Source organism: Rosa rugosa, chromosome 7, assembly GCF_958449725.1.
Source record: "Rosa rugosa chromosome 7, drRosRugo1.1, whole genome shotgun sequence".
NCBI classification, from domain to species: domain Eukaryota; kingdom Viridiplantae; phylum Streptophyta; class Magnoliopsida; order Rosales; family Rosaceae; genus Rosa; species Rosa rugosa.
This window is the reverse complement of record NC_084826.1, coordinates 15,539,874-15,684,052: the sequence shown is the minus strand read 5'-3', so window position 1 is coordinate 15,684,052 and position 144,179 is coordinate 15,539,874. Positions and strand designations below refer to the sequence as shown.

The 144,179-nt window shown below is 38.4% G+C and overlaps 10 protein-coding genes, 1 long non-coding RNA gene and 1 pseudogene across 23 annotated transcripts; 7 read left to right on the top strand and 5 right to left on the bottom strand.

Annotated features, from left to right (window-relative positions):
- Positions 1-4,728: 4,728 nt before the first annotated feature.
- Positions 4,729-7,054, top strand: LOC133721378 (uncharacterized). 2 transcript variants are annotated; one of them, XM_062147968.1, is made up of 4 exons: positions 4,729-5,248; positions 5,969-6,079; positions 6,200-6,289; positions 6,716-7,054. In XM_062147968.1, the coding sequence occupies exons 1-4, from the start codon at positions 4,952-4,954 to the stop codon at positions 6,788-6,790; spliced, it is 573 nt and encodes a 190-aa protein (XP_062003952.1). In that variant the 5' UTR covers positions 4,729-4,951; the 3' UTR covers positions 6,791-7,054. The 2 variants fall into 2 exon arrangements, with proteins under 2 accessions (XP_062003952.1, XP_062003953.1); XM_062147969.1 differs by having other exon boundaries at positions 4,734-5,248; positions 6,200-6,280.
- An 18,899-nt stretch (positions 7,055-25,953) lies between these two features.
- Positions 25,954-29,666, top strand: LOC133721548 (uncharacterized). Its single transcript, XM_062148193.1, has 3 exons — positions 25,954-27,245; positions 27,869-28,037; positions 28,802-29,666. Exons 1-3 carry the CDS (start codon positions 26,364-26,366, stop codon positions 29,356-29,358), a joined length of 1,608 nt encoding a protein of 535 aa, XP_062004177.1. The 5' UTR covers positions 25,954-26,363; the 3' UTR covers positions 29,359-29,666.
- A 9,968-nt stretch (positions 29,667-39,634) lies between these two features.
- LOC133722643 (dehydration-responsive element-binding protein 1B-like) lies at positions 39,635-40,357 on the top strand. Its single transcript, XM_062149516.1, has one exon. It carries the CDS (start codon positions 39,635-39,637, stop codon positions 40,235-40,237), a length of 603 nt encoding a protein of 200 aa, XP_062005500.1. The 3' UTR covers positions 40,238-40,357.
- Positions 40,358-55,993: 15,636 nt separating this feature from the next.
- Positions 55,994-57,669, top strand: LOC133722021 (UPF0481 protein At3g47200-like; annotated as a pseudogene).
- A 129-nt stretch (positions 57,670-57,798) lies between these two features.
- LOC133722020 (UPF0481 protein At3g47200-like) lies at positions 57,799-59,683 on the top strand. Its single transcript, XM_062148808.1, has 2 exons — positions 57,799-58,782; positions 58,944-59,683. The coding sequence occupies exons 1-2, from the start codon at positions 58,071-58,073 to the stop codon at positions 59,576-59,578; spliced, it is 1,347 nt and encodes a 448-aa protein (XP_062004792.1). The 5' UTR covers positions 57,799-58,070; the 3' UTR covers positions 59,579-59,683.
- An 8,476-nt stretch (positions 59,684-68,159) lies between these two features.
- On the bottom strand, positions 68,160-75,901 carry LOC133722905 (uncharacterized). Its single transcript, XM_062149761.1, has 6 exons — positions 75,655-75,901; positions 69,020-69,083; positions 68,875-68,941; positions 68,577-68,768; positions 68,413-68,473; positions 68,160-68,320 (listed from the first exon to the last, which is right to left on the bottom strand). Exons 1-6 carry the CDS (start codon positions 75,899-75,901, stop codon positions 68,160-68,162), a joined length of 792 nt encoding a protein of 263 aa, XP_062005745.1.
- Positions 75,902-80,087: 4,186 nt separating this feature from the next.
- Positions 80,088-92,449, top strand: LOC133723698 (UPF0481 protein At3g47200-like). 3 transcript variants are annotated; one of them, XM_062150576.1, is made up of 3 exons: positions 80,088-80,259; positions 90,853-91,548; positions 91,710-92,449. In XM_062150576.1, the coding sequence occupies exons 1-3, from the start codon at positions 80,103-80,105 to the stop codon at positions 92,339-92,341; spliced, it is 1,485 nt and encodes a 494-aa protein (XP_062006560.1). In that variant the 5' UTR covers positions 80,088-80,102; the 3' UTR covers positions 92,342-92,449. The 3 variants fall into 3 exon arrangements, with proteins under 3 accessions (XP_062006560.1, XP_062006562.1, XP_062006559.1); XM_062150578.1 differs by lacking the exon at positions 80,088-80,259 and adding an exon at positions 85,993-86,625; XM_062150575.1 differs by lacking the exon at positions 80,088-80,259 and having other exon boundaries at positions 90,669-91,548.
- Positions 92,450-95,338: 2,889 nt separating this feature from the next.
- Positions 95,339-96,828, bottom strand: LOC133722904 (uncharacterized). The gene is made up of 6 exons (XM_062149760.1): positions 96,582-96,828; positions 96,395-96,476; positions 96,256-96,322; positions 95,958-96,149; positions 95,797-95,857; positions 95,339-95,703 (listed from the first exon to the last, which is right to left on the bottom strand). Exons 1-6 carry the CDS (start codon positions 96,826-96,828, stop codon positions 95,543-95,545), a joined length of 810 nt encoding a protein of 269 aa, XP_062005744.1. The 3' UTR covers positions 95,339-95,542.
- Positions 96,829-103,822: 6,994 nt separating this feature from the next.
- On the bottom strand, positions 103,823-109,922 carry LOC133721340 (uncharacterized). Of its 4 annotated transcripts, none has more exons than XM_062147921.1 (11): positions 109,716-109,922; positions 107,343-108,755; positions 106,832-106,860; positions 105,917-105,983; positions 105,683-105,740; positions 105,225-105,449; positions 105,026-105,107; positions 104,871-104,937; positions 104,616-104,780; positions 104,246-104,306; positions 103,823-104,162 (listed from the first exon to the last, which is right to left on the bottom strand). In XM_062147921.1, exons 2-11 carry the CDS (start codon positions 108,723-108,725, stop codon positions 103,993-103,995), a joined length of 2,307 nt encoding a protein of 768 aa, XP_062003905.1. In that variant the 5' UTR covers positions 108,726-108,755; positions 109,716-109,922; the 3' UTR covers positions 103,823-103,992. The 4 variants fall into 4 exon arrangements, with proteins under 4 accessions (XP_062003905.1, XP_062003904.1, XP_062003903.1 ...); XM_062147920.1 differs by lacking the exon at positions 109,716-109,922 and adding an exon at positions 109,516-109,709; XM_062147919.1 differs by lacking the exon at positions 109,716-109,922 and adding an exon at positions 109,524-109,709.
- A 216-nt stretch (positions 109,923-110,138) lies between these two features.
- On the bottom strand, positions 110,139-114,479 carry LOC133721341 (vesicle-fusing ATPase-like). The gene is made up of 2 exons (XM_062147923.1): positions 114,045-114,479; positions 110,139-113,268 (listed from the first exon to the last, which is right to left on the bottom strand). Exons 1-2 carry the CDS (start codon positions 114,420-114,422, stop codon positions 111,469-111,471), a joined length of 2,178 nt encoding a protein of 725 aa, XP_062003907.1. The 5' UTR covers positions 114,423-114,479; the 3' UTR covers positions 110,139-111,468.
- A 5,930-nt stretch (positions 114,480-120,409) lies between these two features.
- On the bottom strand, positions 120,410-121,242 carry LOC133722903 (ethylene-responsive transcription factor ERF024). Its single transcript, XM_062149759.1, has one exon. The coding sequence runs from the start codon at positions 121,240-121,242 to the stop codon at positions 120,673-120,675; it is 570 nt and encodes a 189-aa protein (XP_062005743.1). The 3' UTR covers positions 120,410-120,672.
- Positions 121,243-130,343: 9,101 nt separating this feature from the next.
- LOC133719924 (uncharacterized) lies at positions 130,344-134,788 on the top strand. 7 transcript variants are annotated; one of them, XR_009851557.1, is made up of 8 exons: positions 130,344-131,211; positions 131,307-131,439; positions 131,659-131,781; positions 132,144-132,446; positions 132,727-132,781; positions 133,184-133,231; positions 134,254-134,381; positions 134,498-134,788. It is a non-coding gene; the product is annotated as an uncharacterized LOC133719924 (long non-coding RNA). The 7 variants fall into 7 exon arrangements; XR_009851561.1 differs by lacking the exon at positions 134,498-134,788 and having other exon boundaries at positions 131,311-131,439; positions 131,664-131,781; positions 134,254-134,490; XR_009851556.1 differs by lacking the exon at positions 134,498-134,788 and having other exon boundaries at positions 131,311-131,439; positions 134,254-134,490.
- The last annotated feature ends 9,391 nt before the right edge of the window (positions 134,789-144,179 follow it).

Sequence of the window (144,179 nt, the reverse complement as noted above, 5' to 3'; positions counted from 1 at the left end):
GTGTTTTATGGTCAAAAGCTCAAGGACTAAACAGTATTTAGTCGAAAAAAAAATTAAGGAAAAAAAAGAGGAACTAAAGGTATATTAGACATTTTAGCGGGGAGGATGTTGCCACGTCAGCTACTTAACGGATATTTTGGACGGAGAATAACGGAAAAGAATTATTGGTTCAAAATTGAGAGATGAGGGAGTAAATGTGTGAAATTAAAAAGGGATAGACTGAACTGTTTTTTCCCTGAAAGTTCAGGGAGTAAACAATATTTAACCTATATATATATATACACAACCCTTCTTGGCTGCGGATATCCGCACCTAAGCAAAAGGTGCGGATTTCTAGTTTTTCCCCACTTTCCGATCATATTTTCACATCTTAACCGTTCAGTTTTTAGATCCTAATGTATAGATCACTTCTGCAAATTTTCAGCCAATTTGATGATCGTTAATGCATCTAAAACTGCAATTTACCATTATAAACACGAACGGTTCCGGTTCGACAGATTCGGTTCGTTCGTGTAAATTGCAGTTTTGGATGCCTTAACGATCATCAAATTGGCTGAAATTTTGTAGAGATGATCTATACATTAGGATCTAAAAACTGAACAGTTAAGATGTGAAAATATGATCAGAAAGTGGGTAAAAATGAGAAATCCGTATGTTTTGCTTAGGTGTGGATATCCGCACCTGAGCAAGGTTATATATATATATACAGATCCTATGCAGAGCGGAGCTCCGCTTTGAAAATTAACGTGTGAAGTTCGAGTTTTAGGTCATTTTTCTGTCGCATATCCACATCTCGACCGTTCAGTTTTTAGGTACTAGTGTATAGATCGTCTCTGCACATTTTCAGCCAAAATGATGATCGTTAAGGCATTGATAACTGCCTTAAAGCTAGTACGGTTTAGGTTGACAGATTCAGTCCGTCCATTGGTTTAAGCGAGTTAGATACCTTAACGATTATTAATTTGGCTGAAAATTTGCAGAGATGATCTATACACTAGTACCTAAAAACTGAACGGTCGAGATGTGGATATGCGACCAAAAAGTGGCCCAAAACTCGAACTTCACACGTTAATTTCAAAGCGGAGCTCCGCTCTGGATTGGATCTGATATATATATATATATATATATATATATATATATATATATATATATATATATATGTGTGTGTGTGTGTACAGTAACTCAAAAATAATAAGGTCACCAAAACCTTATCTGTATGTGTTAGTTTATCAATAATATATTTTGGGTCTTTGACTATTTTGGGTTTATGACTTTATTAGATGAGATTCCAAACTGAAAGGCCAAGCAAACCATAAAAAAGTACTACTAGAGCACAATTGCCAGAATGATAAGAAGAAAAGAAGCGTTTAGTATATCTGTTGGCCTAATTAAGTACAAGATTAACCAATTCATGCCAATTGTGTAGGCTGAGAATCCATCTAGGAAAACAGTTGGCATAACTGCCACCCAACACAAAGGTTCCACTTCTTGACAGAGAGAAATCCAAGAAAGAGTCACAGAAAGTGATTTTGTTCTAAAATATTGCAACATTAATTTGACAATGGCAACAAAACAAGACAGCACTCTGCAAATATCAGAGCCTCTCTCTGGGATTCATTGACACCCCCCAAATCATTGAGTGTTTCTCTAAACTATACCCAAATTGCTTCTTGTTCTTGTTATTTTTATAAGGGCAGCTTGTTTATGCTGGCAATTAGGTAAAAGTTGCTATCTTTTTCCTCTTTTGATTCATATCATGATTAACAACTGGGACAAAATTAGCATGCTGGTAAGCTAATGCGTGCACTGATCACCCACCATTGGAAGGACCCATTCATGGGATTCCTAGGGCCATCATGGATTTGGTCTCGTCATCCCAACCGTTTGATGAAGATTTCAGTTTTGAAAATGAAAATTTTTGGGTTTGAAATTGTCAAAATGGTGCCATGGTGAGTCGGTCCCCATAGGAGAAAGAAAAAGAGAAATCCCATTAGCAAAGAGATTATGTCATTTTGGAATATTTAAAGCACACCTTGACTCAATCATACCAAGTAAAATAAGAATTAGCAAAAGATAATTTCTTTAAGCTAAATTATGAAAATGATCTGTTGTGATACGTTTGGATTTACAGATTGAAAATTAGAGTGTAAGAAGAGAAAATTGATGTCATTACATACGTATTTATTAACATCTCAATAATAAAAGTTGTCTGCATTTCAAATGATCCATGTGTTTACCAATTTACGCACAATCTTGATATACTTGTATTTCACTAAAGTTTTAAAAACCAAAACAAACAAGAAATATACATAAAAATCAGCAATCACACTTTGGATTAAGATTAATTCCCCAAAAAATTTCTTTTATGAACACTTTTCTTTTCTATTCTACTTCCCAATATTTTTTATTTTTCAAGAATCGTCATTTTTCTCCCAAATCCTTCTTGTTTTTATTTCAATAAAGTAAACTTCCCCAAAGTCTTTGCAGTTACAATTAGGTCAATTCAGCCATGTAGTAGTCTAACAAACACAGTTCAATGACAAACTCTCAATCACGTCAACCTGGACTTGGTGTAGAGAAAGAGCATGTTGGCTGGGGAACATATTTTGGACTCCCTCAGTTGGATCACTTCACGCGCCATTAAGACAGAAGACAATCGTGTTCGAAAGACAATTTAGCTAATAAAATGAAAAATTTAGGGATTTCATTACATGGACCATTTTTGTAATTTGCTCATACTTATTAAACAAAAAAAAAAAAAAAAAAAAAAAGAGAAAAAGAAAAAAGATATAGATTCTTGCTTTAGAAGAAGGCCCATTCCATAGCGGAAAGGAGGTGATATATTTGTCAAAAGAATTATAATCCGAACTGCCCTCTCCAACTTTGCCTTGGCTCTTACGCTTCTCTGTCAATCTCAATAGCTAAGTCTCAAGTGAAGTGAGGTCAGACTCTGATTGGGTGTCATGTTGGTGACCCTGTCCAACCCACACCAAACGTTCATCTTAAGCACCCTTGAAACCCAGGCATGGGCTACAACACTATTTTGCTATCTACTTACTTCTCACCACCACTTCGAAACCTTCCTATCACAATTCTTTAATGTTAGAGATCTGCTCCTATGAGTATTGTTTTCTCAGGTCTGTCCTAGTCTCTTTTCACTCAAGCGTGCAAGTTTGCAACACATTGCTTCGTAATTGCATTTGTTATGTAGCTGATTGAAGTCTCTTTCCATATGGATTTGTTATAATGAGGAAGTAAAATATAAAAAAAAATTAATATTATCGGAAACACATCTTAAACTTAACTTGTCTTACATCACATTATTTTTAGGGTTATTAGAACCCATTGCCCCTATTGCAATTCAGACATAGATAAACAAGAGTTTTCATTTTTCTTCGTCAGCCAGTGATCAATTGTCTAAGCTAGACACCAAAATAATACCAATATCATGCTTAATTTGTAAAAAATCTAAATCTTAGGTAATGATGGAGAGATCTCCATCAGAATTTCATATACTCACGTACAACTTTCCTCTTCCCAAAAAGTGTGATTGAAAAATAGAAAGAGCATCCCACACACAAATTAAGCTTGCAAAATAGATGCTTGATGGAATGACCGACCTAAGTCGATGATGAAGCGTTCTATTCTAGTATGGCATGAATATAATCATTATGTTTTCTTTCTACCAGTGGCATTATGTGCTTTTCACTTGCGGTGTAGCCCATGTGAATGACTTAACTATAAAAGGTAGCTTGAAGTTGTCACTCTACCAACATTCCAACGCAGGCAAATAACAATTCCAAACTTATCAGGTTCTCATAATAACTATACTTGATATGGAAAAATCAGATCCAAAAGAAATAAAATTGTTCTCCCTGCACCCAAAAAAGTTCAAGAAATTTGAACACAAAATGGAACGTTAGGATTTATATTACACTTTACACCAAAAAGTTACTTAAAGAGTTTAGGTTCTTCTTCTGGTTTTGTGTCAATAACTTATATTGCATTGTTTGTAAGCTTTTAAGTTATGGATTTTGTCTTAAAATTATTAGCTCTAGCTTAGATGATGTATTGCAAAATGTCCAATATTGTTGAGGACCCATGTCTTTTTCATCATCAACACTATCTCATTAAATAAATATGTAAAACACAACTGTTCTTTCAGGTAGAGAATGAGGCTAATTGATTCATAAATTGTACTACTTAAGTTTTTTTTTAAACCTATAATCTTTAAACTTCAAGTTTTATGTGCACAGCTCCACCGTATTCTCCATTATCTAATAAAACTACATGTGTAACTGATTAGCGTCGCCGTTTCGTATAGAAGAACTCTACATAATATCTAACTCGGTGGAGGAACAATTATTATAATGTAGTATTTTACTCTAAAATTTGTGACTATTTGGAGAGAGTAAAATTTCAAATTTAGGTAAAGAAAAAAAACAAAAATTTTGAAATGCCAAGGGGATTCAGCAGGTGGGGGAGGAGGTTCACATAAACTTGAAGAGACAAGAATTTGAAAACTAAAAAGAAATCCAGACAGAAACACCTCATTTCATTCACTAAAGTAAGAGAATTGCACAACATCTTTATCAGTGGGTTGGCAGTTGGGTCATTTCAACCTAAAACCTTTCTTTTCTAATTTTCCTTTCCTCCTTTTTTTTTTTTTTTTTTGTTCCATTCATAAAATAAAAGAATCAAATTAGCCGCTGGCTTTAGAAAACCTTTAACGCCAGCCACACAGTGACAGAGAGAGACCCATTCTCACCATATTAAGCCCCCTCTGCAAATCCAGAGAGAGAGAGGAGCAGAGAACAGAGCATTTGAGTAAAAACCCATCATTTCTCACCCCCTCAAAAGCAAAAAAAAAAAAAAAAAAAGCAAAAGCTCTCTCTTTCTCTCTCAAAAGAGAGAAAATCCAAGGAAGAAGATAGGGTTTTCACTGTGTTGTATGAGCAAGCAACGCCTCGGGGAGATGATGCAGAGCATTGAGCAGGCTCCTCCTCAGCCACCTCCGCCGCAGTCGCAGTCGCAGTCGCAGCAACTGACCGTGCAGAACTCCGCCGGCTCTCTCAGCTTCAACAGTAACATGTCCAAGGAGGATGAGGAGATGTCCAGGTCGGCTCTCTCCACTTTCAGGGCCAAGGAGGAGGAGATCGAGCGGAAGAAGCTCGAGGTCAGAGAGAAGGTTCAGGCCCAGTTGGGTCGTGTTGAGGAAGAGACCAAGCGCTTGGCTACCATTCGTGAGGTATGTCCTTCTCACTTCTCATCTCATGCACCCACAACAGGGTCTTACCAGTTTCACCTGATTTAACTCAGATTTTATCTTGAGGTTTTAAGTGTGGGTGTGTAACACAGATTTTAAGGTTTTTGTAGACACATCTGTCACTAATTTCTCGGCAATTTTCCTTTTAATTTTCAGGATTTTTTGGGTTAACAATCTTTAATGGAAAACCCAGATCCCAAATCTTTTCAATTAAATCACTTTCTTTTTTTTGAATTTTTATTTTGGGTTTTCAAATTTTGGGTTATAGAGTAACTAAGGTGTGAATTAAAATTGCATGGAACACTCTGATACCAGCAATTTCTACTAGTGTGTTAATTTCTGTGAAGAGCTTTTTTATTTAGAAGTCTGATTTAGTGTTCAAGATCTGAACAGAACAAAAGATGATAATTAGCCGAAAAGTTTTTTAAAATTTCCATTTTGTTGATGTGCATGAGCCACCAACTTTCTGATTGGAAAAACAGACCGTTAATTTTCCGATAACCTGGAATAGGGTCCTATTAATTTCATTTCTATTTGTGTCGGAGAAATATTAATACCTTTCTGAAAGTATCTATGGCACATATGCATCTTTTTCTGCCGTTACAACTAACCCAAACCCAATTGCTGTATATTCATGCAATGTGATAATTATTGTCAGTAATTTTATGTTTGTTCCTGTTTTTGGGATTATGAAACTTCCAGGAGCTTGAAGGGCTTTCAGATCCAATGAGGAAGGAAGTTTCACTGGTTCGTAAGAAGATCGATACAGTTAACAAGGAGTTAAAGCCACTGGGACAAAGCTGCCAGAAGAAGGTTAGACAATTAACTTAGATTTTACCACATTAATTAGTATTTACCTCTAATGCATTTGCGATGATGCATCCATCAATTCTTGCATGTTTATAATGATTTTGGATTGGTAACTTGTTACAGGAAAAAGAATACAGAGAAGCACTTGAGGCTTTCAACGAAAAGAACAGGGAAAAAGTACAGCTCATTACAAAACTGATGGAGGTTAGTCTGGTTAGTTTCATTGAAATGGATTTCTTCATTTGTGTTGAAAATTTGGCCATGTTATATTTTCGGGTATCTGGGTAAGACTTTTGGGTTTAGGATTCTTGTGGAAAGATGATTTGATGGAAGCTTGGGAAGGGGTAGTTGTGAAAGTATGGTTAGTTTCATTGGAATAGATTTCTTCATTTGTGTTGAAAATTTGGCCATGTTATATTTTAGGGTATCTGGGTAAGACTTTTGGGTTTAGGATTCTTGTGGAAGATAATTTGATGGAAGCTTGGAAAGGGGTAGTTGTGAACACAGGCACATTAAAGATGCTAGAGGATCCAAACTCTAATTATTGGCTTCCTATAATAGAACCATTACATAAGTTTTAATTCTAGTTTCTGCAATCATTTTTGTGTGATGTATAACGTTGGTTGATCATTTGTGCAGCTGGTGGGTGAAAGTGAGAAGATGAGGATGAAGAAGCTGGAGGAGCTGAGCAAGAACATTGATTCAATGCAGTGAATATAGCCCATTGATGATAGCTCTGATTAGGTGTGTGTGATGTATTTAAGATGACTACTTTGTTAATGTTTACATATATGGGTGATTGGCTTTGGTGTATTCTAAGTTTGGTTGTTTCGTTAGGCATTTGAAAAACTGTAGCTTGATTTAGGCAGGAAATACCCTTCTAAATTTAAACAGGTTTGTAACTAAACGCATTCTGAACTTCGCATTTTCTTCTCATTGTAAGGTCTCTTTTAGTGTAATGTGGGTTTTCTTCATTTATTTTTGAAATTCTTTTTGTGAAAATGCTTATTTTTTGATATTTATGTAATTGGTATGTAAAGTTTTGTGGTTATGTTGTGACCGACTTGCATTACATCTACATTTTGTTTGGCCACTGCTTAAATGAGAGTTATGATTGTACGTTGTGTTCTAATCACTATTTAAGTACATGGAAAACTAGCATATCCATTCATTGCGATCAAGAGTTCAAGACAGGTGATATGCAAGTACTGTCCTTTAAAAACTTACATCTCTCCAAACCCACCAAACGAAGCATTCTGTAAATGAGAGTTGAATAAGAGAACAGGGTTTGAGAAGTGGGATAAAATATCATCTCAATTTCTTTACAAGATTACAAGTGTTTAGTGATTAGAAACCCCAATGCTATTGAGGTTGTTCATAAAGTAGGCTGTATTTAGTGTGTTTGCATGAGTAGTGGACTGCTAATGACCCTGTTTACTGTTGATTACCTGCAATTTTCACATCTGTAATCCATGTTTTAAGTAGGGCTGAGATTTTAGCCCGAAAACCGACCTGGAACCGGCCCGGGACCGGCCCGAACGGTCCGGGCTTTAACATTTACTTAACATGTTTTTCAAGGCCCGGCCCGAAATAAATAAAATACGGTCCGGGCCCGGGCCCAAGAAATCAGAAAGAAAAAAAGCCCGAAGGCCCGAAATTTGGTGCAATTGACACATGTTAGCATATTATTGGTAGTGATATTCAGGCTTACAATATGTGCATATATGTGATTCCTAACCCAACTAAAGACCTAAAATCAATCAACCCCAACCTAACCGAGTCAGCCACTCGGCCTCACTCTCTCAGTCTCAAGAGGCTTTCGATTCTCTGTCTCTCTCGGCCACCATCCGCCGACCCAAGGCCTGTCGCCGCTTCTACCGTAGACCCAGCCTTGCCGGGTCGATCTCTCCCACTCACTGTAAGTAAAACCCTCTCTTTGAACTTCATTGTTGGGATTGAATTCGAAACCACCTCTTCCAATAACCAAAATTGATGCGATTTCCTTTCAATCTTTCATGGCCGTGTGAAGAATCTTCGAGGAATGTCTGCGAGGAAGGTCTGCTATCAATTTTGGCTGCGAGGATTCGGGGAAGGTCAAGATCTGCATCGTCTGCTATCCAATCTCTCCCTCGTGTAGCCTGGTACAGATCATACTTAATAAAGCACACTGAATATTTCACACAGATCGTCTGCATCCACTGTAATATGATCATTTGTGATTTTCGTGACTTTGTGTGCTAATGAAATCATGACTTGACACAATAGAAATAATGGTATATGTATAGATCGAAGATATATCTTCGACTAGCTTTAATTTGTGAATGCCTGGTCAAAGTTTTAACTTTCAAGTACTAAACCTGCTAGAGTTCTTATTTTTGAATTGTTGCTGGTCATGTTTTCGAATTGCAGGGAACAAGCCTTCTGTCCAAGCTCAATGAACTCACTGCAGGAAGATACTGAAATGAAGCTGCTGGAATGAATGAACTCAATTAAGGAGCTGCAGCAGTGCAGCCTAGAATTCAGTGGATTTGTCCATTTACAATTTTAATCCATTACTGCTAGTTATGTTTTACTTTAGCATTCTACAATGTTTGCCTGTTTGGAACTTGTTTTTTACTTTATTTGGAAGTTGGGACTTTGATTATGAAGTTGTTTATTTGAAACTTGGAAGATTTTAATCTGCAAGTTGTTATGTTGGAGTGTGGATCTTGGTCAGTTGGACTTTGAATTGTTGGAGTTGGACTTTGAATTGTTAGAATGTGGAAAACTGGAAGTTTGGAACTTGTTTTTTTTTCATTTTGTTTCCATCATCAATTAGCTGTTATTTTTTTTTCTCTTTCCCCTAATCAGGTTTTGGGCCCGAAAACCCGGCCCGTAAAAATCAGTCCGGGCCCAACTCGGTCCTAAAAATAAAACATCATTATTTGGGCCCGGCCCGAAAAAAATTGTCATGACCCGGGCCCATTAAATTTTAGCCGGGCTCGGCCCGATCCCAGCCCTAGTTTTAAGGGCATTTACAACTTCTGCACTTCTTAAATAGTTATATGCAAGTGATCTTACTGCAGTAACTATTATTCTGAAAATAGGTTAGCTTTGAGCTTTCATCTCTTAAGTTTGTGCCAGTGTAATCCTCATCACTCTTAAGTTTGTGCCAGTGTAATCCTCATCAATTTGATTGGCTTGTCCTATGAGTAATGCAATCAACAAATTTAGTTTGTAGACCAATTTTTTTTGAAAAAAAAAAAAAAAAATCAGATTAATGAATTACATCTCTATCAGTGTCAAATCTATTACAAGTATACAATGTCAATGACCCATCAGAGAGGGTCTCATCATCCAAGATGCAAAAATTTGATTCGATCGAATGGGTATGAGGAATCTGTTTCTTTGTCCATATCATGAATCTTCAATTCTTAATTCATCGGTTATGTGTACTTATTATTTTTTTTTTTTCCTTTTTTTTGTCCGAGTGATATTCTCATAATCATTAATTTTATGACGGATTTTGTAATGAATGCGAGGCTGCCTCAGATGGTCCAAGAACAGCAGGGAGCTAGGTGTGGTCCAAAACCATATGAATAATTCATACAGATATAGCATTCCTTCGATCTACTGATTGTATAAGCAAGTTGGTTAGTAGTTTATAAATGTTTAAAACTATAAAGGAGATTGAGCAAGTCACGTTGCCATCGCTGTACAAGCTATAATAGACGGCTCACCAAACTTGATAGAGAAACCAGAACCAATCAGACGATAGAGAAACCAGAACCAATCAGACCAGACATGGCCTTTTGATGAGTTGGCTACTTAGCTAGCTCTTTCTTTGTGCTCCAAACCTGTCTGAATGTGCTCCGGTTAGGTCAACTGTTTCGCCAACCACAGCTACCATCGGTCAAAGTTGGTTTAGTATTCTAAAGTTCTACTTGTGATTTACCAGTTTAAGAAGTTTATTAAGGCTTTGAATCATAGAAGAAGCAGAAAATGAATTAACATGGTCAAACCCAAACCCGGATCATACAAATCCCATCTTTATTAATTAGATTCTCTCGCTGGTATGAGGTTGTCAGGTTGAGGTAGTAATACTCAACCTCCATATATATCCTATAGTCAATGAGTTCTGGTAACGTGAATGAATTTAATGTTTGAGGGAATGCATTGGTAATGCTCTGTTCCAGACTATATTTTCTTTTACTACGATTTGCAAAGGAGTTCGATGAAAATAAGCCTTGTGATTATATTAGGGTCGACTCTAAGACTTATGTTACTCGGCAATTATTTGCTCACACTTGATTTGAAGACTACCGAACATAACCATAAAATATTATACCCAAATAAGAAAAAAGACAGACCAAAATATTAAGTCAACAAGAATGTCCAATGATAGGATGGTTCGATGGATTTGTCATCCTCTCTTTCAAATTCCCTCAGTTATTTATGGTATCTATCTTCTTGTAAATATGCCAACTTCATTCAGGTCGTCTGCCGTCCTCCTCCTCTTTCAATTGGATTATGGTTAATACTGAATGTGTCTTCATGCTGTGGATGGCGGTATTCTTTGTGATTAGAAGGTCTTTTCGTTGGTGCTTATGCTTCTCCAGCTACTCTTCCTAGTGAGAGTGATGCTGCTGATGCATGCGGCTATTCTTGCAGTTCATTGGAGTCGATTGGGTTAGTAATTGGCCTTCACCTATATGACTAGAATTGACTCGCAGTTATTAGTTGAGGATTATTTTTTCTAGATTCTTCGGTAGTTGAAGCCTTCAAGGTGGTGTAGTGTTTAGTTGTTTATGGCATGCTCGTCGATTCTATTTTAGTATTTCCCGCAACTTCTTCGAGGGAAATGGCTTGGCGGATACTCTTGCCAACTATGGTTGTTGGTCATTTCTGGTGGTCAAATAGGACTAGAAAACTTGAGAACCAAGTTGGCCAGACATAGCTTTGACGATGATTTAGGAATTTCTGTGCACTCCAGACTTGTTAACTGTTATGACAGTTTTCAATTAGGTTAACTGTTTTGCTAGGATGACAATTTCTGTGCCTACAATCAAATCACTTTAGTTCTCAGCAATCTCTTATATATATGTAAGGAACTTTAGGGAAGTCCTTGGATCACAGTTAATGATGAACCAAGCTAGGTTGAGAGGGTCAAATAAACCCAAATTGAATTCTCTTGGTGGTGTGAGGTTGAGGTGAGTTTTAGGCTGATCTCTACGGCATTCAAACTCCATATCTTAGGCTTATAGTTGTTTGAAATGATTTAATGTGTGAAGGATACAACGAAACTTTTCACACATGAATCGGATGCACGAAACGAAAACTTGCCAAATACACTAAGAAGTTCACAGGAATGACCAAAGATTCTAGATAGTATATTTAATATTAAAAAAAAAAAGAAATTGCTTGAAAAGAATGGAAGAAGTATGTCTTCAGTTTGCAAGCTTGCAGCTACTTACACAAAACTGACAAAAGCTTATGCCTTCGGTTCCACTACATAGGCATCTCTTTCAGTCCTCTCTGGCGTAGACACGTATATTGCTTCTTGTTATATTGGAGAGGATATGAACCTCTGACCTATATCTTAACTCATTTCCCCACCCTCTCCCACCACTACCTAAAATCCTCTCGGCAATAATTTAGTATCGTATATGTGAGTTTCTTGGCATTGAATGAGATTGATCGTGTCTTGGGCATCCAGACCAACCAAAAAGGACCATGTCTTGGGCATGTTCTGCATTTAAGCTGCAAAATATTGATTATCAATCTTTTAGAAGTTCAAAGTGACATGAGTGGCCCAATAATCAATTGGGCTGGACTGATTTCTTTGATTAAAGATCCTTTTGTGCCCTAATTCCTCTGCCCTTACTACACATATTATATAGTCGCTACACGAAGTCTGGTGAACCTCAAAGACACTTGGAACAATATCCCCGCATAACGACTCGTTCATTGATCTGGTTCATCCAAGTTTACTTATAAGTTCAATCCTCAGGGCTCTGATTGCCCTAGACACATGCATAGAGGATTACTGCAAGACAATCTGAACTAGAGGATTATTGCAACGAAAGTAATTATTAGTTCATCTCATCCAGACTCTCAATCTAGATTCTAGATGTCTATTTTTTAGCTATTAGATATTTGATCTACCATTTTGCAAATTGAAAGACATGTGAAGCTTTTGATGTTCATATACCAAGCTTTGTTCTCAACTCGTCACAAGCTTCAAGTTCGGTGTGGCTTTTGATAAAAAAAAAAAAACAAAAAAAAACTAATCATCTCCTATGGTTTGCATGTAAAAATAGAATGTACTTTCCAATCACATTAAGCTCAACTTGACCTTTTACTCAGTTCACCATTTTCATCCAATGAATTGAGCTATTGTCTAAGATTTCTGTAGCACGTACTGACTTTGTTACCAATATTTCACTATCAAAGTGATTGCAGAGACTAGCTAGATCTCGATTCCCAGTTATTTAACTGAGCTGTAAAATATTTGATTAACATGAAGGATCTAGATATCGACATACCTTTGTGGCAGGGAAAGTTGTTATTACGGCAGGGAAAGGGAAAGTTGTTATTACGGACAGACAAGCTAGATATTGATAAGGCCTTTGAGCTTATGTACCTTTACCTTAAAGAGTTTATGAATGTATGGACAGTATGGTAGCAACTGGTTGATGGAGAATGCAACTGTAGGGTTTGGAACTAATGACAAAAATGACATATATACAAATTGAAATTTGGTACATATGGCACGAAAAGAAAATCTGATTCTGGTCTTCGAAAGTAGTAGAGTACATTATTGATTTTCTTCTACTTTTTGGGTTCTTAAACAACGGCAACGAGGAGGACCGGAACCGTAGTGAATTTGACTACTTTTGAAACTTGAGGACAAAGAAAGATGCTTCGGAGCCTTACCTTAATCCACAAAGACCAAATAAACCAAAAAGGAAGAACACTAATCGTTTACGGCAACTCGTTCACTCTCTATGCTTTCGCACTCTAGTGAATGGTCGTACAAGAAGAAAAGTCACTTGAGTTTTGAGTTGCCAGAAAAGAAGGGCAAAGGAGAAAAGCCATGATGATTAGGAAGACGAAGTGTTGGTCACAGGAAATCCCCCGGCCGCACCCGACAACCGTGTGTCGCAGAGTCTACGCTACTTCACTTCTTTGAATTAGTCGATCTACATTTGACAAAGGGATTTGATACAAATTGAAGCTTGAAGCTTGATAAACCTTGTTATCAACCCCAAGACAAGCCCATAAAAACTAAAAAGCCCAAAAACCAACAGAAAAATTCTGGTTTCCCCATTTTGAACAGTCATTAGTGTGAACTTATGAGATATATGATACACTGAATCCTACCAATGGACAATCCTAAACAAGTATCCAATATGATCTTCTTTTGTCCTTTTCATATGCATTCATTTTGTACCAAACTTCCAAGATGTTTCTCTTGGCATAATCTACTATAAAAAAAAAAGCTTAATTAGCAGACTAATTTCGTTTTAAAGGGAATAAACATAGTTGAATTGTTCTGGTCGGAAAATTAATTAAGTAGCAGAATGCCACACATATAAGGTGTACGTGCTAGAACATGCATGATAAATTAATATGAACAGAGAGGAGTATGGTAGTCGAGGCATTACATATATTCCAAACTTGATCCATATGAAAATTAATTCATGAAGCTGCGACATACTCATTATTGTCCCATAACTTGATTGAATGACCAATCAAATCAAAGAACAATAATAATATCAGTGAACCAAAATAGTTTTGGAAGCATTGTGTATAAAATTATAAGGAGAATCCAATATGCAGGCACCCATTAACTTGAATATCTTTGGTCCGCTATGTGTTTCATCAAGCTGCTTGCACCTCATGTCTAGATGAAGAGAACACACGTCCGTCCACTTCGGCACCCAGAAACTTATTCTCACTCCTTCGTCCTACCCACCTAGAATGACTGATGTGAGAGAGAGAGAGAGAGAGAGAGAGAGATCTGTCCTTCGCTTGCTAGGAGGATTTGATGTCTCCTATGAGAGCGACCTTGCTATATTGGAACAAAAGAATGAGGGTACCTATACATGCTTTTTGGGTCTTAAAGTGTTCATGAAGGTAGAAAAGGTTTGACTGTGTTCAAGTTTAGATTCGTAACAATGTCATGTCAAGCTTACATGGCATATTCACTTTGAGCCTTGTTCGGTCAAGCTATCCTAAAACACTGAACTTATAGGTCAACACAAAGGTCAATTAAACTCATTGGCGTTTTACACATTCTAGAATCCAGTTACATTACCTTTTTGACTATCATATGAAAACAAATTAGTTCGAGATGCTCTTAAGCGTGATTTTAATTTTCAAAGCCCTGCAAATCTCACTTTTTTTTTTTTCATAAATTCTATATAATGCGGATATGATACATGTGGTAGAAGGTAATGATTAAAGTTAACTTAGTGAAATATATAGGGAAAAACCAAATATCATAATGTGAATCATTTGATAATCAAGTGGGATGAAACCAGGTTGCATGCAAAGTTGCAAACGCAACCTTATATTGCAAATTGACTTGGGAATCATTAAGATCAATCAAATACATTACATTTTACACGTCACGGAATTTAGTGTGATTGTTCAATTTATCTTTTCAAACTCTCGTGTGAAAGCGAATTAATCAAAAATGTTCTTATGAAGTTATAATTCGTTTTAATTTTTATACAGAACTTGTAACTCTCACATTTCATATAATAAATGTGATACTTGAAGTTGATGATTAAGTAATATGATTAGAGTTAATTTTTCTAAATAAATAGAAGTAAAGTGAAAGAGGGAAAAACCATCTCATACATGGGAATCATTTGACGATCAAGTTGCATGAAAACGAGTAGAAACTAGTTAACTAAACACATTAGTAAATGGTAAAACAAGAGACTATGAGAATCTAAGATATTTCAATTGGGGATAGAAAAATGAAATATTTCTTGGTTCAAGAAAATGAGATTTTTATAATAATAGGACAATCATGGGAATCCTATGTAGAGAATTTGCCACGTACGTGAGGAGGGGGAGGCAAAAGACCATACCGCACTGTCGTTTTGACTTGATATCGATACAGTCCACCATTTAGCGACGGACAAATCCTCCGACCGACTCTGACACGTGGACGGAGTCTCTCCACCGCATTGCCCACACGTGCGAAAACGGACCGTGCGGTGTTGGCTTTATTACGTGGAAGCTCCGCAGTGCTCGGTTATTGTGACGGTGCATTTATGAGGGGTCATATGCCTCCCTCCTTTCTTTTTTGTCGTTTAGCAAAAGGTTGGAGAATTTCTCGGGGGCCCCACGAAAGATTTTAGAAATAATTTTGTTGTCGACGATGAGTCGGATTGTTTTTAAGATAGGGCAAATTTCTGAAGGTCAATGACCCTTCACACGTTTCAACCGGAGAAGGAGTATAGTATTATGTCCCAAGTCCCAAACAAATACAAAAGAGCAAGTTACACTTTGGTGATTAGAAAAATCTACCAATCCAAATTGATAATCTTAAAGGTATCTAACTCACTTAAATCGGTGGACGAACTGAATCTGTCTAACCTAAACCGTACTAGCTTTAAGGAAGTTGTCAATGCCTTAACGACCATCAATTTGGTTGAAATTTTGCAGAGATGATATATACATAATACATTAGTAGCTAAAAACTGAACGGTCGAGATGTGGAAATGCGACCGAAAAGTGACCCTAAACCCTAACCTCGCTCTGAAATTTCAAAGCGATGCATCGCTCTGGATAGGATCTGTATATATATATATATATATATATATATATATATATATATATATATATATGGTGGTGCTATTCACACACCCATTTTATCTATTCACACACCCCTTTTATTTATCTATTACTTTAATTCAATTTTTTTTTTACAAATTACCCTTGCTACCCTCTCTTGCAATTTTTTTTTTTCTTTCCTTTTTTCTTTTTTCTATTTAGCAAGTCAATCATTCCTAAGTCATAATCTCTTATTGTTGACAATTGCATGTTCGATCATATTTTGATTATCATGGCCTTGCATAATACATTCTTATAATTGTTTTCTATTTTCGCTACACCAGACATAGATTAAATTAAGGATTGAACAAATTAGCCATATCACCACTTTATAGAATGCTTAATTCCACCAGTGGAACAATGGCTAAAACACTAGGAATGGTATCTTGAATTAACATTGCTGAAGCAGATGTGAGAGGTTTTGGATCTCCTTTAGTTTAGGTGATATGCTTATACCTTTCTTCAATTCTGTATAGCAATCATGACATACCTAAATTCCCAAATTCAGTCACATAGTGATTTTTCATCTGAGCTCTAAACTTTACCACACTAAGTGCTGGACTTTTGACAGTTAACATTTTGTCTTGCCAATCACGTTTGTTTATTTTTTATTTTTTCATCATCTTCTTAATTAGCAATTACATTCACAAGATAAGGGTAAATAATCACAAGATTCCAATCAATTTGATATATTATGGTTTTGTAACTGCTACCTCATCAACCAACCATTTATACGTTTCAGTTCAGTAACTGTAACTAATACTCTAAATAACCAACTAGCTATTGGATTGACTTTCTCTTCACAATGTTGAATTAGGTCTAGTACATTTCTACCTAACAATCAGAGTGTGAAGAGGAAAACCATATTTACTGCAGAAAATTAGTGTTACTTGGAAGATCTTTGCAATTTGGATTCATTTGGATTATTAATTCCACTTAATGAACGTATTATTTTCCTTCATTATAGGTAAAAAAAATTGATTTATTGTATAATGATGCTTGATTCATGATTGACTTGCCAAATATAAAAAAGAAAAAGAAAAAGAAATAAAATTACAAATGAGGATAGTTAGGATAATTTGTAAAAAACAATTAAATTAAAGTAATAGAAAAATAGAGGGGGTGTGTGAATAGAGAAAAGATGTGTGTGAATAGCACCACCCTATATATATATATATATATATATATATATATAGCATTTTTCTGGAGAAATTTTAAATACACACCCCTAATCACTTAATACACATCCCTATTATTTTATATTTCAAATTAGATTTTGTAGGTATGTTAAATGACCAAAATAGACATCTATGCATTAGAAGAAGAAAAAAAATAGTCATATTTTCCTTATATTATTCTATTTATGTATAAATAGTTAGATAAACACAACAAATTTCTATACATGGCCTCCCAATTTAATACAAGAATAAAGTTAGAAACTATCTAATTTAATTTTTCCTTAAATAAATTGTAATTAGATGAGGTTAGAGAGTTCAAATAATATTTAGAATTTCAAAATCAATGGCATTAAATATTTTTAAAACATATCGCTTTACTCTCATTTTTTTAGTTAATTTCCTTTTTTGTTCTAAGAGTTATAATTAATCAATTTATTTTCTAATATAAAAATCACAGGTGAAAAAACTTTGTAATTGTTAATGTGTTTGACGCCTCTAATGACAACTATTTAGTTCCGCCACTATGGAGAAACTACTGGTATAGTTTTGGTTGAATGTTCAACTCATAATTTGTACTTGATTAACATGGTCTTTGGTGGATGAGAGTTCAAATAACACAAAGCCTATTTATATGCATCTATTTAAAGGGAACAATAATAAATCTTTATGGATTTCTCAATAACTAAGACAAGTAATAAATGTCAATATACTAGAATATACGAATCATATTAAATAGTAACCTTAATATAGTCAAAAAGTAGGATAGTTCATGATTTTTGAGATTAAGGGTATTTTAGGTACTTTGGGTTGTGTATTTAGTAAATTATTAGAATGAGAAATTAAATGGGTGGTGTATTAAGTAATTAGGGGTGTGTATTTAAAATTTTTCTGCACATAGAAGGCAGGACATGACTAAGGTGATTTACTTTGTCTAATAATTCCTTTATGGAATTTTGCAAAACATAAATTAAAGATTTACTTCATAAAGGAATCTATATATATAGGGCCCTTCTAGTGAGGGATCCCTTTTTTTTTTGTCTTTTTTAGGGATAGGGCATTAGACCAACTTTTCGATCATATTTTGGCATCTCAACCATTCAGTTTTTAAGTCCTAATGTGTAGATCACCTCTGCAAATTTTCAGCCAAATTGATTATCGTTAAGGCATTCAAAACTGCGATTTACAATTATATGTATAAACGGTTCAGGTTGGACAGATTCGGTTCGTCCATTGATTTAATCAAGTTCGATACCTTAACGATCACCGATTTGACTGAAAATTTGCAGAGGTGATCTATACATTAGGACCTAAAAACTGAACGGTTGAGATTGCGAAATGTAATAAAAAAAGTTAGTCTAATGCCCTATCCCTAGAAAAGACCAAAAAAATGATCACTTAGTGGAAGAGCCCTCATATATATATATATATATATATATATATATAATGGTTGTCATTATTGTTGTTTTCAACAAAATCAGGGTAATCCCTCAACCTTTTCTCTAACGGATACATATTGGGACAAAATTTATTGAAAAAGATGAAAAAGAGCAAACATAAATGTAAATTTGTTTGACAAGAGATTAACAAAAGATCATACAATAAGATAAAGTTATAAACTAGTCGTATTGCCACCATTTGTGATCAATATTCAATAACAATGAAGGCGACTATGCCATCCATAATGGCTCCTTTAATTAAGAAATTTAAAACATGGATTTTGTTGACACATTAGGATTATCACTAAGCCACTAACTCACCAACCAAAAGTGAAAGAATAAAATGAAGTAAACAAATGTTGAACAACTAGAAAAAAAAAGAGAAGAATTCAAATTCTAAACATTATGATTTAACTTAATCACTAACAAGCGTGATTCACATGACCTATTCATTTATATTTCGATTTCAAATTAAACGGAGGAGGTAACATAATATTGATATTGTCTCCGACTTTGTCATTTGTCAAAAGTAAAATTTTGATAAAAAAAATCTCAATATAACTAGTAGTGACAATAACCAATATGAGATAAGTTTTTTTAATAATTTTTTATTTATTTTTTATATGATATCTTCTCCAATTTTCTACATAATCTAGTGCAAAATTCTGAACCAAAATAGAGGGATTTGATCGATTAGCCTTTAATTTAGAGGGCAATGAATTTGAAGGTATGGATTATAAAACACCTATATGTTCCCTTCAAATTCAACACATTCTAATAGATTAAATTAGAGTTTAAATTATCTAATATTTACTTTTTACCTACCTTGAATCAATAATGGAAGTAGCTTATGGGTTGTGAGAGACAGCGAGAAGACAATCCACGACATTACTATGGTTTTTATTAGGAAGGGAACCCCATGCATCTTCTTCTTTTAACTTCTAGCTAGCTGCTAGATTATATACTAAACACGTCCTAAAATGCTTGTTTAACACTGCTAAAGTGGCTAAACCATGTGATTATCTAACTAATCTAGCTAATTAATTACTAATTTACTACTGAGTAATCGGGTCTATCTTCTAAAGAAACTACACTACAAGAAGCATATATGTATAGAGTTGTCGTACGTCTTGGATTTTCAACCTTATAGTTTAACTTGATCGATATGATTCAACTTTAACTCGAGGTGTTCGAATTGACTGGATATATTATGATCAACTAGTGAGAAAGTTTCCTTGCTTATAAATTAAATTACTGGTTAAGTGGTTAACATATATCAAACACGTTGAGAACACTAGTTCAAAAAAGTATATAAGGATTTTGTAAAGAGAGCAAGTGTTGTAGAAAATGTGGTTTGTTTAGGGTTGTTTGGCCATGGTTCCTGTCATCGTTTTCTCTCGGTTATTTAGGTTTCTCAAACTCCAGTTAGGTTGCAAAAAAAAAAAAAAAAAAAAAAACTTCTCTTGATAAAAACATCTAAACTTGACTACATTAGGGATCGATCAATCGCCTACAGTCTAGTACATTATGCCTAAGTAACTTTGCATGGGGCACACATCTTAATTACGTGAATAGCTTGAGCAGCGTATCTATTATTGCTCATGGCATTAGTTACATTAGGAGTTGTGGAAATAGATTCTTTGAAACTACTAACTTAATGACAACTCTCCAAGAGTGTTTAGCTTCTGAAGGTAATTAACTTATTTGGAAAAATTTGGGACATCTTCGCAATGGATAATGTACAGTGTAATGTTTATGCTCAGAGTTTGGAGAAATTCTTGTAACCTTCATAACGATAATTGACATGTTAGTTAGAGATAAGGATTTTTTTGGCTTGTGAAATATTTCAAACAATTTACCAGTAATTATTACTTCAATCCAGGTTTTGACGTTACATCCCCCTAATATGTTTCATAAAACACACTAAACGTGACAAGAGTAGTGCCTCTCATTCACACTAAAAAATGTAGCTCATGATGATACATACTCTAAAAAATGTAGTGCCAATCCTCTAATTAAAACATAAACTTTTCCTTAAATACGTACCCTCCAATTATTTTGTTGGTAGGCAATCAATAATTATTTGAATTGAAAATCAAATATCTTAGCGAGTTAAGTAGTTAATTTTTTATTTATACTCCAAAGCAGTTCCTTAATTTGTTATGGATATGATCTAATTAACTGGAAACTGGAAAGCACTGAGAACTAAGGACCCTCCCATATGCCAAGCACTCAGGCAGGCAAAGCTTTGTTTTATCTATATTGCTGATGAGATGGACAGCTAGAGTCGAATCTCTTTAGGGCAAAAGCGATGAATGACAATCATTTTCCGGCCGGCCGGCATGCTAGTTCGGATAACCCAATTATATCTTCTCCTCACTTTTGGCTCCATCAATCTAATCTTCCAGCTCCCACTTAGGCTAGTGGAATGATTAGATTATGAAAAACCAAATTTAATACTTAATGACAATAATTCAGCTTACTGTAGCCAAAGATTCTTCTAAGTATAAAGTAAAAGATATAGATAATACAGAAGGGTTCAAATTTCATTCCTTCAGAGTTCCGACCCTGCAAAAGCTTATAGTTTCTTACACAAGCGCTGATAATGGTATCCAATCTGAATAAAAAAAGTTGCACAGAAACCTACCCCCACCTTTTTCACAAGAACAAGTTCCTGGTTTATATGAAAGATCAAAGTAAAAAGACTTTGGTTTATTGTCCCAATCCATGCACTATTTTATTTCGTTTGCTTTTTTCTTCTTTTTTGAAACAGATGAAGATCTTTGCACGCCGATATATTTTTATTCACATCAATGCAGAATTTAAGCACCCCCTAATTAGGTACTCCTAATTCTTTTGAAGGGATCTATGAACCCCAGTTCAGGCAGGGTAAATATTCTTTTGTAAAATGAAAACACTAACAAACTAGTGATTGTCATTAGTTGTCAATTTATGAGAAAACATAGGTTGGTTTGAATGTCACTTCTTTTATGAAGTTTAGTGCTTTAGTGATTGTGATTAGTTGTACATCATTATATGACCCGGCCATCATCTTGAAGTTGACACTAATCAATTATCATTAATCTTTAAGACTATCTTTCTGTCTCGCACAAAAATGTTAACAATGAGTTGATATTGCTTAATCTTCTGTTTTGATTAAAAAAAAAGGAAAAAAAAATCTATTGTCAAGTAAGAAGAGATTTAAAGTTAGTAGAGAAAAATTCAGCTACCGTCCCCAAACTATTGTGTCAAGGCCAATTTGATACTCAAACTCTCAAACGTACCAATGTGATACCCAAAGTCTTATATTGATATCAACGAGGTGCCTCCGTCCAATTTCCGTGACGGCTCCGTCAAATTGATGACGTGGCAAGCATGTGATATTTTTATCAGGGGCAAAATTGTCATTCTTTACTAATTAATTTTTTTTTTTTTAAAACAGCTGTAGCATGAATAGTTCTCTCTCTCTCTCTCTCTCTCTCTCTCTCTCTCTCTCTCTCGATCTTCTTATTCTTCACAATCCTCTGCAACTCACAATCCTACCTCCAACTCCTCTCTTTTAATTCCGATAGCGGATTGATACCAGCGCCATAGGCCAAGTTTGTATAATCCTCAATTACCCCATTTGAAACCGCATCCGATTGATCATTGAGTCCGGTTGATCATCTATTAACTTCAATAAATGGTATGCAGATAGGATCTGGGTTTTGGCTCTTCTTTCTGGGTTAATATTTCCTTTCATCAATTCAATTTTAAATCCTCTATCTCCGATTACCGGATCTGGGTTTCAATCTTTAACTAACTCATCGTACTATTTATTCATACCAATCCCACATCCAAGAAACAATTCCTCATGTCATTAGAATCCGGTAGCATTCTCCTCCGTCGAGCCCAGGCTCATGTCGTTCTCCTCCCAAGCGCCGGCATGGGCCATCTGGCACCGTTTCTACGACTTGCCGCATTGCTATCCCAAAACCACCGCTGCCAGTTGACCCTCATCACCACCCACCCAACCATCTCACTCGCCGAGTCTTCTTTCATATCTGGCTTCCTCTCACGTCACTCAAGTCCATTTCCACCTCCCTGAGTCTTCTCTTATATTTTCTTCACCTCCTCAACCAGAATGCCCTCCCTCTTTGCTTACTACCATGTCGTGGCAACCACAATGAATCTGGGATTTAGTGATGATGTTATTGAAATTCCTAGCATTAATCCTGCATTGCCCATATCTTCAGTCCCTCCGTTAAGATTTAATGGGATTTTGATCAAAATTGAGTTGAGAAATTTGGATCAGATGATTCAGATTGAAGGAATCCCATTAAAATTTGGTAGACGAGGAGATGATTGAAGAAGGATCAGATTGGAAGAGAGAGAAAATGGTTGAGAAATTCGTAAAAAAAAAAAGGTTATTTTGGTCTTTCGCTTTATTTTTTTATCTCCACGTGCTTGTCACGTCATCAATTTGACGGAACCGTCATGAAAATTGGACGGAGGCACCTCGTTGATATCAATATAAGACTTTGAGTATCACATTGGTACGTTTGAGAGTTTGGATATCAAATTGGCCTTGACACAATACTTTGGGGACGATGGCTGAATTTTTCTCAAGTTAGTAACCATCTAACGAGACACGTTTGATCTACTCATAAAAAATTCGAAAACTAAAATCTCGTACTCTTCATCTCTATAATACTATATAAATGTAACCACATAATTTGGCAGATAGATTATCTTAGCGGTCAAGCGGCGGCCTGAGTGAAGACTCTCACTTCAAGCAGGGTAAAATCTTATATTCCTGCTTTTCCTACAAGAGGTCAGGGTAAAACGGTTGATGTTAGAAGTGAAAAGCTCCATTCAAGAAAACATTCTCAAGGTTCAGTTCCAATTTCAGCCATTTTGTAAAGCCCCAAAAACAGTTAAAAAAATAAAAAATAAAACTTGGTCTCTCACGCCTCACACTCTTATCGAAATACATGACTGCTGTGCTGCAGCAGCAGATAGCCAAAACCATGAAAGACAAATGAAAATCAAAATAATAATAATAATAATAATAGGAAAGAATTCAAAAGTTTAAATTAAAGTTAGTGAAATGGACTGGACAAAGGTAAAATGGAGTAAAAAGTGTACGACCTGCTCAGTCAGAACGCTCCAACCCACCACATCCACTATCGTGTAATAGTACGTTTAACTTTACTGCAGGAGGTTAAAAAAGACAAAGCAGGATAAAGTCATCGAAATCAACGGCTGCACGCTCATACTCTCGTCTTTTGATCGTCCATACATATGGTAATTACCCAACTTGTCATTGATTAAGTAGACTGTAGACAATAGGGTGAGTTACCAACAAGTAAGTGATATGAGAAAATCTTGGTGTACGATTATCACTGTCGTTTTTGTCTCTCGTTGGGTATAAGAGGCCACCCCTTGATTGGTTTTGAAATTTGCTCCCTACCTTTGAACATAATTGTGACTTCATTTATTGGTGTTTTTAGTTTATAGAGTTTGTGTGTTTGGTAGGAAATGGCATCTTCCACATTAAAATTCTGATAATTTGTGTTTGTGTGTCATATGGTGTGTTGATTAAGAATCATTAATGTCATTACGTAATAACGCACAAACTTATCAGATTCCAAATTTTACTGCATTAAAAATACTTGTTGATCAGTTAACCACCATGTCAACTCCATCGAGCTCCCCAGTGTGTGTAGCTCACAACTAACACTTTTGTACCAATTTAAGTTCCCACAACTTCATGGTCCAAAATAAAACCCACAATCGATTATCTCCACTACTTGCAACCTCCATGTTAATCACAATATTTCTCATAACTAGAAGACTAAAGTAAACAAAAGAAGTGAAACTAGATTGGAAAAAAATAATAATCAAAGTTTAAGGCAATGTAAAAAGTTGTTTAGTCGATTATCACTATAAGTTTGCCAATTAATAATGTAAAATTCAAGTCGGCAATTGGTTTTCTATGCATAAAATTTCAACCCATGCCCTAGAGAAAGTAATCAAACAACTTCCTCCAATGATTAATGAGATAAGTGGATTGATTGTTTGTTCATTAAAAGATACGTGATGAGGAAGACTGATTTTTGTTTAAGGTAGGTAGTTAGTCATTTCATCAAGCATGTAATTTGAAACTTCTACCGGTTTTGGGGGTGGATAAACAAATGTCATATTGGGATTTGGGACCATGTCTACTGTGTGTTTTATGTGAACTTTGTATGTGCCCCCAGCTGTAAAGCAAAGCAAAGCAAGTAATGGGATTGCATTCATGGCATTAGTACCAACCCAACTCCTGCTCCATCTGCCAAAACAGAACGACTGCAAAACTCTCTAACATTAGCCATTAGGGAGAGGGGAGCTGAGGGCCTTTCTAGTTTCTACTTTCTTGTCAAACAGAAGTGCAGAACCCCCCATTTTACCAAGTTTTACCTCGATTGCGTAGTTGTAGTGCCATAGGAGATTCCAGTTCAATTTGGGTGCAATTAGGGTTCTTGGAGGTTTAGCATTAACTAGGGTTCCAGGATTGTAACGAATTAGTGAAAGGAAGTAAATTTTGGTCGGTGCCCATTTTTGTTATGCTTGACTAACATGTTGACTCGTTCTGTCATTCAGATTCAGTGATGCAAATGATGACATTGGAATTTAAGATGCTAACTAGATTACTTGAAGATTTGGTTTTTATGTGATGAATATTACGTACCTCCCAAATCGTATTTTGACTTCTTTTCTTTCCTCTATACTCAACACCACCTGCCTCCTCCTCAACAATGTTCACAAGCCACCTCTAGAGATGCCACCCGCTATCTTCGGTTGTATAATTTCTGGTGAAAAAATAACATAGATTTCATTGGAAAGTTGTTAAAATACAAAACTTTAAAATTGGAATCCACAGAAGCCAATCAAAACTCTGCATTTTTTTTTAATTACAGTCCGACCAAATTTGTGCACATTTCTTAATAATTATCTTAATCATACATAATGTTTGTTTTTCTTTTGGACTTCTCTTGTATCTATTTTTTGTTTTTTTAAGCAAATTATACTGTATAAACTGCACAGTATGCCAAAAAAGAAAAAGAAAAGGAAAAAAGGAGGTAGAAAGCAGAAACTATTTGACTCAAAGTTTACAGTCTGATCAAAGATCTGTTATCCCCAATAAAAAAAACCTAGGTTACAATTAAAGCAAAATCTGCGGATCTCGGGAAAGAAATGAGATGGAAACCTCCGCCTGGTCCAAACTCCAGCCAGGCAGCTCGCGCATCCTGTGTCTCTCTGCCCCTAAACTATTACCCTCTTAACTTGTAACCTCAAGAAAATACCGTAATATATTAATGCTTTTTTGGACCCAGACTGTAATACAAGTACGTTTTGTATTTTGGATTCTAGACAAACCCTGTTACCTCTACTCTACCCTATTATATATATACACTTTCTCTGGTGCATAGGAGGAAGAATCAAAAACTCTCCTAGCCCAAACCAGATCCTTCTCTCTCCTTTGGAACCCCCATGTTTTTTTAACCTTTTATTGTGCTTCATTATTTTATGATAACCAGTTTATTTATCACCATCCTGGCCTCGATTTTCTAACCCTTTCAGATTTGAATCATGAAGTCTCCTCATTCCTTCCTCTCTCGCTATCTGCTATATTAGTGACCACTTTCCCAGCATTCAAACCTCCCCTTTTTAGAACCACCCCAGTTTTAGTTGAAACCTCTTCAACTCTTTCATGGTGCTGAAACTCAAACCCTCACTTTGATTGAACACTTGTTGTGTGTGTATATTTTCCATTTTTACTTTCCCTGTCGAGCTAGAGCTAGCCAACCCCATTTCGATATGGCTCAGTTACACGAGCTACTGAAAGAAGATCAGGAGCCGTTTCTTCTCAAGAGCTACATTGCTGACAAACGCGGCCAGCTGAAAAGACCTTCCCCCAAAACCCAATTGCAGGTCAATAAACGAAGACCCATCTCGGAAGTTTCCAACTTCCCCAGAAACCTATGCAAAAATGCTTGCTTTTTCTCCCTCCAAGACTCGCCGGACCTCCGCAAATCGCCGCTGTTCGAGTTCTCGTCGCCGGCGGCTAAATCCCCATGCAAGAGTCCCAATGCCATTTTTCTTCAAATCCCAACCAGAACCGCAGCTCTTCTCGTCGAAGCTGCCATGAGGATTCAGAAACAGTCGACTAGTTCCAAACCCAAAACCCAGAACCACAGCAAAAACCATGGTTTTGGGCTAATTGGGTCCTTGTTGAAGAGACTAAAAACCCGAACCCAAAAGCGTGAAATCGAAGGGAACGGGGTTAAGGTCTCGGTCAAAGACATTCTCAGGTGGGATTCATCGGTTGGGCGCAGAAAGATTTCATCTGAAGATAGCCAGCTAAAAATGGAGGAGGATAAATTTGATTCTGGTCTGAGTTTGGAGGACCAAAGTGCTTCTGAAGTAAGGGCTACTTGTGAGATGTGCTTTGCTTCTTCTAATGTAAACAGTAGGCCCAGTAGTGAAGTTTGGTCTTTGGACATGGACACTTCGAGTAGTTGTCAGTCTGATTACTCGGAAGCGATTTTGGGTACAACAGATTGCGTTTGCTGCGAGACGAAGGTCTTTTGCTGTGAGAGCCCTTTTCGTTTTGTGCTCGAAACAACACCCTCCCCGTCCGGCAGCCGGACCCCGGAGTTCTCATCGCCGGCGACGTCCCCTGTTCGCCACAAACAAGAGGTTTGTCCTTTTCTTTAATTTGTCAATTCCACTTCCATTTTTTAATACCAATTAGGCTTCATCGAGCGAGTAACTCGGGACTGTCGACAGTCCGAGTTAACTCGCAGGGGCACTTGCATATATCAAATTGTCGGCAACAAGATCGCTTTCCGTAGTTTTGGGTTGGAAAATTTAGGCGCACTGGAGGTCATATGTGTCAATTTGAAGCTCAAACACCATACTAGAATTCTTTTATGTATGTATCATGTATGTATGTGCTAATTGATAAGTTTGGCATTTGTGATCACTGATAAAAGTCTCTGCATTACAAATCTTTTTGCTTTCAGAGATTGTCTATAGCAATAATCTTCCATAACAAAAGACAAATGGGGTTTTGTTTTGTTGTATTGGATAACAACAACAAAGACCCGACATCGCCAAATTATATACTTTTTAAGTGTAGTTATTCGGTCTTATTCTCTGAAAACTAGAGGAAAAGTCAAGCACACAAGCAATTGTGGATCTGGGATTAATTAATCCAAATTTGACACTGTTTAAGGGGTTAGCTAGTTAGGAAATGATTTGTTCTTTAAGCTCAATTATGTATGAGTAATGTTCTAATAAAGGATTTGAACTTTTAATAGGAGAAGGAAGGATTAAAGAATTTTCAAGTTGAAGAAGAGGAGGAAGATAAGGAACAGTGCAGTCCTGTATCAGTACTGGACCCTCCATTCGAAGATGATGACGAGGAGCATGACGAGGAAGACGAAGAACATGGTTTTGATTTGGAATGCAGCTATGCCATTATGCAGAGTATGTTATAGTTCTATGTTGTGCACTAAATTTTATTCAATTGTACCTTTCTTTGTTTGGTGTCCGGTCCTTTTCGAAGAGCATAGTCCTAGTATAACTCAATGAACCAATAAACCAATTGAAGCATCTTTTGGCCATATAATTGTTCTGATTTTGACTCATGTTATCTTTGTGGGATCCATAGAAAGATCGCTAATTTGAATGTTACTCTGTGTTGCCCTCTTGTTTATGCTATGAAATATTTCTTTCTCACTGTCCTAATATTTTGATGTAAGAGATCGATGTATCTATGATTCAGTCCTTAACTGCATATGTGACCCACATTCTGATCTGCAGATGTCATAGTGCATGTGTTGGTTTTGTTGATTTCATCAGCTCAACAAGTCTTGATTTCATTTGGTGATCTTGTTTGAATGTTTTTGGCAGTTGATAGTTTTAACTTTTAACATGTGATCCTTTCTGAACTTATAGGCTTATTGATTGCCTTATGAGTGATTGGTGGAACCCATTGACATTAGTTCATAAGCTGTAGCAGTTTGTTGTGCATTGAAGTCCAACAGATGATGTCAATTATTCTACAGTGTCATTACAATTCAAAAAATATCTAATAGGACCTAACATGAACAAATTTAATTTGTATATGTTACCCACTGCAGTAAGAACTTTTAGTTGTTATAATTAGTAACTGAAATAGTTTTCTATTTTAATTCAATGAACTGTCAAGCAAGTAACTAACTTTGATCTTACTTGCATTGAATTTTCAGGGACAAAGAAGCAGTTAATGCAGAAGCTTCGTAGATTTGAGAAATTGGCAGAGTTAGATCCTATTGAACTCGAAAAAAGAATGTTAGAAGAAGATGATGATGAAGACCAAGGATATTATAACAGCATCGGTGATGTAGAAGCAGAATCAGAAGAATGTGATGATGATGAGTCGAAAACATCAGAGAGCAGCAGGGAAGAAAATCTTGATGGGTTTGTCAGAGAAGTACTTTGCAAGTCAAGCTTCCCTAGTTCAAAGAGAATTCCGGAAGACGTGAAGAGGTTGGTGTCTGATCTCATTGTTGAGGAACACAGAAAAGAGGATGATGGTTTCAGCAATAGAGAAGAGGTGGTGAGAAGGGTCTGCAAGAGGTTTAACTCCTGGAACGAGGTGGAGTCGAACACCATAGATATGATGGTGGAACAAGATTTCAGAAAGGAACTCGATGGGTGGAAGCAAAATCAAGGTCAGGTGGGAGAGACTGCAGTAGACATTGAGCTTGCTATCTTCGGCCTTCTAGTTGAGGAATTGGCAATGGAACTAGTTTGTTTAACTTGAAATTAATCAACTAGGATAAGCTTTGATGTTAGGGATCATTCCAAGGAGTTTTGGGGGTAAATTTTTCTTTATTTTTTTGGTCGTTTCCGAATCATATTATGATCACTTGGAGTATAGTCTGACATTGCACTGTGAAGCAGTAATAGGCTACTAAAAGTTACATGCCTGAGCAGGCAAGGACATGGTATCATGGTATATGTATATGAATCATGTATGTAGTGGGGGACTGGTGTATGTACGTATCCTTTGCTTATTTAGACATGACATGTACAATTCTCAGCCCTTCGAATATCTATATTTTCTCACAATCATATCATGTATACACTCGTATGATGAGAATTTCTTATATGCCACGGATGTATACAGTTTTGGTTTCACTATAATGGAAATCTAGAAGATTATGCAAGAGGGAGGAGGGAGAGAGATAGGAGCAGGTAGGGTGTCCCTTCCAAAAATACAAATGATGAAGAAGCATAAAACTTTAGGACACACTTTACCAAAAGAAAGTATGAATGAGTAAAAGCTTGGAGGATCCAATAAGGTGGAAACACACACTTTACCAACCCTTAGATTCCTTGGCAACTATGATAAACAAGGAATAAAGTGCAAGAACAATTTTTCACAAACGAAGTTGTTGGCTTCTTTGACCAAAAAAAAAAAAAAAATTGTTGGCTTCTTGATTTTTCTTTTGCTAATTATATATGCTCTCTTTGTCTCTTTGCTACAACTAACGTTACGAAGCGGGACATTATTGAACCAAAAAAGACATGTTTAGTTAAAGTTTTGTACTTGAGTCTTGTTCGACTTACTAATACTGATGGCCTGATGGGACTATCTACCAAACACTATTATTAAGCAGATCCTAATCATATAAATTAGTGATTGATACTACTTTTCAGTATGTATCTTTCGGCGGACTCTTCCATTTATGCAAATGTTGGGCTTTTATACAAAAAAACACAACTTATATTGGGTTGTTGCACTGGCTCATGGTCTTACCAACCCGCAAGTAGCTTGGATCTTCTAAATGAGAACAACAAAGGAGCCAATTGTAAGATTAGAAACAAAAAGTTTTACCTATCAGGCTGTGAAGTAATGGAATTAATCTCTTGCCATTCCAAACATATGCTATAACTAGTTAATTCAGCGTCACAAATTCATAAGTTGAAGAGGTTTGGAGAGTGCTATAAATTCTTGGGCATCTCGATCCTTGCTCCATGGTTGAGTTCTTGACGCTTCTTGATCTAGATCACCTGACGAGAGAGGATATGAAAGTAGTAGGTTGATGAGGAACTGCTAGATTTTTTCAACCTCTCATAGTCTCATTTGTATTTAGGGTAATTGAGAAAGAGAGAGGACATTGATACCCAGGGCAGAGCTAATAACAAAGCTCTAATGCCGATATATAATGGGATGAGAGGAGAGATTTGCCGCCCTTTATCTGCGTCTCTTGAGAACTTTTCAGTATCCATGTTCTAGTAAGGCCCATGAACTAAACTCCCGCCCATCAATTTATGTTTACTTTTTTCTTTTTAGCACAAGTGGACAAATTTTATCAAGAAGATAATTACGACCGATAAAATACGGTCGGATACAAATAAGGCTGTCACTCGGTCGGTTCAAATCGGTTATATGTATTGCCAATTTCAAAACTAAAGCTTTTGATTTCAAAATTGAGTTATCAGTTACCAACCAAAATTCACGATATTTAATAATTTCTACCAAATTCGAGATTTTGGTTTTTGGTATTACCAACTTTACAACAAGTATACTTGGACATCTTACATTCTTTTAGAGACGCTCTCTAGGGCTTCTCTTTGCAAACTCTGGTGTTGCGTGGTAGGCAGCGGTTGCAATGACTAGAACGGAGCTCACTGGTCGTGCAGGGAGGGTGAATAATCTGCTGCTCGGGTCATTACTGCTTCGGTGTTGTGGCTTGGGGATCGGAGGGTAAAGGCGGTGTAGCGTTGATTGAGCCCTGTTTCCTGCTCGGATCTCGGGTGTAGATTGGTACGCGGGGGTCCTTTGATCGTTTTGTATCGCAACACGGGCTCTGGGATTAAGGACTCGGTGGTCGGATGCGTGCGGCTTTTTGTCCTTGCGGTAATGTATTGGTCGGGTTGTTGGAGAAGGTGCTTGAAGGCAGCATGTTCTATTGGTCACGGCAAATCTGGTTGGGCTTTAGGGTCTCCTCTGACTGCGGTTGAGGTTGTTTTCCAGGTTAGATCTAAGGCGGGGTCTTTTTTAGCTTGTTCTGATGTGGAGAGCCGCCGGCGGACACCGAATTGATGCAGGGTGGGGGCTGCTTCCCCAAAGGATCAGACCCGACTAATTTAGGTGTTGGGGACGAAGGGTTTGGTCAATGGGATTTGGGCCTCTGCCTTTTTGGGCTGCGGAGATGCAGTCCGGTGAACTAGGCCTAGGATAGTCCAGTTTCCCTTTTCTCTCTCACTTGGGTTGGGTATGGTTTGGGCCTTTTGGGAGGTGACATGTCCTGCTCTTAGCCATGTATCTGTTCCTAGCATGTTGTTGTGGCTGTGTTGATTGTTGCGAGAACGTACACTGACAGGACCTGTCCCGAATTTCACTCTGAAATCCAAGGTGGCCCTGCAGGGCCCACCTTAAGAACAACTCTACCGAAAATTCGGTAGAGTTACTCCTAAAAATGGACTACCCAAATTCTGTAGAAAACACATCACCACTCCTACTAAACCAACCTTATTCTCCTGGAGCCACCCTGCTCCCCAAATCACAACAACTCCACAGTAGACAACTTAAAACTGAAAATACAACATGTTCCAAATCCACAATATAACACCCAAATTTTTTATAACAATTGTCCTACAGGTTATCAGAGCAATCTAAAAGAGAAAAAGAATTCAAAATACTAGTAAGTTCAATAAATAACCTACAATATGGAAAACAATAGCAACAGATGTTATATATGCCTCGAATCCTACTATGCCGAACCAGCTACTCTGCAGACTGGGCATTTGAAACCGAAGGGCCCAGGGAGAAAACACATAAAAACATTAGCGTCAGTGAACAAAAATAAGTAATTGTAAAGAAAATGAATTTTATACTTTCCCACGTTTATTCCTTTATAAAATCCAAATCATGCAACATTTATAAAACATATTTCTTTAAGCTCGAAAACTAGTGAAAACATACCAGCCCTGCTGGTTATGAGACATCTGACTAGCCCCGCTAGTCAAGTAATAGTAGAGAATGGGGAAGAAGTTATCACCATACGAGTAAGGGAGCCTCCCAGGCTCGGGTCGGAGTCTCCCAGGCTCTTTGCTCAACTCACCCACAAACATATAGTAAGCGGGGAGGAGTACTAATAGGCTAGCTAGCAATAAAATAAAACGACCCAAGTATGGTGGAGTAAAATCATACGAAAACCAATAAGATTTCCCCAAAATCTCGCAAATAAACTCACGAGTATAGTTTCCAACCATACTCCGTAAATCTCGTGATAATCAAATAAATCAACGACGTGTCCCACACGCCAAAAGAATATTCTCAAATCCATCAACAAATAAGCAAGAATTAATAGATGAATATAATTTCCTCGAAAATCACATTTTCGAAAAGCTTTCAAAAATCTCAAAATCGATGAATAAAAATATAATGTTTAATTCTGGAAATCACCTTGGAAAATAATTCGTCGAAAAACAACATAAATCATAAATCCAAATCTGAGCATAACAAACTCATATCCGAAATTGATAACAGAAAATGCCAAAATATAATCCAAAACCAAATAATGTTCTCGATAAATAAAACGAAAATTAAATAAATCAATGATTCAAAAAAAATTTGCATGCATCATTTAAAATCAAAGGTCCACTCATAGAATACGGCTAACGTGGCACCCAAACGTAAGGATCCTCGTCAAGCGATGGGTCGGTACGTCGTTCTGTACAAAATTACAATTCGTAAACAACGATTTGAAAGTAAAGTACAATTCAAAAATGAAACCCCTTGTAAACCAACATCTCCATTTCTTCTCGAATTCATCCCAAACTTCACTACAACAGTCGATTCATCGATTTAAGCATTGTAGAGTAGAACCGAGAGAAATTCGACAGTCGGATTCTCGTAAATCGACAATCGAAACCCCACACTTTGGAAAATCATAATCGATACTAAACCTTCTCCAATTTTCACAAAACACACACCAACATGCTCCACAAGTTATAAGGAAGCAACCAGCCAATTTAGGAGGCCAGAGTCGGCCCCCACGCCCCCAGGCTCCACCAATAGTGGCCGCGCGTGGGCCCCACGCGCCACCGGCCAAACTCCGAACTGGGCATCAACACCTATGCCAACAACTTTCACGACTACAACAAAGTCCAATTTGAAGCCAAAAGTCTGGAATTTGCCTCGAAAGCAAAGAGGGTCAAAATTCAAACCCTAGAAATTTCAAATCTTCGATTCTTCCTCCACACTTCAAATTGGATCAAGAGACTAGGAGGGATTTAAGTACGCCTCAAGAGCTTAAAAACAAGGCCAGTTTCGTCGCCAGAGGTGGCCGAAATCAGGAGAAATCGCTGGCGATCGGAAATGAGGCTTGGATCGGTTTTCTCCTTGCTGCGCCTCCTACAAGCCAAAATGGGATGAAATACCACCCCAGACTTGAAGAGGAAGAAGAGAGGGTTCAAATGACACTGATGGCGCCCAAATCCGTCGCCTGACGGAGGAGATATCGTCGGAAGAAGATGACTGGGTCGGGGAGAGAGAGAGAGAAGAGAGAGAAACTGACGAGGTAAGTTTCCGAAAATAGAAACTTACCACAGTAACTCCTCTTTTTATAGAAAAATTACCATAAACAGTAACTTTAATTTTTTGATCATAATTTTCACATACGAACTCCGATTTAAGCGTGCCATGTATCTACGGACTCGGTTTAACGTCCTCTAAAGCTTTTCAAAGGAAGTTTCCTAAAAAACTGACCTGAACAAAAAGTCAACTTTTTGGTCCACTAAAAGTATCGAAACAAAGTAAAAAGTGAAAGTAATTGTCGTTTACCGTCCAAATGACTAGTAAAACGATAAATTGAGATACGGGACGTAACATACACCAAGAGGGTCTTAGGCGTCAAGATGTTCAAGACAGTGATTCCATTTTAAGGCAGTGTAGGGTTAGGGAGTTTTAAATTTCTGCATTTTATTTTACTGCAGTTCCTTTAAGATTTTAGTGTTTTTGGAGTTTTCGTTTTGGATTTTAGTCGTTTTATGATTGAACATCGATTGTAATATGAGGGTTCTTTGAATCCCTCAACCTTGACCTAGTAAAGTCGTATGATTTCGATCAATAGCTAAGTCTTTTGTTGCCATTAAAAAACTTTACAACAAGTATTTCTTTCGAATATAAATTAGAATGAACAATTCAAATTTTTCTTTTTTTAAAATCTATAAATTGTCATAAATTTCATGTTCATCTATTTATTTTTCAATTTTTCTTTATATATATGACATAGTGTGTCATCCATTTTCAATCAAACTAGTGATCTAATGATCCTGTACCAGGTTACCCAATAATAGATGACCTATTTTTCTAAGTTCAATAAAATATATGTACTATTAATCTAGTAGTAGTAATAATGTTAATACTTTTGTAAAAATAATTCTTTTATTTTTCTTAATATACATTTATGTGTATTAAAAGTAGAAGATATATAGCTAATATTTAAGTAATTGGTAAATTCGGCATTTACCAAAATCAAACCAAATTTTTTGATAATTTTTTATTTCGGTTTTATCGATATCGATTACTAAAAAGTCAGTTTATCAAACCTAAAACATCAGTTGATATTTAGTCGGTTCGATAATTACCAAACCAAATGGCAAGCCTCATACATGTTGGATCATAATTCATATATATTTATATATATATATATATATATATATATATATATATATATATATATATATATATATATATGTCCTAAAACATGAAAATTACTTGTTATAAACTCCAATTTAGTGTTGATTAATCCAATTCCATGTTTTATAAAAAATCTTGACAAGAGGAGAAAAAAGTGAAATTCTAGCGAAATTTCCACGCACCACCACTTTTGGCGGCACAAGTGGTGGCGCACCACCACTCACGGTGGTGCCATGTATTTTTCGGCCATACTCATGGAGGATCAAGGAGGAGGAGTAACATTGTACTTATTCCATTACATCCATTCATCATCATTCTACCATAACCAAATCCCAAACCTTTAATTTGGTCCAAAATCAACTCCATCCATTTTCTCTATTTTCCACATCATCTCAACTCTTCATATTATCCAAAAGTCCACCATCATCATCATCCCTTAAAAATCTGCCATGTTTTAGGTTTAGTCACCATCTTTTACTCATCATTACCTACTCTAACCTACATCATCACTCCCATACCCATTTTTCCTTGGTTTTGGGATCTATTACCACTCTAACACTCCAGCATTTGCTTCTTACAAGGCTAGAGCTGCTTCCTTTTGTTTCTCATCATCATTTCACACCTCTCTCTTTCTCTATTTAAGCATCCATTCTCCCATTGAAGAAAACACCACTCACACATAGCCATTACATCTATTCTCTCTCTATTCTCTACACAATCCACTAGCATCTCCTCTACAAATCTCCATCACCACCACCTTCAATCCATAACTTCCATTACCACCACCACCAAATTCATCATCTTTTCCATCTACTCATTCCATTTCATATACATAAAGCTTCACCATTTGATCATTTCTACATCTCATACTCCACCATCAAGCAAGGAGAATGAAGAGTCTAGCATCATTTGAGGAATCATCATCACCTTCACCATTAGCATCATGTCAATGCCTCCATGAGTTCATCTACACGATCCTCAATTTGATCATCACTAGTCACTTCTCTACCCTTACTCTTTAGTTTGATGTTCATAAACATGTTGAAGCTTATGTATTTGATTATGAATGAGTAGTTAGTTTGTTGGGGTTATGGTTGAAAGCTCTAGCCAATCTTGTATGACATTAATGTAAATATTATGTTTGATGCACTTTTCATTTGCACCTTAACATGCTAGTTCAAGAGTTGAATATTTATGCTTAAAATCAATCAATTTGGATATGAATATTTGCCATGACATGAGAAACAATTAGGAGTTGATTAACCTTGGTTGTTTGAAGCATGATAACATATCATATGTGCATGTTAGGGTTGTGAACTACAGTCACTTAGAGATAAGCATGGTTAGTTTGCATAATTTCTTCATCTCCAAGCTTTATGCATTAAGGGTAATGCACTACATACTTAACCAGATTGAAATGCATGACTTAAGTAGTTAAATACTACACCCGAAAAGGGTTGCTTGATATCATCGAAGAAGCGTGTCCCTAGTCATACCCGAGAGGGATGCAAGGAGAGAAATTGACTAATTAAAATGACATCATTCACTATAGAAGCATCATTGTTTGCAAGAGAGGCTAGGGGTGGAAGCCTTAAGTGCTAATTCCCATCCATTGCATTACATCTAATTTAGCTTAGCTTAGTTTACATCTCAAGTATTCATTTAGTTATTTCTGAATAAAATCATCTCCAAAACCAAAATCAAACCACTACTCCATCTTGCATGTAATCACCATGAACTTTGGTTTACTTGTGAGCCATTGTTTGTGATTTGTATATTTGCATATTCATCTAGCATCCTTTAGGTTTCCCTAGCTAGAGTGAGTTTTCCAATCCCTTGGGTACGATATCCCTTACTTATCATTCCCTACACTATAACTTGACCATTATACTTGAGGGTGACTATTTGGTCAATAATACAACACAAGTGCAAAAACATCTTTGATGATTTGGGCGACTATATAACAATGATCGACCCACCCAAGACTAAACAAAACGAGCACGAGAACGTTTGTAGTTTAGGAAGCCGACAAGAATGTTAGGCTTTGGATGAGGAGAACTCATTAGAAAATCCTAGTCCCCTTCCCAAGTCCACAAATAAAGGCTATAGTTTTGGCCACCACTAGATCAAACGTATTTGTACGGAGCATGCTCTTCCAAACTTCTTCATACGCAAATCACGCATGGGAGAACTTCCAACATGACTTGTGCTTTCGCAAACTTCCAAAATGCAATATGAAAATCGAACAAAAATACGTTTTTGTACTGTGTTGGACTTGTGTTTTCATTTTTTAAAGATTTTTCCAATCTAATGCCAAAAAAATACGTGCAGAACAGTTAGCAGCGACCCGTGGAGGAATTTTTGAGATATTTATATTACTTAAAAAACTATTCCAAAGAGGAGTGAAATTAGCCCCTTTTTTTTTTCTTTTGCAAACCATGCCTTTCTCTATTTTGTTACATGCTTGTTGTCTGAAACCGAAAAGTAGTCAAAAAGAAAGGTGTCAATTTCATTCCCCTTCCAAAAAGCTTTTTGAAACCGACGACTTGGCGTTCGATGCGGCTCAAGACCTCTGATATTTTGTGATATGTCTTTTGATATTTTCAAAGTTTTTGACGAGAGATGGAAACTCATAACTCAGAATTTGCCTGTGAGAAACATCGAAAATTCTTCTACCCACCTAGGTGGGTGGTCACCTAATGCGTTGTTAAGAGATCTAGCTTTCTGAGGCGACTATGCGATATGAGCCATCAGATCAGCCGTTTGTTAACAAAGCCGGTCACTGTCAGCGCCGTTAACTGGTTTGAAAAAAAACTCCACAGTCAAAGAGGTAAAAATCCTAAGAACGGGTAAATGAAACAAAATAATTAATCAAGCTTTCGCGGAGTCACTGAATGCTTGCGCATATTGGCGGACTCTATTGCCTGCCGATTAGCGGGGAGTTGACATCATCGGAAAGGTGACACCCAAAGCATCACGGTCCGCCTAACCAATCCATCTTTCTCCAGAGAAGCAACCCGCCCGCTCGAAATCGGCTTTTCAACTTCTTTGATTGATCTGCTTTGTTGAATTTGATTCAAATTCTAGCAATTTATCTATGGTGGAACGAAGGTGAAATTGGAAGCTGATAGAAGCTATGAAGGAACAAAGACAGAGGCCCTGCAGTACTATTTTTCATCTTCATTTTCTTTCATCTTCTCCGCCATTGCTCGTTGAAGTTTCTGAAGCCAATCAAGACTGTGATCCTCTTCTAGAAGTCGACGGTGAAGCTAGATCGTGCTTGATTTAGAATATGTGGGTTTCAGAATTAAATGGTGGATCAAATGTTATGGGTGAATAGATGGATTTCTGATTGTAGTTGGAAGTATGTTGAAGAAGGGATTAAAGACTTTGAAATCGTCGCAGGATCTGGAGAAGGAAGAAGAACCCTCAGAACAAGACCAAGGTCAATAAACTTAAATGTTGGTGTTAGTGCGGTGGCTACTGCATGATGTGTTGGGATGGCAGCTCAGGTTCAAGCCATCTCATCCCCTTTTGGTTTTCACTTTTTTTTTTGTTCAATTTATAATAAACTGAATTTAGGGTAACAGCGCTTGTATTGCACGCATAGTTGAAGTCCCCAGGTGAGCACCCACCTAGGTGGGTGGAAGAAGCTCCAAGAAACATATTGCCTGTCATAACAAAAAAAACAAAAACAAATTGCCTTTTGATGCCAATAGTGGATAAACACGTGTCATTAAAAAATTAGACAGTTTACGCACATGACCTATGGAGTCTATGATTGGGGTCATCCACTTATTACACTAAGGACCAGCATAATTTGCTTTCTTATTTGGTCCCATAATTCGTGCCATCCCACTGCCATTGGTCCCGGACACTGTTTCATATAGCATTGTAGACATTTTAAACTAAAATCAAATTGTAGACATTGTAATCCAGAGCTTTGGGCTCTCTCTTAGGGTTTTTTCCCTCTGAGTTTATTAATGAAATTTATCACTTTGACCAAAAAAGAAAAACTAAAATCAAAATGAAACGGTATAAAAAGCTTTTATTGTGCTTTCACCTGAATATTATTAAGAGAAAGATTTGCTTTGGGCACCCGCACCCTATGCAAGAATTTCTCTATTATTAATTATTGTGACTGTGATGTAAAAGGCGTGGCTACCATCTATGACTTGGCCAACAGAGAGCCTCATTGGTCTCCCAAAAATGTCTAAATAATTAGAAAAACTGCCATTATATAAGCTTAGTTTTCTCCACGTGGGTTTTGTACTCATATTTTTTTTCTGGTTTTCCCACCTATTCCACGTTTAAACCCTCTAACAACGTGTTAAACGGACGCATGTGTTTTTGTTCTGTACCTTTTCCATGCTTATAAATCCCCATGCTCTACGATGCTTCTGCTTCTTCACTAATGGCTTATAGAGAGGAACCAGCAGCACCATCTTCTCCAGCTTCGTTGTTAATGAATCTGGGGCAAACCCTAACCCACATTCAGAGTGGAGTGATCAAGAAGAGGAAAGCTGGGAGGAAGAAGTTCAAGGAGACTCGCCACCCGGTGTACAAAGGTGTCAGGCAGAGGAGCGGCAAGTGGGTTTGCGAAATGAGGCAACCGGGTCTCAAGAAGTCTCGGGTTTGGCTCGGTACCTTCACTTGTCCTGAAATGGCTGCTAGGGCTTATGATGTAGCAGCTCTGGCTCTGAGAGGTGAATCTGCTCAGTTGAACTTTCCGGATGAAGCTAAGGCGTCTCCTTCTTCGACTTCGAGTATGTCATTGCCGGAGTTGACGAGTATGGTGAACTTGGAGAAGGTAGAAGTAGGGTCGAGTAAAGGGTATGTGGATGAGGAGGAGTTGTTTAACATGCCAGAGATACTTGACAGTATGGCTGAGGGTTTGATTCTCACTCCCCCAGCCCTGCAGAAAGGTTTTAACTGGGATGATTATGATCTGGAGAATGCCGTAGAGTTTTCTCTGTGGAGTGATTAACTTCCATAACTTCCTGACTTGGATTGTTGATCAAGGGAATGTGTACGTATTGTTGTTCCCACCAATGTATGCAACATATACCGAAACTTCTAGTCGATTGTCCATTTAGAATTTTCTGGAGTTAGTAATGTCTACAACATACTTTGGTTCTGTAATTAATATACACAATGATGGTACTTCTTTCTAGATTTAGTCCAGAATCGAGTGAGGGAGTCACTCCCTTCACTTTCAAAATAAAAACTTAAGAGTCTTCTTGAACAGTCTTTCCTTGCTTAGTAGGTTCTAGAATCGGATCTCGAGCCATTGGCCCTTTTGTTTGATATATTTTCTTTCCTGCTTAATTTCTTCCTCCTCCAACCCATATCCGGAACTCTTCATCGGAACCCCTTGAGCTTCACACAGTTACCATCTTTCTTCCTCTCCCTTTTTTCCTTTTTTCTTTTCTGATCCACACACTCTCCTTCAAAAGCTGTTTGATTTCCTTGGATGACTGCATGCATGCAGTCTTTGGTTTTATTTCTTCGCCTCAATGAGTCCCAGACTATGTGGACCTAGCTAGCTAGTCCTGATCTCCTTACTTTAGGGATTCCATCATCTACCAGTGCTGGGACGAAGAAGCGGATCTGACACCAGGAAATCCGATGGAAGTTAACGGCAGGGGAGCCACGTACCCCGTTGATGTTTGATGGCAGTAAGATCGACGGCAGGAAGGGGAAATTCTGCGGAGATCATCGAGGCTTACGATCTTGGTTCGGCTATCTTATATCTTTTACTGTTCTAGTTTTTTGGTTTCTAGTTTTTGGTCCCAAACAGTTTTTGTAGGTGACACAAATGTGTTTTTTGTTGCTCTTGTCGGGCAGATCGATCTTTCATAGGGTTTGTAAAATGCTGAGCTTGAGCTTGTTGACTATTTTAATAAAGTTCAGTTTTCCTGAAAAAGAAAATAATATTGATGTACATCAACTGGATTGTTAGTACTTGTTTTAAGTTCCATCCATTTCTCAACCAAATATGATCAAAAACTAGCTAAGAGTGTTTTTGTTAAATACATTGTGTATGAAGAGTGGTACGTACAAAGACGAATCATTATTCATTCATTGATATGAGGTATACATTCCGGTTCCTGTAAAGTGAAAACTCTCTAAAATTTTGTAAAGTTCATCAAATCTTGATCCTCCGAGTAATCTAATGATTTGGAAAGCCACCACTTCATTAAAATTAGTATTTTAAGAATTTTAGCCAATTTGGGGTTAACAGTGAGACTAACTTACTGTTAACCTCATCAAGAAAAAAAAAAAAAAAAAAAATTCTTTTCTCATATCAGTTGGTGAACTGTGGGAAGAAAAAAAAATGTCAGCATCTGAATGTGATGTATGATACAATCAGTATTGGTGTTTGTAGGTATAATGTTTACACTTGATGTGTTGGCATCCCTATACAAAGCACTGAAGAAGCCTACAAAGTTCATCAAAACTGATTTCGGAGAATTTCAGGTAATTGCATCTCATGCATAAGCACGGGATTGCAACATGTGTTGCAATCCCCGAGTCAGTCTGAGTCAGTCCTATTCAACCCTACGTTTTTGGGAGTCCAATTTTGGAAAGTATCTTTTGGTTTTTAGATTTTATTTTACAAAGATATTTTCCAACTGATAAAATCGTGCTTTTGAAGTCCTAGATGATTTAGGATTTGTTTATTTTAATTGGTTATCTTTTATTAAAAGATATTTCCTAATAGGAGTCCAATTAGGGTTAAGTCTTAATTGTTGAGAATTTATTTTCTCCTCAATATATTCAGACAAGCTGCATTGATTGTGTAGGGATTTTGATGCAAGAATTATTGTGTGTCTTGCTTGCTTAGAAAGAGTTCCATAGGAGTCCATGAAACACTTGTTCCGTGTCTAAGTGTTTCATTGTTCATTCATATACATGCATTGATTCTCTCGAGATCAGTAGAGAAGATTGGTGGTGCAAGTGGAGCGATATTTGCAGATCGTTCAAGTGAAGAAGAAGGTCAAGATTCAAGACAAGCACCTCTCTAGTGAGTCTAGAGATTGTAGCCGCGTAGAGAGCTATATGTGTTTGTAAAGAACCATATCCTTCATCAATAAGTTGATTGATTTTATTTGGGTTCTCAAGAGTAAGAGTCCCGCAGTGTTTTTAATCTCAAAGTTGAGGTTTTCACTGCGTAACCAAAATTGTGTTTTCTGTGTGAATTTTTTGATTTCTGCCCAGTAAGGATTGCAACGTGTCTATCAATCCCCGAAACCCAGAAAAACGTTTCATCCGAGTATTTTCACTTGGCATCAGAGCGGGTTCTAAAGCTTTTTAGTAGATCCGAGGACAAGATGGAACGTGAATTTGACAGAGCTGCTGGTTCGATAAATTGTCCCCCATGTTTTGATGGTGGAGATTACTCGCAATGGAATATCATGATGAGGTTCAAGCCCAAGAAAAAGGTACAAAATGTTGCTTTCTCTTCTGTTAAAATGAAAGAAGTAGATGATAGTGGTTCTGTGGATTTGGCTTTACTAACCAAATAATTTAAAAAATTTCTTAAAAATAAAAACTCCTTTGGTAGTACTTCAGAAAGTATATCTGAATCAAAAAGAGGGCAATTATCTGAAAAACGTTTTGACAAAAACACCAAAGTCAATAATTTTGATCAAGGGAAAAGTGTTGTTGAAAAACCTAAATGTTATGAATGTGGTGGTATTGGCCATATCTCTTCTGATTGTGGAAACAGAAAATATAGCTCACCAAATGACAGGACTCTTAAGTCAACTTGGAGCGACAGTGAGGAAGATTCTCAAACTGAGAATGAAGAAGAGAACATTGCATTCACCTCCTCACTTCATCATGAGGCATCTAATGATTCCAACAATGAAGGTGAGATTTTTGATGTATCTGATGATGAGACTAATGATAAGTGCAGGGAACTGTATAAAGCTTCAAGAGTGATGCTCAAAAGAAATCTCAAGCTGGAGAACGAGATTGAGCAAGTCAGAAAAGCAAAGGAAAAGGCCTAGTTAAATCTTGAATCATGCAAAGAAAAATGGGAAGGTGAACACATTGCTTATACTGACAAAATTGATGTTTTGCAGGATAAGATGAATTCCCAAACTTGGGAGGTGGAGCGTACTGAGTTTATTGACATGATTAAAACCCTTCAGGTTGAAGTTAAAGCTCAATCAAATTTGAATGTCTCACTAACCTCTGAAATTGAGAATTTGCAGGTTAAGCTTAAAGAGTCTCAAGAAAAGTTCAACAAATTCTCAATAGGGTCAGATTTGGTTTCCAAAATGATTGGAATTGGAAAACCACACACCAACAAGAAAGGGTTGGGGTATGAAGGTGTAAAAATCGATCGTTCTGACTTTGTGAAAGGTGTGAGCTCAAGTGTGCACTCAAGCTCATCAAATGACCAAGAAATTCATCCCCCAACTCTTCCTCAAAAGCCTAAATTTGATTCAGCACCTCCACCTCATCAAAGGAGAACTCAGGTAGGTTCTGACATTCACGCCTCTGTGAATCAGCTAAGGTACGATAAACTCTCCAAAATTTTTGTTCCCATGTGTCATCATTGCGGAAAATTGGGACACATACATCCTATGTGTAATATACTTCGCATGGTCACTCAAAATCAGAGAAAAGCATAAAAAATTAGCCCAACTGCATCGCTGCAAGCTGAGCTGAAAGAGCATCTGAAGTTGATTAACAGGATTGCATAGCATATTGCAATCCCCAAAGAGCAGAATTTGAAGCAGAAGCAAATCTGGATTTAAAAAGGTTCTATTAGTTGTTTCTCTGCTCATATGGATAATCTTGATAATATGCTTGAGCTTGCTTTTGTTCCTACTGAACATAAATTGGTTGATTCGTTTACTAAGCCCTTAAACATAGCTCGATTTGAATCACTTAGAAGCACCATTGGTGGATGCTCTAAGTATTGATACTCTCACTTCGCTTGATCCATTTTGCATGATTTCATAGTGTATGATATCATATTAGTATAAGTGCATTACGCTTTTTATTTCTGCATTTTGTTTTTAGTTTTCTGGAAAATCAGGATTGCATGTGTGGTTTGTATCCATACGTGTCTGACAGCAATCGAATTGAACTTAGATTGACAAGTGTTATGATACTTTCCTTAAATATGATTGTGATGAGTCGAATAACATGTTTTGAATGGGTTCTTGCATCACTTTGTAATCTTGAGCATGAACAACATATTCTTTATCACTTTGTATTCTCACATGCACACATACTCCTTTATAGTGGTACGTATCCTCTTGGTTGATTTGATTTTAGTTCACACATACTAAGTGAGTGAATATTGTTGTTGCTCCCTGTTAAAAATGTACAAATATTTGGAGCAAGACCAGGCTATTCCCAAAGTAAACAGGCCTTGGTCGTGGTGAACGATATGAGGTTTGGGAAGAAAAGGGAATGGTTTGGTCACCCCGGTGGATTGTGAAACTATTGACTCGAGTTGATATGTCATTTGGGATGTCCTTGTTACATCTAGTACCCTAAAGTCAACCGAATTGGGAGTTGCTAGCATAAAACTTGTTACATGAGTCTTAGTTTTCTTGAAAAAAAAAAAATGTGAAAAAGCTTCATAGTGTGTGAAAGGCAAAAAGAAAAAATATTATGCCCACATGGTGTCATAAGGGGAGATTTGAGTTGATTGTGATTATCTTTTTCACTTCTTATGTGCGTTCTACTTTCTCTGATTCTGAGATTCTTACAAACTCCACTTTGAGCTATGTTCACTTACACAATAAAGGTACATAATACTCAATCATCTTCTTGCTTACTTTGTTGTTGTCAAAATCTCTTCACTCATGTGACCTTAACTTATTACTTTCATGTTTGAGGATTGGTGCTAACACCCTTGTCTAAAAGCTATGCTTTTGTCTCTGTCATTTGTACAAGGATACAAACCCACTCATTGTGTGTTTGCATTTCATTCTTGCATCTTTCATAACATGATCACACTTAGGGGGAGTATTGGTACTTGGACTATATCCAACTGATTGATTCTATATAGCTTCAGCTACATAAGTTGCCTTTGTCATTCCTAGACAAAAAGGGGGAGATATTGGTGAATTGAATTGATCAACTTGTGTTTTGATTGTTTAAATATTTTGATATTGATCTTGAAATTGTGTTGACACTCCTATGCCTTATCTTTAACTTGCTTTCTACAAGGTGTGCTGATAAGTGTTTCAGGAAAGGCATATTGATGATGGAATGTGATGATCTTCAAGTACTTGTTGAGCGGAGTGTGCCTAAAATAGGATGTTTTGTATAGGAATGCCAAAGGGGGAGATTGTAGGTATAAGGTTTATACTTGATGTGTTGGCATCCCTATACAAAGCACTGAAGAAGCCTACAAAGTTCATCAAAACTGATCTCGAAGAATTTCAGGTAATTGCATCTCATGCATAAGCACGGGATTGCAACATGTGTTGCAATCCCCGAGTCAGTCTGAGTCAGTCCTAGTCAACCCTACGTTTTTGGGAGTCCAATTTTGGAAAGTATCTTTTGGTTTTTAGATTTTATTTTACAAAGATATTTTCCAACTGATAAAATCGTGCTTTTGAAGTCTTAGATGATTTAGGATTTGTTTATTTTAATTGGTTATCTTTTATTAAAAGATATTTCCTAATAGGAGTCCAATTTTCTCCTCAATATATTCAGAAAAGCAGCGTTGATTGTGTAGGGATTTTGATGCAAAAATTATTGTGTGTCTTGCTTGCTTAGAAAGAGTTCCATAGGAGTCCATGAAACACTTGTTCCGTGTCTAAGTGTTTCATTGTTCATTCATATACATGCATTGATTCTCTCGAGATCAATAGAGAAGATTGGTGGTGCAAGTGGAGCGATATTTGCAGATCGTTCAAGTGAAGAAGAAGGTCAAGATTCAAGACAAGCACCTCTCTAGTGAGTCTAGAGATTGTAGCCGCGTAGAGAGCTATATGTGTTTGTAAAGAACCATATCCTTCATCAATAAGTTGATTGATTTTATTTGGGTTCTCAAGAGTAAGAGCCCCGCAGTGTTTTTAATTTCAAAGTTGAGGTTTTCACTGCATAACCAAAATTGTGCTTTCTGTGTGAATTTTTTGATTTCTGCCCAGTAAGGATTGTAATGTGTCTATCAATCCCCGAAACCCAGAAAAACGTTTCATCCAAGTATTTTCAGTGTTTTCATTGAAAAGAAAACTCCTTCACAATATCAATTATACATATATAAAGTCTAGAGTTCTCACTAAATTGTTATCAAACTAATTTAGAATTATCATCTTCCATTCCCAACATTCTCTTCCATTCTCCAGCAAGTCAAAACTGATCGACCATCTCCAGAATTGATTCAGATTTAAAGAGGTTGTTGGTTTAGCATTTTTGAATAGAGCCCTAATGGGAAGCACAACTTAGTGTTCTTGACCAAGTCGCTCGCCTGTGATAAAAGTATCCAAGGGATCTTAGGGCATTAGACCTTTATCAATTGACGCTCATGAATGCCTACATAGTATATGCAAAGACTCAAGTGGCGATTGAGGACCATACTATTATGTTTTATCCCAATGAAAAAGTTAATTAAGCTGTGCATCATATCCGAGGGCCAACTGTTGTGTTGCATATAGAGATAGAGCCTCTTAACCAAAGACTGACACATTTTCATCAGTGGATTTGGGAAAAGATCTCATCTCACAGTTCGTGAACTATATCTAGGAAAGTAATTTTTCTTTTGGATGAGGTTAATGGCAAGTTTGCCTCACTATAAATCTCAAATTGGCTAAAATTTCTAAAATACTCAATTTTAATGAAGTGGCAGCTTTCTAAATCATTAGATTACTTGGAGGATCAAGATTTGACAAAATTTACAAACTTTAGAGGAGCCAAATACATTGAGGTGATTGTTAATCCACGGAACACAGAAATTAAGTGCTTACATTTCTTGAGTAATTAATTGAAATTAAGATGTACGTAATGTATGTGAAGTATATAGAAAGTCTTCCTTATGTTTTCTTGAACTACTGCTAATGTTATGTTATTTATGTGTGGTTGGAGGTGGACAACGATGAGGCATTAACGAACTGATATGAGATTTCTGGTAAGTAGGGGTGTCAATCATATTCCACGGGACATTGATGGTAGAACTACTTATTCAATAATTAACTAGAAGGATTCTCACAGGTGTTAAGTATGCTTATGTCACTATAAGGCCTTTTTTGTTTCACGGACCTTAAGATCGGAAAAAGGAAAGTGTTTACTTTCCCATGTTTGGTAAGTGCAAGGTTAGCAAAATGGTTATTCTTGCAAGGGAAAATAGGGAGGAAAATGAATCATTCCATTCTCCTAAGGAACCATTTTCCTTTCTCATTTTTCAACATTAATTACACTTTTTTTTTAACATTTATTACAATATTTGTATTGCTAAAATAATCCTATAAACAAATAAATACCATTTTTTTTTCATTATATTATACGTCATTGATTCCATTCCTTACTGATACCAAATATACTAGTAGGAATCTTAATTTCCTTTCCCAATAGAAATACAAAGGAACCACTTTCCAAAGAAATCTATTTCATGAACCAAACAAAGCCCGGGTCATCATGAAGAAAAGTAAAAAGGAAAAGAAAAACACCAACAAAACAAAAGGAGAGAATCATGAAAAGAAGTAAATTCATGTGAGAAATGATGGAAAATGAGAAAAAATTTGTAAACTTTGGGTTGTGTTTTGGGATCATATTAGTCTTTCTCTATACCTCACTAAGGAAAAAAAAATTCATAAACAGAAATAAACGATTAGAAACCTTAGTTTCAACTACATTTTTTTCAATTCAACTTTCTTGTTTATTAGTTAGCTCTGGGGTTGAGGGACGGAGAGTTGAGAATCAAATTAGGATTAGGCTAGATCAGGAGTTTGATTTCTGCCTAATTTAACAAAAAAATAAAGTTCTTTTCTTCGTTAGTTGATATTGAAGTTTGAAGTTTCTTCATGAATTAATTTTGTTTTTGTTTTTTGTTTTTACTCATGTTTTCTAGAGGATTAAAGGATTAATTTGTTGTTATGAATTTGAATGTATCTTATGAATTTGATTTTTTATTGTTGACTTTTTTATAGTTTGACCTTGGTTCTTAATTGCAAAAAAAGAAGAAGAAGAAGAAGAAGAAGAAAGGTTCTGAATACTTCTGATTGGAATATAATCATTTATGTAATGTTTACTTTAGCTGCATTTAAGAATTTTATTATCGGTTAGTTAAAAAAATAATGTATTGAAAAGTCTCCATTATCGTGAATTAACTTCTCTTTAAACATCCGAATTCTTAAGATTCGTCATGCACTAATTGTATTAAAGGCAGGGCTCTTAGGCCCACTCACTTTTGGGCTTGTATATGGGATCCAAGAGAAGCTCCTTTGTAGTTACGGAAAGGCAATTGTCATGTGTCCTGTTAGTTTGGAACCTAGGGATGCCCCCTCTACGTAGGGAGGTCCTAAGTTTGTAGAATATGTTAGCGTGGTCTTCTCTCTTTGCCCTACATTGTCTAGATTATTTGGTTTGTGGTGCTTATTGTTATGGTAACTTTATCTAGGTTGCTTTAGGGTAGCCTCATGGCTTGATGTTGACATGATCCTCTTGGGTAAGTCATGTTATCCCTTCCATCAAAAAATGTATTAAAGGCAATTAATCATTAATTTTAATTTTGCTGTCTTTATTTTGATTTGAGCTCTACACCATATCTACATGCATGCCTATTTGGTTGGAGAATAGAATTTTTGCTTAGGGCATAAGATGTTATAGTTTCATTTTTGGGGAAATGCTCATTTACCCAATTTTAGCTTAAAATTTGCCCACTTGCTCCACTAACTGTTTTTTAATCCCGTTTACCCAAAACACTCTAAGGGATTATTTCCCTAATACCCAATTAATTCTTTTTTATTAATTTTTGGGACTTTTTTGCCCTCTCCTTCAATCTCTCTCCTCTCAGTTTCTCTCTCTCTCTCCCCCTCACCGATTTCTCTCTCCTCCCCCGTCTCTCTCTCTCTCTCTCTCTCTCTCTCTCTCTCTCTCCAGACGACGTCGGATCTCTCCCTCCATCCCTCCAGTAGGTCGCCCACGAAGCCGGCTCTCGCCATCGCCGCGCCGAAACTCGTTGTCGTGCTCTCCGCGACCAGGCTCGACGCCAAGCCGACGGTCCTCGTCGCTGAGAAGCTTGGCGAGGCCGGGTTTGACCTTCTGAAGGAATTGACGACCGCTAGTAGAATCGGGTACGTCTTCGATTTGCTTCTGTCTCTCTCGCCGGCGACTGATCATCACGGAAATCGCAACTTGATTGTATCTCCGGTCCCGGGCTGCAACCGAAGTCGTTGCAATCGGAGTCAAATCAGTGTGAAGGCAAATGGTCAACCGAAATTGTTGCAAAATGACTGGAATTGTGGGCAAAATCGTCAACCGGAGTCGAGATTATTGGGGGGCAATAATGTGTCTTAATTGTTGTAAAGTCTCTATAATTGTGTTCAGTGATATTTTCCTTTGTGTTTAATGACTGCTTCTAATGTGTTTTGGTATTTCTGATATATTATTGGGGGGGCAATAATCTGTTTATTGTGAGGCAATAATATATTTGTTTTGTTATTTTTTGGAGGAATATGGGTGATCCTTTTGTTGTTAGGTGCATTTATTCTTGTTAAGAGGCCACCCGGGAGGCCTAGGGTGAAGCGGTTCAAGTGAAGTGGAGAGTGTGAAGAAAAAGCCAATTCATTGTGGTCTTAAATTCACCAAGTATTGAATTTGAATACCTGTACTTTTGTAAACTAATTTAAAACCAAACTGAGTTACTTCTGACCATCTATAAAAAAATTATTGGGGGGCAATAAACTTTTTATGACCCCCCAATAAACCTAATTATTTTGGTTAATGAATCTAGCAGCATTTTGTTGAAATGACCTGTAATAAATGAACCACAGTTAAGACATTATTACGGGGCAGTAATCTGTCTATTGCCTCTCAATAGACCACCCCAAAAATCACCAGTTTCTATCATTGACAGATTATTGTACTTTAATAAACTCAAAACAACATAAGACTTATCAAAACTCTAATTTCAGTGATTAATTAACCACAGTTAAGAAATTATTGGGGGGCAATAATCTGTCTATTGCCCCCCAATAGACCACAGTTTTGACGTCGTCCGAGACCTGCAAGCGAAGCCCAGACCCGATTCCGGCGTGGAGCTTCGGAGCTTCCCGGACATCTGACAAACAAAACCGGCGAAGCCCAGACCCGATTCCGGCGTGGAGAGCTTCTCGGACATCTGACGAACAAAACAGGTGAAGCCCAGAGGGGTTGGGATCGTGGAGTTGGATGGCGTCATCCTTTGGTGGTCCGACGGTGGGACAGAGCGGCGGCGGTGGAGGCCGACATCGACGGTGGAGTGGTGGGCGTGGTGGCTTAGAGAGAGAGAGAGAAAGAGAGCCTGAGACGAGGTTAGAGAAAGAGAGAGAGAGAGAAATCGATGAGGGGGAGGAGAGAGAGATATGAGTGTAATTTGTTAATTAAAATGAGGGTAATACTGTCAAACACTGTTAGATTGGGTAAATGGGGTTAAAAAACTCTTGGTGGAGTAAGTGGGCAATTTTTGGCCAAAAATTGGGTAAGTGGTCACGGCCCCTTCATTTTTTTTAGGACGGTGTTATAGTTTAATTTCTTTACAACTCAATCTTTTTTTTTTTTTTTTTTTTTTTTTTTTTTTTTTTTAAGGCAGTAGCCAATATATTAATCAAAAGCCATAATGATCCTTACATACCCTTTCGATGTCATCTAGACATACAAGAAGATGTGTTAGTACCCATTGGACAACTAGAGACACTGAGACTTAAGTTGACAAGACCAATACCCAATACTAAACTAGATAGGAAAAACATCCACTAGACTGCCCCAGAAAAGGCCTACCGAAACTAGAAAATAAAACCTAGCCCAAAATAATAATGGACTAGGGCAGAACCCTAGCCCAAACTTGAGCCCAATAAGGTCACCAAAGAGATCTCCAGGCCCATCCTCTTGGTTGGACCAGTCCACCGGCTCCTCCCAGACCCGTCGTGCACCACAGTCTGGCCACATTTTGTCCAAACACGTCACCGCATCACCACAATCTACACCGTAACACCATCCCCGCGATCCAAACCGCCGAGCCATGTAGCCGCAACCTGCAATACCACGGAACATCATCCCCGAGCCAGGCCTCGCAATCCCCATCGCCATCGATCAAGACCTAAGGTGTCGTCGATCCAAGAAGCCATCAGCGGGGATCGAAGAAACCGACCTATACCGCGCGCATGACCATCGCCGTCACCACCATCCTAGCCAAACCATCTGACAAACCGGAGAGAATCCCTTAGACGAAGTCCTTGGGCAGTAGATCTCCCCTCTGGCAGCAAACCCCAAGATAGCAGTGAGGCCGGTCGTCCGGGCGCCGCCGGACGAGAACAAATTGCAAACGGAGAGGCCGGCTTAGGGTTTCCCAGAGAGAGAGATGAGTAAATTGTGTAAAATAGAGAGAAATTGAGTTGATAATTTGAAAACAAAATCTAAGGAATTGTCTTACAACTCTTTCTTCTATTAGCTATAGAAATGTGGGTACAAATGCGTTGTATAATAAGAAATTATGCAGTAACTCTAATAACATATCTACGCACTTAATTACTTTGAGTCTGCTCCCAATGTTTTTTTTTTTGAAGGAAGGCTAGTAAGGCTGCTCTCACGCCTTTACCATTAATGAAACTGCAGAACACGAATAGGGACATAGTGCCTAGAATATTACAATTAAGTGAACATCCAAAATGATAATAGGGTTCTCTGTAAATCCTATGCATTCTAACAAGCACTGATTGGCAAAGAGTGCTCTATTGACTACTCCATTTATTTTATAATTGTGGTAACATATTGGAAACACACTGCTCACGTGAAGACATATGACAATTATATCTACTTTTCCATGACGTTGCCACTGAGAAATAAATCCGGTGACAATATATTTCATTCTGCTACTCAAAAACTTCGATTATTTGACGAAATAAGAAACTCACTACCTACATAGAGTAGACATAGCACCCAAAGTGTGAAGATCAAGTCAAAGTCCGCCTAGCCCTAACAGAAAATGGTAACAACCAATTATTAGCATAAAACTGCCAATTATTAAAAAACAAAAATTAAGTAAAACAAAAACAACAAATGTAGACCATCGACAAAGGGTGAGCCCCAAGCCCAATCACCAACAAGCCCAAACAGAGAAGTGAATGAAGCTACAATATGTTCCCTATTTGTTAGAGCATGGCTATGTCGCTACAAGAAAACAAATATTTTTTGTGTGAGAGTGTTACAGTTTTCTTGGGTCCTTTTACACTCTCACACAAAAAATAAAGAATGAAAAATCAATGAATTTGCTAATTAGAATAAACCGTAATTAACTAACACTAATTTGTAACTTATATGCAGCATGTTGGGATATAGCCACTTAGCCAGATAGGCATTTCAAAATTGTACCCTGATTATGTTAGGAAAAAAACAGTCAGATGCATTAACTATGGTTTGCTTAATTATGAAATTTTCACATTAAATAACTTGAATTATCTTAACTACTTCCCTCGATGAGTGGAATTTGGCCATGGTTTGCTTAATTATGAAATTTTGACATTAAATAACTTGAATTATCTTAACTACTTCCCTCGATGAGTGGAATTTGGTTGTGTCAGCGTTACACATTCAAACATGCTTATTTTTGGATGCAATCTTTGATGTAATCGCTTTTGGAAAGAAAAGTGTAAGAATGCCCAAATATGACCCTTAATTTTTTTTTTCTTAAACCCTTAGCCCACCTCACCCTTACATATATCAGTGATAATCGAACCTGTTTGAACCAAAAATGAGCATTTTGACCTGACAAGGCGGGTCTTGGAGAAATTGAGCCAATGTCAGTGGCTCAAGCTATATATTGTCGACAAGTTCGAAATATATTATTTAGAGGCTAAATAAAGCCTACTATGAAAGATTATGCGAGCTGCAAGAAAAGGAAAGATTAAGAGGCCATTGGTTTTGGTCTGGGCACATATACAAGAGGCATTTAATTTGCCTAGTATGGTATTGGCAATGGAAGAGGTCAAATCAATATTATTGCCAATAATTGTGGCAAAAAGCTGGGTTGCGAATTGTTGGCAGCGAAGTGGCTTTAATTACATGGCCTCGAGAATGAATGGTTCGCGAAGAAAGATTGGTGATTAATATATGTATGCTCACTGTTCATATATATATAAGTAAGAGGGAGAGAGGCCATCCAACAGATGTACTTGCAGCGAAAGTGTGCATATGCCATGATTTTTGACGATACGTGTCATTCCAAGAGGCAGCGAATGGTGGAAACACTTATTTATTTCTAGCGCCGTTGCCAGGGATTGAAAAATCTCCATGTAAATCACACCACTATTAAGAAGTTGAGGTTGGTAAGGGGTTGTGAATCATAACGGAATAGGTGAAGTCTCTTTTGTTAATATTGGCCTAAACTCCTTATTGGTGCCTAGTTCAGGTCCCTTAAGGTTAAAGGCGGCTTTTATTAACACTTGTTGAACTGTCTTCACACTTATGACCTTTCTCATCTTAGTAAGTATAGCCTATGTGAAATAGTGTCTAGAAAGGGGACAACGTTCATGACATGTTCTTGAATCCAGAAGTGCGTGGAAATGGGCCTAAACCACTATGTGAGAGTAGCTCATGCCAAAATGGATTTTGCCTCTCTTGTTCGCCCTCCCCCACCTGACAATTTCAGTAAGATTGCCCAAAAGATACCAGACATCAGATACATGGGGGGCAATAAAGTTGGCAAAGAAAGCGTCAGTTCATGACAAAGGCAATTCAGATTGTGGCATTCAAGCTTTATGACCTATTTAGAGGCCTATATGGAATCAGTCAAGTAATTTCAGTCAAGCCAATACAAGTGGCTTTGGAGCAACGACGTTATAAGAGCAGTGCTGATTCAAGACCTCTTCAGTCAAGACGAAGACATTTGACTTCGAGGTCTGGGGGGCAATGTTTGAACCCAAAATGAGCATTTTGACCTGACAAGGCGGGTCTTGGAGAAATTGAGCCAATGTCAGTGGCTCAAGCTATATATTGTCGACAAGTTCGAAATATATTATTTAGAGGCTAAATAAAGCCTACTATGGAAGATTATGCGAGCTGCAAGAAAAGGAAATGATGGAAGCATGGAAATGAAAAGTCCACTTTAGCACATTTTCCTACTTTGGCTAGGAGAAACCGAGCTAAATAAGGAAGGAGGGGAGGCAGACTAACCAAACGAAATCCAAATGAGCTAAAACTTTCCAGTTTTAATTCTAGACATCCCAAGAATCATTTCTTATGAAGAGTTCCAGAGCTAGTTTTGAGTGGAAAGCCTTCAAACAATCAGTCCAATTTTCTGCAGAAGCAAAACTGGACCTATAAGGAGTCCAGCAACGTTTCCGGCCCAACCACATGGAATTAAGCTCCAAAATTTTTCCAGAATGATCTACACTCATGGTGGATCATTTGATATGAAGAAGTCGAAGGCATTTTGAGTTCTTGGAGGAGATATAATTGAAGGAATAAAGGAGCAGAAAGTGACTCAAAGCTAACAATTCCATTAGTGTTTAAACCTAACAATTCCATTAGTGTTTAAGTGCTTGACCCATCATGATTTGTTTAAGGCCAACCACTATGGCTTGGTAGCCTATATATAGAGGCTACAACAAGTAACAAGAGACAACACAATTCATCAAAGAATCTCTATGATCATCCAAGCCTCTCTAGAGCAATCCCTCTAAGAGCAACCATTCTCTTTCTCTTATCGGTGATCACACTCCAGTCCTAGTCTTCTCAGGAGCCGACTATCGTGCCACCAAACCCTCTGTCAAAGTGCTTCGGTCCTAGTCTCCTCTGGAGCCGACTGTAGTACAGCGACCACAACGATTACGGAACCAGCCAAGCAAGGGTAACGCCCTCGCAAACCAGCTAAGCTAAAGTCACGCTTTGGCAAGTTCTCTCTACTTCCCGGTGATTTTGCTCTGCTCAACCTACAACGTTGAGTATCGACTTGGTGACACAAGACAAAGTCTTCCAGCACGAGGCACAGAAGACCCCCACGACGAGGTTGGTGCTCTCCTCGTCTACAGTCACTCAAAAGAAGTCAGGTTAAGAGACACCCCCGACGACCGCACCCGAATGGTGCTGGCACGCCCGCACCCGAATGGTGCTGGCACGCCCGCGCAGAAAAGAGACTGTTGACCAGCTGCAACAAAACTGGAGCCAAACAGAACCCATGACCTTAACAATATTGGAATTATAACTTACCAACATGACACAGCTCAACGACACATTTAAAAATTATGATCTAACATAATCTAGATTTGAATTCAATTTTGATTATCCTCTTCATGTATGTTTGCCTACTTGGGGATAGTTTTTTTTTTTTTTGGCAAATACTTGGGGGATAGTTTGAGTATGAAAGTTTGGGCTATCAACTAATCTTTAATTCTCTATCTCGAATGGTTGCACCATGAAAGCCCATTACTAGTAATCCTCAGGGTTTAGGGCCTCAGGCTGCCATATTATTCGTTTAATTTCTTTTTCAAAACATAAAAAATTATAATAAAAAAAGGTATACTTTTAATTACATTATCATTTCTCCGTGGTCCTTGTCTTGCTGTCGCTCAAACCCCCCGGTCTCCTACCTCTTTTAAGTATCAAAGTCTCTATTCTCTCCTTCCTCCATCTTGCATCACAACTCAAGCAACATAAACTTCAATCTCGTTTCTTCATGCATACCAATCCAGTTCAAGAAGAACACAACCATGTCACCCCCATCTCCGAAATGAACAATGATCGCCTAGCTTCCATGTACAAGAAGATCGCAGACCCTCCGAGACTCCTCAGCAATGCCGCCGGCAAAGACTCCTGCTGCATCTTCCGAGTCCCGCAGAGCCTCCTCGAGATTAACGGCAAGTCGTACCAGCCCCACATCGTCTCCATCGGTCCCTTCCACCGCAGCCAGCCCCACCTCAGAATGATCGAGGAGCACAAGTGGCGTTACCTGGGCTCTCTGCTTTCAAGAACAGAGCCCAAAGGGTTGACTCTCCAGCACTACTTGAAGTCCATAGAGCCAGAGAGTGTTACTCTGAAACAATCCACCTCAGTAGTGATGAGTTCGTTGAAATGATGGTTGTTGATGGTTGCTTCTTAATCGAGTTGTTTCGAAAATATGGCCGTGTGGTTCGGTTTGAGCGCGATGATCCACTCATCAATATGTTCTGGGTAATTCCGTTTATGGTTAGAGATTTTCTTCGTCTTGAGAACCAAATCCCCTACTTTATACTTGAGCATTTGTATGATCTGATAACCAAGTCGGAAGATCGTCAAGACTCTGTGAAGTCGTTGTCCTTGCTTGCTTTAAACTTCTTCAACAACCATATGGACAGGCCGAAAGAAGTCATTGCAAAGCTGCATAGTCTTACAGGCATGGTTTGAAATTTCGATAATATGTGATGAACTTTCCGTTTTTAACTGATTTTAGATGCAATATTTTTTTCGATATTTTGTTTTACTACATTTTACTCATTTTTTTTCGTATAATGTGTGTTGATTTTAGGTAAGCATTTGCTTGACTTACTCCGGTCAAGTGTGATACCAGCCGACCATGTTGAACCAGGACGCAAGAATAGTACCCCAACCCACATTATACATTGTATTTCAAAGCTTCGTCGCGCTGGAATCAAGCTCAATCCTCCTAAAGAATACGAAAGCTTCTTGGCGATCAAGTTCAAGCGTGGAGTTATCGAAATGCCCCCAATCACCATAGACGATTTCATGAGCTCGTTCTTGTTGAACTGTGTAGCCTATGAGCAATGCCACAAGTCATGCTCCAAACACATCACCACTTACGCAACGTTGCTGGATTACCTAGTGAATACCTACAAGGATGTCGAGTATTTGGCTGACAGAAACATAATCGAGAATTGCTTCGGAAACGATGAGGAGGTTGCTCATTTTATTAACAATTTGGGTAAGGATGTGGCTTTTGATGATGAAAGATGTTATCTGTCGAAATTGTTCAATGATGTTCATCAGTATTACAGCAACAGTTGGCATGTTCAATGGGCAAGCTTCAAGTACACTTACTTTGACACTCCATGGTCGTTTATTTCGGCTTTTGCTGCGTTGATTTTGCTCATATTCACCTTGCTGCAGACCTTATACACTGTTTTCAGTTATTATCATTCTTGAGGTAAAGATATTTTTGCTGTATAAATAAATTTTATACAGAAGTATTCGATATTCTTTGACATGTATCCATAATTTACATTCTATAGAATATAACATTATTTACTTCCAGACTAGGCTTTTGTTTTGAGTATGAAAGTTTGGGATCTCAACTAATTCTTCATTCTTTCTCTAAAATGGTTGTACCTTGAAAGCCAATAAAACTCGATCCAAAGTTTAGGCTTCAGGTCTCGTTTGATTTGCCGAATGAAAAATTTGGAAAGGAAAACTTTCCTGTATACCTCCCAAGGTTTAGGCCTTAGAAAAGTCATATTATTCGTTTAATTTCTTTTTCAAAAAATAAAAAGATAATAAAACGTACACTTTTAATTACGTCATTTCTCCTGGCCCTTGTCTTAGACTCTTCGCTGTCGCTCAAACCCCTTGGTGTCCTATCTCTTAACATCTTTCCTTGATTTTCCATCACGGCTTTAGCAACACAGAAAACTCGAGTTAACTCCCAATCTCGTTTCTTCATGGATAACAATCCAGTTCAAGAAGAACACAACCATGTCATCCCCACCTGGGAAATGAGCAGTGATCGCTTAGCTTCCATGTACCAGAAGATAGCAGACCCTCCACGACTCCTCAACAACGCCGCAGGCAAAGCCTCCTGCTGCATCTTCCGAGTCCCGCAGAGCCTCCTCGAGATAAACGGCAAGGCTTACCAGCCCCACATCGTCTCCATCGGCCCCTACCACCGCGGCGAGCCCCGCCTCAGAATGATCGAGGAGCACAAGTGGCGCTACCTGGGCTCGCTGCTTTCAAGAACAGAGCCCAAAGGGTTGACTCTACAGCACTACTTGAAGTCCATAGAGCCATTGGAAGCTAGAGCCAGGGAGTGTTACTCTGAGACCATCCATCTCAGCACTGATGAGTTCCTAGAAATGATGGTTGTTGATGGTTGCTTCTTAATTGAGTTGTTTCGAAAAGTTGGGCGTGTGGTTCGGTTTGAGCGTGATGATCCACTCTTTAATATGTTTTGGATACTACCGTTTATGGTCAGGGATTTTCTTCGGCTTGAGAACCAAATGCCCTACTTTATTCTTGAGCACTTGCATGATCTGATAAACAAGGCCGAAGATCGTAAAGACTCTGTGAAATCCTTGTCCTTGCTTGCTTTGCAATTCTTCAACATCCATATGATGAGGCCTGACCCTGTCATAGAAAAGCTCCATAGTCTTACAGGTATGGTATGAAATTTGGATGATCTAATATCCCATGACATTTCTACTTTTGATGCTCATTATATATATTACAGGTCTTTTTTGTCGATAGTTTGTTTTAGTACATTACTAGCTGCTATTTTGTCTATAGTTCTGCATTTTCTGACCCTTAAATGCCTGAAGGTATGCATTTGCTTGACTTATTGCGGTCAAGTGTGATACCAGCGGGTTATGCAGAGCCACAAAGAAGAAACAGTACACCAACGCACATGATACACCCTGTGTCTAAGCTTCGTCGCGCTGGTATCAAGCTTAATGTTAAGGAATTCGAAAGCTTCTTGGTGGTCAAATTCAAGCGTGGAGCAATTGAAATGCCTACCATCACAATCGACGATTTCATGTGCGCCTTCTTTTTGAACTGCGTGGCCTATGAGCAGTGCCACAAGTCATGCTCGAAACACATCACCACTTATGCCACATTGCTCGATTGCCTCGTGAACAGTTACAAGGATGTCGAGTATTTGTGTGACAGAAACATAATGGAGAATTGCTATGGGAACGATGGGGAAATTGCTTGTTTCATTAACAATATGGGGAAGGATGTGGCTTTTGATTATGATAGGTGTTATTTGTCGAAATTGTTCAATGATGTTCATCAGTATTACAGCAATAGTTGGCATGTTCAATGGGCTAGCTTCAAGTATAGATACTTTGACACACCGTGGTCGTTTATTTCAGCCTTGGCTGCTTTGATTTTGCTAATACTCACAGTGCTGCAGACCTTATACTCTGCTTTAAGTTATTATCATCATCATTGAGATACAAACTTTTTTGCTGTATAAATTCTATTTATACAGAATTTGATATTCTTTTACATGTATCCACGATTGACACTCAATAGAATATACCATTACTTACTTCCAGGCTAGGCTTTTTTTTTGTCTTTGCCATGTCTCTTTTTTCTTGCTTTTCCTGGCAACTATTAGGCATGCAAACCATGTGTCAATTAGTAAATAGTATGTGACAAACCGTTTGGGTTTAGCCTAGGTGACGAAGGAGAACAGGATTAAAATTAGGAGTCAAGTGTTACGCTAAACACTAATAATGTGTTACTTTTATGTTGTCTATTCTGATGTAGAAGAAAATGGAACTGATTTCATTTAGCTTGTTTTCTCAAAACTATTAGGCATGTATGTTCTACAAGCTAAGAAAAACACTAAGAACTGAGAAGAAAGAAAAGGAGGGAATTCAAACTCTGAACATCTAGAATTAATACTAAACCAAAGGTTAATTTCTAAGAAAATCACAACAGACTGATAGGAACACAAGCGCCAGTTACAAAGTTTTTGCAAAAGAAGCAGACAATTTGACCCTTCGAGTAGCCAAGATCGAATAACACTACTTACCAAAAAACATCACACAACATATGTCGAAAATTGGTATCGGCTAGTAACTTTGTTACATGTAATCATCAAAACGTAAATGGATGAGCACACCCTGTAGTTTGAACACAAATGACCCTGGAAATGTCAAATACCAGCCATAGAATTGTCAAATTAAGTCAGCCTCTTTAATAATTTGCTGTTTTAAAAGCTATCACGTCTTCTTGTTTTTTTTTTTGATAACATCACGTCTTCTTGTTTGTTGGTTAGGCCCAACTACCAGTTTTATATACTGTACCAACTTCATCTCGTGGAGTTGTTGAGTGGAGCAACTAGATAAGATGATGAGTTTTCTAGTTCTGGTCAAATTTTCTTGCTAGAAGATCAGATTGTAGAATTAGCTTACATATAACCTGGACATGTTAGACACCCACTTGGTTTCCAAGTGTTTCAACTACTTACAAATTAAAGATGACATAATACGAATAATTTGGATTGTAAACTATAAACACGCAAGTTGAAGCAGTATTAGGAATACTTTGGACATAATCAAGATTCAAGAACTAACTATCAACTAACCGAGATTTGGTCTTGCCGCGGCGGTATGATCACAAAGGTGAATTTGACTGCTTCTCAAACTTGACTCTTGAATTGTCAACCAGTCTCTCATATTGACTGCCTTTCAAAATGTCAAATTGCAATGTTTCAGTTTTGATTTCTTCAACTCTGATTCCATATATATATGTACCAAAGCAAACTTTCAATTCCAAAACAAATTTGTTTGCTCCATAATCTCCTAGAAACGCACCATATAGCAAGAGCTAGCGATCAGACTTTGCTTCTATACAATACACAAAGGCAGCTTCTCTGAAGATTTTATAGAATGAGTTCAGAAACCTGTGCATGCCAAAATTCAGGGGTGAATCAACTTCCTAGACCCACAAGGCCGATAAGCAGCTACGGTATGGCTACGATGTCTTCATTGCCTTCATCTTTTCCTCATCCCACAAGACCAGTTAGCATAGACCAATACAATGCTCAACAAGTTGGTTATGATGAAACTTTTGTCCATGGGGCACAACCAACTGAAGAGGAAGATAGGGAAGGTCTTGATGGATTGCTTGGGTTCATGTCAGAGCTTATTGAAAAAGTTCCTGCAAAACTAGAACACATATTACTTGATAAATATATGGATCATAGAGAAAATGAAGGTCCTGTCATTGTGGAAAGGGGTACTACTACTACTAGTCGCGGTCTTCAAGGAACTGGGGAATCATCACCAAAGCTTGAGCGCTTCAAGATCCGAACTGTGGATTTTGGGGATGATGTCGAGGAAGAGAACGTGAAGCGATAATGTTACTAAATTATTATCATAAACTATGAGCAATTCTTTCATTCTTTGTACAAAACAAATTAAGGAGGAAGGAGAATTGGAACACAAACCTCTAATTGCTGAGGCTAATGCTCTAAAGTCTAAACTATCACAACTACATTTCTCCACAGAGTTCTTTTTATTTTTCGAAACATGGAATTGAAATCCATTAACACATTGTAGCAATAAATAAGATGCTTCCATTTCATTAGGAGAGTTTTTCTCTCAACCTAGTCTTCTACGGCACCCAAGCCTCCTTCCCTAGCCTCTAGCCTCTTGCTATCGCTTCCTCCTCTCCATGGCCTCCATAGATGCCGCCACAGCAAGCTTTGCTGCTCCTCTTGCTCTTGCAGCGGGTGGTAGTGCCCCAGATCTGGGAAAGATTGGCGGTGGTCCTGTGTGCAGGTCCTCCCAATCTTTTCTACTTGGCAAACCTTTGATCGAGGATGCCAATGATGTGCCTCTTGTCACTCTGAAGAAGAAGACAGGTAGACCACCAGAAGTAAGAACAAGAGCCAACGTCCCAGTAACTGCAATTGGAAGTTCGGTTTCTAGCCCTAGAGATAAGGGCAAAGGAAAGCCTCCTGGTCTCTTGCCTACCACTTGAAATTGGGTCTTCTATTACTTTCTTCTTAGTTTACTCTAGTTGTACACCAATTGAGGTCTCTAGGCGACTAGGTTTACTTTTCAAAGGGGGTTAGTAGTGAAGACTTGATTTCCATGTTGTTTAGGCTCAATAAGTGAGCATATGTGTTAACAGTGAAGGTACTTATCTTTTGCTTGGCGGCTTGTGCCATCTAGATTTTAGGTATGAGACAGCATCTGATGTATGTGCCTTCTGGCCTTTAGTTAATGAAGCTATCCTTTTATCGAAAAAAAAAAATGCTTCCATTTCATTATTCTATGCAACCTTTTGTATGCTCATCCAGACTCTCAAGACATATATTTATTTGGTTAGAAAATGAGGATTTCATTCATGCTGATTGAAACCAGAACTTACAAGATGATCGAGAGGCTTATTAAGGAGCCTTGATTCAGAGACCAAAGAGGACATAGACTGCTTATTAAGGCCTCAAATTAGCATTGGCCACTACATAAATCAACTGTGTGCAAGCGTGAAAAGGTTAACTTGATGCTTAAAGCAACTTCTTAATCCATTTCTGATCATTTGAAGCATTAATATTGCAAGAATGCTCAAATAGTCATAGAATTGAAAAGTAGAAGATACTCCTGATAACAATTACCATTTTATTTTATTTTTTCACTTCAGCTTCAGAATTTTGCTAAAGCTCAGACCTTTTGAAAAAGAGCAAGAATCTCTGGATAGTAATTCCATTCAGAAAGACTAGTTAGTCAAACAGAACAAAGACAAAGAGAAAGGTTGGGAATTTCTGATGATCTCGATTTCTCCAAAAATAGAGTATATATACAAAGTATGCAAAAACCTAATAGGAAAGGTAATCAATCGTAATATACTCCCCCTTAACTACATAACATTCTAAATAATTACACAATCCTAATTACATAAAAATTACTACAATCAAGGGATACAATTAAGTAGTGACTCACTCCAACACTCCCCCTCAAGTTGGAGCATACAGATCACGTATGCCCAACTTGTCAACTGAGTCATAAAATGCCCTACTAGAAATTGCCTTTGTGAGAATGTCTGCCAACTGCTCCTCAGAAGGTACAAAGGGAAAAGAAATAATCTGCTGATCCAACTTCTCTTTGATGAAATGTCTTTCAACTTCCACATGTTTGGTTCTATCATGCTAGACAGAATTATGAGCAATTTCAACTGCAGCTTTGTAATCACAAAATAAGGGCATGGCCTTTTTCTGTTTGAATCCCAAATCCCTCAACAAATGCCTCAACCATAACATCTCACAAACTCCACGGGCCATTCCTCTATATTCTGCTTCAGCACTAGAGCAGGCCACCACTTTCTGCTTCTTACTCTTCCAAGTAACCAAATTCCCACCAACAAATGTAAAGTAACCAGAGGTGGATCTCCTGTCAGTTATACAACTTGCCCAATTTGCGTATGTATACCCCAAAACGTCCAAATGCCTATGGTTAGAGAACACCAGCTCCTTGCCTGGGGCAGACTTCAAATACCTCAAAATTCTAATCACAGCTTCCATATGAGCCTCACTAGGATTATGCATAAACTGACTCACAACGCTAACCGCATAAGCTAAATATGGTCTAATGTGCAACAAATAAATTAATCTCCCAACTAACCTTTGATATCTGGCCTTGTTTGTGGGTAGCTGATCCGGATACTCAGCTAACCGATGGTTCCGCTTCATAAGTGTATCAGCCGGTGTACAATCGAGCATACCTGTTTCTACAAACAGATCAAGAACATACTTTCTTTGGCTCAACATAATACAATCTTTTCCTCGAGCAACTTCAATCCCCAAGAAATATTTTAAACTCCCCAAGTCTTTCATCTCAAACTCTGCAGACAACTCTCTTTGCAACTTCCTCATCTCCTCAAGATCATTACCTGTCACTACCATGTCATCCACATAAATAATTAGAGCCATGACTCTACCTTTCTGATGCTTAAGGAATAGAGTATGATTAGAATTGCTCTGCCTATATCCAATCTGTTTCATAAAAGTTGTGAACCGACCAAACCAAGCTCTTGGGGACTGTTTGAGGCCATATAGAGACTTCCTTAGACGACACACCACCTTGGTCCCAATGGAAGTACCATACCCGGAGATAAGTCCATGTAGACTTCTTCATTCAAATCACCATGTAAGAAGGCATTCTTAACATCAAACTATTGAAGAGGCCAATCAAGATTAGTTGCTAGAGACAGAAGTACCCGAATTGTATTGATTTTTGCTACTGGGGCAAAACTTTCATCATAGTCCACGCCATACTTCTGGGTGTAACCCTTTGCTACTAGCCTTGCATTATATCTATCTACTGAACCATCAGAATTTTGCTTCACTGTATACACCCACCTGCACCCAACTGTTTTCTTTCCAGGAGGTAGTGATCGATACTAACTCCCACGTTTGATTTTTCTCAAGTGCATCCATCTCTATGGCCATTGCTTTTGCCCACTTCTCGTCTTTTATTGCATCCTGCACTTTACTAGGAAGTGACACAGAAGATAATTGATTCACAAAGGCTACATATGGTTTAGACAACCTATAAGTAGACTCATAATTAGCTATAGGGTATTTGGTCTTAGCACACAAACTTGGTTCATATTTCTTGGGAGGCTGATCACGATTATACCGTTCTGGTAAGACTCGTGTTTGAACATGTGTAGAATCAATTAAAGCAGTAACACTATTAGACAAAGGTGGGTTATAGGACAAAGGCAAACTACTACGTACCTCAGATGAAGATTGAACAGGGGAGACCGCTGATGGAGAGAGAGAGACTGAACGATTAGGGGCTTCGTCTTGAAGGGTAGATGATTCAGCAATTGTCTTTTCTGTCTCGGAATTCACAACGCTCTGTTCAGCAGTTGCATTTTCTGTTTCAGAATTCACAACACTCTGTTCGGCAGTTGCATTTTCTGTTTCAGAATTCACAATGCTCTGTCTCGGAATTCACAACGCTCTGTTCAGCAGTTGCATTTTTTGTTTCTGAATTCACAACACTCTGTTCGGCAGTTGCATTTTCTGTTTCGGAATTCACAATGCTCTGTTCGGAAATTGCATTTTCTGTTTTAGAATTCATAATGCTATGTTCGGCAATTGCATTGTTTGATTCAGAATTCACAATGCTCTGTTCGGCAGTTGCATTTTTGCCGAGATTGAAGGCTGGAAAGGGAAGGGTGGTTGTGGTGGGAAGGTTGGGCTCATTGTCACTGAGTGTAGAGGTTGTTGGCCCTGTTTGGTACTGTCCTTCATAAAAAACACCTTGCTCCCCCTGACTATGAGTCATAGAAGGTGGAAAATAGCATGTATCCTCACTGAATGTCACATCCATAGTGACATAAAATCGTTGAGAGGGAGGATGATAACACTTGTATCCTTTCTGATGAGTCCCATACCCGACAAAGACATACTTGAGAGCCCTTGCATCTAACTTGGAACGTTGATTCTTATAAAGATGGACATAGGCTACACAACCAAAGACACGAGCAGGAAGGATATTAAGAGATGGGATAGAGACATAACTAGACAATACCTCAAATGGAATACGACCTTGAAGAGAGGAAGATGGAAGACGATTAATGAGATGGGAGGCACACAACACTCCCTCTCCCCAAAGGTATTTAGGCATATTGGCATTAAGAAGAAGGGCGCGACCAATGTCTAACAAATGACGATTCTTCCGTTCAGAGACCCCATTCTATTCTGGTGTTTGTAGGCAAGTGGTTTGGCGAATAATTCCATGAGATTGGAAATAATCACGAAATGAATGATTAACAAACTTCCCCCCATTATCAGACTGAAAGACCTTAATACGAGCATCATATTGGGTACGAACAAGATTATGGAATGCTGTAAAGGCAGAGAAAACTGCATTTTTTGACTTAAGCAAAACAACCCAAGTTAATCTGGTGAAGTCATCAATGAATAAAACAAAAAATTGCATTCCTGAAAGAGTTGAATTTTTGGAATGTCCCCATAAATCGGAATGAATTAATTCAAAAGGAGTTGTACTAGACTGAAAGCTAGAAGGATAGCTAGACCTATGACTCTTGGCTAGAGAACATGTTTCACAATGTAGACTAGAATCACTTAGTCCCCAAAAAAGGGAAGGCATGGACTTCTTCATGACACCAAAGGATGAGTGGCCCAAACGGCGATGCCACAACCACAATTCATTTATCCGATCAGAATTCAATGTCAGGGCAACAAGACTTTGTGGACTTGATGGTGCTTGTGTCGGTCCTCGGTACATGCAATCCAAGTGAAACAGTCTCTCCCTCAGATCTCCCTTGCCAATTATCACCCGAGTGCACAGATCTTGAAAGATGACATACATAGGATAAAAGGTGACAGAGCATTTGTTTTGTGTGTTTAATTGAGACGCATATAAAAGATGATGAGATAAAGAGGATACATAGAGGACATTATAAAGAGTACTGGACGGTGTAACCTGGACTGACCCAATTCCTAAGACCGGAAAGGACTCACCATTGTCATTAGAGACATGTGTTATGGATGGGGAGGACAACGTGACGAAGAAAGACTTATCATATGTCATATGATCAGACGCACCAGAATCAATTATCCATGTATTACTACCAATAAAGCCAAAAACATTTAAAGTGACACCAATTTTAACTAAATTCTCCTGGGTTAGGGAAATATTACCCTGAGTTTGATCTTGACCCTCCACACCATAGAAATCAGGTTCTTGCTCTTGCACTAGTTGGATTGCCGCTTTGCTTTTCTGACCATTGTTACTTCTTTTCCAACCAGAGTTATTGGAGTTGAGTCTTAGCAACTTGGGGCATTGACTCTTGTAGTGTCCAACAGTTTTACAATAGTTGCAAGTCACTTGACTGTTGAACAACGAACTAAGGGACAAATCTGCCATTCTTCTTCTTCAAGCAGCAACACAAACCACAAAATTTGACACGGCTAAGGAAGGAGAGGCTGACGGCAAGGTATTGCAAACTTTAGGATTTTAGGGCAAAAGGAATAGAGGATGAAGACAAAGGACAAACTCTTGAAGAGTACAAAGACAAATTTGCAGCGGAAACAAACGAACAGAGTCCAAACGGATCTCTGCTTTGATACTAAGTCAAACAGAACAAAGACAAAGAGAAAGTTTGGGAATTTCTGATGATTTTGATTTCTCCAAAAATAGAGTATATATACAAAGTATGCAGAAACCTAATAGGAAAGTGATTACCTAATTACATCATAATATACTCCCCCTTAACTACATAACATTCTAAATAATTACACAATCCTAATTACATAACAATTGCTACAATCAAGGGATACAATTAAGGAGTGACTCACTCCAACATAGTTGTCATTGCAGGCTGGCCAAATGGAAAGCCAATTTTTTAAAGGATTAAATACTGTTTACTCCCTATACTTATAGGGTTTCATCGTTTCAGTCCCTGACCTTCGAATTTCACTTAAAAAGTCCTTGAATGCTCAATTTCCTCTCAATTGGTCCCTGCCGTCAAAATTTTCTGTTAAAGTTGCCGAAATGTCTATTATGCCCTCACTTACTTTTTTTTAATTTATTTATTTTTTCTCTCTTTTATTTTATTTTTTTATTTCACCTCTTGAAGCTCTGTGGATTGGAACCATCTTGATGAAGAGATGAACAGAAAGAGGCGAGAGAGCTGGAAGAAGAAGAGGTAAAAAGAAAAAAAATAAAAATAAAATAAAAAAGAGAGGAAGAGATTTTATATATATATATTTTTAAAGTAATTGAGAGTATAATAGACTTTTTAGGGGAAGATAACAGAGGTTTTGACAGATGCTTGACGGTAGGGACCAATTAGGAGAAAATTGAGAGTTTAGAGACTTTTTAGGTGAAATTCGAAGGTCAGGGACTGAAACGATCAAACCCTATAAGTATAGGGAGTAAGCAGTATTTAATCCTTTTTTAAAACTAGAAAATACCAATGATAGCAATCTTATTCTAATTTCTCCAGCTCCATAACATTAATTGATGAGCTTCTGCAGTAGCTTAATCTTTCTGGAAATGAGTAAGGATCTTTGAATAGAAATCCCAATCAGAGTGAGTAGTTGTTATTGCTGGCTGTCCAAATGGATGATCTTTAACATAAGAAGTAACATCATCGGCATCTGCAAGTCCCTCCAAGTAAAGCCTCAACTCACCATTAAGACCTAACAACACATTTGAAGTAAATTTTCAGCACATATGAAACCAGACGACTCTTTTCTAAAAATACAAACCAACCTTGTTTAGTTTTGCTTACCTAAAGCCTTGTCATCAACTTGGTCAACCTTGTATTCAGGAGGAAAGATGGCTGTGTGAGCCTGAAGAGAAACAATAAACAAATATTAAATAAATAAACACACATGTTTATAAGAAATTTAACAACAATTTAATGGGTTTCTAGAGAATGAAGTATAATATTACAGGATTTAGTAGAGCCTTGTAAGCCTTATCATCAATTAACAAGGTGTTCAATGAAGAGTATTTCCCCATGGAAGATGGAAGTGAGGCTTTGAAACCCTTGTTTTCCCATATTTTCTTCAACTCTTTCAGAAAGATGGGCTTCTTTTGGTTCTCCAAGGTTTTGAACCCTGAATCAGTACACTCCACTTGATCCTAAAGGTGTCAAGAACATTGTAATTGTATATTACATCAATGTCAAAACAATGAAGCAAAGCTTTACAAAATTTAAAGTGCATGACATGAGATATTGTGTGTGTACCCAAGCAAACAACAACTTCCTCCTCAACCCTTTCATCACACAATCCAAGGCATTGTCCAAGTACCATCTGTTAAACACATTGTTAACTCAAACAGAGAACTCAGAATTGTACAACAAAGAATGATGGTGATGGTAAACTCAGTACTTCCTCCCTTGCAGAAGACCATATTCCCACTTCAAATCTCTCCAGACAAAACTTAAATTCTTCACTGCAAGGCCTCTTGTAAACTGTTATCAAGATCAAACAGAAACGAGCTCTTACTAAACAAACTACAAAATGAGACATGTAATGGGAAAGAATTTATGTTATAAATGTTGAAGGATATTGATATTTGTCTGTCTTATCAAACTAGGATTAGTTCTATGATTGTAATAGTTGAGAAAGTTCTAAAATTCCTAGTGTTAATGTTAGAAACCGAAGGCTCTAATTAACGTTAAATAAAAGAGAGAGTAAGAAAGAGAGAAGACAAGATGTATAGTGGTTCGTCTCCCGCCTTAGCGGGAAACTACATCCACTTGAATATTGTACTATGTGTGTTTGGGCCTTGCGGCCCAAGTTGATTACATGAGTGGAGTATGTAATGGGATGGAGTTTAAGTGGGAGGAGGGGTCACTTTTATAGGGAAGGGAGGCTCCTTCCTTTACATTTTCTTCAATGTGGGACAAGAAGTCCCATTCTAGTCTAGAAATACATATTATGGAGGCATATTGGCAAGGCCGAAAATGTTGCTTCCCGGTGAGGTCTTGGCCGCTTCCAACTACCACAGGGTAGGTTGTATGTCGGGCTACGGGATATATGTCTCGGTTGGGCCCCACCATGGCTTGTGGGCCCCCCTAAGAGGGTGTTACTTATGCTTGGTGATGTAGCAAATCCTCCATATTGTTGAAGGTATGTACACCTAGTCCTATTCGAAATAGTTTTCCTTGTATCATTAGAATATGTACTTTGTAATCCCTATATATAGGGCTCCTATTATCAATAGTGGAATACATACAATTCTCTAATCACTCTCTCTCAATTATCTCATATCCTAAAACACATTATCAGCACGAGCCCTAACCCTGAAATCAGAAGCCAAAATTTTTCTGCAAAGCATCATGCTGCGCAACATAAAACCCTAGAACCCCAAAACCCGTACACACCACCCTTGGCCGTGCACCACCTCCATCGCCGCAAGTCCTCCTCCTCCTACACACCCGTGTGCCATCATCTTCGAGTTCAAGATCAAGACCAAGAAGAAGAACAAGAAAACAAATCCAAGTAAGTATTTAAGATTAAAGTTCCTGCTTTCTGTCTTTAATTTCTTCTTCTTTTTCTTCGGGGACTTGCAACCTCCCTTCTTCTACATCCCACCTTTCTGTAACGTGGGTTCGATTCTATAAAAGCGGAATCGTGGGGATTCACACTATACGAACTAAGAGCGTTCGTAAACCACGAACTAAGAGCGTTTGTGAAGCATCAAAATATTACTGACTAAGAGCGTTCGTAAGCTACGGACTAAGAGTGTCCGTGAGCGTCAAAATTTGACCATTCAAACATCATTGTTTCGGTCTAATCCAAATATTCTTGGAAATCGATTTCTTGGTAGCATTAAGGCTCAGAAATCTTATATTAGTTTTCGTGGAAGTATTGACTCTGAAACTAATCTGTTCTTGCTTTCCTTTTTAGGATGTCAAACTTGAACGAGTTCGATTTTACTCCATTGAATTCCATGGGCATGAGATATTTCATGTGGGCTCATAATGTTGAGCTCCACCTAATTGGCCTTGATTTATTGTCTACAATCTAAGAGCCCTGTTTTAAAGGAACCGCTCAAGACTCTCAAACTGAGATAGATAATTCCAGGGTACTTACCCTGATGAAGCGCCACATAGAGATGGCACTCTAGTTTGAGTACATGAATAAGGATAGCTCTAGAAACCTTTGGGTAGCGCTTCGTGAACGTTTTAGTTAACATTCACTATCTTCCGAACTTAGAAGCACAATGGAATAATCTCTGCTTCTCTAACTTTGAAATAGTTATGGAATATTGTTCGGAAGCACAATTGATTGAGAAAACCCTAACTACCTTCCCTGTCACTGAATTAAGATTCTCTGAATTCTATCAAATCTTAATCAACAAAGGACGGATCACAAATCTCCATCAGCTAATTGAAGCTATGGTTTGTGTTGAAAGGCACAACCACGAATTTGTGAATATAGAATTTGGTAGGCCTCAAGATGGCTACCATGAGCACCGTTCAATGGCTAGAAGAAGTCGCCATGGACAATATGATCAACTTGCTCAAGAAGGTAATCACCAAAATTGGCGAATACATGACCAAAGGAGTCATGACGTTGAGGGTATAAGGGTTGGACACCATGGCGCCACTTTTGGCCATGGTGATGCTATTCCAATGCCATTGGTCCTAGGGACCATATGTATTGTGTCAAAACACCTCAATCAAGAGAGCATCCTCTTCATGGTATTTTATGGAGTATCTGATCAACGGTGATCATGACATCGAGTTAAAGGAGACTTTAAATCTAGTGATGAAGATAAAATGCCGCAGATTTTTCGTAGTCTTTTATTTTCCAAGAATTATGTAATGGCAATTATGCCTTAAATCAATAAATGACAATTGTCTTAACTCTTTCTCACTAGGCTCACCCAATTAAGTATGATGTCTAGTAAACTAGTTGAGATTAGTGGTACTTAAGTGAGTTTTGCTCCACCGACATCTCTTCTTACTTTCCTGGTCATGTTTAATTGGAGTTACCAAAAGAATTGAGTAATAACAATTCGTCTAAATTTAATTTTTACTTTGGATTAGATTTTGGTCCAGATACTTTGATGTAATCATTGGCTATTATTATTAATAAAGTGTCGATTCTTTAATTCGAACTTTATTATTCTAAAGATATAAGAGCCAATGGTTTTTATGTGGAGACACATAGTAAGAATGGACATAAGTTCCTTTGCATTACCTCTAATGACTACGGACGAAAACGAGTATTAGAGAAGCTTATGTGTCGCTCTAGTAGGTTATATGTAACCACTATTCAAGTAAATAAGTCCACTGACATCATAAGAGATGACCTTTGGGATACCGATACATATAGGCTTTGGCATGACTGTTTGGGACACCCAGGTCATGATGATCCGTAATACTAAAAACTTCACACGAACATCCCTTCTTCAGAACGAAGAGAAGTAAGAATCAAAAGTCGATTCAAAGAGAGCATTGCACCACCGCCGCGCCTTGGTGCGCCGCCGCCACGTACCCGGCCGGCCAAAGCCGGCGCATTGATTCCCCCGCGGCAAAATCATGGCTTTGACGCCATGTATAGAGACTTGGCTCCTCTCTCTACTTCTCAAAGTCAATTGTGACATTGTGGCTTAGCCAAAACCTTCATTGGTTGATTATAAGGCCAATCTTTCGTTCTGTAAACCCTGTTTTTTAGGATCGAGACCATCCTATGCAAAGGACACTAAAAAAATAATTCCATTCTTACATAGAATCCAAGGGGATTATGTGGATCGATTCAACCAACTTGCAGAATGCTTAGATGTTTTATGGTGTTGGTTGATGTGCGGACACGCTGGTCACGTGTCGCGCTATTGTCCACTCGTAATGCTGCTTATGATAAAATCCTGGCCCAGATCATATGGCTACAGGCTCACTACCCGGATCATCTCATTCAGTCAATTCGACTTGATAATGCTAGAGAGTTTACATCGAAAATTTTCAATGACTATTGCATATCATTGGGAATTGATATTAGGCATCATATTCCCATGTACACACCCCAATGGTCTCGCGGAAAAGCAACCATTAAACGACTACGATGGTAGCCCGCATTGGTAATGCGCACCAATATTTTCGCTTGGGGTTATGCAATATCACATGCAGCTATGCTAATTCGTCTACGACCCATAGCCACTCAACCTTTATTTGTATTACAGCTAGTGACTGAGTGCTAGTCTAATATCTCGTATTTATGCATATTTGAGTGTGCGGTTTATGTGCCAATCGTGCCGCCACAGCGCATCAAAATGGGTCATTGCAACGAATGCATATTTGTGTTGGATATAAATCTCCAACTATAAGTCCGCTATGTAGAACACCTGACAGGTGATCTCTTTACCGATAGATTTGCAGATTGTCACTTTGATGAGACAGTCTTCCGGTCGTTAGGAGGAGATTAGAACGTCAACGTTCAACAGGAACGACAGGAATTGTCGTGATCTGTCCCCACTATGTCTCATCTTGATCCTCTAAAAGTGACGAGATCACATATACATTCTGCAAAGTGACGAGATCCTTATAAGAGGACATGGTGCCACCCAGAAGAGATGGGTACGGTACCACCACCATGGATGGTGGTATGGTGACGCCACAAGGTGGCATAATGGTCATAGGCCATGAGTTCCACTAGAGAGCGTAGGAGACCCAAAGATTCGATGGTTTCTCTCCCAAGAAAGAAAGCGAGTTTGACACAAAATAATCTATTAATCATCGATGTAAATAATCCATCTCATGAGAATATTTCGGATTATGGTTATGTCCAAGAGACATCATTGGGGGACGCTCCAATGTCAGAACCAATTCTAGAGAATAGGGAGATCTCCAATTACACTAGTGTACATGAGATGATGGATAGAAATTCTATTGCTATTGATGATGCCTTTGCATATCATGTTGCAAAAGGAATTATAGAATATGATGATATCGAACCTCGCTATGTCGAAGAATGTCGACAAAGAACGGATTGGCCTAAATGGAAAGATGCGATCCAGGTTGAATTGGATTCACTAACGAAGTGGAAGGATTTCGGGCCTGAGATGCCAACACCTCCTAACATAAAACTTGTTGACATTAATAGGTCTTCGTTAGATAACATGATGAGAAAAAAGAGATGGTAATCTCGCCTTATGGCGCAAGGCTTCTCACAAAACGCCCTAGAATAGTCTACGAGAAGACATATTCTCTCGTAATGGATGTCATTGCACTCCATTACCTTGTCATTTTGGTAGTTTCTAAATAACTGAACATGCAGCTTACGAATGTGGTTACTACGTATCTTTATTGGGATCTAGATACGAAATATAATGAAGGTTCTTATGGACTTCATTTACCTAAATCAAGTGGCTCTAGACCACGGAGCGTGTTTGCAATGAGGTTGAAACGCTCACTAAAGTGACTACTTGATTGGGAAGGGATATGATGAACTATGCCCACGCGTTTCCATGATAAGTTTCGGATTTGCAATTGTCGCAGTTTATGTTGATGAACATAATTTGAACCTTTGAGAGTTAAGGGAAACCGCTGAACACCTGAAATCCGAGTTTGAGATGAAAGACCTTGGGAGAACACGGTTTTATCTAGATTTAGAACTTGTATACCGTGTCAATGAATGCTTTGGAATTTTGATAAAGTTAAGATGCACTCCCATGGTCGTCCGTAGTCTTGACCCTAAAAGGGATAAGTTTCGTCCCATGGATGATGACGAAGATGTGTTAATTAGCAGAATTGCCTTACCTAAGTGCAATAGGCACATTATTGTACTTAACACAATACAAGACTGGATACCTCATTTGTTATGAACTTATTGGCTAGATGTAGCCCTGCGCCAACGCGATGCCATTAAAATGGTGTAAAGACAATCTTTTGATACTTAAATAGTACGATAGATATGGGCTTGTTTTATCCCTACAGTGAGAAAATGAATTACTGAAGAATGGGATCGGACCCCATTAGGCATAATGCCGCCGTCCCCACCGCCGTGACCGGCGAGATGGTCGGTGCCGGCACTACCAAGAGTGGCCGGCGTCACCCTCCTCCCCTCCGTCAAAATGATGGTGATGTTTTGATGGGTTTTACTGATACAGGGTATCTCTCTGACCCTCACAAATGTCGCTCCCAAACAGGTTATGTCTTTACCATGGGAAGCACCGCGATATCTTAGAGGTCTACAAAGTAGACATTTGTCGCTACTTCCTCGAATCATGCAGAGATTATTGCTCTACATGAAGCCGTGTGTGAATGCATATGGCTAAGGTCTGTAATTAGACATATTTGAGGAATTTGTGGTTTGAAGTCTACCACAGATGAACCGACATGCATATATAAAGATAATGCAGCTTATATCGAACAAATCAAAGGCGACAACACCAAGCATATATCGCTTAAGTTCTTTCATTATCAGCAATAACATACACTTCTAAAGATTGAAGTGACTCAAATCCGATTAGAGGATAATGTAGCGGACTTATTTACTAAGTCGTTTCCTAAATCCACTTTCGAGAAACATGTAAAGAGTATCAGATTGAGAAAGTTATCCGAACTCCCATGATTGTAGCAATCAGGGGGAGATGTCGACATCAGGGGGAGGCATGATGTCTACATGTTCGATCTCAAAGAGTGAATGACGTGTTGTACTCTTTTTCTCCTCCTCGAGCTTGTTTTTGTCCCACAGGGTTTTTCACTCGAGCAAGGTTTTTAACGAGGCAACGGATGAAGCGTCACCACCAAGTTTGAGCGGCACAAGGGGGAGTGTTGAAGGATATTGATATTTGTGTGCCTTATCAAACTAGGATTAGTTCTATGATTGTAATAGGAGAGAAGGTTCTAGAATTCCTAGTCCTATTCGGGGAATAGTTTTCCTTGTATCATTAGAATATGTACTTTGTAATCCCTATATATAGGGCTCCTATTATCAATAGTGGAATACATACAATTCTCTCATCAATCTCTCTCAATTATCTCATATCCTAAAACAATAAAAGCAATTTATACCCTTGTAGTTTCCATATGCTGCATCCGGATGGCGATAATTTGGGATGTAGATTTTTTCAGTGCGGTATACTCTATGACAAAGCAAGCCTCCAAGACCAATAACCAGAAGCTTCTTCATCTTCTTTTCTGGGCCAAGGTTAAGTTTCTCTAGAGGGAGAGTCAAGTCATCCAATGTGTTTTTGCTCTCTTCAGCATCACTGTGATCATCATATGAGCACACAACTTTGCTCTTATTCTTTTCAGCCATCTCTTGTTATGCTAGATGAACATGCATAGGCGGTTGTTATATATCCATATACCTGATTTTTATATATATACGAGTTCATCTGAGAACTAATTGTTGTGTCTTTTGAACTCCTTGTTGTCCTTTATTCACTGTTAATCAACGGATGGTTTAATCCCAAGGTTCATTAATATATGGTAATATGACGCCTTGGTTTCTCAATGCACATGGAAAATAGCTCCTCATTTTGAGATTCACCTCAACTGTACACATCTTCAAATGCTTCATCTTCAATGAGCTAGGGAGCCTGCAGGTTTTGCTTCATCTTCTCCAGGAATTCATTACATGTTGTGTGTGTTCGAACATACATAGGTAACTTGTGAACTGAAAACTTAATCCTCAAATGTTTTCAAAGCGATACATTTCCACAGAAATGGTCATCCATAACACTTGGTACTCCATCCCGTCCATTTTTTTGACTAGGTATCACATTGTCCAAACTGTAATACGTCAGGTACCATAAGAAAAATAAAAAAGATAATTCTGTTTTAAGGCCATTACATTACATTAGGCAGTGTACAAAGACGTATACAGCGCCTAAATTGGCTGCATGTTGAAAATAACGGATATACAACTTAAATATGGGTCTTTGACAAAGTATCTTCTATGATTTCACTCTTCAATAGTTACTTGTCTGTAGGTCTAGAAAAGAAGCTTATGAATTTTCTCCTTTTTATAATGATAACCAGCCAGGAAACGAAGAAAAGGAAATAATCAATTGCATAAACAACTAGAACAACCCCATTAACGAGTACAACTAAAAAATTATGAAGTGTGAAAATGTTTATATGAGACAATAGCAGAAGTTGAACTCCGCAAGCAAGTACAACATTGAAGCCAAGTTTTAACAAAGTAGATCCTTTCCAAGTTTTCGGAGAACATAAGAGTAAAAATTCCAATCAGGATGTTTAGATGAAATTCCAACCCCATTCCCGCATAAGCAGAAATCAAAAGTTGCGATTTGTAGCTTCCCTATTTCCGCGGTTTGAAGAATCGCTTCTGGTCAAAAGCTGACTCTAAATGTAATTACCGGATGGAACAAAACTGATAGAGTTTGAGTAATGACAGTTATTCAAACAAGCAACAACACAAATAAAAGAACACAAGAATTGCTGACGCAGTGTAAACCTCTCCACTGAGGAAACTTCACTGCGTGGCTTTTAACGTAGCCAACACGAGAATCAAATCCAATATGAATCAAATCGTTACAGATGACAAGTAGTGGTATTCAACACAACCACATTGACTAGCAACAATGCTAACTTGCTCACAACTGTAAAAGACCTATTCTAAACAACTATGAAGCAATCTGTATAGATGAAGAAATCTGGACACGCCTTCAGATTCAATCTTGCCTTGAAGCCTCACTGATCTCAATCACATATGCAAGTGATGAATGCAGTGAACAAGCAGTATGATCAATCAATCAAACAAACAATGAGAGTTTTGTAAAACAGTTAGTGCAGACTATGCAGCACAATTAAAATTCTCAATCAGAAAACTCTACTTCTCATAATGCAGTTTCAAAACCTTTTATAGAAGATAAAGACTCCCCCTCAATCCAATCACATTAAACACCGATTGAGATAAACATGGAAAGGTTTTTCAAAACAATATGCAATCACAATCTTTTATCTGATATGTATTCAAAACAATTCTAAATGCAGATAAGATTTCCTAAACTCTTTTCCTTAAACACTATTTGAATTGGAGAGTTTAGACCCACAATATATGCATCAATCACATGCAAATTGATATGAAAGCAAATTAAAAGCTCTCTAAACCTAGACCATATTTTCAGAATTATATGGAGAAAGAATCGTGTACAATCAATGCGTCTAACCCTAATTGATTCCTATTAGGAAAAATCTTTTTAACAAAAGATTGCCTATTAAAATAAACAGACCTAAATCAATTAGGTCTTCAATGGGACGATTTTAACTGGTGAAAAAAATCTTTGCATAATAAAATTTAAGAATAGAAAGATACTTTCCAAAAACAAACTTCCTAAAACCTAGGACTGACTCAAGGATTGCAACACAGATTGCAATCCCATTAATGCATATGCTGACTCATGAGATGCATTTACCTGTAACGTATTTGAGATCAGTATTAGGCCCTTTTCCAACTTCTTCAGTGATGAATTGTCATGATATACTTCACTAGCTTTGTATGGGAATGCCAACAAATAACATGTACAAAATCTTGTACTTACACTAAATAGTTTACCAAACACCTCAAACAATTTCATAAGTGCTTTTAGGATCAAAAGCAGTTTTAAAAGAATTCCCAAACCGGGCCTTAGACAGGCGTGATGGCCAAGCCTCCCATTAGGTTCCGATCCTGCCATCGAAAAAAAAAAAATTTATTTTTAAGCATTATTTTTCTTAGTTGGATTAAAAAACTCAATTAATTTTTAAGCAGTAATGACAATTTATTTTTATTTTATAATTTTTGTTGAGATTTTTATTTATGGTATGGTGAACTATTTATTATTTTTTTCCATAATTTTATTTATTATATGTAATTTATTTTAATTATAATTAATTAATATATTTTAGTGTACCGCGTACCTTAAAGACTGACGTACTGCGTACCCGTACCGCAACGTTACGCGTTTCATGTAACACTGTATTAAAGTCTCTATTCGCTGCTTCCTCCATCTTCCATCACAACTCAAACAACATAAACTTCAATCTCGTTTTTTCATGTATACCAATCTAGTTCAAGAAGAATTGAAAACACTTGATGGAATGATTTGTAAAGAATAGATTCAAGAACACACAACACAAAGATTTGCTAACGCAGTGTAAACCTCACCACTGAGGAAACTTCACTGCGAGGCTTGTAACGCAGCCTACACGATAATCAAATCTACTATTGAAGAGAAAGAATACAGTTTACAAGTAGTGATATCAAACACAATCACTTTACTAGCAACAAGCTAACTTGTTAACAATTTGGAAAGCCTACACTACACACACAGATGACTCAATATCTGGTAAGCTTAACCGGATCAATCTTTCCCTTTGTTCCTTGTATCAAGGACTCACTGACCTCAGATAGGATGTATGTGATGAAATGCAGTGAACAAGAAAATTGAATAATCAATCAAAGAGTGTTTTTGAAGACACTAGATTGTGAGGACTATGCAACACACACGATGAACCTTTTTAAAACACAAAAACCCCACAAACTGAAACCAGTTTCGAAACCTTTTATAGGGGAACAAGACTCCCCTCAATCAAGTATCTTTAACCATAGAATAAGATAAACAAGGAAAAGTTTTTCAAACTGATTTCGATATGCAATCAATCTATGCTAACTGTATGCAATCATAATCTTTATCTGATATGAGTTTTGAAAACGTTTTAATGCAGATAAGATTTCCAAACCAATTTAAAGAAAAGCATAGCAATTTAGATCCACGAAGCATGCAAATTGATATGAAATGCAAACTACCTTTAACCTAAGATCAGTGAGCTTGATTTTCGCTTTCTGATTTGATCCTTCAATCTTCTTGGACCACCGGGAAAGTAGGAGAGAAGTACTCTCTTATTCCTTTGGAAACTTTGATCTCCTAGTGACCTTGGGAGAGTATGTGTTGAATGGAAATAACCTAATATACTTACAAGAACATAACCATGTCATCCCCATCTCCTAAATGAACAATGATCGCCTAGCTTCCATGTAGCAGAAGATTGCAGACCCTCCATGACTCCTCAGCAACGCTGCCGGCAAAGCCTCCTGTTGCATCTTCTGAGTCCTGCAGAGCCTCCTCGAGATAAACGGCAAGTCTTACCAGCCCCACATCATCTCCATCGGCCCCTACCACTGCGGGGAGCCCCACCTCAGAATGATCGAGGAGCACAAGTGGCACTACCAGGGCTCTCTGCTTTCAAGAACAGAGCCCAAAGGGTTGACTCTCCAGCACTACTTGAAGTCCATAGAGCCAATGGAAACTAGAGACAGGGAGTGTTACTCTGAGACCATCCATCTCAGCACTAATGAGTTCTTAGAAATGATGGTTGTTGATGGTTGCTTCTTGATTGAGTTGTTTCGAAAAGTTGGGCATGTGGTTCGGTTTGAGCATGATGATCCACTTATTAATATGTTTTGGATACTACCATTTATGGTAAGGGATTTTCTTTGACTTGAGAACCAAATGCCCTACTTTATTCTTGAGCATTTGTATGATCTGATAACCAAGGCAGAAGATCGTAAAGACCCTGTGAAATCCTTGTCCTTCCTTGCTTTGGAATTCTTCAACAACCATATGATGAGGCCTGACCCTGTCATAGAAAAGCTCCATAGTCTTACAGGTATGGTTTGCAAGTTCGGTAATAGGTGATGACTTTTCCGTTTTTAACTGATTTTAGATGCAATAATTTTTTAGAAAATTATATAGTAGCACATGACCAAATATGTAAACACAGAAAACCCACTTTCAAAAAGGTTTATACAAATAAGGACATGAGCCCAGACCCAAAAACCAAATGATGTAAGCCTGACTCCCAATTATAATGGAAAATGACTAAAGTACTCGAATTTCATCACAATTTACGGGCATTGCCATTGAGTGAATCCAATACCCAACACCCAATACAGAAACCCCAAAACCCAGAGCTCAAATGTTGCATGGTGACATAAGTCGATTGCCTGGGCTCGATTTTGCCTCTCAATTTTAAGGTGAAATCTCCGATTCGTTTACCTTGTTCTTGACGGGAGGGAATTTAGAGGCGGACGGGGGCTGAGGATCGGAGAATGGTGACGAGGAGTGCTGTCTACATCAGTGTCATCAAGGATGTCATCAACAAGGTTAAAGAAGAGTTCGTCAATGGCGCTGGAGAAGACATTCTCAAGGAGCTTCAAGGAGTAATTTCAATTTTCCTTATCTTCATTTTTCTCATTATTTCTGTCTTGATTGTTCGAGTTTTTGGTATCGGAATCGAAAATTCTGGTAATTGTCTGTAGATTTGGGATTATATGACGGACTGGTTATTAGAGCTCGATCTGGTTAATTTCTAAGGTTGTGGATTTTAAGTAGGGTGTTTACCAATGGAAATAGGGAACTTGAAGCAGTCCACCGTGTTTGATGTGAGCTTCAACCAGTTAACGGGGCTGATACAACTATCATTTGGTTGCTTGTCCAATATACAGCTTCTGAACTTGGCCAACAACAAGTCCTATGGGGCTGTGCCCGAGTCAGTTTGCTAGTTGCCTAAGCTAGCGAAATTGACACTGGCCAAAAACTGGTTCACCCAGGTCGGACCACAATGTAGGAAGTTGATCAAGAAAGGGGTTCTTGATATCAAGTTGAACTGCATTTTGGACCTTCCGAATCAGAGATCAGTGGCTGATTGTGCTAATTTCTTCTCCAAGCCCAGACTGTGTCCCAATGAGAGGTCCTTGACTATCATTCCTTGTAAAAGAAGGTCCTCTTCAAGTACTTCAAGTGAGGAGAAGTTTGATGGTCCTCAAGCACTCGCTCCTGCCCCGCTATCTTATCGTACTCTCGTACCGCATAGGCTATGATTTTCAAGCTCTTAGGAAATTAATTGCTTTTATTGCAACGCTGTAAGTATGGGTTAGTTGATGTTTTATTCAAGTTTTAGAAGTAAAATATCTTCTGTACACCCAAAGACCAACATCAGAAGACCATAATCTTCATTAAAATATAGTACTCATACGTAATAACTAATATTGAATGCAATGTCATGTGCTACTGCTACTGTTGAATATGCTACTGCTCAGATAGCCATATTGCATGACCTACGGTTGTGGTGGCCAAGTTGATCTCTGAAATTAAACCTTTTCCTGTAAAATTTGAAAATCTTTAATTTATCACAACAATAGAATGTCATCTGCTACTGCTGAATATGCCACTGCATAAAAACAGTCATACATGACTATTTATCCCTACAATACTCATTAGTTCCTAATGACATAGAAACTTCTCAAGAGCTCAAAAAAATTAATTTGAGGCACCTCTACAATATAAAATTGGAGTGTGAACATATATGAAAAAAAAATTCCAAAGATCTATTAAAGATTGAATGTAATGCCATGTGCTACTGCTACTGCTACTACTCCTGCAACTGCTACTGCTATTGCTCCTGCTCCTGCTACTGCTACTGCTATTGTTGCTGCTCTTGCTGCTGCACATGAAGCTGCTACTGAACCAAGGACACGTTTATTGCAAAGAAGTTTGACGAAAAGTTCTGAGATTCTCTCTCTTAGGAACGTGTAAAAGATAGAGAATTTTTTTTTTTTTTGCTTTTGAAAAGTAACATAAGGGGATTATTTTCATATAAAAAAAAATTAACATGAAGGATCATTCTTAGAAAAAAAAAAAGTAATATAAAGGGATTAGAAGTCAAACAAAGTAGTTAAGGGTTTACAAAAGAAAAGTTGACAAAAAAGCTTATCAGTTGGAAGTCAAAAATTCTAAGTTCAGCAGGAAAAGAAATTTTGATCAAAGCAGTAGCCCAGACAATGCCTCTTTATGCCATGAACTGTTATTTATTACCGAAGGGTCTCTCTGATGATATTCACCAGCTTTGTGCTTCTTTTTTTTGGGGTGGCACTGAAGGAAAAAAGAAGATTCAATGGAGAAGCTGGGAAAGGCTTTGTCTCACAAAGAATGAAGGAGGTATGAGATTCAAAAATATATATGCGTATAATTTAGCCATGCTGGCAAAACAAGGATGGAGAATTCTCTCCCATCCTGACTCTCTTATTGCTAGATTATTCAAGGCCAGATACTTTCCATCTTGTTCCTTTTGGGAAGCTGAACTTGGTGACGCTCCATCCTTCTCATGGAGAAGCATTTTACAAGGCAGACCAGTGCTAAAAGCGGGAATTCAGTGGCATGTTGGGGAGGGAAATAACATTAATATTTGGTGTGATAAATGGATTCCAAACTGCCCACAGTATCGCATTCAAAAGCCACCCAACACCAATTTGGAAGTTGTAGCAGATCTTATTGATGCTAGAGCGCGGGTTTGGGACACAGTGAAAATTCGAGGTACTTTCCCTTATGATATTGCTGAAAAAATACTCTGTATTCCATTGAGTAGAAGAAACATTAAGGATACTTTCTTTTGGAGACCTGCACGCAAAGGTTTCTTCTCTGTTAAGTCTGCTTATTGGATTGCACGAGAGAAGGTGTTAGGAAATGTGCTTACATCCTCTTCTCAGGGAAACCCTTATCATGTTCTGTGGAAAATAATTTGGCGAGCACATGTTCCAGGAAAGGTACAAATTTGTATCTGGCGTGCATGCCAAAATCTTCTACCTACAAAAGAAAAATTACTCCAGAAGGGTTATACGGGGGACACTGATTGCCTATTATGTCCTGCAAGATTTGAGGATAGAGCGCACATTTTTTTTAAGTGTCCTACAGCTCAAATAATCTTATCATCTCCTCCTTTCAATCTGCAAGCTAGTCTGTTGCCACATCTAAACTTCATTGAGTGGATGCTAGAGCAAGCTATGAACCTAAAGCAAGACACTTTCGAGAAGTTGCTTATGATACTGTGGGCATTGTGGAAGAACAGAAACACTAAACTCTGGGATGGTTGTGCACAAACATCTACTGATATTGTGTTCAGCTCCTTCTCTTGGTTGGATGAGTTTAGAAAGGCACGACATGATGTTGCTGCCAAGCTAGTTAAAATGCAAAAGAAACCATGGAAGCCTGATCCAGAAAAGCGATGGAAACTAAATGTACGTAGATGGTAGTTTCTTACCAAACCATTTGAAAGGTGGTCTAGGAGGAGTCTTGCGTGATGGGGATGGTGGTTTCAAAGCTGCATTTACACAGCCAGTACAACATGTGGATAGTGCCAAACAGGTAGAGCTCCTAGCAATCAAAGAAGGTTTGCAACTGTTACAATCTTTGAAGGTACAATCTGTGGTGATAGAGTCTGATTGCCTGGAAGCTACTTTGGACATAGGAAACCAAAGGTACGATCTGATTGATTATTCTGCAATTATTGATGATATCAGGATGACTATGGCGTCCTTCCCAGGAGTGCAGATTTGTTTTGCTCCTAGAACTTGTAATGCAGTAGCTCATAGGCTAGCTAGCATAGATTTTGATGAAAACTATACATCAGTTTGGATTGATAAGGTTCCAGAATGCATTCTGGACGTTTTACAATCAGATTGTAATCAGCCGACTTAAGGCTTCTTTCAATAAAGATAATTATTCGATTCAAAAAAAAAAAAAAGTAGTTAAGGGTAAAAAAATAAATTAACTCATGGCATGTGGCAAGTGGAGAGCAGATTGTCCTTATTTGTAAGATTTAGTCCTTATAAAAGCATTAGAAGTCAAAAAAAGTAGTTAAGGGTAAAAAAGTAAATTAACTCATGACATGTGTCAAGTGAAGAGCAGATTGTCCTTATTTGTAAAATTTAGTCCTTATATGTTTAATTCAATCTTTAAAGCATATATTTGTTAAGTCATCTTTTGTCAATAACTTATAGGTAATTTGTTAATATTTTTTTTCCGATTTTTTATTTTACTACATTTACTCATGTTTTTTCGTCAAGACTCTGTGAAGTCTTTGTCCTTGCTTGCTTTAAACTTCTTCAACAACCATATGGACAGGCCGAAAGAAGTCATTGCAAAGCTGCATAGTCTTACAGGCATGGTTTGAAATTTCGATAATATGTGATGAACTTTCCGTTTTTAACTGATTTTAGATGCAATATTTTTTTCGATAATTTGTTTTACTACATTTTACTCATGTTTTTTTGTATAATGTGTGTTGATTTTAGGTAAGCATTTGCTTGACTTACTCCGGTCAAGTGTGATACCAGCCGACCATGTTGAACCTGCAAGACGCATGAATAGAATCCCAACCCACATGATACATGGTATTTCAAAGCTTCGTCGCGCTGAAATCAAGCTCTACCCTCCTAAAGATTACGAAAGCTTCTTGGTGATCAAGTTCAAGCGTGGAGTTATTGAAATACCCCCAATCACCATAGACGATTTCATGAGCTCTTTCTTGTTGAACTGTGTAGCCTATGAGCAATGCCACAAGTCATGCTCCAAACACATCACCACTTACGCAATGTTGCTGGATTGCCTAGTGAATACTTACAAGGATGTCGAGTGTTTGGCTGGCAGAGACATAATCGAGAATTACTTCGGAACCGATGAGGAGGTTGCTCATTTTATTAACAATTTGAGTAAGGATGTGCTTTTTGATATTGACAGATGTTATCTGTCGAAATTGTTCGATGATGTTCATCAGTATTTCAGCAATAGTTGGCATGTTCAATGGGCATGAACTGTTCAATGGGAACGCTTCAAGTACACTTACTTTGACACTCCATGGTCGTTCATTTCAGCTTTTGCTGCGTTGATTTTGCTCATATTCACCTTGCTGCAGACCTTATACACTGTTTTAAGTTATTATCATTCTTGAGGTCAAAATATTTTTGTTGTATAAATAAATTTTATAGAAAAGTATTCGATATTCTTTGACATGTATCCACAATTTACACTCGATAATATATCATTATTTACTTTCAGACTAGGCCTTTATTTTGAGTATGAAAATTTGGGATCCCAATTAATCTTTCATTCTTTCTCTAGAATGGTTTTACCATGAAACTAGTAATGGGTTAACCCCCAAAATTTAGACTTTAAGTTTCGTTTGATCTGCCGAATGAAAAAGGAAATTTTTATCATTTCGTGTGTAACTCCAAGGTTTAGGCCTTGGGGTGTCATATTATTCGTTTAATTTCTTTTTCAAAAAATAAAAATATAATAAAACGTACACTTTTAGTTACATAATCATTTCTACCTGGTCCTTGTCTTTTTTTTTTTTTTTTTGGAAACATGAAATTCATTAAGAGGGCACAGCCCAACAAACAGACCTATCAACAGATAAGGCCCAGTACAGGAAAAGAAAGCCAGGTCCTCCAACTCTACCCAAAACAGGAGGAGGAAAGGAGGCCGTACAGCTCAAAAGAATAGGGAACTTCAGAAGTCCCGATTACAGAGTATCAACATGAGGACATGGTAATCCATCGTTTCTGAGTACCATTGAGAGAGACGATGGTGGCGAGTCCACCCATCTGTAAAGACCCAGCGTCCGATTACCAAGCAAGGACGCTTCATGAGCCGCACGATTTGCTTCCCGGGGAATCCATTCCCAATCAATTTGATTGAAGAAGCTCCTTCTCCATTTTAATTCTTCAAAAATCAGATGAGTTCTCCAATTCTTCCCAGTGCTAGTTGAATTTAAATCAGATATGAGGTTGAGTGAGTCTGATTGAACTTTGATTTTCTTCAGGTTCATATCGGCAGCCAAATCCAAACACAGAAGGAGAGCTTGTGCTTCAGCCATTTTGACAGAGCTAGAGCGGGAAGATGTAGCTCCACCTCCTTCACGGTTCCTAGATGATCCCTGATTACCACCCCCAGGCCACTCGAATCTGGTTCGTGTCAGGCTGCATCACAGTTCACCGCCATCACACCAAAGGGAGGAAGAGACCAAGTCGGAGGAGGGGCTCTGCTCCGCTTTGACTTGAGTAAAGATGAAGCCTCCATAAACTCCATTACCGAATTTGTACTGTGGCTAATCACTATCTTGGGGGAAGGCTGGCTGTTCTGGTAGACAAAATTGCATATGGCTTTCCAAATAGCCCAACAGGTGAAACTGATCAAGGTTAGAACCCAAATCTTCTCCTCTGTATTATTGATAGTACCAGCAATATTAGCTAACCAGCAGTCCAGAGTAGTGATGCTTTGCTTTTCTATTTTTAAACCCAAGGGGGAGCTAAACCAGACTAAGTCAACCCATGGGCATTGTAAAATAGTGTGTTCAATAGTTTCCTCACTATTCCCACAAATTGGACAAATCGGGGACCCCAGTAGCTTCCTACAGTAGAGATTGAAAAAAGTGGGAATTGCTTTATTCAACGCTCTCCAAAAGAAATGCTTTATTTTTGGTATTGTAGGAAGCTTCCACAGCAATTTCCAACTCTTTGGATCGATGGAATGGGATGTGCTGCATCTGTTCGATCCAGAGCTGATTGCCAGTGTCTAATGTATGTAGTGATAGCCCGTCTTCACTGAGTAAACACCGCTCTTTGTTAGACTCCATACTAATCGATCTTTCCCACCTCAATGGGGATAGATAGGATTCTATTAATCTCCGAAGGCCGTACAAGGTGCAGTATCCTATCAAGTTTCCATGTGCAAGAGTCCCTGTCGATAAGCTCCATAACCAGGGAGGGGGCATCATTAGGGACTGCACCCATAGTTAGGATAGGACCCAAGATTGGAGGTTGGCCCAAGGGGAGCCAATGATCCTAACAAATGTTAATGGAAGAGCTAGAGATGACTTGCCAACTACAGTTTTGGGTGATGAAGTCCCTGGCTTCTAGCAGACTCGACCAGCCCCAGGAAGCTCTATGACCTTTTGTAGCCCCAATGAAGCCACACTTGGGGAAATAGCGAGCTTTCAGTACCTTTGCCCAGAGGGACTCTAGGTCCTGGAAGAGACGCCAAGCTTGCTTAGCAATTAAGGCTAGACTAAAATGATGCAGGTCTCTAAAACCCATACCCCCAGCTTCCTTCGGCCTCCCCAAATACTCCCACTCTTCCAGTGAATCTTACCGCCTTTCTCAGTAGTTCCCCACCAAAAATTTCCTAGAGCAGCATTAATATCATCACAGATTCCTTTGGGGAATTTGAAACAAGTCATAGGATACATGGGGACTGCCATAGCAACAGATGTCACTAGGATTTCTTTCCCCGCTTGAGAAAGAGTTTTCTCTTTCCACCCATCAATCTTGTTTGCCACTTTCTCCTTTATGAAAGCTAGAGCTTCACTCTTAGATCTACCCCAGAAAGTGGGGAGACCTAAATAATTCCCCGAGTTGGATGTAACTTCAATATTAAGAAGGAGGCACATCAATCTCTGCATCTGATCAGGGGTGTTCGGTGAGAAGTAGATGCTAGACTTTTGGAAGTTGATCAGTTGCCCCGAGGCCCTGCAATATTCCTTGAGTATAAAAGATAGCTGCCAACAATTATGGAGAGTAGCTTTCAAGAAAAGCAAAGAATCATCTGCGAAGAAGAGATGTGAGAGTGTTGGGCAAGATCTGGCCAGTCTGACTCCATTAATAACACCATTATGGATAGATTTGGTTAGTCGTAAGGAAAGGACCTCACTAACAATTAGAAAAAGGTAAGGGGAAAGGGGGTCCCCTTGCCTTAGGCCTCAGGTAGGGGAGAAAAAACCACCTGGGTTCCCATTATGGACAATAGAAAAAGATACTGTGGAAACACAATCCATGATTAGTTGATCCAATCATCTGCAAACCCGAACAAATGGAGGGCTTCCTTGAGAAAATCTCATTCAACCCTGTCATAAGCCTTGTTCATGTCTAGCTTCATACCAACCTCATGACTATCCCCCTCTCTCTTCAAACGGAGGTAGTGAAAAGCTTCATGGGCAACCATAATGTTATCTTGAATTAGCCTTTCCGGGACAAAAGCATTTTGATTAGGAGAGATCTTGGACAGCAGTAGCTTGAGTCGGTTTGGTAGGAGTTTGTAGGAATTGTTACAGAGACTAATAGGCCGAAATTGGGAGGTTTTTTCTGGGTTTGGAATTTTTGGAATGAGTACAATATGGGTTTGGTTGATGCTTTGGACCCGGATCTTCCTAGCAAGGAAATCACTAGAAGCCCCTCCCACTATCTCATTCACAATATTCCAATATTTCTGGTAAAATAACCCTGGAAAGCCATCTGGGCCAGGAGCCTTTAAAGCACCCAGTTGAAAAGCTGTGGATTTTACCTCATCTAGAGTAAATGGGGCCAAGAGACCTCTATTCATCTCCTCAGTAATAACAGATTGGACACCCACAAACACATCTCCCCAAGGTCTCGATCTAGAGCTAGTGAAATTCCTCTGGAATTGAGTTTCGAATTCAGTCCTTATCTTAGCTTCACCTGTAACCCAGTTATTAGAGTCATCCTGTATCATTACCACCCTGTTTCTTTGTCGGCGGTTTATGGTAGAGAGATGGAAAAACCGAGAATTAGAGTCTCCGGTGGTTAGCCAACTGATTCTGGATCTCTGGTGCCAAAATTTCTCTTCCCTTAACCATAAGGCTCCCAGCTTGTTTGTTAATTCCTGTTGTTTATCCAACGAAGAGAATGGGGCTGATGATTGTAACTCGTCCAGCTCAAGGAGACAATCCTTAATCTCACTTCTGTTACAGCGAGGAAACCTACTCTTGCTCCATTTTAGAAGGTTCTTCCTGCAAGATATCAGATTAGCTCTCCACTAAACCAAGCTGGGAATGTGGTCACAGGGTTTCCAACTGTCTTTGATTAGCTGGTAGGAATCTGCTTCATCGACCCACGAGGCTTCAAACTTAAAAAAAAGCTTTATGCCTAGGCAAGGTGGGTTCCGAGTTAAAAAAGATTGGGCAGTGATCTGACCCGACACGAGTAAGGTGTGTAAGACAAGTGTTGGGCCAAGACAGTAGCCAAGAAGCATTCACTAGACTTCGGTCCAATCGTTCTTGTAGAATAATCACCTCATCTTCCTGTCTAGCCCAAGTAAAACATTGGCCCTTAAAACCAGGATCCAAAAGTGAGTTGGATGAGACAAAATTTCTCAAAAACATTCTCCTACCTGCTTGCCAAGGGGAGCCACCCTCCCTCTTATGTTGATTAATCAGCTCATTTAAGTCCCCAATCACTAACCAAGGGATCTCATCATTGTGACTCTGATTGTACCATTGTTCCCAGTAAGATGCCTTGTCTGCTCCATAAGGGGGACCATACATCCAAGTGACTCGGATCGGCTTAACAGTGCCTGGCAGAAGGATGCTTGTATCGATAAAGTTTTTTGAGAAGTTTAAGACATCCACAACCGAATTAGGCTTCTACCACAGACTTAGGCCCCCCGCAGTATTAACAGGTGCCACATTGTAACCTTTGCAATATCCCAATTGTCGCCGGATGCGATCAACATAGTGATTGCTTTTGTGTGTTTCGGATAAGAAAACGAAGTTTGGATTATGGGAGTGGGTAATCTCCCGAAGAATTTGAACTGTCAAAGACTTACCCAATCCTTGACAGTTCCAAGAAATGCAATTCATTGATCCTGTGCAGCTGCATTAGGCCAGCTACCACAGCCCTGGAGGGGGGTTGTGTCCTCCATACCCATTGTTGTGCTCTCCTTCTTTTCTATTACAGCGGAGGCAGTGGAGTAGGGAAGGTCCCTCTCAGTCTCCAGTACCGCTCCTCCTCTCCCTCGCCCTCTTCGCCCACGCCCTCTTCCTCTCCCGCCCGTTGTGGACAGCCGGAGACCAGGGTTGTGGATGATTTTGGATCTTTTGCTAGTAGGTTTGGCCTCATCAACCTCCTCCTGTGCCTTCTTGGCTCTTCGTTTCCTTTTGACCGAGGTAGGTTGGATGGATCCCAATTCCTCCACTGGGGTTACTGACACCGTAGGCTCAATTTCTACAAGGGTAGCACTGGAGGGCTTGGAGCATGTAGTAATCGTGCCATCATAATTATCTAGTTCAATGGGCACTGGGAAGTGGGGGTTAGACCTATAGTACTCCAATTTGTTTTTGAAAGCCCATGGTGGTATGCATTCTGGATCAGCCCATGGTCCACTGTTCAAATTGAGTCCACCCAAAGCTCTTGTTACACTGCCATTTCTGAAAAAAGTTCCATGTGCATCTGGATCCCACAGATGTGGTCCATCCAGAGGGATTCTTGGACTTTGAAGCCGCTTATAGTGACCTGTCCCTCAAGGTACCTGGTCCTTGTCTTAGCTGTCGCTCAAACCCCTTGGTGTCCTATAGCAACACAGAAAACTCAAGTTAACACTCAATCTGGTTTTTTCATGGATACCAATCCAGTTCAAGAAGAACACAACCATGTCACCCCCACCTGGGAAATGAACAGTGATCTCTTAGCTTCCATGTATCAGAAGATCGCAGACCCTCCACGACTCCTCAGCAACGCTGCCGGCAAAGCCTCCTGTTGCATCTTCCGAGTCCCGCAGAGCCTCCTCGAGATAAACGGCAAGTCTTACCAGCCCCACATCGTCTCCATCGGCCCCTACCACCGCGGGGAGCCCCACCTCAGAATGATCGAGGAGCACAAGTGGCGCTACCTGGGCTCTCTGCTTTCAAGAACAGAGCCCAAAGGGTTGACTCTCCAGCACTACTTGAAGTCCATAGAGCCAATGGAAGCTAGAGCCAGGGAGTGTTACTCTGAGACCATCCATCTCAGCACTGATGAGTTCCTAGAAATGATGGTTGTTGATGGTTGCTTCTTGATTGAGTTGTTTCGAAAAGTTGGGCATGTGGTTCGGTTTGAGCGTGATGATCCACTCATTAATATGTTTTGGATACTACCGTTTATGGTCAGGGATTTTCTTCGACTTGAGAACCAAATGCCCTACTTTGTTCTTGAGCACTTGTATGATCTGATAACCAAGGCCGAAGATCGTAAAGACTCTGTGAAATCCTTGTCCTTGCTTGCTTTGGAATTCTTCAACAACCATATGATGAGGCCTGCCCCTGTCATAGAAAAGCTCCATAGTCTTACAGGTATGGTATGAAATTTGGATGATCTAATATCCCATGACATTTCTACTTTTGATGCTCATATATATTACAGTTCTTTTTTGTCGATAGTTTGTTTTAGTACATTACTACTTGCTGCTATTTTGTCTATAGTTCTGCATTTTCTAACCCTTAAATGCCTGAAGGTATGCATTTGCTTGACTTGTTGCGGTCAAGTGTGATACCAGCGGGTTATGCAGAGCCACAAAGAAGAAACAGTGCACCAACGCACATAATACATTGTGTGTCTAAGCTTCGTCGCGCTGGTATCAAGCTCAATGTTAAGGAATTCGAAAGCTTCTTGGTGGTCAAATTCAAGCGTGGAGCGATCGAGATGCCATCCATCACAATCGACGATTTCATGTGCGCTTTCTTGTTGAACTGCGTGGCCTATGAGCAGTGCCACAAGTCATGCTCGAAACAGATCACCACTTATGCCACATTCCTCGATTGCCTCGTGAACAGTTACAAGGATGTCGAGTATTTGTGTGACAGAAACATAATGGAGAATTGCTATGGGAACGATGGGGAAATTGCTCGTTTCATTAACAATATGGGGAAGGATGTGGCTTTTGATTATGATAGGTGTTATCTGTCGAAATTGTTCAATGATGTTCATCAGTATTACCGGAATAGTTGGCATGTTCAATGGGCTAGCTTCAAGTACAGATACTTTGACACACCGTGGTCATTTGTTTCGGCCTTTGCTGCTTTAATTTTGCTCATACTGACAGTGCTGCAAACCGTATACTCTGCTTTAAGTTATTATTATTCTTGAGATACAGATATTTTTGCTGTATAAATAGATTTTATAGAGAAGTCTTCTATGTTCTTTGACATGTATCCACGATTGACACTCAATAGAATATACCATTATTTACTCTCAGGCCAGGCCTTTGTTTTGTTTTTGCCATGTCTCTTTTTTCTTGCTTTTCCTGGCAACTATTAGGCATGCAAACCATGTGTCAATTAGTATGTAGTATGTAACATTTGCAGTTTGGGTTTAGCCTAGGTGGTGAAGGAGAACGGGATTAAAGTTAGGAGTCAAGTGCTACTCTAAACACTAATAATGTGTCACTTTTATGTTATCTATTCTGATGTAGAAGAAAATAGAACTGATTTCTGATGCGGGAAGCTTGTACACGATAGTAAGAGGCTCCGTCAAGCGTCGAAAGCTATATGAGATGAGCTAGAATCCACTAGCAATTACGGGCACAGCCATAAGAAACATAGAGAAACTTCTCTAATATTTAGTTTTTTTTATTGATAACTTGAATGAAAATTACAATCTAAGAGGTGCCTTATATAGGGCACATAGCATAAACCTAATACAACTAGAAAACATAAAGAACAATTTATTGTAGACTAAAACTAGGAAACCTAATTAAACCTGATTAAATAAAAATCAGAAATAGAATCCTAGATACTAAAGAATATTACGCTTGGAATCCCAATCAAGATTTTGCTCGAGAATCCCGATATATCCAAAAGAGTAATTTATGATTAATTTCATCATTAAGAAGCCTATTTAAATACCAATTTATAATACTCAAATTATTCTTCTTAATGTGAAGACGCTTCTTTTTTTTTGAGATTTTTTGTTGAAATTAGCTAAAATCTCGTCCTACATCAATTTCTTTTAGGTTGTTTTCTCAAAAGTCAAAACTACTAGGCATGCATGTTCTACAAGCTAAGGAAAACAGAGCAAAGAAGAACTGAGAAGAAAGAAAAGGAGGGAATTCAAACTCCTAACATCTAGAATTAATACAGGACCAAAGGTTAATTTTGAAGAAAATCACAACGGACTGATAGGAATACAAGCGCCAGTTACAAAATTTTTGGAAAACAAGCAGACAATTTGACCCTTCGAGTAGCCAAGATCGAATAACACTCCTTACCAAAAAACATCACACAATATATGTCGAAAATTGGTATCGGCTAGTAACTCTGTTATTCATGTAATCATCAAAATGTAAATGGATGAGCACACCCTGTAGTTTGAACACAAATGACCCTGCTGGAAATGTGAAATAGCAGCCCATAGAATTGTCAAATTATGTCATCGTCAGTTTGCTGTTTTATAAGCCATCACGTCTTCTTGTTTGTTGGTTAGGCCCAACTACCAGTTTTATATGTTCTGTACCAACTCCATTTTGTGGAATTGTTGAGTGGAGCAAGTGGATAAGATGCTGAGTTTTCTAGTTCTGGTCAAGTTTTCTTGCTAGAGGATCAGAATCTAGAATTACCTTACACCGAGGCATGTTAGACACCAACTTGGTTTCCAAGTGTTGAAGCAACTTACAAATCAAAGATTACATAATACTAATAATTTGCGTTAAGAACTATAAGCACGCAAGTAGAAGCAGTATTAGGAATATTTCGGACATAATCAAGATTCAAGAACTAACCGAGATTTGGTCTTGCCGCGGCGGTATGATCACTAAGGTGAATTTGACTGCTTCTCAAACTCGACTCCTGTATTGTCAACCAGTTTCTTATATTGACTGCCTTTGAAAATGTCAAATTGCAATGTTTCAGTTTTGATTTCTTCAACTCTGATTCCATATATATGTACCAAAGCAAACTTTCAATTCCAAAACAAATTTCTTTGCTCCATAATCTCCTAGAAATGCACCATATAGCAAGAGCTAGCGATCAGACTTTGCTTCTATACAATACACAAAGGCAGCTTCTCTGAAGATTTTATAGAATGAGTTCAGAAACCTGTGCATGCCAAAATTCAGGGGTGAATCAACTTCCTAGACCCACAAGGCCGATAAGCAGCTACGGCATGGCTACGATGTCTTCATTGCCTTCATCTTTTCCTCATCCCACAAGACCAGTTAGCATAGACCAATACAATGCTCAACAAGTTGGTTATGATGAAACTTTTGTCCATGGGGCACAACCAACTGAAGAGGAAGATAGGGAAGGTCTTGATGGATTGCTTGGGTTCTTGTCAGAGCTTATTGAAAAAGTTCCTGCAAAACTAGAACACATATTACTTGATAAATATATGGATCATAGAGAAAATGAAGGTCCTGTCATTGTGGAAAGGGGTACTACTACTACTAGTCGCGGTCTTCAAGGAACTGGGGAATCATCACCAAAGCTTGAGCGCTTCAAGATCCGAACTGTGGATTTTGGGGATGATGTCGAGGAGGAAGAGAACGTGAAGCGATAATGTTACTAAACTATTATCATGATTCATGAACTATGAGCAATTCTTTCATTTTTTGTACAAAACAAATTTAGGAGGAAGGAGAATTGGAACACAAACCTCTAATTGTTGAGGCGACTGCTCTAAAGTCTAAACTACCTTTCTCCACAAATTTATTTTTATTTTTTGAAACATGGAATTGAAATCCATTGACACATTATAGCAATAAACAAGATGCTTCCATTTCATCATTCTATTCAACTTTTTGTATGTTCATCCAGACTCTCAAGATTCATATATTTATTTGGATAGAAAATGAAGATTTCATTCATGCTGATAGAAACCAGAACTTACAAGATGATAGAGGGGCTTATTAAAAAGCCTTAATTCAGAGACCAAAGAGAACATGGGCTGCTTATTAAGGCCTCAAATTAGCATTGGCCACTACCTAAATCAACTGTGTGCAAGTGTGAAAAGGTTAACTTGATGCTTAAAACAACTTCTGAATCCATTTCTGATCATTTGAGGCATTAATGTTAGTGCTCAAATAATCATAGACGTTTAAAAGTAGAAGATATCCCTGATAACAATTACCATTTTATTTTATTTTTCGCTTCAACTTCAGAATTTTGCTAGAGCACAGACCATTTGAAAAAGAGCAAGAATCTCTGAATACTAATTCCGTTCAGAAAGACTAGTTGTTATTGCAGGCTGGCCAAATGGAAAGCCAATTTTTTAAAACTAGAAAATACCGCTGATAACAATCTTATTCTAATGTCTCCAGCTCCATAACATTAATTGATGAGCTTCTGCAATAGCTTAATCTTTCTGGAAATGAGTAAGGATCTTTGAATAGAAATCCCAATCAGAGTGAGTAGTTGTTATTGCTGGCTGTCCAAATGGATGATCTTTAACATAAGAAGTAACATCATCGGCATCTGCAAGTCCCTCCAAGTAAAGCCTCAACTCACCATTAGGACCTAATAACACATTTGAAGTAAATTTTCAGCACATACGAAACCAGACGACTCTTTTCTAAAAAATACAAAACAACCTTGTTTAGTTTTGCTTACCTAAAGCCTTGTCATCAACTTGGTCAACCTTGTATTCAGGAGGAAAGATGGCTGTGTGAGCCTGAAGAGAAACAATAAACAAATATTAAATAAATAAACACATGTTTAAAAGAAATTTAACAACAATTTAATGGTTTCTAGAGAATGAAGTATAATATTACAGGATTTAGTAGAGCCTTGTAAGCCTTATCATCAATTAACAAGGTGTTCAATGAAGAGTATTTCCCCATGGAAGATGGAAGTGAGGCTTTGAAACCCTCGTTTTCCCATATTTTCTTCAACTCTTTCAGAAAGATGGGCTTCTTTTGGTTCTCCAAGGTTTTGAACCCTGAATCAGTACACTCCACTTGATCCTAAAGGTGTCAAGAACATTGTAATTGTATATTACATCAATGTCAAAACAATGAAGCAAAGCTTTACAAAATTTAAAGTGCATGACATGAGATATTGTGTGTGTACCCAAGCAAACAACAACTTCCTCCTCAACCCTTTCATCACACAATCCAAGGCATTGTCCAAGTACCATCTGTTAATTCAAACAGAGAACTCAGAATTGTACAACAAAGAAAATGATGGTGATGGTAATCTCAGTACTTACTCCCTTGCAGAAGACCATATTCCCACTTCAAATCTTTCCAGACAAAACTTCATAAATTCTTCACAGTAAGGCCTGTTGTAAACTGTTATCAAGATCAAACAGAAAAGAGCTCTTATTGAACAAAGTCAACAAACTACAAAATGAGACATGTAATGGAAAGAATTTATATTATAAAAGCAATTTATACCCTTGTAGTTTCCATATGCTGCATCCGGACGGCGATAATTTGGAATGTAGATTTTTTCAGTGCGGTATACTCTATGACAAAGCAAGCCTCCAAGACCAATAACGAGAAGCTTCTTCTTCTTCTTTTCTGGGCCAAGGTTGAGTTTCTCTAGAGGGAGAGTTAAGTCATCCAATGTGTTTTTGCTCTCTTCAGCATCACTGTGATCATCATCTGAGCACACAACTTTGCTCTTATTCTTTTCAGCCATCTCTTGTTATGCTAGATGAACATGCATAGGCGGCTGTTATATATATATATATATATGTTGTAGGAGAATGGAATTGTGTGTGTATTATTGATAATAGGAGCCCTTTAAATAGGGAGTTACAAGGTACCCAAAAAGGTAATAGAATCCGATTACAATTGAATACCTAGAACACATTCCTATTACAACTCTAAACCCTAGTTTGTAGAGGCACACATTATGTCGATATCCTTCAACACTCCCCCTTGTGCCGCTCAAACTTGGTGATGACGCTTTGATTGTTGCCTCGTTAAAAACCTTGTCAGGTAACAAAAACCCAGTGGGACAAAAATAACCCTGGTCGAAGGACAAAAAGAGCACAACACGTCCTTCACTCTTCGAGATCGAACATGTAGACATCATGCCTCCCCCTGATTGCTACAATCATGGGAGTTCGGATAACTTTCTTAATCCGATGCTTTTCACATGTTTCTCGAAGGTGAATTTTGGTAACGACTTAGTAAATAAGTCCACTACATTATCCTCAGATCGGATTTGGTTCACTTCAATATTTAGAAGTGTTTGTTGTTGCTGATTGTAAAAGAACTTAGGCGATATATGCTTGGTGTTGTTGCCCTTGATGAAACCTAATTTCATTTGTTCAATACAAGCTGCATTATCATTATAAATGCATGTAGGTTCATCTGTGGTAGACTTCAAACCACAAGTTCCTCGAATGTGTCTAACTATAGACCTTAGCCATATGCATTCTCGCACAGCTTCATGTAGAGCAATAATCTCTGCATGATTTGAGGAAGTAGCAACAAGGGTCTGTTTTGTAGACCTCCAAGATATCGCTGTGCTTCCCATGGTAAAGACATAACCCGTTTGGGAGCGACCTTTGTGAGGGTCAGAGAGATACCCTGCATCAGCAAAACCCATCAAGACATCGTTGTCATTTTGATGGAGGGGAGGAGGAGCACGGAAGGTGGCATTTTGCCTTGTGGGGTCCGATCCCACACTTCCGTTATCTCTTTTCTCTGTAGGGATAGAACAAGCCCATATCAATCGTACCTCTCAAATATCGAAAGATTGTCTTGATACCAATCTAATGGCGTTGCGTTGGCGCGGGGCTATATCTAGCCAACAAGTTCATAATAATTGAGGTGTCCTGTCTTGTATTGTGCTAAGTACAATAATGCGCCTATTGTACATAAGTAAGCACTTCTGTTATTAACACGTCTTCGTCATCATCCCTGGGACGAAACGGATCCCTTTTAGGGCCAAGACTACAGACGACCATGGGAGTGCATCTTTGACTTTATCAAAATGCCTAAGCATTTATTGACACGGTATACAAAACCGTGTTCTCCCAAGGTCCTTCCTCTCAAACTCGGATTTCAGGTGTTCAGCGGTTTTCCTTAAATTATGTTTATCAACATAAACCGCGACAATTGCAAATCCAGAACTTGTCATGGAAACACGTGGGCATAGTTCATCATATCCCTTCCCAATCAAGTAGTCATTTTAGTGAGCATTTCAACCTCGTTGTAAATACGCTCCGTGGTCTAGAGCCACTTGACTTGGGTAAATGAAGTTCACAAGAACCTTCATTATATTCCGTATCTAGATCCCCATAAAGATATGTAGTGACCACATTTGTAAGCTGCATGTTCAGTTATTTGGAAACTACCAAACTGACAAGGTAGTGGAGTGCAATGACATCCATTACGAGAGAATATGTTCCAGGGCGTTGTGAGAAACCTTGCGCCATAAGGTGAGATTACCATCTCTTTTTCTCGTCACGTTATCTAACGAAGACCTATTAATGTCAACAGGTTTTATGTTAGGAGGTGTTGGCATCTCAGGCCCGAAATCCTTCCTCTTCGTTAGTGAATCCAATTCAACCTGGATCGCATCTTTCCATTTAGGCCAATTTTCTCTACGTTGGCATTCTTCAACGGAGTAAGGTTCGATGTCATTGTTCTCAACAATTCCACGTCCTCATGTACACTAGTGTAGTTCGTAGAGATCTCTATATTCTCAGGAATTGGTTCTAACATTGAGGCGTCCCCCAACGATGTCTCTTGGACATAACCACAATCCAAAATATTCTCATGAGACGGATTTTGAGTATCAATGATCAATGGATCAAGTTGTGCCAAACTCGCTCTCTTCTTAGGGCGAGAATCCATCGAACCTATGGGTCTCCTACGCTCTCTAGCGGAACCCATGGCCTATGACGCCATTATGCCACCTTGTGGCGTCACCATACCACCATCCATGGTGGTGGTGCCGTACCCATCTTCTCTGGGTGGCACCATGTCCTCTTGTGAGGACATCAATCCTTGCAGACATGTTTGCAGCAGGTATATGTGATCTCGTCACTTTTAGGGGATCAAGATGAGACATAGTGGGGACAAACCACGACAATTCTTGTCGTTCCTGTTGAACATTGACGTTCTAATCTCCCCCTAACGACGGGAAGACTGTCTCATCAAAGTGACAATTCGCAAATCCAGCGAAATAGAGATCGCTTGTCAAGGGTTCTACATAGCGGACTTATATATATATATGCATTCGTTGCAATGACTCATGTTGATGCGCTGTGGCGGCGCAATTGGCACATAAACCACACACTCAAATATGCATAAGTAAGAGATATTAGACCCGAACCCAGTCACTAGCTGTAACGCAAATAAAAGTTGAGTGGCTGCTATGAGTCGTAGACGAATTAGCATAGCTGCATGCGATATTACATAACCCAAGCGGAAATATTGGTGCGCATTACCAAAGTCTGGGCTACCATCGTAGTCTTTTAATGGTGGCTTTTCCGCCAGACCAATTGGGTGTGTACATGGGAATATGATACTTGATATCAATACCCGATGATATGCAATAGTCATTGAAAATTTTCGATGTAAACTCTCTAGCATTTTCAAGTCGAATTGACTGAACGGGATGATCCGGGTAGTGAGCCCGTAGCCATATGATTTGGGCTAGGAGTTCATCTTAAGCAGCATTACGAGTGGACGATAGTGCGACATGTGACCAGCGTGTCCACATATCAACCAACAGCATAAAACATCTAAGCAGTCCACAAGTTGGTTGAGTCGATCCACAGAATCCCCTTGGATTCTTTGTAAGAATGAAATTATTCCTTTAGTGTCCTTTGCATAGGATGGTCTCAATCCTAAATAACAGGCTTTACAGAACGAAACATGGGCTTTATAATCAACCAATGAGGCTTTTGGTTAAGCCATAATGTCACAATAGACTTGAGAAGTAGAGAGAGGAGTTTATGGCGTCAATGCCATGTATTTGCCGCAGGGGGTAGGCGGCGCCGGCCATGTATGGTCTGTCTTTGCACAATCATGGCGCCATGAGGCGCATGTGCAGCTTCTCGAACAAATTCTTGGTTCTTACTTTTCTTCGTTCTGAAAATGGATGTCCGTGTAAAGTCTTTAATACACGGATCATCATGTCAAAGCCTATATGTGTCAAAATCCCATAAGTCGTCTCTCATGACATGGTTGGAATCAATAACTCAAATAGTGGTTGCATACAACCCACTAGAGTGACACATAAGTTTCTCTAATACTCGTTTATGTCCGTAGTCATTAGAGGTGATGCAAAGGAACTCTGTCCATTCTCATAATGTGTTTCCACATGAAAACCATTGGCTCTTATATAATAAAGTTCGACTTAAGGTATGTCCAAGACATTAAGTAAAAGAATTGACACTTTATTAATAGCCAATGATTACATCAAAGTTTCCAAAATCTAATCCAAAATAAAATCAAAGTAAGACACATTGTAGTCACTCTATCCGTTTGTTAACTCCAATCAAATATGACCAGGAAAGTAGAGAGAGATGTTGGTGGAGCGAGGCTCTCTTAAGTACCACTAATCTCAATGACTTTTCTAGACATCATATTTCATTGGGTGCGCCACATGAGAAAGAGTTAATACAATTGTCATTTATTGACTAAGGCATATTGCCATTACAAAATTCTTGGAAATAAAAGACTACTCTAAAAATCTGCGGCATTTTGTCTTCATCGCCAGATTTAAAGTCTTCTTGAACTCGATGTCTTGATCACTGTGAGGCAGCTACCTTCTTAGGTACATTGCAAACTCAGCCCCATTGATCAGACGTTCCATATCAGAAATAGATACCATGAAGAGGATTCTCCCTTGATTGAGGCGCATTGGCGCAATGTGCATGGCCCCTAGGACCTGAGGCGTTGGAAGATTATGACCATGGCCAACGTTGGCTCTATGGTTTCCAACCCTTAGTCCCTCAAAATCACTGCTCCTACGGTGGCGTGATTGTCGCCTTTGGCGACTACCTTCATGAGCATTTCGATCATATGAATCATGACGTCTATGGCGACTTTCTCTAGCCATGGGACTATGCTCTGGATAGCTATCTCGAAGCCTATCAATTTCTCTTCTCACAAGCTCGTTGTCTTGCCTTTCAGCAATTTCCATAGCTTCAATAAGCTTTTGAAAGCTTGTGATCCGTCTTGCATTTATATGAGTCCGAAATAAATCACAGGATCTCATAGCATAGACAGGGAAGGTATTGAGGGTTTTCTCAATCAATTGTTCTTCTGTGATTGTCTTGCCACAGAAGTGCATCATTGCTCTGATGCGGAGGGCTTCCGAATAAAATTGCATGACTGTGTCAAATTCAGAGAAGCGAAGATCTTTCCATTCTGCTTCTGTATTCGGAAGGATGGAGTCACGAACATTGCCATATCGTTCGCGAAGCGCTTGCCAAAGCTTTATAGCGCTATCCTCATTTATGAACTCAAACTAGAGGTCACTATCCATGTGACGTTTCATGAAGGCAAGTGCCCTGGAAATATCTTTCTCAGTTTGAGGGTCTGGGGCTGTTTCTATAGGACAAAGCTCTTGGATTGTATGCAATAAGTCACCGGCAATAAAGTGGAGCTCAACATCCTGAGCCCACGTTAGGTATCTTTTGCCTGCATAATCCAATGGAACAAAATCGAGTATGTTCGAGTTTGACATCCTGAAAAAGGGGTGAAACAAGAACGAATTAGTTTCGGAGCTAAACTTCCACGAAAACTAACAATAATAAGATTTCCGAGCTATGCTACCAAGAAATCGATTTCCAAGAATCTCTTTTGGATTAGACCAAACAATGATGTTTTTAATATGGTCACAATTTGATGCTTTATGGACGCTCTTAGTCCAAGCATTATGAACACTCTTAGTTCATACGAACGCTCTTAGTTCGTTTAATTATGAACACTCTTAGTTCATACGAACACTCTTAGTTCGTTAAGCGCGAATCCCCACAATTCCGCTTTGTTAAATACTCAAAACCACACATGTTCATATATTCTAAAATTCTGTAGGAAATAAAAGGAATTTAAAATACAAGAAAGCAGGAACTTTAATCGTAAAAACTTACTTGCCTTACTTGGTAATTTGAAGCTTTGCTTCACGATTTTTTATACACGCGCGTATTGATGCAGGCGTGTAGCCAAATTAGGGTTGCCGGAATCTGGTCGGAAATTGGCAGTTGGTAGGCTGCCCTTCTCCCTTTTTTTTTTTTTTTTTTAGGACGGCAGAAGAGAAAGAACAAGTTTTTTTTTCTTGTAGGGTTTGGTTTTTTTTTCTTTTCGAAGCTAGGGCTAGAGACTCGTGCTGATAACGTGTTGTAGGAGAATGGAATTGTGTGTGTATTATTGATAATAGGAGCCCTTTAAATAGGGAGTTACAAAGTACCCAAAAAGGTAATAGAATCCGATTACAATTGAATACCTAGAACACATTCCTATTACAACTCTAAACCCTAGTTTGTAGAGGCACATATTATGTCGATATCCTTCAACAATATATATATATATATATATATATATATATATATATATATATATATATATATATATATATATATATATATATATATACGGATCCGTTCGAGAGCGGACGTCCGCAACCCAGAAAAAGTGCGGACGTCGCTGCTCCGCCTCGATCAAGCGGCGACGGCGCCGCGCGGCTTGCCGGAGGGATGCTGGGGGTCGTGCGGAGGGGTCTGCGGTCCGATGGAGTCGCCGGCGACGGTTCTGCTGTGCTGCACAGAACCTGCAACTGCAGGTGAGGTGGCTGCCCAGAAACCGGCAAGCCCGACCTCCTCCGACCTCGAACTCCGCCCAGAAGAGGTCTGGGATGCCTCCAGCCTCCCTCCGGCCAGCCCGCGCCGCCGCCGCCGCCTGGAAGCCGCCTGCTGCATCGACGTCCGCACTTTAGCGACAGTGCGGACGTCCGCCCTTGATCGGGCCTCTATATATATATATATATATACACACCTGATTTATATGCGAGTTCATCTGAGAACTAATTGTTGTGTCTTTTGAACTCCTTGTTGTCCTTTATTCACTGTTAATCAACGCATGGTTTAATCCCAAGGTTCATTAATATATGGTAATATGACGCCTTGGTTTCTCAATGCACATGGAAAATAGCTCCTCATTTTGAGATTCACCTCATCTGTACACATCTTCAAATGCTTCATCTTCAATGAGGGAGCCTCCAGGTTTTGATTCATCTTCTCCAAGAATTCATTACATGTTGTGTGTGTTCGAACATACATAGGTAACTTGAGAACTGAAAAGTTAATCCTCAAATGTTTTCAAAGCGATACATTTATGTGGAAATGGTCATCCATAACACTTGGTACTCCATCCCGTCCATTTTTTCGACTAGGTATCACATTGTCCAAACTGTAATACGTCAGGTACCAGAAGAAAAATCAAAAAGATAATTCTGCTTTTAAGGCCATTACATTACATTAGGCAGTGTACAAAGACGTATACAGCGCCTAAATCGGCTACATATTGAAAATAACAGATATACAACTTAAATCTGTCTTTGATAAAGTATCTTCTATGATTTCGCTCTTCAATAGTTGTCTGTAGGTCTAGAAAAGAAGCTTATGAATTTTCTCCTTTTTATAATGATAACCGGCCAGGAAACGAAGAAAAGGAAATAATCAATTGCATAAACAACTAGAACAACCCCATTAACGAGTTCAACTAAAAATCTATGAAGTGTGATGTTTATATGAGACAACAGCAGAAGTTGAACTCCGCAAGCAAGTACAACCATAGGGTAAGAATTCGGTTCACATCAGTTCATTGAAGCCAAGTTTTAACAAATTAGATCCTTTCCAAGTTTTCGGAGAACATGAGAGTAAAAATTCCAATCAGGATGTTCAGATGAAATTGCAGGCTGGCCAAAGGGATTGTCCTTCACGTAAAGCTGAACATCATCTGCAAATGCAAGGCCAGCCAAAAACTTCCCCAACTCTTTCTTTGGATCTATTAATTCACATTCAATAAAGGCACCTATTAGGGAAAGCAACTACAGAAATTTTACATGTTGCATGCATTTTGTTTCTTACCTAAAGCATTGTCAGTACCATTGTCAGGAATGTAGGGATCCAGGAAAATCCCTGTGTAAGGCTGCAGAGGCATCAATAATAAGACAGATCAGAACAGAAATATAGGACAATTTGTGAAATATACCCCAAACCTGGACCCTTTAAGGACATTGCCAGCTTTTTTAAATTCTTAGAATTATAAGAACTTGAGGGGGCTCAAGTGTTTGTCAAGAGGATGCAAAAGTACTACTTGAAAAGTGTTTTGTTTCTATAAATCGATATCAAAAGTTGGCTAGATGTCTTTAGAGGGCCTAGAACTTGGATTTATGTATAAACTTTTCCTAATAGAGTAGAACAAACGTAGAAAGAGCAGAGTATTTGATTATATTACAGGATTGAGAAGGGCCTTGTAAGGCTGATCATCAATCAATAGAGTATCAGATGCAGAAAACTTTCCCTCAAAATGATCCCATACTCTCTTCAGTTCTTTGAAAAACAGAGGCTTCATTTTCGTTTCCAGGGACTTGAACCCAGAATCAGTACATTGATGCTGATCCTGTTGAACAAATGAACGTAAGTAATTGTTCCTAGTCAAGTAGTTCAAGGATTCCTATCTTTACCAAAGGATTAATCTGCTCCAACTTACCCACACAAATATAAGTCTGCTTCTCAGCTTTTCCATCACACAATCCAAGACACCATCAACATTTTTCCTGTTAATCAATCAGTAAAAAAAAATTAGAAACATATCATAGGTAACTGATATTTTTCTTGATGAAATAATCTCAATGAAATGCTGACTCAAGTGCAGAAGTCCATATTCCAACTTCAAATCTTTCAAGGCAGAATAGCATAAACTCCTCAGCAAAAGCTCTTTTAAAAACTACACAATCAAAAAATTGATTATTGTCAAACTAAACTAATTATATATATCCAAATAAATTGTGATCCGCAATTTCATAAATGATTAGATTGAACAAATAATAGTTTGCATTACTACCTAGATGGTTTCCACATTTCCCATCAGGAGTACGATCCCTTGGAATACCACTCTTGTTGAAACAAAAAACTCTGTAGACTAGTAAGCCATTGAGATCAAACACAAGAAGCTTTTTTTTTCTTGGTGCTAGATTCAGCCTACATATGCCTCGTGTTCTTTCATTATCATAGTCTTCATCACCATCATAGTTACTACTCGAAAGAAGATTCTTCTTATAGCTATCTCCTGCCATATTTGATAAAAACAAATCTGCTCTTAAGGAACAGCCGAACAGATGACTTGGTCCATTATTTATTATCAAAAGATAAAACATTGCTGGGTGCTGGCTTTTCTACTTGAACCCTTTGAGATTAGTGCAGTCTTTTGTCACACCAACATTTACCAAAAAAAAAAAGAAAAAAAAAAAGAGAGAGTAAGAAGAAAACAGATCGTTTCAAAATCAAGAAATGAAGACTCACCTCTGAATCTATTGGTTTCCATAGCAAGCTTTCCAGATAACTCAAATGAAGGATTTTGCTGCCAGTCGAGTCACAAATGATTTGCAATGAAGTTATGATACTTGAAAGGGGTAGGGATAAACAAGATTCATCACAGCTTGCATATGATTACTGAGAATAATTTGACATGAATAACCAAAAAGTAGAAGATGAGAGTTATGATGTCAAAGGTGCCACACCAAGCTATGTACTCACCTTTTTCTGTGCTTCCAAGACTTCCTCAGCAGCGCTCATCATAGCTACTGAATCATTCTTTTCAATCCTGCTCAAGCAAGCAACCAACAGCTTATCAAAACCACATCCAGGGTTAATGTAAGAATGCACAAGAAAGGTACAACATAACACAGTCCAAAACGCAGAAGCCTATATTATATTTGTGTGAAACTAGATTAGCAAAACTATCAGGCATTCAGTTCTTTAGGGGAGTGCACTTCTGCACTTGGATTCTTAGACATAAACACGACATTGTAAGCCGCAAAGTCATTTTCTTGAGGTCCCAGTTGCAACATTTTTTGGGAAATAAAAATTCATTGATACCCAAATATTTATGCATGTTTGGAGTTTCTTATACAAATTCAGTTTTTAGTTTATCATACTTATTTGTCCTCTGCCTACTATCAGTAGGACAAAATAATAAACAGACACAACCAATATAGTTGTCAAAACAATATTTGAATTTCAGAGGAAAAAGAGAAGGTACTATTGAGCCAAGAATTTCATAGTACAAACCTATATATTAGAAGGAACACTGAACACTGAACACTGGACACCATACTATGTTCAGAGCATTACCAAACTATTAAGTATTAAGGTTCTTGAGGAATTAAGAAAATCTGGTAAATAATTCTTCCATTGACCATATCTCTTATCAATCACCAACTTAAGAAAAATTGGCACATTGTATTACTTTTGACAGCATGAAGATTTACAATGTTAACGTGGCAAGAGCATACAACTTCCACTAACCTTTACCTCTTCCTTTTTCCAGAACTAATTAATAGAATCAGTAGATATATCAAAGTGCAACCCAAGAAGAATATATATGACAAGCAATAGATAAATCAACTGTTCAAAAATGTGTAAACATAATATTTGGAAAGATTAACTCACCCATCCTTAGCCTCCCTCGACTCAGGCCCCTGGAACATGGTTGCTTACAGTTAGACACTTCATATAAGAATTAATGCAATTAGATGCATACCACTACAAGCATCACAGACTAAATTGATCCAAAATGAATGCAAAATATATCATTTATGTCTTTGTTTTATGTTTTGCTTCATCCAAGAAAGTCCTGAACATGTCTAAAGAAAAAGGTCCTAAATTTAATACCACCCCCATATGGTAGGATGTTATTGAACTCCAGTAGTAGGAAGCAAAAGAGATGAACAAGAAACCACAAACAAATTACACTATGAGTGCCGCCTAAACAATAATTAAAAGTAATATATACAAGTTCTCAAAATTTAAAAGATGTTTGGATGGAAGTTGTGAATGGTAAGTAACTTTGCCAATCTGCATTCTTATGAAAAACCGCTTCCATGGAGTTGTCATTAAAATAAGCAATAAGTTTCAAAACAAAGTTGTTGCAATGGAAGGGGGAGTGGATATCACCAGACACCTCATCGCGAGCTCTGATATCTGCAACCTGTTGAGATGAATGAGTTCCGTGTCTGTTCTTGTGGTGTCCATTCAATGGAGAAGTAGATTGCCCATGTCTTGATCTTGAAGACCTATGACCAGAACTGTCCTTTGCTGTCCTTGTCTCCATTCTTTCAGTCTCATATTCCCTATCTGAATGCTTTTCCCTATGCATACTTCTATCATTCTCTCTCCTATAATTTCTTTGACAGCCTTCAATTACTTTCTCCTTATCTCTTGTATCACCAGCATGGTAAGGTGAGTGATATCTATGTCTACTGCTACGGTGTCGATCTGATGGAGAAGAACCATGCCTTGATCTTGAAGACCTATGACCAGTACTCTCTTTTGCTGTCATTCTCTCTATTCTTTCAGTGTCATTTTCCCAACGCATGCTTCTATAATTCCCTCGGCTATGATTTCTTTCACGGCCCTCAATTACTTTCCCCTTCTCTCTTGTATCACCAGTATGTTGAGGTGAGTGAGATCTGTGTCTACTGCGGTGTCGATCTGATGGAAAATTATTATGCCTTGATCTTGAAGACCAATGACTAGTACTCTCTTTTGCTGTCATTCTCTCCATTCTTTCAGTCTCATTTTCCATATGCATACTTCTATAATTCCCTCTGCTGTGATTTCTTTCACGGCTCTCGATTACTTTCTCCCCATATCTTGTATCACAAGCATGTTGAGGTGAGTAATATATATGTCTACTCCTGCGGTGTTGATCTGATGGAGAAGTATCATGCCTTGATCTTGAAGACATATGACCAGTACTGTCTTTTGCTGTCATTCTCTCCATTCTTTCAGTCTCATTTTCCCTACTTCTATCATTCCCTCTGCTATGATTTCTGTTACGGCCCTCATTTACTTTCTCCTCATCTCTTGTATCACCAGCATGTTGAGGTGAGTGTCTATGTCTACTCCTGCGGTCTCTATCTGATGGAGAAGTACCATGCCTTGATCTTGAAGTATTACCATCAGTATCATTCCTTCCTGAAAATTTCTCCGTTCTATCACTTCCAACATCTCCCTCAGAACCACCTTCCTGTAAACTCCGACCGATCCCCCTACCATTGATCCTTTCCTGTTCTCTCTCAGGCACTCCTCCAGCTTCAGCTCTTCTTAGCCTTTTTGTCTGGGGAAAAGGAGAGCGAGCTGAGGGTGACCTTGCATGCTTGGGAGACTTGGGGCGAATTGAATATTTCTCACTTGGTGGAGAACTGCCTCTGTGGGACTTTCTATGACGAGTAGGAGATCTTTCTGTTCGAGATTGACTCTTCCTAGAGGGATTCCTACTACGAGGAGACCCATGGTCCTGTACTGAAGGTTCGGAATAATGTGTTAGATTTCGCCCCATCATGGAATTTGCAAATGCACTAGTGGACTTCTCCTGATAACATAAGTCAAGAGGCAAACTAGAGGTTAGAACTTCAACGAATACCTGATGAAAAGTTGTCTAAAATCTAACATCTAAAGGAACATATATGTTATATAAATATCAGAGAAGACAACAAATAAAACATAGTGCTAATGCTCAAGGTGGTATGTTGATCTACTGTGTGTTATATTCCCACAACCAGATGTTTGTAATGAGACTGCTAATATGCTAAATAAATAAAATTCAACCACAAAGGATATTAAACATGCTGAGAATAAATAAAACAGGAGACAAAAAGCCATGAACAAGAATTACCAAGCCATAAAAGTAAACCAGTTCACTGAAGCATGAACTAAATTGATATCGAGACTCTACTTTCACTACTCCATACAAGACTAAAAGCTAAAAATGCAACATACTGAATATAGCACTATAAATCACTTAGAAGACCAATAAAGTAGTCCAAATTTTAGTTGCGACTTGCGAGTGCGCAGACACTCAAACGGAAAGAAAAGGATGTGAACTTAAAATGGATTTCCTAATTATTACAGATTCCCAGTACAACGGTGCTTCAACTCATGCCATATATATATAGGAAAAATGGGAGTATGCCTAGAAATGTATGCTCAACAAGTCAACATTACATTAAAACATATATTATCATGACAAGCACAGAATCAGAATAGGCACTAAAATTGAATTCTTTCCCATTTCTGGAAATACATACTTTCAAGTTCCAGTTTAGTTCAAAGAAAATAACCAAGAAATATACATGCATACATATACATGGCAGAACTGGATGGTGTCCTCATATTTCATGAAAATACAGAGAACCCAGAAACAGGAGGACAGACAAAACGCCTACAACTGCAAGGTGGCTTCATATTCCATGAATCCCAACTTGGAGATGGAAAGCTGTCATAAAATCCAAGAATACAGTTACAAAAGGAAAGCCCAGAGTGGAAATCGAACCTGGAGAACAGAGCAACAAGTTAAGTCAACCAGCGTCAGATTCCTTCTTAAACCAGCGTCAGTTATTGGGCTGATGTTCGTACCCGGCCCGATATGTCTATATCATCTGATTCCTCTCTAATCGGGCCACTTCTTAGCTCAAGTACTTGTAGTCCTACACTACTTACTATTGAGTGCCAACTTAGCAGATATAAATATTGAAGTGTGAAATCAGAATGCACCGACATGAATGAAGAAAGATAAATCTTCTCAAACTATATATATGGTCAGCTAAATGAAACACAAAATGTTTCTGTCCCACACCTCGGTAAGGAAAATAATATGGGAAGAAGATAAAAACTACAAAGACCTAAAGGAAACATGTCTGCAAAATTACCAAGTATAAGAAAGCACAACAGTTGTATTCGACAGTTTCATTAATCAAATGCTAGAGGGCAGCCGCACTAGCCCTTTATTTAAAAAAAAAACACAACATTTGTTAAAAATGTGAAAGTCAATTCACATTTCCTTTGCTCATTTACAGCTAGATTCAGGACAGCTTTCCCACAGCTACAAGTAGTAATCAATACTGTTGGACCTTAAGACAGACCCTGAGACGGGAATATATATATATATCAGATATGCATAGGCAATTTCGGGAGCTTCAACAATGAGCAAATAATAAGTTGATCAGTAAATGCATTATTGAACCAAAAGTATGCTACACTACAGAATGGAGCATACTTGTATATGTCTAATCACCTCGGACCTTGCCGTTTTATATCCCTTAATAGAAGTTGGATCGTTCCCAACAAGAAGCAGAACTTTCACACCTTCCTGTGACTTGGTCTTCAGCAGATCACCTAATGTGCTATCTGATGAACCATTATTATTCTGAAGCAATCTGTCTTTGGGGTACAGTGACCACGGAGCTATGTATATCAAATGGCGGGCCTCACTTATTGCATCAAATATGTCTTGCCAACAATTTCCATGCTCGTACTTAAGACCGTCATCAAGCTTGAAATTGGGAAGGCAACCATCAGGAACATGGGCATCTTGATAAAGAGCAACTTTACCGCCTGTCCTAACAGGAAAGTAAGTACCAGGAACCCCTTGATGATCAGGATCTGAACCTACCCCATGATCATAAAAGGTCAATTTTTCAATAGGAACATACTGAATCGCTAAACTCAAAACAGCTCCAGGCTTACAGGGTTTCCCATCCCAGAATATACTCGCTCAACTGGGATTGCTACAACTCCTATGAGTTGGGAACCCACAACATCACTATCTTTCCCAACAAAAAGCACCTCTGAAGCATAGTGTGCAACCGGAACATCAAAATGTTGCTCCAAACAGGGTTCTCACTATTACTGATCACAAAAGTCCTCCCAACTACAGCACCTGCAACTGACACCGTGACATACGGATCACTCGTTATCTTGTTGACACCGAAGAATGATATGCCTTCTTCAACGGAAACCGACGTCAAAAGTCCCCTATGAAAAATAAAACAACATACATTTGCCGAAAAACGGTTCGTCGCCAAAAGTCTCACCTAAAGATAAAGAGACACACGTGCCGGTGAATTGTTCGTCGGCAATGCCTCTTCACGGCAAACCGATGAATATTTCGTTGGCAACAAGCCTCCATCATTTAGCTATGTGATATACATACAGTCTGCATCAACAAACTCTTAACAAAATGCATCTGGAATTCACTTGAAAAGACTACGGTAATAAAAGTTACAGAATAAAGACTACATGTAATACTATCTCCCAATATCTCGAAGGCAATTACAGAAGTCACTGATATTTATTTTCTTTTTTCCAGAGTAAACAGGCTTCGCACATTGGCCTGCTGTCTCAATTAACGTATAGAGCTTCTGGATAGGCATATCATTCAGGGCATCAGCAGCTGCATTTATATCCTCATCAGCAAAAACTTTCAACTGTTCTAGCACCTTCTTTGCATCCTCACTAGTTAATGTAGGAACATTGTAAGTGTGAGAGAATGTCTTGCAAAAGCGAATTGAGTCCAAGAATTCAAATTCACTAGTTGTTCCAATCACCAGAAGCTTGTTCCCCTTTGGAGGAAAGCGCTTAAGAAGGCCCCATAGTGTTTGATATATCATGGTTGAAAATCTTGGACCAATAGGAATAAACTCCATCAACCTCTCAATGTCATCCAAAATAATGATGCTCAATTGTGACTTGTAAGCTTCCTCGAAGACGTTTTCAAGGTGAACACACTTTGCCCTCTCGTCATGAAGACCAATCATGGACTCAGCCGAAACAATCCTGACAAATGGAAATCGGCTGTGGATGCCAATGGTAGCTGCTAAGGCAGATTTGCCAGTGCCACTAGGGCCCTCTAGAAGGCATTTGACAAGAGGACTTCCTTCACTTGATTTAACTTGCTCCACAAGAAGCATAGCTCTGTCATAAGCGTGCCTATGTCGATCACCACAATTCACAATGCCATTTAACCTGCATCGTTCAAGCTCCTCTGCCAAGGCTCCATAAGTAGGTCTAATTTCTTGAAGTGCGCGACGAAAATCATCCATAGTAACTTTAATATTCTCCTCGTCCACTGGCTTCTTAAGATCGTCCAGACTCAGTTGTCTATTAAAAGCAAATGACACAGCACTTCTAACAACACCTTCAAGTTCTGCACCGCTATAGTTTTCTGCATGAGTAGCAAGCTCTCGAAGGTTCACATCAGGAGCAAGATAAGAGCTCTCCTTTATCTTGTTTGTATGAATTTGAAGAATCTGTAGGCGACCTTTTTTATCAGGAAGGCCTATCTGAATTTGAACTTCCAGACGTCCTGGTCTCAAAAGGGCTTCATCCAGCAACTCCTTTCTGTTAGTCAATCCAATAATCAGAATATTATTGAGAGGCTCCACCCCATCCATCTTGGTAAGTAATGTGTTCACAATATTATCATGAATGCGTGAACTATCACGGCTGGAACCTGATCTTTTCTTACAAATTGCATCAATTTCATCAAATATTATGACATGCAAATCACTTTCATCCCCATGAACTATTTGATCTTGTTCAGCATCAGCAAATAGCTCCCTAACATTCTTCTCACTTTCACCAACGTAACAGTCCAACACTTCAGGGCCATTGACGATCTTTGGATCTTTCCCATTCAAAATTTTCCCTATTTGCCGAGCCACCAGAGTTTTTCCAGTACCGGGCGGTCCATAAAGCAGCATGCCCTTCACATGCTTAATCCCTAATTTATTCACCACATGATGAGGGAGTACACGGGAGGCAAAAGCTCTTCGAAATATACTTTCAAACTCTGCATTTAATCCACCAATGCCAAGTTTTTGAAGATTAAGTTCCTTCTGCGTGAAGATTTTACGTTGATTTAGTATCTTTAGTCCATTTGAACCCTTTGGTGTCTCGAAGATGAAGTATGTCCCTGATGAAATCATCCCTCTTTCAAGATCAGCATCAGCCTTTTCTTGCCCCTCTACTGCAGCTTGATGGACTGTGAAAACGTATTCACGACCTCCATCAGACTTGAATGATACTTTTTGTCCAGCCATCATAACCTGCATATATCAAGGCTTAATGTTATTCCACAATCCGAACACAACAAATAAATACTTCAGCAAAAACATAGTCAACAGAGGAACAAGTGATGGCATCATTCACAGAATATTTTCACTGTCTTGATAATTATTATCCTTGACAACTCTTTGGCTAAAAGAGTGAAAAATTGTGCACTTTGGACTAAAATTGACTACAAGATCACAATTCACAGGAGTATTGTTAGACATCTACAAGAATATTGCACCATAACGAACAGAGAGCGATTACAATAGCTAATTGCTTCTAAATTTTGCAGGCAAATTGGACACTGGTGATGCACAAAAGCATTTATAATAATAAGCTTCATGCCATAGTCGACCACTTTATGAAGAGTTGGTTCTGCATTTAACATATCGGTACATACCTTTGGGAAACATGTTCCAGAATGCTTATAATCACATCAGAGTCTATTAAGTCAACCAAACAATTGATCAAAAAAGGATAATTTGGGTAGCAGTTTACATTTACATGATAAACATCTCACGAACTAACAAATCCAAACCAACCTTATTGGACAAACTCAATGATCTCCGGAAAAAAGAAAAAAAGAGAGAGAATCAAAGTGCACAAAATCCAAAGACAGGTTCTTGATTAGAAAACAAGAAATTAACTTTAATAGTTTTAACTTGTGCCTACTAACCAAGGTAAAATCTTCAAGAAAATAAGAAATATAAACTAAAGTGCAACTGTAAAAAACAAAACAACAATAAAAACTAGGTAGAAGCAAGCTACATACCTGGTACATGAACTTGTTTCTAAGTAACTCGTCGAGGAAAACAGCATCGACCTGTCGAGTTTTGGTTCTTTTCCCCAGCAACTCTATCTCTATCTTGAGCAGTGCCAAGTTAAAACACTCCTCGGGCGGAATAAATCTGGTGACAGAAACTTGGTCACCAACAGAAACACCAGCTTGCTTTTGTTGGGTCGCATTCAGAGCAATGTGGCCGCTCTCTATACCCTCTTGGGGGCTGATAGATAGAACGTAGTTGTCGCCGACGGTGGCATAACAGCGGTCGGATTGAGGGACGGCGAAGGTGGGAAGATCGGACGGTGAGCAGTAGGCGTGGTTGGTGAAGGCGGAGTCGCCGGCGGGTGTGGTTACGATCATATGCATGGTGGCTGGGACAAGGGACGAGAAGGGTGTCCGGAGATTTTAGTAAGTTCTTGAGAATTTCAGTGTCTAGGATTAAGGTTAGGTTTGGAGTAGTGTTGGGTTTATATAGGTTTTCATCCCCCATTGGTCTAGGAATCTAGGCTGGGCCTGTTTTCTTTTTTGGGCTCAGTCCGGGCTTTGCTTATATGATCGTTTTCATCCAAAAACTCAAGGTTGAGATAAAAGTCACATAAAACGGATTACAGCAAAAATTGTCTTTTCCAATGAAGTTAATTTCCTCCAAGTTTTTGGTAGAAGAGAGCACTTGTAGTCTGCATAAAATCACTACTTACCTCCTATATCACGTGTAGCTACCAAGTTTTTGGTAGAAGAGCATTTGTAGTATTCATAAAAATCACTACTTAATTACTAAAGAAGATGTTCAACAATCAATCCTTAAGAGTTCAGATGTTTCACTAGCTAGTGTTGTTTTCATGCTAAAGATGTAAGTTCATAGTCATCTTATTTTCAACCCTACATATGACCTTCCTATACATGTGATCGAACACCACATTACAAAAAGGATGTTCCGTGTGAAAAACAATAAACATCTTGTTTGTATGAGAAAAAATCTGAAATTTATGTCTATAGTTCCCAAAAAAAAAAAAATGTCTAAGAAAGAAATTAATTAGAAATATAAGATGGCAACTAGTCAAAACAGAAAAGGGGTTTAATTTACGCTTGATTTTTAGACAAACTCTCACCAATGACCTACGAGGCTCCAATGCATTTGTCGAGAATGTAAAGTTCATCCGCCTTGGTGAAATACAACCTTGCGCAAGAGTTGATAAAAGTTTAGACTCACATATTGTTAATTAAATTTGCATGTGATGCTCAGAATACTTTATCATAGTATTAGCGTATATTATCTAATCAAAGTTGTTCACGTATATAAAAAAATGTTTCGTTGTCTGGAATACACGCCCAATTATCATTTCCATCTTACTTTAGTTGCTTCCCCAACCTGCGATGTTTTCCTCATCTCCTTCCCCATTTGGTGTATATACATACTACAACCCCATGGTTTCATTTAGTGTACGTGTTTGTTCTTAAAAGCGATCAAGTCGATATTAGAGACGCTAGATCGACCCGGCCAGTTTCTCAATGGAAGAGAGAAGTTCAAGGAGGAAATTTGACCTTCTAAGGGTATTGGATCGAACTATATTGTAGCTGTTTATCAGCAAGCACTCAGAAGAAATCGACGACGGATCCATCCCATATTGTTTTTTGGGTTTTTTTCTGGGCCTATTGTTTTAATGTAATTTTTGTACTCTGTGGACTAGTCTATTGTTCCCGATTCCTTTGTTTAGTAGATTTGCTTAAGAAAAATAGAAGAAGGAATCTTTACACTATAATTATCACGTTGTGTGCGCCTAAACCAGTGCTTTAGCACATACTTATCACTCATTTTGACTGTGTCCACTAAAGAAGTTTTTGCCCTACAAGTCTACAACAAATCGGCCTAAATGTATTATTTTCCTTTGGTGTCCTGGACCACTATCACTTCACTCAAAAAAGTTGAGTTACTGATGGAAATGCATATATCTGCATCCGCCGAAACTCATACAGTCAAACCTCTTCGTGCAGCCGAGTGGCTCATACAGAAGGTAACCTAGACCACGGCGACGCGCATACAGATGGAGACTCGACACTTCGAACTAGCCAGGGTTTTGGTCTCCCGTCATAGTGATGTGACAAACAAGACGGCCTCTGCAAGCTAATTTCTTTTCTTATAAGAACCATTTGGCATCTATATATATGCACCTAGACATAGCTATAGGTAGCTGAGCTAGGACCGTTGCATGACCAACCGAAGGAAGGTAAAGGGTCACAATCCACCCTTGACAATCCCTGGTATATATCTTCTCCCACTATTGGAGTGCCACGTCTGATCATGGAGACTCAAGTAATTAGTCGAAAATGACTTGTCAACAAAGGATAAGCCGATAAGGTGGCCCTAATTTGCATTGAGCTCCATCTGAACAATCACAGTTTATAGAGCTAGACAGTAAACAACTAAACATGGTCGTTGAACAATACATTTACCCATATATACTGTTCTGTTACTCTATTAGAGGAGATTTGTCAATGAAGAATAATATTCACCAAGCTAAATTGCATCTACATATGATTGAAAGTCTGGTAATATAAATGGAAAAGACAACACCGATCTACATACTTTTTTTTTTTTTTTTGTATTTGAAAAGCTACATACTTCTTTTATAAACATGCAATTATATATATACGTGCAAAGATTTATACGTACGTCATATATACTTCGGATATATCAATGTCTTGATTACTAATTTCTCAACTTGTTTGGTTTTCTTCACCAAATTAACTAAAGCATGGATTCAATCTTTGCTTCTGGGACAATTCTGGAATCATCTCCCTTCTATCTAATGCTGTTGCTGAATCAATTCATGGAAGTTTTATGATCTGCTTCAAGCTCTATGACAGACATTTGGATTTATCAAGCTTGGTCACGAAAGAAATTAGAACGAAATAGGACTCTGCGAACAATTTTTTATATTATTTGAACTGTATGACAATTTTGCGAGTTCGCAAGGTTTGCAAAGTCCCTTCTAGAACCATATTGCATTTTGATATATAACACACACACAACAACACATATGAGGGCTTGCATTTTGAGGAGGCCGGAAGTCTCCAGAAGTGATTACTGCAGAACTTCATTTGTTCGATCACATTTGATATAATTCAATTATTCTAACCATCACTCTTTAGGTGAATATGCGCGCACCGATCCTTCATTCATAAAGTTAGCCAAATGGTCCTTCATTCAGTCAATTAAACTATATATAGATATAGAGAAGTAAATGAGTTGGAAAACTTAAAAGAGAATGATAGTAGTTTAAAAAATAGAAAATTACATAGTAGCACATGACCAAAGATGTAAACACAGAAAACTCACTTTCAAAAAGATTTATACAAATAAGGACATGAGCCCAGGCCCAAAAGTCAAATGATGCTTGTCTGATTCTCAATTTTAATGGAAAATGACCAAAATGCTTGAGTTTCATCCCAATTTACGGGCATTGCCACTGACCCAATATCCAATACCCAAAAACGGAAAACCCAAGGAACCAACGCCAAATCTAACCACCTCCGCTTCCATTCTCCTCCTCCCACCCTTCTTTCGTCTTCAAACCCAGCCACTACCGCTTCCACTTCCTCTCGCCATGTTCGTCTCTCAAGAACAAGACCAGCTGCCTCTAGAAGACCACCGCTGCTCTGCCGCAGAGCCTCAAGTGGCTCTTCAATAATCCCAAGAGCGACGACGACGGCAAGATTGAAAAAATCGGCGGCGGAGGTGATGATGATGATGAGGGCGAAAGTGGGTTGGCGCTTAAAGGTATTGTCTTGGCGGGGCCGTTCTTGGTTGGGATTATTGGTGGGTTTGGGGCGGCTGGGTATTTGTACAAGGATCAGGTATCCCTTCTTGAATCAGTTTTCCACTCTCATTGAAGGTAAAAGTTGACAAATTTGAGTGCCTTTTTTTGAGATTTTAGTGAGCTGCGTAGATTGAATGCTTGTGGTTTTTGATCGAGTTGATTTTCACCGTGGCGGTGTCAGTGTGTGAATTTTGCGAGGTGATAAGCTTTGTCTGCACTATGAATATTTTGACTCTCTTCATGTTCTTCCTCTGCGTTCACAAACCCACCACGGAAAGAACTTGGCTTTCAATCAATGTTTGAGCACTTTGTTAATTAAGCTTTTTGTCTTATTCACAGCTTAATTAATTTAATCCCTGGGTCTGCAACACCACCATTACGTTCATTCTTCTTTTTTCCTTTTTATATATATATATATATATATATATATATATATATATATATATATATATTGCTTTATGCTTTTGGTGTCAGTATTGGTATAGTTATATGAACTGCTACTTTTGTCTGAAATAGTCTTTGATGGTTCCTAATTAATGTATCTTTTAATCTTCCTTTCTTCTCGAGTTGCAGGGTTTTGGTGGCTGTTTTGACGGTATGTGAGCAAGTTGGTGATACAAAAAGAAATTTTAGTAACCCGAGATTCAACCGGAGGCTTCAATTTCATTCATAGATTGATAGATCTAATTGTCCCTGCTACTGCTATTGCTATTGCCCCTGCTACTGCCACTGCTATTGCTAGTGCAAATGAAGTTGCTACTAAACCAAGGACATATTTAGCAACAAAGAAGAAAAAGAATTTTGACGAAGAGATCTGAGATTCTCTCTCTTAGCAACGTGTAAAAGGAAGAGTATGAGTGCAGTAGCAGAACTTGACGAGTAAGAGTGCAGTAGCAGAACTTGATGAGTATGAGTGCAGTAGTAGGATTATGCGATGACAAGTGCAGTAGCAGAACACGAGTAGCAGAAATGGAAGAGTATGAGTGCAGTAGCAGGATTGGATGAATGCAGTAGCAGGATTAGGCGATGACGAGTGCAGTAGCAGAACACGAGTAGCAGAACTGGACGAGTATGAGTGCAGTAGCAGGATTGGACGAGTGCAGTAGCAGGATTATGCGATGACGAGTGCAGTAGCAGAACACGAGTAGCAGAAATGGAAGAGTATGAGTGCAGTAGCAGGATTAGGCGATGACGAGTGCAGTAGCAGAACACGAGTAGCAGAACTGGACGAGTATGAGTGCAGTAGCAGGATTAGGCGATGACGAGTGCAGTAGCAGAACACGAATAGCAGAACTGGACGAGTATGAGTGCAGTAGCAGGATTGAACGAGTGCAGTAGCAGAATTAGGTAATGACGAGTGCAGTAGCAGAACTGGACGAGTATGAGTGCAGTAGCAGGATTGGACGAGTACTGCAGTAGCAGGATTAGGCGATGACGAGTGCAGTAGCAGGATTGGACGAGTATGAGTGCAGTAGCAGGATTGGACGAGTGCAGTAGCAGGATTAGATGATGAGATTAGAGTAGTAGGAGAGTGAGGTTTTGTGATGTAATATAAAAGGTCAAGAGTTCGAGCCCCATCAAGGGTGGGAATGGGGTGGAGTTTTTTTTTTTAAATAAAATAAATAAATAAAATAAAAGGATTATTCTCAAGAAAAAAAAAAAAAAAAGGTAACATCAACGGATTATTCTCAGGAAAAAAAAAGTAACATAAACGGATTATTCTGAAAAAAAAATTAACATAAAGAATTATTCTCAGAAAAAAAAAAAGTAACATAAGAGAATTAGAAGTCAAAAGCAGTAGTTAAGGGTAAAAAAGTAAATTAACTCATAACATGTGGCAAGTGGAGAGCAGATTGTCCTTATTTGTAAGATTTGATCCTTATAAAGGGAGTAGAAGTCAAAAGAAGTAGTAAAGGGTAAAAAGGTAAATTAACTTATGACATGTGGCAAGTGGAGAGCACATCGTCCTTATTTGTAAAATTTAGTCCTTATGTGTTTAATTCAATCTTTAGATGATGTATTTGTTAAGTCATCTTTTGTCAATAACTTATATGTAATTTGTTATTTAAAAAATGGAATAAATTGTTTTTGATTGAATATGTTGCTAGGAATGATTTTTAAAAAAGGGAACTATGATGAATGGTCCCTTTAGTATCAGAAACATTATAGATTAAACTGCAATATATTCATAGTTGCAAAGAAAAAAAAAAAAAAAAACCATATCAAACTTCGGTTTGTCATTTAAAAAGATAATTACAATGTATTGGATAAACTGCAGTTGGGATACTGAAATGGCTAATTCCTTTTCTGATTGCCTAATTCCTTTCTTTCTTTTTTCCCATTGCCTAATTCTTTCTTCTTCTTCTTTTTTCCTTCAGAAATGATTTGATGTAGAGAAAACTAGAATATGAACTGTTTTAATCATTGAATTCCATGCAGAACAAGATGTCAGCAATTAAGTTTCGTCTGCACAGATCTATCTAGATTTGAGCAATATATAGTCTCCTTCAAGAAGCATGATGGAGATGGCTAGAAGTTTACAAGCAATAACAACTATTCACAATAAAATTCCTGTACATTCAATCTATTAAATACAAATACCCACCATATATACGTAGTCCAGCATATATAGTGGCACTTATTAATATGATGCATGTCATCCCTTTATTCAAAGTCCCGATGAAGACCCCCTTCATAAACATCAAGGGTTATGTCATTTTTATTCGGATTTTCTCGAGGGTTATTAACTTTTCCCTAACCTTGAACACTGGATATGTTATTATATATAGCAAGATGGACTAATTAAATTTCCAAAGGTTGCCATGTTCTTCAGCGGCAAATGCATCATGATCACCAGCTATGTCCAAGCGAGGAGGACTAAGAAGCATTCCCTCTGCCATATTCCTTAGAACATTAGGCATATCGAAGATCAGATCCTCATCGATAAACTCATGATCATTTAGCACATGGCCATGACCACTCTCAGTACTCGGCCTGGTAGAAGTAGCACCATTCCCTACTCCCATGGCCGCGGCAGCTGCCCCTATAGCAGCGGCAGCAGAGGTTGCCGCGGCCTGGATATCTCTTGATGAATTGGAGGCAGGCACAGGCAATGAAGATGCCGAGTTCGGGAAGTTGAGCTCAGCGTCTTGACCCTTGAGAGCCAGAGCAGCGACATCATAAGCAACCGCAGCCATTTCTGGTGTGGAAAATGTGCCTAGCCAGATTCTATTAGGCTTCTTTGGCTCACGAATTTCTGACACCCATTTTCCACTGCTCCGGCGCCTTACACCCCGATAGGTCGGGTGACGCCCCGGACCCGTACTGGAGCTGCTGCTTGATTCAGAACTGTTTGTGGTGTATTGCATGGTGTGTGTTGTCGATCGATGAAAACAAAGTACGATAAGGCATGCCATTTATGGTGGATGGAATCTCACTGATTCTCCAGTTGAAGAAGGACTGTGATGAAGCAGAAAGTGCAAACCAGTTGTTGATGAACTGCGCTGTGAAGATATTTGGGGTGTAAGCCAGCCTTTTGGTCTTAATGGACATCCGTTGGACTGGTTTTTCATTTTTGCATTTAGCAATGAAAACTGTCTCAAACGTCAAGAAGGAACAGGCAATGTTATATGGGCCGGGCATGATGTATCCATCACCTTTCCAATATCTCTAACAAAGATTTGATTATTATAATGAGGGGTTCAACTTTTCAAGACTAATAATCCCATCCAACTAGGAATAATAACAGTGGAAATGTGGGAGGATGGGGATATATGTTTAGTGTGGAGATATTCCACTCTGAGGGTTGCTAAGAAATCTATCACCTATTACCTATAGGCTATAGTATATATAATGCAAGTTGGGTGCATAAGACAAAAAAAAACCACATATACTGTTCCAGCAAATTATTACATAACATTGGAACCACAAAAAATATTATTTTCTATTCTCTTTTTTTCTTTTTGGAAAGAATATATTTTTGAAATTTTTTCATTTGACAAAAAATATCAAAAAACATAATTTTTTTTACTTAAATATCAATTATTAAAATAAATATTTTGGTGGTTTTAGTTAAATCTCTCAATTTGCTATTTAGACCTCTCATAATTTTTGTAGAAATTTATTTCCGGTTTTACCCTCTGTTAAGAAAAAGAAACAAATTCAACTATTAGAAGCATATCGGAGGTTGACTCCACTCTTTCTGAACCTTTAGTTTTGCTTCACCCTGAAGATGATGCCATGTATCGAAGTGCCCATGCCCAAACCTTTCTCTCTTCTGCAGCAAACCAACCAACGAAGCTTACGCAATTAAAAATGACGAGACACAATCGATATATAGCACAACAAGGAATTAAACTAGGATCCAATTGTTGTGCCAAGCGAGCCTAGCTTCCATCCATCCGCTCATTTCAAGCGAGGGAACTAAGCTTGCCTAAATGAATGAAAAAAAAAAAAAAAACCAATTTGGTTTTTTTCTCCTTCTTTTGTAATTATACTTTTGCATAAGGAACTACCACAAAATGACGTTGGTTTGGTCTGGAAGTATAGGTTTTTCTTTTATTTTGTGCCTTTCATTTTTGGCAAGCTTTCAATCTCAGCTCAACCATCTTTCCGTGTTTTCCTTCCATAAAAATCAACCCAGCTAATTACTTGAGCTGCGTGTGCTTAGATTTGAGATCAAGCTTCAATGTTTATCGAAGCCATTGCTGGTTATGTAGAGATTGAACAAGAATGAAGTTTGTTGATGAATCTCTTTGGCTTGTAGGTATATGAAAAGAGATTGATTGATGATGTCTCTTCAATTTGGGAAAATTGACATGGTTGGGAGGTTTTGTTGTTCATTGAAAGCGAAGACGAGAAAGGGTATAAAAGGGGTTAAATAGGATTTAAAATTTTATAAAAATTAGGGGAGGTCTATATAGCAAATCGGGAGGTCTAACTAGAACCACCCTAAATATTGTGCAACAAAGATTTTTTAGGGTTTCGGCATTCTTATTTCAGAGTCTAGAGTTTTTTTTTTTTTTTTTATCAAAGGAGGTCAGCCCATTATATAGATTCAGCAAGCAGTACAAAAACGAAACACCCCTATGAGATCGACAGAATGAATCGTTCTTCAGAGTACCTTGAGACTCTTATTCTAAACAATAACAAGAACCCAATATACCCCCAGTACACCCATCTTTTAGAAATTTCACTCACCATTATTCGAAACAAAAACCTAGGAACTCCGAAGCAGAAGTAAAAAAAAAAACACCCTCAAAATTACTGGTCTTTGCATCCAAGATCAAAAATCAAGCAACATTTGGAGTAGATAATGATGTGCCACCATTTACTCCATCTTCATTCATTAGAACCGCCGAAAGTAAGAGGCCCCAATCAACTTTGTTCCAGCAAGAGATCCAAGCAGCCCAATACCCAGTCCACAAGGAGTCCACCATCCCAAAAGTCCAACCGAGGGAAGCAGTAACAACCCTCAAGGCCCAAGCTCCACAGAGCCCAGACCCCCCAAGAGCCACTAGAGCAAACCCTAGAGGCCCAGTGACCATCTTACACTCCACCGCAATCGGCCTACCACAGCCTCTGTCGTCAGATATAAAAGAAACGGACCGGCACATACCACCACCTCCCACACCGCCGTTGTCACCACCAGAGGCGATACAAGCCACAACCCACTTAAAGAAACGCCACGGCGAAACCGGTCTTATAGACAACAACTTCGTTGTTGACGCAAGCAGACCAAACCTCCCAATCTTTGTCATCGACAACCAAAGAGGCTTGCCAACAACGCCGACCTCGAAGTTCTTGCCCGTGGACGACGAAAAATGCAAGAAGATTCGCACTCGAACCGGCGGCGTCACCGCCACAAACTCTGGTACTCTAATCTTCATGACTAGAAAATCAATCAGTCTCATATCAGACCCCCTATCTCTATCACAGACTTCCCAGACCCAAATCGTCGGATCGAGAGCCGCTCCACCACCACTGCCATATGGATCTCCTCCAAACCATATCTGATCAACCAGCACCCTATCCCTACCAAAATCAGCAGAAACGCCTCCTCCACCCACAAAGGGAGACAGACAAATAATTTTGTCGCCACCGCAATATGAAAAGCAGAGCAGGCGAGAAGATTTGTTCCCACCGCTCACCAAAAAGAGGAACTGACGATAGTCCTCTCTACAGAGTCAAACTCATTTTTTTGTAATACGCGAGAGCACGTGAGAACTAATTAGAAAACTTGAGAACAGTTTTCCTCATAGTCTAGAGTTATTTTAAAGGAAAAGAATAATAACATGTAGTAACATTATTGTCAAAATTATTTAGTTATCTAATTTTTTTTTTTTTTTTTTTAATAAAGGGCTGGTGCGGCTGCCCTCAAGCCTTGATTAATGAAACCGTCGAATACAAGGGGGGGACATTGAGCCTAAACCCCTGATTACAATAGGCACCTAGAGTACATCCTGAAATAATATCCTGAGTCTCTACTAAACAATTGTATTCAAATACGCACCAGCTAGCAAAGAACGCGCTCCAGACGGTTCTATTTGCTTCCCAGCGGTGGCACAACGGAAAGATAACTCGGTCTACAACTCGAAGACAACATAGCATAATATCCATTCTCACAGCTTTCCCACCATGTTGCCACTGGAAAATACATCCAGTGACACCAAGTTTCACCCTGCCACTAGGAGGTAGCGACCATTTGACAAAGCAAGAAATTCGCCGCCTACCTAGAGCAGACACGTTACTGCCACTAGGAGGTTGCGACCATTTGCAAATGCAAGGAACTCACCCCCTACCTAGAGCAGACAAGGCACACAAAGTGCATAAACCGGCACAAAGCCCATCTCGTCCTACCAACCTAAGGTAGAGACTTATTATAAACAGACAACAAACTATAAAAGAACAACAATTATTTATAAAACTAAAGTCAGCAGCCCACCAGAAAGGGCCCAACTCGCTAAGCCCAGCCCAACCTCCAATCTCCCCATGGAACGCCGAATCTGCAGAAATCCAGTCCCTCCTCCACCAACTCCGCCACCAACGAGCAGCAACCATGCAATCCCACCACCAAACCGGCGCCATCGACCCTGCAGCAACCCGCTGCCGACCATAGATCGCGGCTGATATCGGAGGCCAACTCAAGGTATTACAGATCCATTCCGAATCACCATTGCCAGGAGATCGACGCCCCATCCACGGCTCTGATCCGATCCGCTTCGGTGACCTCAGAACCTGATGCCGGCCAGCAAAACCCCCACGCCACTCTGCACCCGTGCTCGCCCACGACCAGAGAAGGTCAGATCGGAACAGATCTGCCCAAACCGCCATCCATTGCACATCCGCCCTTCCTAGACCATGCCCAAGCCAGAGAGCCCCTCTAGTATTCACAGCAACCTCGCAGACCCGTCCGACGACAACGCCCCAAGGACGTGCCGCCGGACGGAACATCAAGCTCTCACAGTATTACACCAGCGCGTCCTAGACCATGTCTTTCTGTTGACAGCCAAAATTGGAAGATTGATGTTTTTAGTTATCTAATTAACATAATCAAATAATCAAAAATCAACATGATCAAAATTATTTAGTTATTTGAATACTGTTAAGTTGCGGCTATTACCACCCTACTAACTACTTTGTTCACCCTACACATATTTTTTTAATTTCATGTTTACTTTGTTCACACATTTGCAGTACCTAAAATACCCTTTTTCAATATAGGGTTTAACTCGAATTCTTTTTCTATTTGGCTCCCTCCGCATCTCTCTCAAGTTGTTTTTGGCTTCCTCTTGTTTCTCTCAATCAATCTCATGAAGTCTTAGTCAATTAGTCCCACTGAGTTTAACGATGAATAAAAAGATTAAGAATGAAGTTTAAGTACGTATTCTGTAAGGGTAATAAGAAATACTAATTGTAATTTTTAATAAGATATTGTCCTTTATTGTAATTTCATATTAGGATATTTTAGTATTTTAATAAAGGGCTAAATACAAATGACTACCTTGTGGTTTAGGTCCAAAATCAATTCAGTCCCTGAACTTCTAATTTCATCAAAAACACCCCTGCACTTTCAATTTTGATCTAATAGGTCCAATTTGTTAGTTTTCCGACAATTGAGTTATTTAACTTGTTAATGTGGATCATATATGGCCTATGTTTTATGATGTGGTGTCAAGGTGGTCTGCATTGTCAATTTAGGAGTGAGTCCTACTATTAAAAATAAATAGTTTTTCAACAATTAATCCAACTATTTGAAAGAATATTAACGAATTGGACCTATTAGATCAAAATTGAAAGTGCAGGGGTGTTTTTGATGAAATTAGAAATCCAGGGACTGAATTGATTTTGGACCTAAACCATAGGGTACTAACTAGTATTTAGCCCTTTAATAAATCATAAACTTGTAGGATAAACAAAGTAGTAAGAAATACTATTGTAATTTTTATTAAGATATTGTCCTTTATTGTAATTTTATATTATGATATTTTAGTATTTTAATAAATCATAAACTTGTAGGATGAACAAAGTGTTTTTTTTTTTTAATCGAAAGAGGTCAGTCAATTTTATAATTCAGCAAGCAGTACCAGAAACGACACACCCCAGAGGGGCCGTCAGAAAGAGCCGTCCTTTAGGACATACAAATAACCTATTCTAAACAAATAGAAACCCCGCATTCCTGGGTACACCCACCTTTTAGGAAGTCTACGCACCTTTATTCTAACAAAAACCTAGATGCTCAGAAGCAGGTAAATAAAAGTTTCAATCGAGCTTCTGGTTTTTGCGATCTCTCCCCACTCAAAGAAGGAAAAAAGTAGTCATAACTTCTTTCAAAACAGAAGGAAGAATGACTAGAATTAAAACACAAAATAAAATAATAAAAGCCCAAAATAGCCCAGTCCAGCCCAAAGTCCACAATGGAGCCCAACAGTTCAACCTTCCAGAAACCCTAGCAGTCAACTGGAACCCCTCGCAGCCGCCGCCGAAGTTTCTATTGCCCAAAACGAGCCCGGCATCGTCGTCCTCCCTGCCATGCCGATCGCTGTCAAAACCACCACCAGGGACGCCGCCCTCACAAATGAAACCACCAGCCACCAAGGTGTCGACTTCAGAGAAGCCAAAACCACTGGTATCTGCCAACAAGCATCCACCACCGTCAGGGATCCACCCCTCGCCGGAAGTCCATTTTGGTAGCACCTCAGTAATCCTTGTAATTCCAGGCCGCCAGTCCTCAGCCCTAATAAAACCACTGCCGTGCGCATCATTCCCCACACCGCCAACCAAAAAGGACGACAATGCCGCATCACTCTGACGATCAAGAACCCAAAATTGGCCATCACAACCACCAGAAGCGACCAGCACAGGACCAGAGACCATAGCCATAACAGATCTGCACATCAGCATGACCACGGGAAGATATCGGAACCAGATTCCGAAAGGTTCAGAAGCATGATAACGGAGAGGACCTCCGTCTCCATCCTTCCCACGCTGACCGGAGAGAGAGAGAAAGCAAACTACCCCGGCCAGAATTTTCACGCCGCCGCAGAGAAACCCTAGCGGAGCCATTCCACGAATAATAATATGGCTTCTTTAATCAGGATGAATGGATGAACAAAGTGTTAAGTGTATGTGATTGGAAACTAAGCACAATCCTAATTCAAGATTGAAAGCTAATATCAGCATACTAGTAATCCTAGCAAACATACAAGTAATGCAGTGGACCATTAGACAAGATACTCTACCATATCTGAAGCACCAGAACAGACTGAAGCTTGAAGCAATTCTGCACTCTGCTCAAAAGCATGTCAATGCCCATCCTTATGCTACGAGCCAAGACAAATCTGGAGCAAATACATCAAGACAAAAATCTTGTCTCCCACTCCTTGTTTGGCATCTCTATGCTTGTAGTGGTTTAAATATGTGTTCTCCTTTGTTCAATCAACAACTTCAATCAAGCAATTTCATTTCTCTTCACAAAGTAGTTAGTAGGGTGGCAATAGTTGCACCCATACTGTTATTGTTATTATGTATCTATGGCATACTGGATACAAAATCAGCAAAATAGATGTTTATCTAATTTTAGTTCAAAATCAACAAAATCCACATACATCTGTTTAATTTTTTTTTTTTTTATCATCATCGTTATTATGTTTAGGGAAAATTTCACAAACAGTACATCAAGTAAAGACCACTAATAAAACTTATACATAATTTTTCAAACCAATCATTTTGGTACACGGACTCTCGAGCCCGACCCACTTTGTAGACACACCGTCACTAACGCCGTGAAGACCTCTGCCACCTGGCATAATTTAAGGGGTAAATTGGTCTCTCTCTATCTCTTGCTCTGGCCACCCATCTATTTCTCTCTTACTCTGGCCACCTCTCTCTCTCTCACCCATATCTTACCGTGTCCTCCTTCTCCTCCACCTACCACGACTACGTCTCCACCATCTGCTCTGTCGCCGGCGTTATCGCGGTCTCCGTCGAGTACGGCCTCTTCCCGACCCGGCCCATACCCGCTTGCTACGAGGACTCCAGGGCCTCTCTCCAATGGGTCGCCACCCACGCGAACGGAACCAGGCCGGATCAATGGCTAAACGAGTACGCCGACTTGAACCGCATCTTCGTCGGCGGCGACAGCACGGAAGGGACCGATGATGAGATGTGGCTTTACATAAACAAGGAGAATGAAGGGGTGCAGGATAGGAGGTTGAAGCTGACCGCGAATGATCTTAGGACTGTGCTTTAGTGCTCAACTAAATAAAAGTGAGGCATGCGTACCAGTTCATCTTCGGCAGTGGAGCTAGGGAATTGGGTTTGGATTATCAAGCTTGTTCTGGGAACTAAGAGTGGATTGATCAAAGTCTATTTCTGAATTTGAAGGTATAATCTCGAACTTGAGTCCTATTTTGTTCTTGTGTTAGTGATCGAAAACTGGGGAATTGAGTTTGGTCGGTATGGTGAAGTTAAAGACTTGTTATCGAGATTTTTGATGGAAATGTTTATGTTTGTTTGGCTTGGGAGATTGATTAAATTGTTGAAATGGATGACCGGTGATGTTTGGGTTAATTGCATTGAGCTGTTAGGGTGGAGTTGTGGCTATGGTGAATTAAGAAATGAAAGTGCAGAAATCATAAATTGGTTGTGGTGTTGACTGTGTGAGAGTAAATTGGAAATGTACTGCGAGGTGGTCAAAGTTAGAATTAGGGTTGTGGTGGAATTAGAAGTGGGATTGAGTTTGATGAGTGTGGATTTGGATGGTGGTCGCCGGAGTCGTAGAGTTTTCTGGGTTTCGGTGTGTGGAAAGAGAGAGAGAGAGAGAGAGACAGAGAGAGTAAGAGAGAGAATAACCTTTTTTTTGTTTTTTTTTTTACCAAAAAGAAGAGTCAGGGTGAGAGAGTACTAAACTACCCCTTGACAAATGAAAAATGACATAAAGTTAACGACGTCATGTATGGATAGTGGGTCGAGATTCAGATTTCGGGTACCAAAATGATCGGTTTAGAAAATTATGTATAAGTTTTATTAGTGACCTTTACTTGGTGTACTGTTTGTGAAATTTTCCCTTATGTTTATATACACATTTGACTTACCCATTTCAAGTCGACTTTTCTGAATTTGGCAAAGTGGTTGTGTAGAATGAGTCGTTCTAAACTTCTAATTACACAATAGTAGTGCAGGGGCTATAGTGAATGAATGTATCCTATTTTCCGAATTTGTTTATATATATAGGCTCATTCCATAGTGCACGGCCACATGAGGAGAATTTTGCAGACCTCTACCCTCATGTATGTAATTCAATAGTTTATGGTTGGAACTTGCAAACCATTCATTCTACATGCTTACCAAAATATAAATAAATAAATAAATAAAACTTTTTCTCATCTAAACTATGTAGTCACACTAGATCAAATAAAACTAAAGTGTTTATGAGAAAATATTTAATTCCATGTTCAATTTAATTGATTTTCATTTCGTTAGAATTTAGCGATCCAATGTGACCTAGGTCAATAAGGTGTACAGCAAATTGGATTGGATATGAACAGTTTAATTAGACAAATTGGATTGAATTTAAACCACCTCTATGTTATGATTATGGGAGTTTGAAATTTGGGATGGAAAATGGCCCCAACAGTGTCCCACCTTTCGACCATTCTAAACTTTCATACCTCAATTTCAAAAAATATCAGATTGGTATCTGAGGTTCTCACCCTGACCCAATTTTGGTATCTGGAGCCATTAGCTCCGTCACAGTGCGTGCCACGTGGCATATAATGAGGGGAATTTTTGTCCCTCCAGGTATTCCCACCATTTCAATGACCTATTCATTCCCTTCTTTCTTCCTTTGACCCATTTGCCGTCAAATTTGAAGAGAATGGTTTCCGTTGACCTATTTGCCGCCAATTTTGAAGAGAATGGTTGTTACCTCCATCAGAGGACCAAACTTTATATCACTTTAATACACTATGTCAATAAACCCATCAGACGACAGAGCTCAGACGACAGAATGAGTGTTTTCTGTTGTCTGAATAATTTTAACGACAGAATGAAAAAATTCTGTTGTTTGAATATAGTGTATAACATGGTAAATTAGGTTTCTGAAAAAGGTTTTGTTTTAGACAACAGATTTCTGTTGTGCATTACATTGAGGTTGATTTAGTTTTGATTGTTTGGGTTTTTTTTTTTCTTGAAAAGAACTGTTTGGAAAGGGTTATGTTTCAGACAACAGAATTCTGTTGTGCATTGAACTGACTTTGGTTTTTTATTTCCCCCTCCTTTCAGTTTGGTTTTTTGGCACAACGTAAAGGTATATCCCCTTCTCAAAAAAAAAAAAAAAAAAAAAAAACGTAAAGATATATCCGCCTAACACTTAATGAAATTTTGGCCCGACAAATTTGTCAAACTGAAAGAAACCTAAAAACCTTCTCTCAGCTCGCCCTCACTCTCAAACCCACCTCCTCTCTTGCTCTCGCTTTCGTTCTTCAAACTGAAAACCCAATCCTCCCCTCCGCGCATCAGCCCGCACAGCCGCGCCAGCAGCCCACCCGCCTACGCCCCAGCGCCCTCCCCACCTGTGCAGATCCCAGAAGCCCCGCGCGGCCCCGCCTGCGCAGATCCCAGCAGCCACAGCTCACCTCAGTAACTCGCGCACAGCCTCCCACCAGACTGGCCTCAGCCCTGCCGCCAGCCCGGTCTCATCCAACATGGAAACTGAAAACCCAGAATCATCTCAAGCATCTCACCTCGCAAAATAGAAAACCCCATTCGAGCCAAACGATCTCGGTCTCAATCTCAATCCGTATCTTGGTCTCAGTCTGAGTTCGCATCTATCACGGGTAATCCCCTTGGCTAAGTGTTAATAGATTTAAGGTTTTTGTTGGATTGGGTATTTAGGGTTTTCTCGATTAAGTGTTCATCTCACTTTGCCTAGCTAGGCGATTGCATTGGGTAGCAGCACAAGCGATTCAGGCTGAGTCTGTTATCTCTTTAATCCAAAATAGGAAGAGGAAAGTTCAAGGGCAAGCCCACGGGTCACTGCAACTTCTCCACTCACGAAGAGATGGGTATTCAATCTCTCTCTCATTCTTTCACTTTTTCCTCTATTTCTATATCTATTTGCAAGGTCTCAATTGCTTGGTGTTTTCTCCACTCACGAAGAGATGGGTATTCAATAGATGAATTTGTAAATGTTTTGCGTATTCTAATTTTGAATTTGGGGTCTTCATCTAAAAGCTCGTACTTCTTTCACTGAAATTTTGTTCCTTTAATGAACTTTGGTCCAGTAAAGCTTTGAAGATAAGTTATAGGTTTCTGGTAGTGATTTGGCTTGAAATCTGGTAGTGATTTCAATTCGCAGCAGTCAATTTGAAGGTATTGGAGTTTGATTCGCTGTAGGCCATTTGAAGGTATGATTCCAATTGATTTCATTATAAATCTGGGTTTGAGTTGTTCCGTTTGGATAATCATATAGAGTAAGTGTCTATGCTTTTGTGGAGAATCTTTGTGGGGTATTCCAGCTGCTATCCTTTCACTGGTGAATGGGAAACCTCCGATCTATATGAAGTTCCCTTCTGCTTCTGCCAATGAAAAAGTCGAAAAAGTTTTATCTGGTGATTAGAGTATATCATTATAAATTTAGTTGCTGGGTTGATTTTTAGGTGATTGTGTTTATAGTGCAGGTGATTGTGTTTAGTTGCTGTGTTGGATTTCATTTAGAATTTGTCAACAGTATGATTGTTGGTAATGTATGAACTGTTTTGATTGTTAGGGAAACTTGATTAAGTTTTGATAATTGAGTTGTGGAGAGCATGCACTGTTAGTGTGCTTGGGCGAATCCCCAAGCACAGGGAGATCAGCCTAAAGTGAGTGTTATGGTCCTTCTCGGTGTTTACATGACCCTTGCATTTGGGAGCTCGAGGTCTATATTTATTAGGGCTGTGTTGGTAGCTACCTTTGGTCTAGAAGCTGCACAGAAATTCTTTCTGAAGATGCTTAGGAGTGTTTTCAGCGCACCAATGTCTTTCTTTGATTCTACTCCTGCTGGACGGATTTTGAATCCAAGAGATGCAAGGTGGTGAATGACTTACTTATATCTTATTTCATTCATGTAGAAATTGATAGAAAGTTTTGATAGGGTAAATCAGTTATTGTTTTTCTGATGTGGTACTTCACTTTGCTGGAAGTGACTGGGTTATTTTTACAAACCATTACTCTCATGTGAGTCAAATGATATAATCCATTAGATGAACATGTAGTGGATAATGGATATTGACGTGACAAACCATGTAGTGGTCTCAATTCTGGAGCTGATTGTTATTGTTCTGGGTTCTGGGTTGTGGTTGTGGGTGCAGTTGGTTCTGAACTGAGGAAGAGGAAGCTGCTGTTCTGTGTGTTACCAGATTAAAGGTACTGTGTTTTCGAGATTTTATTTTTGTTATGGTATGATTTAATATCTTCTGGCATTTGATTTAGATTTTTCTTATTCCTCCACTTTGGTTTTTTTTTACTTTCTAGTACGATAATGAATGCTAAAGAAGAGTAGCAGTAGTATTGCTGGGTTAAGTTGGCTTGGCAGATTGTGTGAAAACAGTATGTGAAGAGTAGTCATTAAAATTGGAATGAGCAGTCAGACACCCATTTTGTTTGTATTCCTTGATCTCGATGATATCAGTTGCTCTTAATTATTAAAACCAAACCTCACAAATCAATATAGATGGGTACTGTGGTATCTTTTTATGTATGTGGAGTGCAGCTTTCTTCTGAAGCTTAAATTCTTTGTCTGACATTTGCATTTGCTTTATTGTGCAGGCCAAATAAAGGAGGTCTTTGTGGTGCTGCACTGCCAAATTAGTCCAGGTAACAATTGACCAAAATGACCAAAACTGCATATGGTGGAGAAACTTCTCAGCTATAGTGATTTGTTGTCCATATTGGGACAAAGTAGGTGAATTGAAATGAATGTAAACAAACTTAAATTCAATATTAACAGCAACCAAATAACTCAAAAGAGTGAAAGAATAACCACGGCCCTAAATCTTCACTGTAATTAATTATAGAGTTCTTGACCGAAATTTCTCGACTTGGATCTAATGTTATAGGTTCATATTATCACTGATACATTGGTGACAAGTTTGACATTTTGCACATCTATGGTCAACAAGCTCTTACTTTTGCAGCTCATTTATATCAATTTTCCTTTGATCTGCACTCATATATATATGAACGTGTGTAGGTTTACATTATTTCTATTTGCTTTGCTTGGTTTTGTTTTCAGCTTCAGTTTTACATGTACTGTTGGTAATTTACATTTTGTAGTTTCAAAGAAGTATCTCATAAGATGATCTCCCTTCCAAGAAAAGAATAAAACTAATTTATATTATTAGTGTGTGAAATCTATGTAGTAAACATAAATACTTTGTTTGCATTTGTACCACTGCCTACATCATAGAGGTCAATCATTATAGCAGTAATTTTTCTTTTTTCCTTTTTTTTTTTTTGGCTTACAGAAACTTTGCGTTGAAATTAGTGTTTGTAGTTTTACAATTAATTTCAGCATTTCATTGCTGTTTTATTTGGTTTCCACAGATTTTATGTGAAAGAATATTGGCACCATTTTGCTGCTGCTGTTCCTCTGTCTATTCGTTAGTGTTTCCTTTCTAACATTCAATCATTTTCAAAGACAAGTTTTTCTTTTCTTTGTTTCTCCTTACTATTTCTTTTTTCTTTATCTAACTTTAGCCACTGAAAATCTGATGCAACTATAAATATTAGCACTGAATTGATTCAGTAGCATGTGTTTTTGATTAATGTTGACACTATTTTGCAAGTTTGTTGACTACTCAGCATTTGATGACCATGGTTTCTACTGTCTTTGGCAGGGTCAACAAATGCCTTGGTTATATCTAAGCAGACCATTCTACTTCGTGTAGAGGTAGTGAGTAGCTGCTCATGTCTTTCTATAACAACAAGGCAAACCGCTAATTTTCAAGCCAACATCCATCAAACGGTTCTCATTATTGTTTTTCATCTATTGCTTTATTAGACGATACATACCAAGTTTGATTTGAAGTTATTGATTCCACTGAGAAATTCGTGTAACATGTTTTAATCATCCTTTTGCAGCTCAAGACTACATAATGAAGGTTTGATGTTGGACAAGGAGTTCAGAAGTTCAAAGCGGGCGATAATGTTGTAGCATTTCACCATGTGAGAAGAGCCTCTGCTTCAGAATTGGAATGAACAGTAGTAGTAAGAGAAAATGCTAACAACTGAAGCTGCTTTGTGTTAACTACTTGTTTCTATGTACTTATTATGTCAAGATAATGTACTGATGACTTGTACTGTACTTATTATGTCAAGATAATGTACTGATGACTTGTACATATGGAGTTGTTAATATAGATATATAACTGATTCTTTGCCTATAGTACTTGTGTCTGCAGGCATGAGAACAAAAACAAGCTGAAATCCGAATCAACATCAAACAACAAAATTCAAGCAAATGTCTGTTGTCTGAAAGCACCATAAACCACAGATGATGTAGGCTAACTATAGTCCTTAGGCTAATCAGACAACAGAAAGACCTAAGAAGGTTCACGCTGCTACATATTCAAACGACATATTTCTGTCATTTTAGTCAAAAAGAAACAATAGAACTTTATGAGTATATGTTGTTCATGATTGAGTCACACAACAGAAAGACCCAAGAAAGTTCACGCTTTTACATATTCAAACGACATATTTATGTCATTTTAGTAAAAAAGAAACAACAGAACTTTATAAATATATGTTGTTCATAATTGAGTCACACAACAGAAAGACCCAAGAAAGTTCACACCTCTACATATTCAAACGACATATTTCTGTCATTTTAGTCAAAAAGAAACAACAGAACTTTATAAATATATGTGGTTTCTAATTGAATCACACAACAGAAAAACACAAGAAAGTACAAGCTTCTATATATTCGGACGACATATTTCTGTCATTTTAATAAAAAAGAAACAACAGAACATGAAAAATATATGTTGTCTACAATTGATTCACACAACAGAAAAAATCCAAGATAGTTCAAATCTCTATATATTCACACAACAGATTTCTGTCGTCTTAATGAAATACAAACGATAGAAATATATGAAAATATGTTATGTAGAATCCTTTATAACAACATATAACTGTCGTTTCATTACATCTTCAACTACAGAAAGTTATAATTTGACATATCTCGACATAATCAGACAACAGATTATTGGCCGGCCTCTGTTGTTTGAGTGAAATATAGATCACGGGTAATATCTGTCGTCTGAAGGCCTAAGAGATATCAGGCTACTAGACAACAGAAATTTTCTGAATCAGACAACAGCCCTCGGCTGTTGTCTGATGGGGTTATTGACATAGTGATACCTCATGTTTTGACCTCGACTGAAAATAAGTGCCTAGAATTTTTGAAGCTCTAATTAACATACTATGGCACAAACTATGCAACCATAAATGACCAAAACAAAATAAGATGACCTGAAATTAAGCTTGCATTGGCATGAAGTTTCAAACACAATTCTTGTTTTAAAAGGCACAAATAACATCAAATTTGGATTAGCAACATACAAAAACAGAGTGTGCTCTGTGTCAACTTGTCTAGAAACAAAAGAAAGCAAAAGAAATCCATTCTAATCCCACAATAGTGCTCTACTCATCTGTAGTTGGTGGTGGAGGGGCATTCTTTGGCTTGGGTTTTCGGTTTGCAAGTACTTTGAACCTCCTATGTCTAAATTGGGGTATGGATGAGGTTTCTTGAGCAAAACTGGTCTGGGACTGCTGAGTAGGCACAAAATCAGGCTGGGACTCTTGCTGCTGTTGGAAATGCTCTGCATTGTGCTACACACACTGAGCTTCTAATTGCTACATAGTCTGAGCTTCTGATTCTTGCATATGCATAGGTTCCTCATGCTGCATACTCTGAGCTTCTGATTGCTGCACAGGTTCCTCATGCTGCACATTCTCTGCACCCTATTCTTGAACATTCACCTGTTCCTCCTGCTGGACATTACTTCCTTCCTGAGATCCCAATATACAACATCACTATCAACATAATCACAACAACAATCCAAATGCACATCAATTCTATTCAAGTCTGACCATATCCTCAAACCATACCTGATTCCTTGCTTGACAGGTCTTTCTATATATTGTGCCCTTTTTCTTACAGATTGAGCAAGTAACCTGGGAGTAATACACCTTAGGTAACTTGGTTGCACCAGGAGGTGGGGCTACCTCACCTACAATTATTTACAGGCAATGTGACAGAGTTAGTTACATGGACAGAATCACTAAAAATTAACCTGAAATGAAACTGGACAAGTGATTGGCTAACCTGCTTCTTTGTTCCTAGACATTTTAGGCCTCCCAGGCTGCCTCCTATACAGAGGTGCAATTGGCCTATGTATCTTCTCCCACTCAATCACTCAAAAAATGTGAAACTGAATTTACTCATATGCTTTCAGATAAACATCCTTGGTAAAATAATCATGAACCTGGTCATAGAGACCTTATCTGGGTCTACTCCATCCACAAACAAGAACCCCCCCCCCCCCCTCCCCCCTATATTGCCTATTACACCCCCTCTCACTGTAACCTACCTCTATGACAAATTTTCATTGTGAACACATTTGGATCTGCATCAACAAAATCAGCAACTAATTTAATCAACATTGTCCACATTAAACACATGTTTTGCACAATAGTTAATCCACATGTTTTACCCCAATTTTGCAGACCCATTAAACACTATTTTGAAGCCCTAAAATATTGTACTCTAGTTATGACTCTCACCAACCCAGCAATAAAAACCCTAAACCGGAACACTTCCAAATCTGCTGGGATGTTTAATTCTTCACCAACCCAGTCCCAGTCCTTAAACCCAATTCATTTATTCATCCCACCCACTGAATTCCGACAGCAAACAGACACATAAATAGAAAATTGCAGATGATGACAAAAATAAAAAAGGCATAAAACCCTAACTCCAGACAAAACCCTTGAAAGCCAACAAAAACGAAACTTTCTACCCCAAATTTCACACTATTATATTCCCCCCGAGTAAAGGAACCGGGTTAATGGCACAAAACAAAAAGGGATAAGGGACCATTTTACCTGAATAATGTGGTGTCTCTCCTGCCAAGCGAAAGTATCTCCACTTTTGGGCCATTGCTTGGAATCTTATGGATCAGTATCAGAGAATCTCAGAAAAGCTCAGAGAATCTCAGTCAATTTAGGATCTGGTTTAGAGAGAGAGAGAGGGAAACACCGTCTAATTTCAATTTCAATTTGGGGAAGGGGGAATCACGGGATAGGGTTAGATGTTTATAGACATTAGGCTGAATAGACAAGATTACCCTTGCACATTTGAATTTTGGATGGCACCATAACGGAGCTAACGGCTCCAGATATCAAAATTGGGTCGGGGTGACAACCTCAGATACCAATATGATATTTTTTAAAATTGAGATACGAAAGTTTAGAATAACCAAAAGGTGGGACGCTGTTGGAGCCATTTTCCCTTGAAATTTTATCAAATTTTGAATTGAAAGTCTAATTTCTATGAGGAATATATATAACTAGATCATGACTAATGTCAGATTGCACGGACGAGGTCAGACAACATGAATTGTTGACATGATGTATGGATATTGATGGTTAAGCGCGCAACATACTGATCGAACAACCAGGGGCGTAGGGACGCTAGGGCAAGAAGGGTCAATTGACCCTTCTCACTAAGCTGCCATTGGTTGAAACATTTGATATTTATATATATACTTATATTTAATATATTAGTTTGACATGTCTCATTCACCCATAACTCCACATTTTGGACGTACTCCACCATCTTTTAATTTTTTTTATTATATTTTATTCATATGCTCTTCATTGATCAATTAATTAATGACAGTTTCGTTACATATATATTTAGGTTTATACACTTATCTTCTTCTCTCCTGCTCATTCTCTGTTCTGTCTTCTCTCATCCTTCCACTTCTTCTCCTACGAAACGCAAGTCGAAGTCTGCTACTCTTTCTTTGATTTTTAGTAGATTTATGAATCAAGTCAACATTAATCAATATATAAGGTAATTCATCAAATCTTAATTGTAATTGTTTTATAAAAAATTGTTATTTTTGAGTATTTTATGACTTAAGATTTTTTTTTTCTATCAAAATGATGACATATAGACGAATATATGTAATTTTTTTTAACAATTAATATATACAATTTTATGTTATTTGATGAAGTTCATTTTTGTATAATCATTACTATTTAATTCCGACCCTCCTACCTAACATTTCTGGCTACGCCACTGCGAACAACGGCCATATTTGTTTGATGGCACGAATATATAGTATCATAGAACATCGATAATCCCCAATCTTCAAAGATTGCAACTGATTTGAAAGATGTTCCACAAGCAACCTGGTATTATTCCTCCTCCCTCTCTCTTAAGCAAAAAATATGGGCATTGGTATCACTTTTTATTCTCCCTGCTAACTTTTACCCTCTTTTTTCATCTCAGTTCACATGCATCGCAACCTATATGCATTGCATGTGTCATATATGTTCCTAGTTATCGCTATAACAAGCTAGCTAGTTGATAACATAGTAGAATCCTTTTTTTCGTTAATTTTTACAATGACATTAGCATTTAAGGTCATCTCCAACCCAAAGGGTTAAAAAGAGCAAAATGGCTAAAATTTAACAATTTTCATCTCCAACCCAAATAGTTAAGGGTTAGTTTTTTAGGGCTACATATAGGGAGAGGATCCTCTCCTAATCTCTTATCTTCCTAACCTACCTAACCTTTTAACAACAAAATGACATGTGTCAATACTTACATCCAATGGCTCATATGATTTAGCACTATATCTATCTATTTTTTATTCAATCATGCGACTAAACCAGTCTCTCTCTCTCTCTCTCTCTCTCCATCTGCTTCTCTCTCTCTCTCTCCATCTGCTTCGATCTCTCTCTCTCTCCATCTGCTTCGATTCGCTTCACAGGCCCTCCAAGCGAAGGTGGTACTGAATTGATGATGATTACATCGAGTTTGAGGATGAAGATATTGATAACATTTAAAGTTTGCAGCTAGTACTTTATGGTTTTGTATTTCCAGATGGGCAACTGGTCATGTTCTCTGTAACATCTGTTATTATTAATATATGTATGCTTGTCTTCTCTTATTCTACTTATGTTTCGTTTTTCATGTTCTGTTTCGTTTTTGAAAGAAAGGGTTTAGTAATAGGTAGTAATATTGTTTGTTGATGCTTCGATGGAGGGAGGGCTATTCAGTTTTAAGATTAATCAGACCCATTTCATATGTACTAATCATGAAGGCAATATGTTCAAGTGTGCTTGCATTGAATTCTGCATTATACAGACTTGTTTCCCAAAATGCACGACACCACTATACAAATTGCTTTCCCAAAAGAATTTTGCATTATACAAATTTGTTTCTCAAAAGAATTCTGCATTATACACAAACTAACACAAATTGGTATCCCAAAAGAACTCTGCATTATACAAATTGGTTTCCCAAAGAATTCTGCATTATACACAAACTAACACAAATTGGTATCCCAAAAGAACTCTCCATTATACAAATTGGTTTCCCAAAAAAATTCTGCAAAAGGAGAAGGCAATTGTACAGACACTCTATTATAACAATTGCAGTCTCCTCGATTCATTAAGAATGCTAGCTAGTAACCGTCTTCATTCTGGTTTCTTCAAGTTCAATCAACGATATGCTACTTGGCCAAACAACTCTCTGACCTCTTCCAGTTCTCTCTCTGCCACCATCAAGTCCAAAATCAGCGAAACAGTTAGCTCCAGGAATAGCATTTGGCTGAAATATTAGATACAATGATCATACCATCTGAACAAAACTAGTTCGAAGATATGCAGTTTCTGTAAAAATATTGTCTTTACATTTGCTTGGCAATAGATTTCATTTAACATAGCTTCATGAATATGCAGGCTCTTGGAGGTTTATGCATTTTCATTCCATTTTAGATAGTTTTATACTGATATGTTTTCTGTATTCTCATAGCAAGAACAACCAACAATTTTATCAAGTTCAGGAACCACTCTTGGTTTGTTAAATCTTGGGAGATCCTGTCAACTACATATAATAATCAAATCTTGACATGATATATGCCTACGACAAACTACATACCATAAGATCAAGGCAAATAAGACCTGGCAACTACATATAATAATCCCAAGAGCAATTCTCTACAATCAGAGTAAACAATAATAACGGAACGAAAACAGAACACAAATTCTGCATGACAACACCTCATGACGAACTGTTGATAAAATTGTAAAATAAAAAGTGCTTCCAGATCAGAAGGGGGCTAATTTTGCAATGTAAAATAAAAAAGTGCTTCCAATTCAAAATGCAGATCCCCAAATTCGAGGGATGAAGAACAAGCCCAAACAAAGAGAATAAAATCAACCAAAAGTAATCAAACAAACTGGAGATCCCAAACCAAACCAATCGAAGCGTCGAAGGTGAACTTAAAGCATCGATCGTGATGGAGGATGAAATACCTTCGATCGTTGCTCAAAGCCTCCTTTCTATTTGACAGCGAATTTCTTGTCGGCGGCACACAACGATTTGGAGGGCCTGTGAAGCGAATCGAAGCAGATGGAGAGAGAGAGAGAGCGATCCAAGCAAATGGAGAGAGAGCGATCGAAGCAGATGGAGAGAGAGAGAGAGAGAGAGAGAGAGAGAGAGAGAGAGAGAGAGAGAGAGAGAGAGAGAGAGAGAGAGAGAGAGACTGGTTTAGTCGCATGATTGAATAAAAAATAGATAGATATAGTGCTAAATCATATGAGCCATTGGATGTAAGTATTGACACGTGTCATTTTGTTGTTAAAATGTTAGGTAGGTTAGGAAGATAAGAGATTAGGAGAGGATCCTCTGCCCTAAATATAACCCTTGATTTAGCCCTATAGCCCTTTAAAGTTAAAGTGCAAGTTGCCCAAATAAATTGTTATAATCTAATTATGCTTCATGATTGTTTTTATATAATTTTAGTTATTCAATTTTCCTTGTAACTTCAAGTTAGTATGAAATAAATGTTTGATAAAAGTCGTAAACCATGTGTCATATTTTCAATATTTGTTTTATTCATTACAAAAGCATTTAAAAATGAACAAAAGAATGTGGTGAAAAATTGCTTTATATCCATTTCGAAATTTCACAAACGAATCACGACGAAACACGTGGCCTTGAAGTCATATCCGAGAATTTAAAAATATTCCATCAAGATAACATGTGCCACATATATAAAATCGTATAAGAAACTTACAACATTGTTTGTGAAGCAACACATGGAATTTGAAAAGTACAACAGGAAAAATATTTTTTATCAAAAAAATGATTTCAGTTACTATAAATAAGAATATGGTAAAAAAGAAGAATATATATATATAGATAGAGAGAGAGAGAGAGAGAGGATCAGAAGCGGACGTCAGCAATTGATGCAAAAGTGTGGACGTCGCTCGTGGAGGCTCGGGGTGGCTCTGGTTCTGTCCCCGGAGACCAGGGACACCCCGGACGTGATCGAAGTCAAAATTACTTTGCCGGTGGACTCCTCAATGACGAGTTCGAAGTCGAAATTGGTTTGCTCAGAGTTTCTGTTGAACTTCCGGCGCAGACCTCCGACTTCGATCACGTTGGCCCTCAACTTGATGGCGCTCACGTCCGGGGTGTCCCTGGTCTCCTAGGACAGAACCAGAGCTGTCATCGGTGCCGCCCCAAGCCTCCGTGAGCGGCGTCCGCACTTTTGCATCAGCTGCGGACGCCCGCCTGTGATTTAGCCTTAGGAGGTCCTTAACTTAGCTTATGGTACGGATTTCTATATTTGGACCACTTTTTGATCACATATTCACATCTTAACCGTTCAGTTTTTAGGTCCTAATGTATAGATCATCTTTGTAAATTTTCAGCCAAATTGATGATCGTTAAGGCATCCAAAACTACAATTTACACGAACGAACCGAATCTGTCCAACCTGAACCGTTCGTGTAAATTGCAGTTTTGGATGCCTTAACGATCATCAATTTGGCTGAAAATTTGCATAAGTGATCTACTTATATATACCTAAAAACTAAATGGTTAAGATGTGAATATGTGATCGAAAAGTTGTCAAAATATGAAAATCCGTACCGTAAGCTAAGTTAAGGATATCCTTAGCAGAGAAGGTCTGTATATATATATATTCAAAATTTTAAAATTTATTTTAGAGCTGTAATTTAACATTGACAGGTTAGAGACGGTTGATGTCACATTGATAAATACTAAAAAAATCATGGCTATTTTTAGCCTTGTGGGTTGGAGATTGCCTAATTAGGCATTAATTGTTATCTCCAAACAGCCAAAGAAGAACAAATAATAAATAAATAAATGGTGGTGCTATTCGCACACCCATTTTCTCTATTCACACACCCCTCCTATTTTTTCATTACTTTAATACAATTTTTTTTACAAATTACCCAAACTACCCTCTCTTGAAATTATGTTTTTTTTTTTTTTTTTTCTATTTGGAAAGTCAATCATGAATTAAACATCATTATACAATAAATCAATTTTTCTCGTGAATGTCATTGCTGATTAGAAAATATATATATATATATATATATATATAATGGGCAGGACGAAGTGCAATCTGTCAAAAGTTCTGCAATTAGTGTGGTAAAGTTTAGGGCTCAAATGAAAAATCATGATGTAACTGAGTTTGGGGATTTAGGTATGTCATTATGACTGCTATACAAAACTGAAGAGATATATAAGCATATCACCTAAACTAAAGGAGATCCAAAACCTCTCACATCTGATTAAGCAACGTTGAATCAAGATACTATTCTCAGTGACATAAAACATTTTGTAGAGTGATGATATGACTAAAGTCAAAATGAAATCAAAGCGTCAATAATTTCAAAATTATCAATCAACTCAAGTAAAAACCATGATTAGCAAGCAAGCCATACCAAAATCAAACTAAGATGAACAGAGCGCACAAATTTAAAGCTCTTAGTCCACCAAATCTCTGAGATAAAATGACTATACTAGAGAAGTTTTTTAAAGAAAAGAAAAGAGAAAATGGTAAAGAGTTTTGAAGTTCTCTGTGTCTGCAGGAAAATAAGGGTTAGGATTTGGGGATGATTGACTTGCCAAATAGAAAAAAACAAAAAAAGAAAAAAAGAAAAAGAAACAGAATTGCAAGGGAGGGTAATTTGTAAAAAAAAAAAAAATTAAAGTAATAGATAAATAGATGTGGTGTGTGAGTAGAGAAAATAAGTGTGCGAATAGCACCACCCTAAATAAATAAAGACATTAGTTACTGATGAGAGCTAATTAGTCACCACCAGATTTAAGTGCATGTATATGCATTTGGTACAATTAATCAATAATTTTCTTGACCAACCAGTTACTGGTCGCCTTTTTCACCAACTAGCAGCTGCGGGCCGCCATCAACCTAATATGACTTTTATTGACACTACTTTCTTGTTTACTACTAATTCTAGAAAGTGGACGCAGAAAGCATAATTTTATTTAGCATTATTAGTAATTTGCATGAGATGCTATAGTACGTGAAAAAGTTTAATCCTTATAATGTCTATATATAGAAAGAAATTGCTTGAAGATTCATGTCTTAAATGTAGTTTCGTTCTTCTCAGATTTTTCATGAGGGTAACTGAATTGTTAATACTTTAGCAAATCATGGCTTAACTTCATTAGATTTGATAT

Coding starts and splice junctions, on each gene's coding strand:
- LOC133721378 (XM_062147968.1), top strand. CDS start 4,952: ATGAGCAAGCAACGCCTCGGGGAGATGATGCAGAGCATTGAGCAGGCT. Junction 5,249..5,968: donor GCTTGGCTACCATTCGTGAG/GTATGTCCTTCT, acceptor TGAAACTTCCAG/GAGCTTGAAGGGCTTTCAGA. Junction 6,290..6,715: donor AACTGATGGAGGTTAGTCTG/GTTAGTTTCATT, acceptor TCATTTGTGCAG/CTGGTGGGTGAAAGTGAGAA.
- LOC133721548 (XM_062148193.1), top strand. CDS start 26,364: ATGGCTCAGTTACACGAGCTACTGAAAGAAGATCAGGAGCCGTTTCTT. Junction 27,246..27,868: donor CTGTTCGCCACAAACAAGAG/GTTTGTCCTTTT, acceptor AACTTTTAATAG/GAGAAGGAAGGATTAAAGAA. Junction 28,038..28,801: donor CAGCTATGCCATTATGCAGA/GTATGTTATAGT, acceptor TTGAATTTTCAG/GGACAAAGAAGCAGTTAATG.
- LOC133722643 (XM_062149516.1), top strand. CDS start 39,635: ATGCTCTACGATGCTTCTGCTTCTTCACTAATGGCTTATAGAGAGGAA.
- LOC133722020 (XM_062148808.1), top strand. CDS start 58,071: ATGGATAACAATCCAGTTCAAGAAGAACACAACCATGTCATCCCCACC. Junction 58,783..58,943: donor AAAGCTCCATAGTCTTACAG/GTATGGTATGAA, acceptor AAATGCCTGAAG/GTATGCATTTGCTTGACTTA.
- LOC133722905 (XM_062149761.1), bottom strand. CDS start 75,901: ATGGCTGAAAAGAATAAGAGCAAAGTTGTGTGCTCATATGATGATCAC. Junction 69,084..75,654: donor AGCATATGGAAACTACAAGG/GTATAAATTGCT, acceptor GAGGCCTTGCAG/TGAAGAATTTAAGTTTTGTC. Junction 68,942..69,019: donor GGTCTTCTGCAAGGGAGGAA/GTACTGAGTTTA, acceptor TGTGTTTAACAG/ATGGTACTTGGACAATGCCT.
- LOC133723698 (XM_062150575.1), top strand. CDS start 90,684: ATGTGGTCCATCCAGAGGGATTCTTGGACTTTGAAGCCGCTTATAGTG. Junction 91,549..91,709: donor AAAGCTCCATAGTCTTACAG/GTATGGTATGAA, acceptor AAATGCCTGAAG/GTATGCATTTGCTTGACTTG.
- LOC133722904 (XM_062149760.1), bottom strand. CDS start 96,828: ATGGCTGAAAAGAATAAGAGCAAAGTTGTGTGCTCAGATGATGATCAC. Junction 96,477..96,581: donor AGCATATGGAAACTACAAGG/GTATAAATTGCT, acceptor TCTTGATAACAG/TTTACAACAGGCCTTACTGT. Junction 96,150..96,255: donor GGAAGTTGTTGTTTGCTTGG/GTACACACACAA, acceptor TGACACCTTTAG/GATCAAGTGGAGTGTACTGA.
- LOC133721340 (XM_062147919.1), bottom strand. CDS start 109,562: ATGAAATATGAGGACACCATCCAGTTCTGCCATGTATAT. Junction 105,108..105,224: donor GAAATGTGGAAACCATCTAG/GTAGTAATGCAA, acceptor TTGATTGTGTAG/TTTTTAAAAGAGCTTTTGCT. Junction 104,307..104,615: donor ACAAGGCCCTTCTCAATCCT/GTAATATAATCA, acceptor ATGCCTCTGCAG/CCTTACACAGGGATTTTCCT.
- LOC133721341 (XM_062147923.1), bottom strand. CDS start 114,422: ATGCATATGATCGTAACCACACCCGCCGGCGACTCCGCCTTCACCAAC. Junction 113,269..114,044: donor GAAACAAGTTCATGTACCAG/GTATGTAGCTTG, acceptor TGATATATGCAG/GTTATGATGGCTGGACAAAA.
- LOC133722903 (XM_062149759.1), bottom strand. CDS start 121,242: ATGCAATACACCACAAACAGTTCTGAATCAAGCAGCAGCTCCAGTACG.